At 41.0% G+C, this 144179-nt stretch overlaps 1 protein-coding gene across 1 annotated transcript; it reads right to left on the bottom strand.

The window, feature by feature from the left end:
• Positions 1-51882: 51882 nt before the first annotated feature.
• adamts18 (ADAM metallopeptidase with thrombospondin type 1 motif, 18) lies at positions 51883-123565 on the bottom strand. The gene is made up of 24 exons (XM_039795089.1): positions 123142-123565; positions 122746-122818; positions 121077-121336; positions 104128-104404; positions 103176-103390; positions 102218-102301; positions 101944-102103; positions 100124-100229; positions 98183-98320; positions 97924-98077; positions 95995-96090; positions 93085-93233; positions 79557-79729; positions 78190-78320; positions 76762-76885; positions 76175-76419; positions 68774-68894; positions 67394-67520; positions 61312-61516; positions 57545-57739; positions 55719-55789; positions 55385-55550; positions 53481-53676; positions 51883-52838 (listed from the first exon to the last, which is right to left on the bottom strand). Exons 1-24 carry the CDS (start codon positions 123241-123243, stop codon positions 52723-52725), a joined length of 3684 nt encoding a protein of 1227 aa, XP_039651023.1. The 5' UTR covers positions 123244-123565; the 3' UTR covers positions 51883-52722.
• Positions 123566-144179: the final 20614 nt, after the last annotated feature.

Genomic DNA, 144179 nt, shown 5'->3' with positions numbered 1-144179 from the left:
TTAAAACTCTCCTATTTGATAAAGCTTATAGTTAGGGAGTGAGGAGTTGCAGTGTTCACCTAACTGGCCCAACTGCTTCTCTTCATAATTGTTAGATTAATAATACATAACAAAGTAGAGGGAGGCAGGCCAGCCAAGCCAGATCCGGCAGGGGGAGAGTTCTAAGCCCGAAAAAGCTACCTCTCCTTATGACCTGTCTCTCTTAGTTACCTGTTATAGTTACGCTGTTATAGTCCTAGACTGCCGGGGGACTTCCTTCCTTTGACACACTGAGCTGCTCTCTCTTCTCCCTTTCTATTACTGTTTCTATTACTGTTACTATTACTATTTGTGTGCAGCCCGTCCCAGAAATGCTTGTTACTAATCCTAGCTTCTGGGGAGTTTACTCCCCGGAGTCCTTATGCTTTTTTTTTCCCCCAGCGTATTTCCTTGGAGAACGTTTGCACCAAGACCCTGGTTGCAGCTGTCGCCGTGGTCCTGCTGCACTCCCTGCTGAGCTCAGCGATGCCCTGCAATGTCATGCTGCGTCCTGCTGAACCCTGCAGCTTCCCGCTACATCCAGTCACTGTTCCATTATTAATGTGACTACTATCTCCACTGTTCATCACACCCCCAACCGGCTCGTCAGACACCGCCTACCAAGAGCCTGGGTCTGTCCGAGGTTTCTTCCCAAGAGGGAGTTTTTCCTCGCCACTGTCGCACTGCTTGCTCTTGAGGGAATTACTGGAATTGTTGGAATTGTTGGGGCTTTGTAAAATATAGAGTGTGGTCTAGACCTACTCTATCTGTAAAGTGTCTCGAGATAACTTATGTTATGATTTGATACTATAAATAAAATTGAATATATTGAAATTGAATCTGTACTTTACTTCGCTATTTAAATTTATGTAAACTTTCACTTTTACTCCACTACATTTCCTAAATAAAATGTATACTTTTACTCCGTTATATTTCCACTAAGCATCTTCGTTACTCGTTACTAAAAAATAAAATTAGAAGAAATGTGTGTGACTGCAATAAGGGAGGTTTGGTGAATCACTGCTCCTAGATTGCATTACGCACACTCCGCACGCCGCACGCTCTATTTCAGCGCTTGTTTGTTGCTAAAGGAGGAGGAGGACGCACAACTGAAACCGCCATGGAAACATGAGCACCTACTGGAGGACCTCCCGTTATCGTAGACGACCAGGCTCGACATAAGCAATGGCCCGATGGCCCGGGGCCAGTAAAAACATATGTCGGGCTGGTTGCAGCCACAGTCACTGGTGTGTGCGTTACTTCACGCAGCACATGTACTGACTGGAAACGTTACCGAGGATTATTTACCGCCGATGGCGCAGATGAACTAACGCTACACTCGTTACTGTAAGTAGGTAGCCTACACTAAAACCTCCATGATTAAAGAGTCAATACTTATCAATAACCCACGTACCTGTTCTACAGGCAGAAACACGTAGAAACCCATATCTCAGTCTGCGCTGTCCACTCTCGTCCACAGCGCTGTGCAAACACAGCTCTACTCTGCAAATAGCAATTTTACAAACGAGCTAAAATGAAAGATGTCAGTTTGTAGTCTAACTGTTTGTCTTAATTTGCAACCAATCTTGAACATATGGACAAACTCTTGTAAACGTAGCTGCTGTCTAAACGAGCCATCCTCTCCGCTGGAGCGGTAAACCTATGGATGTATTATAAGACCAAAACAAATACATGTGGCTACTTAATATGCACGTGAATGACCAGCGTTCTTCATTCTTGATGATGTTGCCGGTTGTATTATTTAGCAACAGAAATGTCTTATTTCAAATTAGGGATACAGGACTAATCTGAGATCATTTTCTAGTTAAGTAGCCTATCTAGTTATCATTATGGATTTTCCATATTTTTAGGGGTTTGCTTACTAATGTAAAAAATATAGCATTAATTTAGTAAGTAATAGCAAACAAGATGATGCTATTAGGTATAATTTTATTTTCGTTATTTGAAAGTTCGGCCTCTGGAGTGTCTGCTTAAAAAAATTCTGGCCCTTGGAAAAATGTAGTAGATGACCCCTGGTCTAGCTTTGCTGCTAATGGCACAACATCCAGTGGCAGTGGCTAGCTGGGTTAGAACCATTTTCTAAAGCATAGGTGCAGCGTATATTTTCCTGCTTTTTGTCCTTTTCCAATCACACCTATGATATTTCTTTCAGGGCCAGTAAAAATGTAGAAGGGGCCAGCAAAACTCTGATCTACTGGCCCCAGGGGCCAGTGGGGATTTTTTTTTATGTTGAGCCCTGCGACCACCCTGACGATAGTGGTGAACTCGGTGAACAGGGCAGTGGTGAAGATAACGTCATACACCTGTGTTGCAAGAAATGTTTCTGTACATTGATGGCAGCTCTAAAAATCTGCTGTTTGTTCTTTGAACTTAAGATAATTGTGCCTGAAAAGTCCTAGAAAAGAATGTGATTTTGATTTGATGAGTGAGATTAAGAAGATATGGGAACCCTGAATATGCTTTATGCTTTACTATAAGAAAGCCACAATAAAAGTTCTAACCGCTTGCTTTCAAAAAAATAAACTTTTACTTTTACTTCAAATACTTAAGTACATTAAATATCAGAAAATTACTTTTAATACTTAAGTACAAGTAAATGCTAAGTTTTATGTAAAAAGTGCATTATTTAAAACGTGGTCTAGTCACCACACACCTAAGAATTGTCTGCCAATCTTCCAAATCTTCTTCTATACAGAACATGCATGCTTACAGGGGTTTTATTCAGTATGATTTTATTGCCTTCCAAAAGGTCTATAAAATATGTAATTATTTGAATGGAAATAGATTTGCTCTCTATCACAAAGACTCCGCCATGCAGAAAAAAGGCAGAGTAGACATTACATTCATGCAGTTTGATCATCGCAGTTCATGCAAGGTTTAACCCGTACTTCTTTATACACAGGCAATTTGGTAGTAGTGTGTCTATCAGTAGAAGCGAAGAAGTGAACAAAATCACCTAACGTGGTCTCAGGTGTGACAGTGGTAGACATGTCAATGGAAGAGTAGGGGAAGGCAGTTCTAAAGCGACAAACGACCTGCAAAGGACTCAAAGTGTGATGGAAGTGCTTCACCGTGTGTGTGTGTGTGTGTGTCAGTGTACAGTTGGTGTGTGTGTGCGTTTGTGTGAGGGGGCACGGATGTTGGGACTCAAAGTTAGAGAAAATTGCCTCGTAATATCAAAAAATCTAATCTACAGGAATAATTTAGTACCTGGAGATTCACTTTACTTTTGTGGATTAGCGCAGTTTTCCCCGCTCAAGTGTTGCTTTTAGTCTTTGATACATCACGGAGAAGATTTGATTTAATCTCTCCCACTTTTTGGAAATTGAGAAGAGAAGTAGCAGAGAGTGCCTTTTTACTTTTAATTCAGAGTCTTCTAGACATCTGGGATTTAGTTCTGAAAACATTATCTTTTGTAAGTTTCTATTATTTATTTATATGGAAGTTAAACACCAGTCAAAGGAGACATAAAGGATTTCATTTTAAAAGCAATAGACTACAAAAGAGACATGTATGGTTGTGAATATTAGCCTCAGCAGATCATATCCTTTTCATAAACGCCCATAGTATAAACATTTCATCAATAGCCTATACCATTACATTTGATTATATTACAGTAAATTGACCGTTTGGCAATTAGTGGTATTTTCACTTGCAAACAGAGTTGCCAGATTGGGCCATTTTCCACCCAATCAGCCTTCTTTTTTATTTTGATTTGGGAGTAAACGTGTATAATTTGGGTGGTTTCCCCCCAATAAAAAGTTAGGATTTATATTTAAATGAATCCTCTACGTTAATTACAATTGAGATAGATCGACAGTGCACTGAGTTCAGTAGTACTAACATACCACAACTGATCATTGTCAATAACTGATGACCAAAAGAAGAAAAAAACTAATTTCAGTTCATTGTGGGTTGAACCTATTTTTTTTCCTATTCATAGCCTGTTTATATCTTTTTTAATACATTGTTATCCAAAATACTTTATTTGCTTTATTGTAACTGTTGTTTTAGTTTCCCCTAAATTTATAGTAATACGGGAAACCTGTCACCTAAATAGGAATTAAAAAATGTAGCAGGTTTGAGGCTCTGACTGGCAATTTGGTATAAGTCAAAGCACGCAAAACTACTTGCACATTTTCTCCACATAGGTTTAAAGGTCCATGTTTTTGTCCAGCCTGGTCTCAAAGAATTCCGTGAAATGATCACGAACTGTTAACACCGCATTACGTGGTGGCACGGAATGTGTGAAAATTCCGTGTGGCCACCACGGAAAACAATGCCAATGTAAAGTCAATGAGAAGATGACATAGCATTAGGAGCGACTACGGTAGCGAGTATTATGTAAGGCCGAAAATCTGCGTCGGGAGGTTGGTTGGGGTGGTGGATGGGTCAAACACAGGACTTTCCCCCAGGAGACCGGGGATCGTGTCCCGCGTGTCACGTTGTTTCTTAAACTTAACCGTAACCGTCCCGTTCTTCTTTTCCTAAACCCAGCCGTCCCGTTGTTGTCCCGCGTGTCATGGAAAAGTAAGCCCACCCACAATCTTTTAAGTTAAGGGGCCGTGTTCATTTCACGGAATTCTTCCGTGGGCCCATCACGGAATGTTTTGCAATTCCGTGAAACTGCCACAGATTTTGAGTTAAGGGGCCGTGTTCATTTCACGGAATTCTGTGAGATCAGGTTGTTTTGTCTGAGCCAGCATTGGCGTCCCTACAGCCAACGGTCTGACATTCATGTTTGCTAAGAGAAATAAGACACCCTTGTTGATTAACATTCTCAGGATGAATTTTAACATTTTTGGTGATCCCTTATTTTTTCATCTGGCTCCATCTTAAAGGGGTGATAGAATGATTATATAGGGTATTTCACACTGTTCCTTATGGTCTCCTAATGGGGTATGTAACATTAGTTGGGCTGAAAATGGCCTGGTTGATATTTTATTGGCCCTTATGCATCCCTGTGTTTTGGCCCTATTTGTAACAAGAGCTTTTCTTCCAAATATGGTACGGTCATGAATATTTAGATGAGCTGCGCGCTGCTTGGTTGAGCCTTAGCCCCGTACACACACGTAGAGACGCACGCTGATTGGTTGAGCGAATCGCCATACACACGCATTAGAGGTCGCGTGCTGATTGGTTGAGCAAATCCCCAATACACACACATTAGAAACGCGACAGAATCTCATATTCCAGACACTGCAATGTTTCCTTACCAAATTCACTTCTGAGACTTTTTTATGCGAGAAATCAACTATATAAAGCTCAAATATGGGCCGTTTTACGAAAATGGATGGCTAATTGCAAATTTGGTAAAACTGTGTGTCGGAGTTCAGCGTTGCTGCCTCGCCGCACGGCCTGCCTTCCTCCACAGACCCCGGCCTGCTGTGAGCTCGATTGAGCTCCGACACGGCTGCTGCAGCCCACAGCACCTCATACCCACGCAAAGTCACCTTTTGAGCTAATGGACTAGCTACCAAACGCCGCTGCCCTGACAGAGGCGGGCCTGCAACTCCTCTCTTCCTGCTAGCTAAATGGCCCGTGTGTGAGAGTGAGAGCGCGGTCAGCGAGCTTGTAACACCAGCAATCTCTTACCACATGTTACACACATGTCATGCCACTTAGCTATACAACATACCTAAATGTCTTATAAAGCTAACAACGGTGTCCGATTTCAAGTTAATGAATATTTGTGAGCTGTAAGGGTTTCGTTAGATGCGACTGTCCCTTCAATCCTATGTGTACAGATTGCGGCTAGTTAGCTTCATTTTTGGTCATAATTCGAGTATATTTACAGTTTGAATTTCGTCACGCCACATATACAACATCTAACTAAATGTCTTATAAAGTTAACAACGGTGTCCGATTTCAAGTTAATGAATTTTTGTGAATTCCAGAGGAATTCTAAGAGGAGGCTAGCTAGCTAGCTCTCATTGATAGAGCTCCATCCAGCCGCAGGCTCTATCAATGAGACTCACGGACAAGCGGCGTTTATTTCCCCAATCGTTTGTTTAAATAACTCAACACATTATAATTACACACATTAAAAGAGTAACTGGAACCTGTGGTAAGAGATTGCTGGCGTAACAAGCTCGCTGACCGCGCTTTCACTCACATACACCGGGCATTTAGCTAGCAGGAAGAGGAGAGTTGCAGGCCCTGGAGCTCTGTCAGAGCAGTGGCGTTTCGTAGTTCATTAGCCCAAAACGGTGACTTTGCGCGGGTATGAAATGCCGTGGGCTGCCAGCCGTTATGGAGCTCACAGCAGGCCGGGGTCTGTGAAGGGAGGCAGGCCGGGTGGCGAGGCAGCAACACAGGCAGCACTGGCCTCTGAAGTCCGACACACAGTCGGACAAAATTTGCAATTAGACATCAATTTTCGTAAAACGGCCCATATTTGAGCTTTACATAGTTGATTTCTCGCATAAAAAAGAATTTAATGGTAAAATAGCAGATGAACAATGTATACAATTTCTGAGATCTGCACGACCTAGATTCAGAAGACTAACTGATCTCAGGTCAGTTGTGTAGCCTATGCAAATGTTGGGGCGTGACAAAGAGAGAGACTAGAGCCAAATGAGGAGGAGACCCATAGTTGACGTCAACTATGGGGCTCGTTGAGATTCGCCCGTTTTCAGAGGCAGTTTCAAATAGTGAGATTTGCAGAGAAAAGAGGTGTCAATGGGATGTAAAGGTTCTATGTATGTCCTAGTTACCCACTAAACTGTCATTATTCAACTATGACAAGGTAAAATCAGTTTTGCATTCTATCACCCCTTTAAGGTAAAAAAACAAAAAAAAAGTTATTAAATACTTATTTATGACTAAATGGCATTCCCCCTAGCCTCAGATGTAGGCCTACTTTGTTTTGTACTTAATAGCAAATGTTAGCATGCTAACACGCTAAACTAAGATGGTTGGCATGGTAAACATTAGCATATGTTAGCATTAATGTGCGTGTTTGCATCTAGTTGTATATACAGTCCGTGATTTGCAACACTGATGTTAGCATTTAGCTGACAGCCTCAGAGAGCTGCTAGCGTAGCTGTAGATTATTGTTTTCTCCCATCAAAGCTAGCTTTATGTGCTATATTTTAGTAGGCTATATGATAACTGTATGTATCGTCATGGTCCAGTAACTACAAGCAGAGACGGTTTAGAACCGAGACACCTTAACTCCGAGTAATTTCTTTTATCTGTGTCACGTAGGTCTGCCAGTGCCATGCTGGTGGCTGGTCCTGAATGTATTGGTTCCAATTGGAGAAGTGGGCATGAACACTGATTATGATCTATTTATTTGCCCCATAGTCACCAAAGTAAATATTTGACCCATTTTTCACGAGCCACATATTTCTGGAACATTTTGACAATAGAATGACATTTTTCAGACAGACGGAGAAAATTAGCTTTCTTTGAAATCTGTTCCTGTCTCAGCCACAAACTCTCGCGAGATCTGACAACACTGAGAGGCTAGAGTCAACTAACATTCGCGAACGCCCTAACAAAACTTTTGTAATGCTAAACATGGCTTTTAGCTGTGTAACTATGTAAAGTTAGCAAAATATAATATTAATGAAGTATGCATATATAACTTTTCATCCATCTACACAACATTAATTACATTTTCAAACAAGGCCATGCCAATTAAGGAGACAGGAAGTGTGTACCGTTTCATACCATTGGCGCAGCTTGTAATGCGTTATCTTTTGTAATAGAGAATCTTTGCTACAAGGCATATTTTATGTTCTTTGAGTAATTAAATATCCAACCAAATTCATTTTAAAAATGTATTATGTTGATAAAGAGGGAACGTGAATGGGAGAACGTACTAGAGGCAATACATTTTGGAGATTGGATTAGTCAGACTTGTTCCCTGGTGAGGTTTATTGTAGTTATGTGTGAGTGTTTTTTTAAAAAGCTGTTAGAACTTGTGTGATAGTACAAGTTACACCTTGTTCTCTATTTTGAAATCCAGTCAGGGAGTTGTTTTCCTTCTGGAGATGGAAAGTCTATGACAGCAGCTCCTATAAAGAGGACCACACTGCTCCGGGCCATGTGGAGTTACATTGTCTACTGTAGCTGCAGATGTTGGCCAGCGAGGGAGACACTTATGCTGTCAATGGCCTGTCAAAAATGAACAGCCTGCTGTGACATGATTGTGGTGTTTTTTTTTCTCTTTTAAAAAGCAATTCAACAAATTATGGATAAAATGTTAAATGAATGAATATGTAGCACTTTATACTTTCTGATAAACATATTGAAACTTGGTTCTCTTTTATGTAAATAGTTACTGTTTATGAGGAAAGCATTCCATGACATGATTTTATCAAATATCACCATTGGTGTCACCAATCAATGGTGATACAATACAGATTGTTACAAGCCAGTAAGATAAGACAATTTAAAACAGTGTTCTTTTCTTTTCTTCAAATTTTCGTAATGCTAAACATGGCTTGTGTAAATATCTAATGTTAGCAAAAGAAAATATGGTAAATTATGCAAATATAACTTTTCATCCTTCCACATGACATTCATCCAAACAAGGCCGTTTAGGAGACTGGAAGTGTGTATTACCATTGGTGCAGCTTGTAATAATATTTGATTTGGCGACGTCAGACACTGCCAAGATGGCAACCATTGGCAATTTTAGACCCTTTTTAGCCCCCCTAAATTTCATCTCAGGCCCCCTAAAAATCATAATAATAAAAAACAAAAAATAAAAAGAGAATTAATTTTAAATTTTTTTATCAATTTTAGTGCTTCATGTTAGAGTTTGCGAACTTGTCTGTTAGTGACAGAGGCAAAACAATTACAGGTTCAAAGGGCTTGAAACAGGTTTAATATCCTGTGTCGCTGTCACCAATGCTATGCACCTGTAACCCCATCAAGGAAAGGGTTAACAGAAACTTAGTTTTGGCCAATCGGAGATGGTTTTGCATGGCACTGTATCCGTGTCACATTCTCATTAGGGGCTGAGCCCCCCTAAAGGTCTGATCCTAGAATTGCCCCTGATGGCAACCCCCTTTATGCTTCATTTTGGCTCTTCAGACACCTATGGGTAACGACGTCCACATTTTATTAAGTTTATTGATTTAGTTTCTCTTTAAGTGAAAGATAAGACTATACTTTTTAACTTTTACTCCAACTCATAAAGAAATTCCTCACGTCTTTAATATGCTCTAAAAGCCTCTCTTAAGTTAGTTACCAGTAGATCCTAGATTTCTGTAGGGCAGACAAACAGAGGAGAGACCACACTTTGTGAGACATGTTTTGGAATAATTGTACAAAATAGCACTGATCATAATGAATGTAACATTTGTCTTTTCCCACTCCCCTTTTCATTGTGTTTCATCCCTATTTTTCCTTTATGTATTATAAATATAGTAAATTGTAGTTAATTTTACATTAGGTAGTATTGAAGGAATTAAGACTTTTTAGAGAATATCACATTACGTTTTTAAATAAAAACGTATCACTAATTAAAATATAAGCCCTTTTTTATTAATACTCTGCTGTATGCAACAGCATACTCTTTTATAGTGAGATACCCTGCAGGTGAAAAGGGAACACAAGGATTCTCTCTCCACAGCTCAGCATATTATATACTGCATAATATTACTAATGCATGTTAACGATGTGCAATCCAACAGATCCCAAATGTGTGCTTTTTTTATTTCACGCATCTGACAAGATGTACATAACAGGTCTCTCAACAGGTCTACATAAATACCAGTTTCAGACGGCACAAGCAATATATGACAATAGAATAGACCCACCCTCTTTTTTTAGAACAAGCCTGCATTCATTCAGCTGCGGTTGTCTCCCAGCTCAGGCCAGATTCAGGCTGTTTGATCCAATACGGCTGCATCTCAGACGTTCAGATCACCGTATTGATTTGAATCGGTAAACCAATACACCACTAAAAGGTACTTGGCTGAAAGAATAACCTGTGGTTTCTCCTTCAGGTGAATAATAGTTGAGCTGTCTAATTAAAAGGTTATGAAACACCATTTAATAATTCTATGGAATGGCATTCCTATCTTCTGAAATAAGTTTTAGTGTAATGCAGTGCAATACAGTGTCACCATTGACCACAAACTAAAAAGTAGGATTAGAGTTGAGTCAACACCTCTCTGATACAGTTGGTTCTTTGCAGGTTTGCAGAGGTTGTGTTGCTTGTATTTATATCCGTTGACAGACTGGATTTTACTGCATGCGGACAACAAAATTGGCCAGGTAATATTCAATACTCAGACGTCAGCCCATAAGCATGTTGACATTGGCTCCACCGGAGATGATAGGGGTTCTGTTTCATCTCTATTCACGTCCAGTTTGGTGTGATATCAGACCCATTAAATCCCATTTTGTGAAGAAAGCAGAGTTTTTTACCACTGCCTACATCAAAGGGAAAACCACCTTTATCTTTGACCTAGTTTGTTGCTGTAATTTGCATCCTGCCAACAACTTCAGCCAAACTTTATTCATATGTTAAGACTTTCGACCTGGAGCAGCCGGTTTGTTGTCCTAGAAAACTATTTCTCTCCACTGAGAATCATTACACTTGGCATTTGTTTACATATAAACCATGCAGCTTTCAGTGAAATCTCCCACTACTGCTAGGAAACGATTCTACTCGTTTAAAATAGTGACTTTGTTGCCCTTTAGCATATAGCACATTTTGTGAACCAAGTCCTTTTAAAATAAGTCTTCTTTTGAGCTGTGCTACATTTATCTGGCATTAAAACAGAGTGATTTGACAGCACAACAGTGTTGTTAACACTTGACTTTTGGTGGGTTACTCTTTTGGATGAAAATCCTATGCTGTCAAAAACATTAAGATGTACACATACAACAAGCTTCTCCAGCGGCAATCATAAATTACTTTTGGCAAGAATACAGAAAAGCAAGCGTAGAGGGAATGGCAGGGCTCACTTGATGCTCGTGTGTGTGTGTGTGTGTGTGTGTGTGTGTGTGTGTGTGTGTGTGTGTGTGTGTGTGTGTGTGTGTGTGTGACACTATAATATCAGACCTCTAAATTAAGATTCCCTATAAGTCAGTAAGCAGCTGTGCACTTTCTATTCTGCCCTTCACACTGGGAGTTTCTAGTTCAGTTCATGAATAGAAAACAGCTCATTTTTGATGCAGCGCTTTCTTCTAAATGGCCCTCAAATCCGTGAACAACACTTCACTTTTCTCCCCAGTGAATGACAAATCTATTTCTCTCTTTATCTGTCTTTCTGCGTCTTCGTCCCACTCTCTCACACACTGATCTTCAAGTTGAAATGGAGTGTGTGTGTGTGTGTGTGTGTGTGTGTGTGTGTGTGTGTGTGTGTGTGTGTGTGTGTGTGTGTGTGTGTGTGTGTGTGTGTGTGTGTGTGTGTGTGTGTGTGTGTGTGTGTGTGTGTGTGTGTGTTTGACAAAGTGGTGTGAGACATGCCATATCACATGGTGGACAAGTGGTGGATGGGAGTAAACCAACACACGATAAAGTCTGTCAGTCTCCAAGGCAACGTTCCTATCATCTGCCGCCTGATGTGTGGCCTGAAAACACACACACAGACACACACAGACACACACTCCATTTCAAGGCCGCAGACAGAAACACACACCAAAACCTGTCTACTAAAACCCCACCCTAACCCCTAAACCTAAACCCCACAACCCACACACACTAACCCCTAACCCTAACCCCCACTTGGGTTTCTCATAGACCACATAGAGAAAGCTGGCACCTCCCCTGCAACATGTCCTTCTTCAGACTCTTTTTCTTCACTTACACGATTATTTTAACCGGGCAAGGCAGGCAGGCAAAAAAAATGCACTGTAGATAGAAAAGTGTACAGTCTGGGAGGACAACGCCAGAAAAGAGAAGACATGTTTAATTACAGGAGTGCTTGGAGTGGAATGTAGATACTAGCTTAATAAACACATGATTGTTCATTCAAGTACTTGTAGAGACAATAAAATCTACGAGTCGGGCAGGCAAGGCGCTCCACTTCTGAGACGCTCCCAGTGTGGTATGAGGACGGAACAAAACCATGGCGCAGCCGGAACGCAGCACAGACGCACCTGGTACTAACACGCTAAATGAAGATGGTACACATATTGGCTAAACATCAGCATACTGGCCTTGGCATTGTGAGCATGTTAGCATGCTGACGTTAGCAATTAGGTCAAAGCCCCGCTATGCCTAAATACAAAAATAGGAAATTATTTCAACCCTTGAATACAAGTGCTTCCAAAGTGAGACTATGTAACTTTTGACAGAAGAAATAACACATTTTTCAACTTACAGTGGAAAGACATCTTGGATGGAGAGGTGGAGAAGAGAGGAGAAGGTGAGGCAGCTACCTGCATGACCACTTGGACATGTCTTGATTGCGGACATTTTTAGATGTAGCCCTGTGACCTGAAAGTGAGTGTGTTTGAATCTCCTGTCAAGGGGAGACATTTTGGGGAAAAGGGAACAAATGACTGCACTTCCTTCTCCCTCACTACCACTAAAATGCCTTTTCAGTGCAGACTTGGGGTAGCTCCCGGGTCTAAATATGTGTACATGAGTTTGAAGTCGAAGGTTGCTGAAAACCAACCTTTTCTGCAAAAATAAAGGTTAAAAACTGTGAGCCTTCTCTTTTCTCTTCCCCTCTCTTCACCCTTTCTCTAGCTGCTCTTGCACTTTTATACCTCCCTCCTTCTTTGCTCCAAGGCAGCAGAACGCCCATTAACATTTAACTACACACAGTTAATGATGCCGTCCTCCTGTAAGTTTAATCCTCTGCTTGTATCATTGGCATATCACCTAACTAGGGATCTGCAATGCAATAGACAGTAAAAGGGGAACACACACACACAAAAAACACACAGTTTTGACAAGACTCTAATTAAACAGGCTTGTAAAATTATCTCTGAACCCTCCCTGTCCTGCTTTCAAGCTGCTTCCATCAGGTGCAAACTGCTTCCAGTCAGTGAATCTTCACAACTGAGGAAATAAAGAGGGTGGGAAGTGAGAGCGCATTTTATGTCTACACTTAGTCTTAATTCATTAAGTCTGTGAATGCACTGTGAATGTCGGTCACTGCACCATAATTGTCTCTGTAATTGGGACAAATAAAGCAATCCTGAATCTTAACCACACACACACACACACACACACACACACACATATGCATGGACACACCAACACACACGTGTGGGCTCCCTGCTGACAGACACTTAAGGCCGTTTAATATTCTCAAGAGAAAACAGACGAGGACGACAGCTAGAGACAACAAGAGGTACAAAAGAGACGAAAGGAAAGTGGGAGACAAAGGCAATAGGGACAGACACAAAGCTCTGTGAAGGCAGACAGGTATATAAGAGTCTCCATGGCACAAATGTGAGTCAATCAAAGCAGATCTTAGAAAATGCAGGAAACATACTCAAAACTGTCTTAATGCACCCCAAGTAAGAAAAGCTGCGTAAATAGTGAAAATAACATTTTCTACTGTGATATCATGGTATCAAATTAGGTAAAGGTTATATTGTTGGTGGGAAGAGAAATACGAATTTCATTTGATTTTTTAAGAATTCAGGGGTAAATTTAATGATTTAATATTCTAAATATCTATCTATATTGGTAGAACAACTACTCTGATCTTTGATGATATAAATCATGCATTCAAAATTTTACTTTAGTATAAGTACAGAGGTATTATTAACGCAATATACTTAAAGTCTGTTAAAGGTGGAGCTAATTTCATGTAATATATATACTGCTGGATAATTCAATCTATAATAATGCACATTTTATTTGTTAATCATATTGTTGTGCCTATGTTTCATGAACATCTTATAACCTTTTTTAAAAATGCATTTATAATTATACATTTATTTATATCCGTTACTGCTAATGCAAACTCAACTTGCAAAACACAGGGTGGCTTTTATTGTGAAACAATGACAGGAAGCACAATGCATTTGTCGAGGTTAGCGGCAAACGCGATCGTTCATCAAAAAAGTGTCCGGGCCCGAGGCAGTTGCGTACCTTACCGATGCATTGCGTTGTGTTTTTCTGACAATATACTCCCTAGCTTGATCCTACGGCTGTTTAAATAAGCAGACGTCTTGTGTAAAACAATTTTCGAAACTTCCTCTTCACTTCCCATCCTGAGTAAATTAGGAGAGTGAGAAACTATTTCTGTCTGCGCTTCGGGGTCTTTAATAGCAGCCGATATCTGCTGTCTTGTCAGCCTTTTGTCATAGTGTTGTTTTCTTTGTTGCTCCCAGTAATCCACCTAAAAAAAGAAAGCCCTCCAAGCATCGTGTCATTACGCTGCTTGTCACGCACTACTTCAGAATCCGTTTTATTCTTCAGTGTCGCTCATTTGTACCATCTGTCGCTTTGCAGAATTGGACACTTCAATCCATTAGGCTGTTTACAAGTATAAAGTTTGGCTGTTTGCTTTAGTCAAAGTGGTGCCATAAATTGAATATATTTGTCTCCTTCAAAGAGGAGAGGGTATGATGACAGAATTATCAACAAAATCCCTCTGAAAAGAGATCTTAAGAACATACCAATCAATGCTCCCTATTGACTCCTCAGAGAGGAGGGGGCACTGTTTGACGGGACTGGAGACAGTTAATGTTGGCAGAAAAGGAGATTTGATGGGATAAATGTGGCTTGGGTCGTATTTATTTAGTGATAACAAGGCAGACGCATATTGTGGAGAGACTCTCCTCCTCCAAAAACCACTCCCATAGATTGTTTTTTCAAGCAGCAATTACGAATTATATTAACGTTTATGGGGGCTGCGCCCACTAGTGGCCGTAATAATTATAACGGTAAAAAGCAGCACCAAGTTCTGCAAAAGGAGGACGATTCTGGTGGTTCATTGGTCAAACAAACAAAGGACTTTCACCCAGGAAACCGGGGTCACATATGTAGCCAGAAGTGAAGTAACGTCTGATTTTAACCCTGATTTTTTTGTGCCTTAACATAACCAAACTGATACCGTTTCACAATGTTTTTATTTTATTAGTTATTTATTTTTTGGCATTTTAGGCCTTTATTTGTATAGGACAGCTTAGACTTGAAAGAGGAGAGAGAGGGGGGGAATGACATGCAGCAAAGGGCCGCAGGTCGGAGTCAAACCCGCGGCCGCTGTGTCGAGGAGTAAACCTCTGTATATGGGCGCCCGCTCTACCAGGTGAGCTACCCAGGCGCCCACCGTTTCACAATGTTAATGACATATTTAAAATCGTGACTGTAACATTCAAAACCGCGACGTCACATTCTCTGGTTCAGATATGAGGACAGAAAATGCTCCTGTGGGTGGGAATAACCTATATTTTTGTAGAGTTTTTAGGACTTGTTGAATATGGATAGATAAGTGCTTTGTAATGTAACTCCATACATGTATGTATGTATATTGTTTTAGCTTGCGTATGTGTGTTCGCTTGATTTTGATGCTTGCTTCCTCGTGTTTTGACCCCATGCTCTTAGCAGTCACAGTCACAGGCGTAGTTCATGCAAATAACAGTGTCCAATTCCTTCTCCTGCAGCTTCACGGTGCCTTTTACGCCGATTCTCCCCCCGTAATCTTTGCCTCCCTTTTATTCTCCGTCGCTCCCTCTCATCTCCTCATCTCCTCCCACCTGTGTTTCTCTCCAGAGGGCTCATGACAGCTGTAAAACCGTGTATCAAGGCGTTGACCTACGGTGTGCTGCCCCGTCCTCCCCCTCATCCCTCCCTCACTGATTCTCCCCTTCAACACTTTGTTGAAGTGTAACCCCCCCCTCCCTCCCCTCATCAGCTTCACTGGCCCGCTCTGCCTCTGCAACATAGCTATCTGCAGCTGATGCTGTGGAGCTGATAACAGCCTCTTTTATCGGTCGCTTAGCAGCACAAAGGGACCTGGGCATTGATCAAATGCCAGCAGACTGATGGCTGCTCAACAGGCTGCTTTTTACGCCCGCAACACTGCCTAGGGGACGGAGGGAGGAAAGGAGGAGGAGGAGGAGGAGGAGGAGGAGGAGGAGGAGGAGGAGGAGGAGGATTCATCTCTAGCTGAAAATACAAGGCCTAAACCGACAGCCTAGTTCCATGATAATAGAGAGAGAGAATAGCACAACATTCTTGCTGTTTTGGAATTTGAGCAGACGACGACATGAGACTGTCTGGCCTGAGCTGATGGTTAACAACTGATGCCAGTAGCAAAAGGCCCAGGAGCAAGGCAGGAGTATGGCTTTGAGGCAACCCAAAAACATGAAATCCGAACAGAGGTTTTTTTTAACAAGCAAACAATAACCTGTAACCCCGTTCTCATGTATAAGGTGCTCTTTGGTGCAGGGAGTCAGAACAGCATGAAAACCAAGGCACTCTTGTTGAAGAAAATATTAAAAAGCCTTTATTGATGCGGCTGATCCATAGCAAAAGGTACATGTTCGGTGTGTTTTTTTGTTTGTTTTTTTTACCTTTTGCTATGCATTGGCCGCATCAATAAAGGCTTTTTAATATTTTCTTCATGCTGTTCTAATACAAATGTGTATTGGTTGACAAAAACGGAATGACAAATACACACAAATGACAAATAAATAAATAAATATAAACAAATCAACATGAAAAACAACACTTTTTTACACTTTCACTTAGGAATATTTCAATATAAAGATAAATACACTGTTTACAATATCATTCACTAATTAAGTACTATATGATAATATTCTAATTTGACATTACTTAAGTTTTTTCAAATACATCCTCAATACTCATCAATGTCCCAGTCAGTGACGGACGAATTTGAGCAAATGCCAGAAGGGTCGCCCCCCCAATGGACCCCTATGGGCCACTAGTGATAATATGTCTTTGGTTCATTTTGATAAGTTATTTTATGCATGCAGCCACAGATATTCAGTATTGTACTGCGGCGAGGTGCTTGGAGAGATTCCCTCAGAAGGCAGAGTTACTAATTTCCAAGCTAGGTTATTGACAAAAATAGGGCCGGTGTGTTGCAAATGCCAGGGCTATTTTTTGATCCCAGTCCGTCACTGGTCCCAGTCCCTAAAATCAAGATTTTCCTGTCAGCCAGTGGAGAAACAAACACAATCTCTCGTGGCACAGCAGCTGAGAGCTGTTCCATTTGCCCTCGACAGACATTTGAAGGAAATTGTAATTGCATGACATTTTAAAAGAAATGCTTTTACAAGTGATTAACCTGCAAATGCATTACTAAGTGCCCATTTTGAGAAATACATGGAAATCATGAACATTTCTATTTCAGCTCCAATCTAGTTTGTGGTATTCATAAAATTGTTTCATCTCCAGTCACCAGAACATTGAGAGTTCATCAAAAATATCACTTTTATGTTATTAAACCTCCCTCTGACATCTCGATACCTGGCTGTTATCTTGTCTAGATAATCCTTTTTACAGCTCCAACTATTATTAGAGGGAATTGCCTGTGCACTCATGTGTGTTATATTCTGTGAACACAATGTTAAAATCCTGTGCGACCTGATGTCATGTTACAGTGGCACATTAGTCCTTTTTGGGATTTACGTGAACTTTTGTGAAACCACACACCACTTCTCTGAACAAAGCCAGACATGTGGGAGATCCCTGCAGCAGTCTCAGCTAAGAATAGAGACACATGATGACATTTTAATTTTGTGCTGCTAACAAACCCGCTGCTTCACTTCCCCTCTTTTTTGTGTGAACTTCCAACGCTTTGACATCGCCGCTTTCACAACGGAACAGAGGGTGTCAAAGGAGGAAAAACGGAGAGTGGCGTTACTTTGTGGCAAGAGCCACCTTTGGATTGTTTTCAGGCTGATGTTCAAAAAGACTCATGTCTGCATTTAGTTATGGTGAAACGGTAGCACTTCATTTGTTTCTTGGTATCTTTCTGCAAATGAGGCAGGCAGCAGTTATTCTGACACCTTTCTGACATTTTGAAGTAATCAACAGGATTCTGTCTTTAAACGGTCCCTTTACCCAAAGAGCAATGCAGATCGTTCTGTTTTTTTTTCTGCAAAGGGTTGGAGATATTAGTCTCTGAGTTTTCTGCCGCCACCCCAATACAATGGGGGTGAAATTGAATCGAATGGATTTTTTTAGAGCTCTGAGCAGCTCAAACTAAATCCCATTCACCTCAATCAGGGTGGCAGCAGACGTTTTAGAATTGGATATCTCGGGGCGGCCTCTAGCTCACCCAGTAAGAGTGTGCACCCTGTGTAGGCAGAGTCCATTGCAGTGGCGTGGGTTCAAATCCGACCTGCTTCCCTTTGCTGCGTGTCACCCCCCATCTCTCTCCCCCTTTCCTGTCTATCCACTGTCACTATCTAATAAAGGGAAAAGCCCCCAAAAAAGTAATCTTTAAAGAAAGAATTGGATATCTCAAAACCATATATACTAACAAGTATTATTCAACAAACTAAACCCAAACTGGATGGTTGGATACCACAAGGTTTAAGTGTATTTTACTTGTTTGGTAACCGGGGTGACCTGGGTCTTTAAAGCTGCTATAATTAGTATTTTAACATTGAAACTGAATGAAATGAATATGAGCAGGACATGTGTCACTTATAGTGACTGTAATAAAGATCCCTATTTTTTATCTTATTTTGGCACTTGCTTTCCACACCTACCTCACTTCCTGTACCTCACTTCTTTTCCTCCCCTGTCTTCACCACTGATTGGCTTTTGTTTCCACCCTAATTACCTGATTGAGTTCACCTGGTCACTCCTTATTTAAAGACTGCATTTCCTCCCCCCCTCAGTCAGTCTGTTCTACACCTTCAAATGGGGTGGCAGCTGGTAAGATGAGTTTTACTTTGCACCTTATTTCTTGATAATGATGAGATTTGAATGAACATGTTAGAGTTTATCTAGTTACTTTATGATGAACATGTGAGAATATTGACTTTAAGTTCTACTTTCAACTTGTTTCTTCCTAAATTCTCCAACATGTGTGTTTCTGTTATGTTATCCGTTATCATTTGCATAAATCTTCATTGAATGGACTTAACTTGTCTGTGGCTGACTCATGCATTCTGACCGATGCCCCATGACGATAGCAGTCAACCTCCGAAACTGAACCCTCCGTAACGGTGACAAACTGACAAAGAATTATCCGGTGACTCAGCAGTTTCCTTCAGTTCCAGTGTCTTTGAGCTCATTGTTTCGGTTTTACAGCCCGCACCTTTACTGTTTCTGGTTCACTCACACCTATGGCCTTTCCCATTTCCTAAATTTGTACCTCCTTGAGTCCTCGATCCTCCGGCTTGTGACCCAGAAATCGTTTTCAGCGCGCCATGTTGATGGACGTCCCATTCCTAAAACGCCCATCGAAGAGCGAGGTTCGAGCATCGAGGAGGCTCCTCCGAGGAGTTAAAATCAAAGATCCACTGATGTCTCCTCGCAGAAGACTTCCGCCGCATGTAAACGTAGCAGCATGCCAGAGTGAGAGGAGAGAGAGATAATATCTGTGGCTCCGTGGTTAATCTAACGTTACAGATCGGGCCGGTCAAGACTTAAAAAATTATTATTCTGATTAATAGCGGGTGGGTGAAACAATACAAACAATGAAAATATGTTCTCTAAAAGGTGAACATAGCAGAGCTGCTGTCGGACAGATCGTCTGAGACGCTCCAGAAACGGCGATTTGTAACTTCATTAGGATTATTTCAGAATCTAAAGGTCTAGTTCTGTTTTACTCTGTCCAGTTAGTTTTGCTACTTAAACATCCAAGGATATCAGCTGCAGTCGCATTTCAGCACGTATGGACATTTTTACAAACAGCATCTCTAATCATTAAACTGTTACAGAAAACACTTGTACATTAATACAAATACATTTAAAAAGCAATGGAGCCTGCAGGGACAGCCGAGGGCCAGTTAAACGTCCATGTGGGTCTCTAAATCAGAGAAAATAATTCATTCAGGTGGGTGGAAGGTGGTATATGTTAAGCTTATTCAGATAAAGAGCAGATCCACAGAGCGTTTGTGTGTATATAATACATGCCTAGCCTTTATTTTTGTAGTTATTGTCATACAAACCTTTTTAGTGGTGTGCGTCCCATACATTCTCATCCACATTGTGAATTGAATTCAGAGTAAATACATAAGTTGCCATGAACACTTCTGCTTCTCTGACAGATCATAAAATGCAGTGTACGACAAAACAATGGACATCTGATGCAGTGGTGCTGCTCGTCATATTTAAATGACGTCGCTTTTAATGATTGCTCGGGAGGGCAGAGATGTCTCGTTTGTTAAATGGCTGTTGCCTCGACTCCTCTCTCCTCTGTGCTCTTCCTCGACTTCTCGGCTCAAATCTCCTGTGGGCGGGACTAAGGAGGGATCGGGGATGCACGAAATGGGAAAGGCCCCTAGTGATGGCCTTTATTTTCTGAGCCCACTAGATGGCGCTCTTGGTTTTAAGCATCAAATCTAGTGGGTTTAGAAAATAAAGAAAAAATGGTTCGCAAAGCTTTATGAGGATTCATTTGGCCGTCACAACTCTTGCTGCTTGCCTAGCATCACTTCAGCTGATGATAGTGGAGCATTTAGAGCCAGATAATTCCCTCAGGAGTTAGTAGAGACCAGTACAGAACCAAAATGAATGAATATTGTGCTACTAGGCAACCCATTAATCCAAATGAATGCTAATGTGTAAATAAACAACAGTTTGCTAACACGTATCAACTTTAAAACATATGTCAGTGTTAATGCGCTGCCCCCAAGTGGCCAAAAAAAGAGAGCCATTCCTGTCATTCCCAACTTTGGAGGAAGAAAAATGTTCATGTTGAAACACCGACAATTACTGGTTGAGATACATATGTCATGAATCTAGAAAGTAACTCGCTCACGTAAATGTTTATTCATTCATTCATTCATTCATTCATTCATTCTCTTATTTGCTCTGTGCTCAGAGCTAGACTATACTGGACTGTGCATGTGTGTCCATGTTTCTATTGTGTCACGGTTTGTAGCACTCACTTGCTGTGGTGTGATTGTTGTGCCCTACCCAGACATCACCTGTCAATCAAACAGCTGATGGCCTGCTGTGACCTCTACAGTCCTTGGACTGTCTATGGTGATGGTTTGTTTCTCTTAAATGGTGCTCGGTGCGCTTCTGGGGTCAAAAAAGGAAACTTCCTGTATGCTTGAAGATCTGTGTTTGTACCTAACAACAAGGGCTCACTTGTTAGATGTCTGTCTGTCTTCCTTCCAATTTTGAGTGAAAATATGTCATTCCATCTCCTCACATTTTTTTAGTTCATCTTCTCAAACTTAATTACATTTCGTCCATTGTGCATAAAATTACATTAAACTACTGGCTCATTACATTTATTTCTACCTTGGATGTAGTGCTGGCCTTACCCTAACACAGCAGCTGTTGTTCCTTGCTTTTTCCTGTTCACCACTCATCGTCATGGTGGTGATGTATGCAAACATGCTCCTTAAAACACAGTCGCACATTCTACATTATTTCCTCTGACTTGAATCAAAACATGCCAATATGCGTCTTAGCAGTGGTCAGTAGGTTATGGAAAGCTAAATAAAAAAAATCTCCAATTGACCTGGTATTGTAAAAACCCCACTTTTCATCCTGAATGCTTTCTCCTATCTTTTGATTTTCCTCTCCTTTCTTTTTTAAACGTGACCTTGGTCCTCATTCGTCATACCATCCTTGACACCACGGTGCATCTAAGCTCTGAGAAGATTGGGAAAAACTTGTCTCAGCTGATTTATGAAACCTCTCTAACTATTGATACAAGTGCAAAATCCAATGTGAAAGGTAGCCTGGTGACATTTGTCAGAGCCATGCAGTTGATACAGTCTGCATGTGGTTTCCCAGTGGAAGAGAAATAGGCTATCTTTGTTGTTTGTGAGGCTCGGGATGAGCCTCTCCTTTGAAATAGTTTAGGTAATTCACCAAAGGCTATTTTATTTTGTGACAGGAAAATGCTACCTCAGAATATAAATGTGTGATGCTGAAGGCTGGCATTTCTTGCATAAATACGACACTAATGACGTTTAGCGTGATATTTAGCTTTTAGATCTTGCTCATATTTTGTACATTCACATTTAACGTAAGGTAGACGCTAACAGTTGGAAACATTCAAATGACATGAATGCCTCAGTCTCCCTCTTCTTCCTGACTTTTTTGAAATTAAAGGTAAAAATAACATAAGGAGAAGTGTACCCACTTGCCAACCTGAGTATTCAGCTATCATTGCTAATTCCAGAATATTGCAGCCACTTCAGCCCGCCGCTGCTCCCATGACACAAGTGGCTCTCATGGGCTTTTTTATGGAAATTCAAGGAGGGTTTTCTGGCTTTTCGCTATCACACAGGTGCAGAAACAAAGAGAAATTATTCCAACCTTTTCGCAAAAAGCCACATTGAGACGTGGGTTGTGGAAACAGGCTGTGTAATTTTCCGCCCTCCCAAATAAAGAATGCATATCAAACAATCAGGAGCTCAAGGCCCTGTGAGGACAAAAGTCTAGGTTCAGTGGATGCCTTATTTCCGGATACAATGCTCTTGAGTATCCATTTGTAGCGGCATAGTCAATGGGATATATAGTGTAAAGTTGTTGCTGGAATAAATTACACTTTGGATTTGTTGCATTTATTTCTCATTGCAGATATGAAATGAAAATCCCATTCCATGGTCAAATTTAATCACGTTGTTGTACGTCTCTAGCTTTTTTTTTTTCCTCTTTACTTTGAGTTTTAAGAGTCAAGACAACAAACAAAAAAATCACTGTTTATTAATTAAAACACACATGCACACATGTATGTATGTATGTCCTTATCAGAGACTTTCACCAGCAGCATCCTGAGGAGCCTGGGCCGTCTGGAGCCGTCCTTAGAGGGAGGGGTACTGTCACATCCAGATCCCGTGCTTAGGTCATGTTTTGTTTGATTCCCATTCAGCATACACTTCCTGTTTTGTTTTGAAAATTCATGGTCTGTTTCAGGTCACATGTCTTCCCGTCTTTGTCTGCCTTCCCCCGGTGTGATTACCTGCCCTTCCCTAGTGTGTGCCACCTGTGTGTAATTGTCTCCCCTGCCCCCAGTGTATATACAGTGCCTTGCGAAAGTATTCGGCCCCCTTGAACGTTTCGACCTTTTGCCACATTTCAGGCCTCAAACATAAAGATATAAAACTGTAATTTTTTGTGAAGAATCAACAACAAGTGGGTCCCAATTATGAAGTGGAACGAAATTCATTGGCTATTTCAAACTTTTTTAACAAATAAAAAACTGAAAAAGTGGGCGTGCAAAATTATTCAGCCCCTTTACTTTCAGTGCAGCAAACTCTCTCCAGAAGTTCAGTGAGGATCTCTGAATGATCCAATGTTGACCTAAATGACTAATGATGATAAATAGAATCCAGCTGTGTGTAATCAAGTCTCCGTATAAATGCACCTGCTCTGTGATAGTCTCAGAGGTCCGTGTAAAGCGCAGAGAGCATCATGAAGAACAAGGAACACACCAGGCAGGTCCGAGATACTGTTGTGGAGAAGTTTAAAGCCGGATTTGGATACAAAAAGATTTCCCAAGCTTTAAACATCCCAAGGAGCACTGTGCAAGCGATAATATTGAAATGGAAGGAGTATCGGACCACTACAAATCTACGAAGACCCGGCCGTCCCTCTAAACTTTCAGCTCATACAATGAGAAGACTGATCAGAGATGCAGCCAAGAGGCCCATGATCACTCTGGATGAACTGCAGAGATCTACAGCTGAGGTGGTAGACTCTGTCCATAGGACAAAAATCAGTCGTATACTGCACAAATCTGGCCTTTATGGAAGAGTGGCAAGAAGAAAGCCATTTCTTAAAGATATCCATAAAAAGTGTCGTTTAAAGTTTGCCAAAAGCCACCTGGGAGACACACCAAACATGTGGAAGAAGGTGCTGTGGTCAGATGAAACCAAAATCGAACTTTTGGCAACAATGCAAAACGTTATGTTTGGCGTAAAAGCAACACAGCTCATCACCCTGAACACACCATCCCCACTGTCAAACATGGTGGTGGCAGCATCATGGTTTGGGCCTGCTTTTCTTCAGCAGGGACAGGGAAGATGGTTAAAATTGATGGGAAGATGGATGGAGCCAAATACAGGACCATTCTGGAAGAAAACCTGATGGAGTCTGCAAAAGACCTGAGACTGGGACTGAGATTTGTCTTCCAACAAGACAATGATCCAAAACATAAAGCAAAATCTACAATGGAATGGTTCACAAATAAACATATCCAGGTGTTAGAATGGCCAAGTCAAAGTCCAGACCTGAATCCAATCGAGAATCTGTGGAAAGAACTGAAAACTGCTGTTCACAAACGCTCTCCATCCAACCTCACTGAGCTCGAGCTGTTTTGCAAGGAGGAATGGGCAAAAATGTCAGTCTCTCGATGTGCAAAACTGATAGAGACATACCCCAAGCGACTTACAGCTGTAATCGCAGCAAAAGGTGGCGCTACAAAGTATTAACTTAAGGGGGCTGAATAATTTTGCACGCCCAATATTTCAGTTTTTTATTTGTTTAAAAGGTTTGAAATATCCAATAAATTTCGTTCCACTTCATGATTGTGTCCCACTTGTTGTTGATTCTTCACAAAAAATTACAGTTTTATATCTTTATGTTTGAGGCCTGAAATGTGGCAAAAGGTCGAAAAGTTCAAGGGGGCCGAATACTTTCGCAAGGCACTGTATATACTCCCCTTGTGTCTTGTGCCAGTTTGTTGTAGTACCTCTTGTCTCTCCCATTCCAGCGTTATTCCCTAGAGTTTATTCCCAGTGTTTTCTCTATCCATAGCCTGTTTATCGGCCGTGACTTTTGCCTTGTGTTTTTTGGATACCTTCGCCTGTGAAAATAAACACCTTAACATCTGTACCCTTGCAGTCGAGTCGTGCTTTTGAGTCCTCTGAGCTTTGTGTCAATGTATCTGTGACATTAAAGGGGTGATAGAATGCAAAACCGATTTTACCTTGTCATAGTTGAATAATGACAGTTTAGTGGGTAACTAGGACATACATAGAACCTCTAAATCCCATTGACACCTCTTTTCTCTTCAAATCTCACAATTTGAAACTGCCTCTGAAAACGGGCGAATCTCAACTAACCACAGAGTTGACGTCAACTCGGTGGCTCCTCCTCATTTGGCTCTAGTCTCTCTCTTTGTCACGCCCCAATATTAACCTAGGCTACACCACTGATCTGAGATCAGCAGAGGTGGGTAGTAACGAGTTACATTTACTCCGTTACATTTACTTGAGTAAGTTTAAGTTTTTGAAAAAATTATACTTCCAGGTGTAGTTTTAAATCACTATACTTTTTACTTTTACTTGAGTAGATTTGTGAAGAAGAAACTGTACTCTTACTCTGCTACATTAAGCCTGGTTCACACGGGACGATTTTAAAATTGTCGGCCGATTTTCCAATCCTGAGAGACCCCACACACAGCGATTTAAAAAAAAAAAAAAAAAAAAAAAATCCCGGGTCTAACAGTTTTGGTCGTACAGTGTGTGGTGCGCAGCACACGGCAAAATCAACACATCACACACTAACCGATTTGACTGCCGAGCATTCCCAGGTCAGACGGGAAATCTCGCAAAATCCCTCGAGATCAAACGCGACTTCAGAGTAAACAATCATAGCGGATGCAGTGGCGATAGTTTGTAGTTTATTTTTTAACCGAAAAAAAAAGGCGATGTTCAAAGAAGTGGAGACAACGCGAGCATGGACTATACTCAGCTACATCATGATATGGAGGTGAGTTGTTGTTTTTTCTCATAGAAATGTCGTTCCGTACTACACAGATTAATTACCGTTGAAATACACGTTCATATATTCGTTTCCATGTACTCTGGTGGACTGCAGTTGTGGATGTAGTTTGCCACAGTCCACAGGCTGCGTGCTCGTTTGTCCCCGGGGGGACACCACACACGAGGAGAAATCGGGCCAAAAAAATCCAACATGTTGGATATGCCCGATTTGAGATCGGAGCGGTCCCGACGTCCTTCCAAGCAGACGAGAGCAGTCTTAACACACCACACACGGCAGGAATATCTGATCAGATTATATTACAATAATCGGAGCATCGTTAAGACTGTCGGGAGGGGTGAATCGGGGCTAAAATCGGCCTAATTATCCTGCCGTCTGAACCAGGCTTAAGGCTACAATGAGCTCGTTACTTTTCTTTTTACCTCTTTGGTATTCTACGTGTCATTGTTTTTATCCCCCCTGCGTCCGCCTCATTTTAATGTTTTATTTTGACAGAGAGAGAGACTTCCGCTAAAGGCTCTACCACGTGACTGTGTTTCACCAATCAAACGTAGTTGTGCAGTCTCGTCACATGACCGTACTCAATCTCATCGGCGGGATGGGTTAGCTTTACAGTCGCAGCAAAACAAAAACGACAATGTCAGAATCAACCATCGGCAATGCAGACACAGATGAGGAGGAACAGCCCAGAGGCCAGATCAACATGTCCTGGATCTCTTTCAGTTCCCCGGCTTCACCTAACCTAACAACCGCGGTCCCGCGAGCTGTGTCACGACCACTGACATATATAACGGTGGTTAACCACTAGTTCAATCAACCATCAGGGTTTCCCAATCTAGCGGCGCGTGTTCACATAAAAGAGGCGATGTTTGCACAACATGACCAATAGCCACATATTTTACATAAGAAGAGCAAACTATAATTCTACATAAATATGAAGAACACAGACACGGTTTTACAGACAAAACGCAATACAGTCGCTGCTTCCTAAAACAGGAGGACAGCTGGCAAAAAAAATAAATAGGCGACGCTGTAGATGCGTAGGCCTACATCACAACGCTTATCAATATCACTTCCCCATCAGTCAGCCACAACATCTGACCATAATTACACTTGTGCTTTCCATAAATTGCCGTTGCCTTAGCCTATTATTTCAGTTGCAACCCTGGCAGTGGAAGCGATCGTGAGAGCAAATAAAAAATATAATTCAAACCGCTGTGCGCATTGGCAACACACGGCTCAAGAAGCCGACAAATAGCCGATATTTATACCATGGTCTGGGTGAATACTCGATTCTGATTGGCTGCAGGGTGTCCATTAAAAAGCGATGTAGGACACCTACTAAAGGAGTTCGGTGAAACTGACTATTTACTGTTCTATATGAATGCGCTACATTAAATCAAAAAGGAAATGTGGATTTATTATTTCCAAATCGTCCTCTGAACACCACAGGATGGCGCTAAAACACACAGGCTGCAAGAAGTAAGTTCTACTGGTCCTCTGGACTGACTTTGTTTCACTTCCCGTTCACTGTTCAGCTCGCTGCTTCAGGCTGCGCCGCTGCAGCCGACAGTAACGTTACACATCGCGGATCAAATTCTTCGTAAAAGTCATTGACATGGCTGGATAGCTAGCCTGTCTTGTTGTTCAACATACTGTCAAATTTTTTTTACTGATTGCTAACTGTACACAATGTTATTGACTTTGGATCTTGCTAGCGTAGCGTTAGCTTTCTGGCTCGTAGCTAAACTGAAGTGTTCTATCAGCTGAGCGGACTATATAAATATCTCCGGTTGCTAAGGGAGGCAAGTCGTATCTATGGTTCTTCCTAATTCCTGGTGGAGAGAACAACGTTTGCATTGCATAAGAACCTGATGGATGGGAATGATTGTTCCAGGTATTAGTCAAACCGTCAGGCGTAACCAGGGAAACGGAGTTATTGTTTGGATAAACTTTAGATTTCGATTGTAAAACTAATTAAAATATGAACTAATGTTTTAAAAATATGTTATTTGGCAAGTGACCATGGTATAAGCGGGTTAATGCCCTTCGAGGTGTCCATTGTCAGGTATTAATGGACTTCGGCGGAGGCAACCGCTGCGCGTCGGACGGTTCACGCCTCGCCGTCGTCCATTAATACCTGACAATGGACACCTCGAAGGGCATTAACCCTTACGTAATTCCCTCCCATTAACATCTATATATTTCATAAATATACCCATCAGGGAATGTTAACGGGGTTGTCTGTCTAAATGTTTTTTGTATGAGCGCACCCCTCTCTCTCTCTCTCTCTCTCTCCGCGCAACGAGCTCCGCCTGATCTTCTAAGAACGGTGACCCTGTTATGAATCGAGTATTGATTGGTCAGTAGGCGGTGCTTTAACACCGGTTGATCTCTGATCTCCAACATAACCTGCTCCCGACCAGGTTAGGCGTCCAGCATGAGTTACCACGGCGATTGAACCCGGTAACAAGTGATCCACCTTCGTGATACAGAAAACCAAATCTTGCTTCGTAGTACAGGCCTCTGGCCTCATAATGAAAGCATGGTCACCTTAGTAAAAGTGCCAAACAGCAGCTCCATTACGTTGTTCTAGTTCTGCCTGCAGAGCCTGGTAAAAAAAAAAATATAAAGGTTAGGAAATTTGTGTTACTTGTGCTTATTTATTTTTTATGTATTATTATTTTATTTATTTTATTTGAATTTACCTGGATTATTTTTAATTTAAGCTATTTTGTAATTAATTACTTTAAATTTATTTTATTGATTGGATGAACTAGGCTATAATTTGCCTAAAGATGATTATTTTGTATTTTTGTCTGTCTGATTGAATGTTTGTGTTAAAAATAAACCAGACGTTACTCAACAGTTACTCAGTACTTGAGTAGTTTTTTCACCAAGTACTTTTTTACTCTTACTCAAGTAATTATTTGGATGACTACTTTTTACTTTTACTTGAGTCATATTATTCTGAAGTAACAGTACTTTTACTTGAGTACAATTTTTGGCTACTCTACCCACCTCTGGAGATCAGGTAGTCTTCTGAATAGGTTGCGCAGATCTCAGAAATTGTATACATTGTTCATCTGCTATTTTACCACAAAATTCACTTGAGACTTTTTTTATGCCAGAAATCGACTATATAGAGCTCAAATATGTGCCGTTTTACAAAAATTTATGTCTAATTGCAAATTTTGTCCCACTGTGTGTCGGAGTTCAGCGGCCGGTGCTGCCTGGTTTGCTGCCTCGCCGCCTGGCCTGCCTTCCTTCACAGACCCCAGGATGCTGTGAGCTAGATGGAGCTCCGTCAAGGCTGGCAGCCCACGGCGCTCCATACCTGCGCAAAGTCACCGTTTTTTGGGTTAATGGACTACCAAACGCTGCTGCCCTGACAGAGCTCCAGGGCCTGCAGCTCCCCTCTTCCTGCTAAATGGCTGGTGTGTGTGACTGAGAGCGCGGTCAGCGAGCTTGTTACGCCCGCAATCTCTTACCGCTGGTTCCAGTTAATCTTATAATGGATATGTGTGTTGAGTTATTTAAACAAACAATCTGGGAAATAAATGCCTCTTGTCCGTGAGTCTCATTGATAGAGCCTGCGGCTGGATGGAGCTCTATCAATGAGAGCTAGCTAGCCTCCTCTTAGAATTCCTCTGAAATTCACAAAAATGCATTAAATTGAAATCGGACACCATTGTTAGCTTTATAAGACCTTGGGTAGATGTTATATAAGTGGCGTGACGAAATTCAAACTGTAAATATAGCTACTCTAGTTATGCCGGCAGCTGGCAGCCAGTGGGCCCCGAGCCCCGGAAGTCCAGTAACCGAGGAAACGGTGATTTTCACTGGGTATGGAGGTTGCCACTTTCTCGTCAGACTGTGTGGAGCTCCTAGCTAAAGTACGACAAATCTTACCAAATTTGCAATTAGCCATCAATTTTTGTAAAAAGGCCCATATTTGAGCTTTATATAGTTGATTTCTCACTTAAAAAAGTATCAGAAGTGAATTTAATAACGAAATAGCCCGACAATCATTGTATAACTTGGCAGTGTCTGAAATATGAGACCTGCTGTCGAGTCTCCCATGTGTTTCTATGTGGTTCGCACAAACCAATCAGCGCGCAGCTCATCTAAATATTCATGAGCATACCATATTTGGAAGAAAAGTTCTTGTTCCAAATAGAGCCATATTCACAGGGTAGTTAAGGGCCCATAAAATAGCATTCGGGCAATTTTCCGCCCAACCAATGTTACATACCCTATTAGGAGACCTTAAGGAACAGTGTGAAATACCCTATATAATCATTCTATCACCCCTTTAAGTCAGACAGGGTTTTTGCAATGTATATGTTTCAGTATTATGTTCATATTTAATTATTAATAATTAATTACCATATTGTTTAGTCAACATTAAGTCAATTTAAAGTTTGATTTAAAAAAAGAGTTTAATTAACATTAAAAAAAATTATAATAATAATGTTTGATTTATGTGGCATATCTGGCATTTAGTTGTAGCCATGGAAGCAAACGTTCCTGTGATGCCTGCCAGGCCTGAAAGTTAGCAAAAGTTTGAATGGCTGGTTGACACATTTAACTGCAATGCTACCTGCATGGATCTGCTAGCCAGCGAACAGCTGATTGACCTGATAACTTATCGAACTCTACAAGGAGTTTTTGTTTGGAGGAATAGACAATAGTTCGAGATGAGCCAGGTCTGTGCAGAATCGACCACCGGCGATCGCCACGCACAATGCATGCCGGTTAGATTTGTGTCCGACTTGATCCCGATTTGCTCTGACCTCATGCTCACGTGGGCAACGATAACCTCACGAGATCGAGGCGACAGCAGGTTTGAGACGCAGGCGGACCCAGGGGCATGCTGGGAAATGCCTGGCTCTGAGGTGATTGGTTTAGAATCGACTCAATGTGATGACATTTTCTATAAACTTTTATTTTTTTTAATTGGAGGGATTTTAATTGCTATTTGTCTGATGTATTCTGTACAGAACGCATGTTGTGTGGCTGATAGTGATGTTTAGGACTAAATCCGTTCAGATTACAGATCATCTACAGTCTGTTGTTAACATCAGCAACAGATCGCATGTAGAGCATTTTGACATCTACTCTGTCATAATAAAAACAACTGGAGACTGTGTACAAGCTGATATATGGGTCTGATGACATTTTATTAAATCGGAATCGGACCTAACAGGATGTGAGTGTGTCTGTGACTTCCTGTTCAGACTGAAGGCTGCTGGAAACTGTCCGACTGCTCTCGTCCACTTTACAGGCGAGGCGCAGCTCATCTCGAACGAGCGTAATTACTCGAAGGTGGCATTTTAAAGCGAATGGTTCCTAAATTAAAGTACCTGCAGAGATGAGATTAGATATTCACTCTCTACAACTGCAGGATGCCGCATGACATGCAAACACAACTATAATATTAGACATGGCGAGTTCAGATAAACATCATTGTCAACATTTCGGACTGTTCGGGAGCATAGTGATGCTTGGAGACTAAATTGTTCTTTCATAATTTTAAATGTAATTCCCTGCCTGGCAGTGAGAACATATCCAATGGCAAACACAATATTTTAAGCTGGGGGTTGCAAACTAAAAAGGTTGGGAACCTTTGGCATACGATCTGCATTTGACATGCCTAGCAACAGGAGCAGAAACACCAGCAGTACCCAAGGTCTGAATTCCTTTGAGGCCTCTTTTTTTATGTTGTGCCATGAAACACACAGTGAGTAAAGCTACCAGTTTCTATTTCATCTTAACTTTCACACTTAACTGCATTGACTCGGGGGCAGATGAGCGAGTAGCCAAGGTTACTTCTTCAGAATTTTGTCATAATGGACAGTATGATAAATACATTGATAAGAGATAAGATACTAAGTTAGGACATTCATGTTGTATATGGGATGAAATATGCTACATGAATACAATGCAACTACGGACAATTGGCCCAAATGTAGGTCGGAAGAAAAGAGTATTATCCAAAAGTCTGTTAACTATTTTTTGCAAGCTGTGTAAAAACTGTATTAAAGGGGTGATAGAATGATTATATAGGGTATTTCACACTGTTCCTTATGGTCTCCTAATGGGGTATGTAACATTGGTTGGGCTGAAAATGGCCTGGTTGATATTTTACTGGCCCTTATGCATCCCTGTGTTTTGGCCCTATTTGTAACAAGAGCTTTTCTTCCAAATATGGTATGGTCATGAATATTTAGATGAGCTGCGCGGTGATTGGTTGAGCGACTTGCCATACGCAGACATTAGAGATGCGCGCTGATTGGTTGAGCGAATCCCCAATACACATACATTAGAGAAGCGACAGAATCTCATATTCCAGACACTGCAATGTTTCATTACCAAATTCACTTCTGAGACTTTTTTAAGCGAGAAATCAACTATATAAAGCTCAAATATGGGCCGTTTTACAAAAATTGATGGCTAATTGCAAATTTGGTAAGACGTGTCGGACTTTAGGAGCTCCACACAGTCTGACGAGAAAGCGACAGCCTGCTGGGCTCCATACCCAGGGCAAAGTCACCCTTTGTGGATACTGCATACGGGGCTCCGCGGCCAGCTGCCGGCATAACTATATCTATAAATAATTACGGTTTTGAATGTCCCAATGTCTTATAAAGCTAACCGTTGTGTCCGATTTGATTTTAAGGCATTTTTATGAACGCGAGGCGTCTTTGTAGGACAAGCAGCTGCTTGCTATATGTCCCATTCATTACAATGGGGAAATACCACAGCTAGCTAGCTACACTTTCGCCATAACTAAATTATATTTACTGTTTGAATTTCGTCACGCCAATTATACAACACATTCCCCAATGTCTTATAAAGCTAACCGTTGTGTCCGATTTGATTTTAAGGCATTTTTATGAACGCGAGGCGTCTTTGTAGGACGAGCAGCTGCTTGCTATATGTCCCATTCATTACAATGGGGAAATACCGCAGCTAGCTAGCTACATTGTCGCCATAACTAAATTATATTTACAGTTTGAATTTCGTCACACCACTTATACAACATCATTCCCCAATGTCTTATAAAGCTAACCGTTGTGTCCGATTTGATTTTAAGGCATTTTTATGAACGCAAGGCGTCTTTGTAGGTGGAGCAGCTGCTTGCTATATGTCCCATTCATTACAATGGGGAAATACCGCAGCTTGCTCACTTTCGCATAACTAAAGTATATTTACAGTTTGAATTTTGTCACGGCATGAATATTACAGGCTCCTCAAGGTCTTACAAAGCTTAGCTAATACTTGTCCGATTTCGGAGGCGTTTATTTTCCCGATTGTTTGTTTAAATAACTCAACACACATACCCATTATAAGATTAACTGGAACCTGCGGGCTGCGGTAAAAGATTGCGGGCGTAACAAGCTCGCTGACACTGCGGTCAGGGCGGCGATGTAGCAACCCAGGCAGCACCAACACCGGCACTAAACTCTGACACACAGTCGGAGAAAATTTGCAATTAGCCATCCATTTTCGTAAAGCGGCCCATATTCAAGCTTTATATGGTTGATTTCTCGCATAAAAAAGTTTCAGAAGTGAATTTTGTAATGGAATAGCAGAGATCTGCGTGACCTAGCTAGATTCAGAAGACTACCTGATCTCAGGTCAGTTGTGTAGCCTATGTAAATGTTGGGGCGTGACTGTTCTCTTAAGGTTCCGGATTTTGAGATGCTTGCGCAAGCAACTCAGCTTTGTTGGGATTCGCCCGTTTTCAGAGGCAGTTTCAAAATATGAGATTTTCATAGTAAAGGGGTGTCAGTGGGATTTTGAGCTTCTATGTATGTCCTATTTACCCACCGAACTGTCGTTATTCAACTATGACAGGGTAAAATCGGTTTTGCATTCTATCACCCCTTTAAAAAAAAAGGTCTTCCAAAGAAAACTTCCTTCACAGCTGTGCTGTTGACTGTTTCTGCATTAGAAAAAAAGAAAACGCTCTTCTCTCCCTTGACTTGTCGTAGGAAGCCGGATAAGAAAAAAAAAAAAAAATGACAGTTACACTTGTAGCTCTGCGCCATTGTACCAGCTGAATAACTAATCTGCATCTGCCTGCCGATTCCAACAACGGCACATTCCAGACACCCCCAAATAGGGCTGGGGGGGTGCTGGGTTGGGGGATGTCTTGCCTTGCAATCAGTCCCCAGCAGCACATGGAGAGCTGCTGTAATTAAGGAGCAGCGTCCCCCATGAATCGAATCCGTGAAGCAGGACTTTAATTCCCCACTAATTGAGGCCAACGTGGGGAGGGCGGAGAGAGGGGCGAGGTATTTGAGGCTCCTGCCGGGTGGACCGACCACTGAGTTAGATGATTAGCCGAGGTGTAGCAAAGGTAACTGGAAAACTAAACCTCGCCAGCACAGCCAGACACACCTGCCCACCTCTCCCCGCCTCCCTACTCGCACCCCCGCTTCTCTCCGAAGGAAACCCGACCCAAATGGATGCAAACTTCCCCATTTTAGCTCCACTTTAACGGCAGCTGCTTCCTCTGCTGGTGGGAGGCAGTTCGGAGAGGAAGAGGAGCGGGCGGTTTGATTGATTTGCTTCATTTGGATTTGTATCTATTGCAGTTGTGATTGCTGTCGACAGAGGTTCATACAACTCGGGAGGGAAGAAAAGAGAGGCGCGGGTATATTTAGAGACTACTCCAGGTGCTACGCCTAATAACGGGAGTCATTTGTAAAATGGGATTTCATTATCGTGTTGATATTAGGAGTTGCAATGACGTGTGTCAGAGAGTTTTTTTGGTTTTGTGCTCGTCATATTTTCACTGTTTAAGTTCACTGTAAACAAACTGAAAAGTAAAGTGAGGTAAGCCGTCAAATCCGCTGACTCTGGCTTCGGGTGACAGTTGTTTTGTATCTGTAATGGTGTCGTTCACCGTTTCGGCTGCATGCGATGCCTCCTTCACTTTCATGTGTGTGCTTCACCAGAGGCACTGGGTGAAAAGCACTGAGGAAGTGGCTGTAAGGCACATTGTCACTGAAATCTGTCAGACTCCTCTCTCTCACTCCATCTCTGCCGCTCTCATTCTCTCTCTCTCTCTCTCTCTCTCTCTCTGTCTGTATATGTATATAAAAATCTTTCCATTTCAGAACACTTTCTGACAGCCGCAGACGCTTCAGCGGGCTGAGATCTACCGGCAATTGTCACTATTGTTTTAGGAAAAGTTCTGATGTATTCCCACGCAACTTCGCAGTGTGTGCACACATGAACTGGTGCATGCCTGCACACAGCAAAAGCCCACTCGTGCACACACATGACACAGTGTTAACTGCAGGAAATTGCTTCTGCTCGTGCTGTTTTGAGATGATTTAAAGTTGCGGGCTTTACCGTACACAAGGCAGCATACAGATGGACTGCTTCCGTGCCTTTTTATGCAAATTTTCTGAAGCATCCTGTAAATATTGTGAATTTTATTTGAAAGGCACCCCAGCCTCTATTCGGAGCCGAGTTATTTAGGCAATGTGAGGCCGAGGTAGGATGAAACGCAGCACCAATTTGACTTTGTCTCAACTTGTCTCGGCTCGCAGGATGACTTTTATGAGATGAGATTTTATCAATTCTGATCCATTAAACTGATCTGAGCTGTGTAAAGATCAACTTTGCACAGCAGCGATGGAGAATATGTCCCAGAACATCTTTCCATTGAGTTGAAATAGCAGCTAACTAAAGCAAATCTCCCTCTGAAATTACTTCAGAGACATTTTGTTCAAGCATAGGGCCTTTTACTTTCAAATTGCAATCTGTTCAGTCTCATAAAGGCCTCAATTAGATGAAAGTCTTGTTGAAGGCGAGCCTGATGTGGAGGCTCTTCATCGGCTGTGTGTGACACTCAATACAACAGAACATACCATAGGAGGTCAAGCAATGGGGAGTGCTAGGCAGCGGTGGGAAGTACAGTCATTATGTACAGTATGAGGCTTTCTGCAACTAAAGTATGTGTCTGAAAACAATGTATCTGCTTTAATGTGACCACTGCTGTGTCCTTGTTTGAAGCACTAGCATGGCTTTGATTTATCGAGGTTTGTAACCTTGGCCAATTACGTAGAAACATTCTCACTAGCTGGTTGTTTTTTTCACAATGAAGGAGAACACTTCACCCCCGTCTTTTACACTTGTGTTGCTTGCCTTGCACACAAAAAAGTAATAGTTAATTGGTAAAAACTCTGACCTTGTGTCTTTCCATGTGATGATGTTTCCCCCTGATTATTTGTAATTCAGCTTTGCCCTCAATGTGCTGGAGAGCACTTCATTTCAAATCACTGGTGGTCTAAAAAATCAAGCCTGGCTTGTTTTTCGCCTATTCATCTTTTTATCCGCAAGGGGGGTGAAAATGAAGGATCGCCTCCGAGATTCAGCTCCAGACCAAAAAAAGTCTGAAAAATTGATAGGCTTGGAATTTACATATCTGTTGTGCAATTGTATTCCCCGTGGCCAGCGTGAGTGCGCAGATCATCAATAAAATATGACTGTCTGAGAAACAAATATTGAAATCGCGCCTGTCAAAATGAAGTTTGGGAATGGTTGTATACTCTTGCAGGTGTGTGATAGTGTTTAACTAGGCGACAGAGGTCAGAGAAGTCAATGCTTTTGTTTGGGGAGACAAGGAAATCAAGGGAAATCTATTAGCATACATCTACCATCTTAGGTGTCGGAGAGTATGATTTATTTCGCTGTTGTTGTTCTTTGTTTATGTTGTTGGTCATTTGCATTTAAAATGGGCTTTAAAATGTGGAGGAAGAGGAAGATAAAAGTACATCATTGTGGAATTGTTGAGTAAGCATTGCCCTCTGGTGGGCAGACAAGGAACTGATCAATTCCGCAGCAGATCCGTGTGTGTGTGTGTGTGTGTGTGTGTGTGTGTGTGTGTGTGTGTGTGTGTGTGTGTGTGTGTGTGTGTGTGTGTGTGTGTGTGTGTGTGTGTGTGTGTGTGTGTGTGTGTGTGTGTGTGTGTGTGTGTGTGTGTGTGTGTGTGTGTGTGTGTGTGTGTGTGTGTGTCAGCTTAAAGCTGGTTCAATTGTCAAACCCAGCAGGATATCCTTTCAAAGGTAGCCTGTGTGCACGTTCATATACGTGGATATATGTGTGTACATGTACTGTTTATGGCTCTATATGAATACATTGATGTCAAACCAAGCAACATGTCTTCAGGCAGGAGGAGGAGGAGGAGGAAGAAGGACAAACGTCGGTATGAAATGGGTGAGCTCTCTGCTTTACATTGGTTCATTCCCATGCATACATACCATGTACTGAATAAACGCAAAGAAAGCAAATCTGAACAAGCCAAAGACAAGACGGAAAAGACCGAGAGAGACACATGCGGGGAGCGCAGTCCTTTTGCAGCTACTTTAGATGCTGTTTCCTCGAGGTCGGAGGGTTAACAGGCAGGTGAGCACTGCTGCAGCTGGTGCCTACAGGGCCCCGAGGATCCTAATCAATTCTTACATTTCAGGGGAAAATGATGAGAAACCGGCTGCTCAAAGGAAGATGGATGAGAGAGAGTTGCAGCAAACACACAGATCAATAATATTCATAGCCTCAAGGAGAAAATATGTTAAGTAAAAGCTTTTTACTGAATGGAAATGGAGCAGGTATGTCCACCTTAAAGGCCTAGAGAGAGAAGGAGAGACAGAGAATGAGCTTGTATGAGCAAAAAGAAAGAAATCGTCCACTGCCGAGGTTCTGAAACACAACTATATGCCGAGGGAGGATGAGAAAAAAGGCACTGTAATGCTGGTTAGTATACTTGTACATTTGTGTGGTTGATAGAGAGAGAAAAAAGGAACAGGTGGAGTATATTTTGTAAGAGTGGTGCTCAAGCAACCACAGGGAATAGTGTTGCTTCTGCTGCAGTATGACAAACAGGGATACAGTGCAAAACGTTCAAGTAATCAATAAAAACTGATTTTTAATTAAGAGTGAAATTAGCGGGCTCAAAAGGTCATTTATATAAAGAGGTTTTGCTTCAGAAGCTCCAGAAGAAAAAGGAGAAGAAGAGGCTTTTCCTATAAACACTGATGTGAAGACTTGCATAGACACCAGCTGTGGCTGACTCCCAGATGACACCCACTGCAGTGCAGACGGAAAAACACACAGCAGGTGGGGTTAGAAAGTGATTTGGGTGCTTCAAAAGCCAATCGCTGCAAACTTTTTTTTCAGAGTTTACAAAAGCAGAAGCAAGAGATGATGAGATGAAAGGAGTGATAGAAAGGTGATGAAGGCGATGAGGGTTATAGGAATCGTGGTGCTGCAGAGGGGAGGAGAGCCAGAAAGGGAATGGAGATGTGAAGAAGACGAACAACAAAAACACATGGAGATGGACAGAGGAGGAGGCTAAGGAGAGGCAGGCTGGGGAGTGTGTGATGGCCAAGGATCGGGGCGAACGGTTCAGGAGAGCCCGGGAGGTTTGCTCAGGCACGAGCGACATATCCCCCGGTCTTTACCCGACTCTTCAATCACCCAGCGTGACAGAGACACAAAGGCTTGGTTTGACGCAGACCTGTCAGTCGTCTACTGAGCTGTTAATCACGGAGATCTGCAAGGGGGCAGATCTCTTAACGTCGGAGAAGACGCCTGGCAGCAACAAATGAGCCCATGACTGCCACTCCCACGCAACCACATACCTCTAAAGCCCTGCCAATGCCGTGATCCACCTGCAATCACCCTGCAGCAAATACCAGGATCTCCCCTGTGCAGGAAACCTGTGTGTGAGAAAGAGAGAAAGAGAGAGAGAGAGAGAGAGAGAGAGACAGTGAGAGAGGTGATAGAAAGCCAGGGGAAGAAAATGAAGAAAGGGGTGAGAGTGTGTGTGTCTGTTATCTTTCTGTATGTGTGGGCACTCGCTCGGTGAACTCTGCTTGATACAGAGATACTGATGGGAGAGGTGGCGTTGAAATATGACAGCTCTCACTTGTTCTGAAGCCTGCCCTCAGAGTAAGCCCTGCAAGAAATAGAGAGATCAGTCTCACTTTCTCTCAGCAAGCCCCCAATCCACACACACACACACACACACACACACACACTAAGATGGAACTCTGTTAAGATGTGATTAGGCTGACTGTCAGCTGTGAGGGGTCCTATCAAGGTTCAGTGCACGCCAAGCGCAAACAAACGGCCGCCTTAGCCGGCCTGTCTGACAGTCGGATAGTAGAGGCATGTCGAAGCTGGAAATAACAGCCGGCCCTGACTTACAGCTGGACCGACAACGACTGGTGCTTTGCCAACTAGAAAGAGAAAAAAAAAACAAGATGGACCTGGAGAGCATGTTGAAAACGGGAAAGAAATACCTGCATCGATCAGCCTGGGTGAAGAAGGTATTAAGAGAGACAGGCCTATTTCGGAGTTGACAGACCAGGGCATCTTCTTTTGCTCAGTGTGCACATTGTGTACCCTCTTTCCAAAAAGGCTGAATTGGTGCACTTATTTAGCTTTAGACAGCTTTTTTGTATATAGAAGAAGGTTGTTACATTGTTTTGAAAAAGACTAAGAGCGTTCTGAGAAGGCACTGCAGTGGTTTCAGCTAAATGCTAATGTCAGCATGCTAACATGCTCACAAATGACAATGTTAACATGCTGCTGATTAGCAGGCATAATCCATGTTCACCATTATATTTAATGTGTTAGAATGCTAAGATCTTTTTAATAAACTCAAAGTACAGCTGGAATGCTATTAGTTTTGCAGGAATTTAAAAGAATTATAAGTTTGACCTGACGGTGCTCTAGGGAAAGTTGAGGGATCACTGAAGTTCAAAATTCATTCTGAAGGAGACATGATTACCCGGAAGAAATGTTCCACATTGCGTTCCATAGTTGTCGAGACATTTCACTAAAAAATAAAAAAGGTCAAGAGGTTTGCCAATAGCAATTCAATGGCAATCCATGCAATAGTTGTCAAGATATTTCAGTCAGGACCAAAGTGGTGGACCAACTGACCGACCCAGCGACAACTCTACACAGGTAGTGTTTTTACTTTTTTGATACCAGTGCCAACCATACGTGCTTTTCGATACCAATACCGAAACAATACGTTTTGTGAAACATCACATTTAGGAATATTACCATGTTTACCATGTCTACAAAACCCTTTTTCATATTTAGGAAAATAAGCCAAGTCTCAAATGATCAAAACCATGATTTAATTGACAAATTATCTGTGCAAAGCAAGCATGTGATGCCAATTTTCGACAGTTTTTCATGCTAGATGCTACGTACACATTTCTGGTCGGTACTAAAAATATACAGTATATATTGATATTTATAGCCCAGCCCTACACGAGGGGTACTGATTCAAATTCAAGCGAGAATAGCAAATAAAAACAGCCCTTAGTTTATGTCTCTTTATTCCAGTCTTGGTCTCTTTATTTCTCTGCTGCAGTAATGCTTGGGGTTGATGTGGCTCCCCATGCTAAGATAATCAAAGTATGTCATTATGAACCAATATGGACGGGGATATTGAGTCCCATCTGGAAATGAAAGCAGGGTGGAGAAATAGAATTCTCACATCAGCTCAGCAGTAAAATTGCTGCCCCACTGAGAGATAGACATCATAAGCTGGGCTGTAGGGCCATACATATGTATTGTACAAACACTCGCTCTCCCTCTAACACACACACACACACACACACACACACACACACACTAAATGCATGACTTCAACCAGCAAATAGGGATGCATCTGGGAAAGCATGCAAAATGTGCATGCACACCCAAATTGCACAAGCATGCTCTCACCCACACACATTCAAGCACAGTAAATACACACCTTCATAGTCCGCCCGGTGTTCAATGAACACGTTATATTTGTGTATGTTAGCAGAGTCGAATTATTTGTGTGTATGTGCGTGGGCCCCAGCTTGTGGTGTCTGGCTCACAGCATGCCGATAAACAGCATGCAGCCGAGACGATGTGGGGGACTCCAGGCTCCATGATTCATGCAGACGGGTTGATTAAAGAGCAATCGCTGCCCCCGCAGTGCGAGAAAGGGTGGCATAATCACCATAAGAAAACACTGTTTGGTAGCATAAATCTCAGCACGCTTCAAGTTATGAAAGTGTTGAGGGGGGCAAAAAGTTATCAACTGTCTAAAGTTGCCAAAAAGGCCAATGATTCCCACTGAGTGGCCAGATAAATAATGGCAATGTATCTAACTGGGTATAATAATTACTGTGTTCACCGGGAGGGCATAACAGTTTAGCATATAAGTAAACACTGATGCCATACAAAACTTTAAAGCTGCTCTGTCAATATTTTTATATCACCAAAGGGTCTTTTGTATTGATACACCCACAGATTTATCAGCAGACTCTGCAGTCCCCCTCAGCTCTATTGAGCATTTTAGCATCTTTAAGCTCATTGTTTTGGTTTTTAATAGCCCACAACTTTAATGTTTTGATTCACTCCAACTGCTCTGATCAGCATCTTCAGCCCCAGCGGGCAGCTGTTTTCAACCCTCATATACCTGAGGACTGTACCACGAAGCAAGATTTGGCGTTAACGAGGTAACTTCAGGTTCAACCCAGGGTTTTGTGTATCACGACGGTGGATCACTTGTTACCGGGTTAAATCGCCGTGGTAACTTATGCTGAACACCTAACTTGCTCGGGAGCATTATGGTTATGTTGGAGATTAGAGATCAGCCGGTGTAAAAGCACCGCCTACTGACCAATCAGTACTCGACTGATAACGGTGTCACCGTTCTTAGAAGATCAGGCGGAGCTCTGTGCACGGAGAGAGAGAGAGAGAGAGAGAGAGAGGTGCGCTCATAAAAGTTAAAACATTTAGAGACCGACAACATGGGTATTTTTATGAAAGATATAGATTTTCAGCAGAGGGAATTACGTAGGCCTATAGGATATTTGTTGGCTTCTTCAGCCGTGTGTTGCCAATGCGCACATCGGTTTGAATTATGTTTTTATATATTTTATTTGCTACAACGATCTCTTACCACTGCCAGGGTTGCAACTGATAATATAAGCTAAAGCAACGACAGTTTATGGAAAACACAAGTGTAATTATGGTCAGATCTTGTGCCTGACTAATGGTGAAGTGAAATTGATAAGTCTTGTAATTAACACATTTACATTTACCTACAACAATTTTACATAACAAAAGTGGAATATTTGAAGGTTCTTTGAGAAGAAAAGTCATAGCATAGTATGTCGATGAAAAAGTAACGGTATAGTTTATCAAAAAAGTGATAAAAAAATTCATGGTATAGTATATTGAAAAAAAGTCATAAAATAGTGATAGTACAACATGTCGAAAAAAGTCATAGCGTAGCATGTCGAAAAAATTATTTAAAAAGTCTAGTATAGTAAAGTATAGTATGTCGGAAAAAAGTCATGTCTCGTCCCTATGTTAAGTTTCTGTTTTTAGTTCGTTTCATGTTTTCTGTTAGTTTTTTCCATTTCCTGTTATATTTTTTAGGTTCTCTGTTCTCCCTTGTGTTGTCTTGTTTACTTCCTGTCTTATATTTTCCCGCCTGTGTGATTACCTGTCCCCGCCCTAATGTGTTGCACCTGTGTCTCATTGTCTCCCCTGTCTTGTGTATTTAGGTTCTGTCTTCCTCTTACCCCAGTGCGAGCTTGTCTGCTTCCCTGTGTTCAGCCTTCAAGCGGTTTTCCCTGTGTCCTGTATTCCTGAGTTCCTGTTTTCCCTTGGATTTCGACCTTTGCCTGTTTTCCCGGATTTACCTTTTGCCTGCCGTTTATTGGACACTGTTGCCTTGCTTTATAAGCTTGCTAATAAATGATTGTATGTTACGTACCTGAGTTGTGCATTTGTGGGTCCATTCTGTGTGCCTGATAAATATGTCGAAAAAAAGTCATAAAAATGTCATAGTATAGTATGTTGAAATAAGTCATTGTATAATATTTCAAAAGAAATCATAAAAAGTCATAGTACAGTATGTTGAAAAAAAGTCATAAAAAGGTCATAGTATAGTAAGTCCAAAAACATCTCTGGACATGGACATCTCTCTCTCATAATATAGTGTGTCGAAAACAACTAATAAAAATACATTGTATCCTCTGTATCCTAAGTATTGGCTTTTAACTTACGAAGGTTTAATTGTAACCTCCTTACAGTAACAAGACTAGCGTTAGTTCATCTGCCCCAGCGGCCGTTGGTAATCCTCTTTGTATTGTTCCCGGTCAGAGATATGAGTCAATCAAACTACCGTAAATAACAGGTCGCGCACAGGCGCCGATTGATGTTTTCCTCCGTGGGTGCTCACACGCGCACACCCTTTCAAAAAAAAAAAGTTGTCAAAAATGTTTGCATTTCAGAACCTTAGGAAATGGACAGCGGCCGACACGAACACACACGCCATGCTAAAGCCGTAAACTCAGGACAGCGCCACTTCTCACAGATACAGATAGGATTGGAGATGAGAAGTTTAATCAGCTTCGTGGGAAATTAGAAATCAATGCCACCGCCATGACCAATCACCCACGGTATCGGCACCTATGAGGTCGCGCAACTGTGAACGTTGTAATTTGGCATGCGGATGAGAGAGTGCTTCAGCATTTCAACCATGATTTCAACACACCAATAACTCTCTTGCACACATATTGCCAGTGTGCCATTGGTTAAGGTCCCGCGTGCCCATGGTGGCACGCGTGCCTAAGGTTGCCGACCCCTGGTATAGTATGTCGAATAAAGTCATGAAAAAGTCAAAGTCTAGTGTGTCGAAAAAAGTCATGGAATAGTATGTCAAAAAAGTCATCAAAATATATAGTATGTCAAAAATGTCATAAAATGTCATAGTATAGTATGTCGAAAAAAGTCATAGTATAGTATGTCGTACAAAGTCATAGTATAGTATGTCCAAAAAATCATAAAAATAGTCATAGTATAGTATGTCATAAAATGTCATAGTATAGTATGTCATACAAAGTCATAGTATAGTATGTCAAAAAAATCATAAAAATAGTCATAGTATAGTATGTTGAATAAAGTCATGAAAAAGTCAAAGTCTAGTATGTCAAAAAAGTCATCAAAATATATAGTATCGTATGTCAAAAAACTCATAAAAATATATAGTATCGTATGTCAAAAAACTCATAAAAATAGTCATAGTATAGTATGTCAAAAAAATAGTCATAGTCGTATATAGTAGTATAATATGTCGAAAAAAGTCACAGTATAGTATTTTGAAAAAAGTAATGTTATAGTATGTCGAAAAAATTCATAAAAATATATAGTATCATATGTCGAAAAACTCAAAGTATAGTATGTCAAAAAATAGTAGTATATATATAGTATACTATGATGAAAAAAATCATAAAAGTCAGAGTATAGTATGTCGAAATAATAGTCATAAAAACTCATAGTATAAAATGTCAAAAAATTCACAGTATAGTATTTTGAAAAAAGTAATGTTATAGTATGTCGAAAAAAGTCATAGTATTGTATGTCGAAAAAAGTCATAGTATAGTGTGTGGAAAAAGTCATGAAAAAGTCATAGTATAGTATGTCAAAAAAGTCAAAGTATAGTATGGTAAAAACAATCACAAAAAGTCATAGTATAGTATGTCGAAAAAATAGTCATAATATAGGATGTCGAATAAAGTCGTAGTATTGTATGTCGAAAAAGTCATAAAAAGTCATAAAAAAGTCATACTATAGTATGTCCAAAAAAATCATAAAAATAGTCATAATATAGTATGTTGAATAAAGTCATGAAAAAGTCAAAGTATAGTGTCGAAAAAAGTCATGGAATATTATGTTGAAAAAAGTCATCAAAATATATAGTATCGTATGTCAAAAAAATTAGTGATAGTATAATATGTCAAAAAATTCACAGTATAGTATTTTGAAAAAAGTAATGTTATAGTATGTCGAAAAAAGTCATAAAAATATATAGTATCATATGTCGAAAAACTCAAAGTATAGTATGTCAAAAAATAGTAGTAGATATATAGTATACTATGATGAAAACAATCATAAAAGTCAGAGTATAGTATGTCGAAATAATAGTCATAAAAACTCATAGTATAAAATGTCAAAAAATTCACAGTATAGTATTTTGAAAAAAGTAATGTTATAGTATGTCGAAAAAAGTCATAGTATTGTAAGGTCAAAAAGTCATAGTATAGTGTGTGGAAAAAGTCATGAAAAAGTCATAGTATAGTATGTCAAAAAAGTCATAGTATAGTATGGTAAAAACAATCACAAAAAGTCATAGTATAGTATGTCGAAAAAATAGTCATAATATAGGATGTCGAATAAAGTCGTAGTATTGTATGTCGAAAAAGTCATAAAAAGTCATAAAAAAGTCATACTATAGTATGTCCAAAAAAATCATAAAAATAGTCATAATATAGTATGTTGAATAAAGTCATGAAAAAGTCAAAGTATAGTGTCGAAAAAAGTCATGGAATATTATGTTGAAAAAAGTCATCAAAATATATAGTATCGTATGTCAAAAAAATTAGTGATAGTATAATATGTCAAAAAATTCACAGTATAGTATTTTGAAAAAAGTAATGTTATAGTATGTCGAAAAAAGTCATACAATAGTATGTGGAAAAAATTCATAAAAATATATAGTATCATGTGTCGAAAAACTCATAAAAATAGTTAGAGTATAGTATGTCAAAAAATAGTCATAGTACACTATGATAAAAACAATCATAAAAGTCATAGTATAGTATGTCGAAAAAATAGTATAGTATATCATTTTGAATAAAGTCCATAGTATTATATGTGACTAAAAAAATAAATAGCTCCTGATGGGACTCAAACTCCCAACTTAAGACTCCACAACCAGTCTTCTAACACACTGAGCTATGAAACAAGTCATAGTCTTTTATGTGGAAAAAAGTTATAAAAAGTCCTAGTATAGTATGTCAAAAAAGTCAGTATAGTATTTTGAAAAAAGTAATGTTATAGTATGTCAAAAAAAGTTATACAATAGTATTTGGAAAAAATTCATAAAAATATATAGTATCCTATGTCGAAAAACTCATAAAAATAGTTAGAGTATAGTATGTCAAAAAATAGTCATAGTATAGCATGTTGAATAAAGTCATAGTATTGTATGTCGAAAAAAGTCATAGTATAGTGTGTGGGAAAAGTCATGAAAAAGTCATAGTATAGTATGTCAAAAAAGTCATAGTATAGTATGGTAAAAACAATCACAAAAAGTCATAGTATAGTATGTCGAAAAAATAGTCATAATATAGGATGTCGAATAAAGTCGTAGTATTGTATGTCGAAAAAGTCATAAAAAGTCATAAAAAAGTCATACTATAGTATGTCCAAAAAAATCATAAAAATAGTCATAATATAGTATGTTGAATAAAGTCATGAAAAAGTCAAAGTATAGTGTCGAAAAAAGTCATGGAATATTATGTTGAAAAAAGTCATCAAAATATATAGTATCGTATGTCAAAAAAATTAGTGATAGTATAATATGTCGAATAAAGTCACAGTATAGTATTTTGAAAAGAGTAATATTATAGTATGTCGAAAAAAAGCCATACAATAGTATGTGGAAAAAATTCATAAAAATATATAGTATCGTATGTCGAAAAACTATGATGAAAACAATCATAAAAGTCATAGTATAGTATGTCGAAAAAATAGTCATAGTATATCATGTTGAATAAAGTCATAGTATTATATGTCAAAAAAAGACTTAGTATAGTATGACAAAAACAATAATAAAAAGTCATAGTATGGAAGTCGAAAAAATAGTCATAGTATAGCATGTTGAATAAAGTCATAGTATAGTATGTCGAAAAAATCATAAAAAAGTTATAGCATATGAAAGAGAAATTTGAAAGCTTGTCAATCAAGGCAGATATATGCTGTTTGAAAGTATGTAAAGTTGTTTTTGGACATCTGACTAAAAAAATAAATAGCTCCTGATAGGACTCAAACTCCCAACCTAAGACTCCCCAACCAGTCTTCTAACACACTGACCTATGAAACAAGTCATAGCATTGAATGTGGAAAAAAGTCATACTATACTATGTCAAAATATATAGTATTGTATGTTGAAAAACTCATACAAATAGTTAGTGTATAGTATGTCAAGAAAATAGTCATATTATAGAATGTCAAAAAAAGTCATAGTATAGTATGATAAAAACAATCATCAAAAGTCATATTATAGTATGTCGAATAAAGTCATAGTATTGTATGTCGATAAAAGTCATCGTATAGTTTATGGAAAAAGTCATGAACGTCATAATATAGTATGTTGAATAAAGTCTTGAAAAAGTCATAGATATATAGTATCGTATGTCAAAAAACTCATAAAAATAGTCATAGTATAGTATGTCAAAAAAATAGCCATAGTTGTATATAGTCAGGGCCGGCGATTGCTATAGGCGACCTAGGCAATTGCCTAGGGCGTCAAAAGTGTTGGGGGCGCCGTGTCGCCCTTAGGTCTACTTCCCATTAATAATAGAAAAAGAAAAAAAAAAAAAAAAAAAAATGTTAAAAAAAAAACACCCCCCCCCCCCCCCCCCCACCCCCAAACCCCAAAAAATAAATCCCCCCCCCCCCCCCCTCCCCCCCGCCCAACACAAAAACCCCCCCCCCCAAACCCCCCCCCCCCCCTGCGTCGCTTAGTGTCCACTCTCGCTGTAAAAATAGAGACGAGCAGCGGCACAGACACGGAGCTGCTGCAAGCGCACCTTCCGTGGTCTGTGCAGCTTCAGGTTTATAATGGACGCGCTCTGCTGTGGGCATGCTGCTGCAGATGTGTCCCTATTTCTGCGTAGTATTGTGTTTCCACCTCCGATGTAGAGCAGCGTAGCCTACAGCCACTTCCCTAAACTGTCTCATTCAGAGACCGCAGCGTCTCAAGCGGGGCTCTGTGTCTGTCAGGAGGTCTGACATCTACCGTATCAACAGAGCAATCACGTAATGCACAGCAGACTATGGTGCAGGTGGATTATTTTCTGAAATATAGTGACTTTATTCTTGTAATAGTCTATTGTATTATCACTTTATTTTTCTCACAATATCACAACTCCTCCAAACCTCAGAGAACACAGATGAGATATGCTGTATTTTGAATGTGCATAAAGTTTTGAACATGAGCAGAAATCTTGCTCAAACACATCTGAAATATTACAGTCGAGGGGTTTATTAGTTCATTAAAATGAATTCATGTATCATTCAGGTGAATAATTTTAATATGCACATTTAAGGTGGTTACTTCCTCAACAAAAGAAGCAAAAGTGGGAATAGTAAATGATGCCTAGGCTACATGTGTGCTGACTCAGATATAATTAGAAACATCGATCCAAAGGAGAATAAATAGATGAAAGCAATACAGAATGCCTGAGAGCCTTACTGCAAAATATTCCATTATGTTTTTATATTTGGATTGTAATCTCTGTTTCCCTTTAGATAATGATATTCCCAGCATAAATTGATTCAGAAAAAGGTAAAAAAAAAAAAAAGTGCATATAAATTCACCAGAATGCAGGAAATGAAGTATTTAATGCTCAAAATTTCCAGGGGGTGGACCCCCAGAACCCCGCATCATAAGTCACCATGCACACAAATCTGGAAACAAAACACTGGCCTTTGGGTTGCCAGACCAGTTATGATTAGATCAAATGTTGGTGCCATCTAACTTACATGGAAGCTAGAAATTAAAATTAACATACATTGCTACTCTATTGCTGACACAGCGCTGTGGAGATCTGGCAATGTGAGACTGGGGGGGGGGCACAAAACTCAATCTCGCCTAGGGCAACCAAAGGGCTAGAACCGGCACTGTATATAGTAGTATAATATGTCAAAAAAAGTCATACAACAGTATGTGGAAAATATTCATAAAAATATATAGTATCGTATGTCGAAAAACTCATAAAGTATAGTATGTCAAAAAATAGTCATAGTATACTATGATGAAAACAATCATAAAAGTCAGAGTATAGTATGTCAAAAAAATAGTCATAGTATAGCATGTTGAATAAAGTCATAGTATAGTATGTCGAAAAAATCATAAAAAAGTCATAGCATATGGTGACTTTACTTTGGACATCTGACTAAAAAAATAAATAGCTCCTGATGGGAATCAAACTCCCAACCTAAGACTCCCCAACCAGTCTTCTAGCACACTGAGCTATGAAACAAAACCTAGTATTTAACGTGGAAAAAAGTCATATGTCAAAATATATAGTATTGTATGTCAAAAAACTCATAAAAATAGTTAGTGTATAGTATGTCAAAAAAATAGTCATAGTATGATAAAAACAATCATCAAAAGTCATAGTATAGTATATTGAAAAAATAGTCATATTATGTCAAAAAAGTCATAGTATTGTATGTCAAAAAAGTCATAAAAAGTCATAAAAAAGTCATAGTATAGTATGTCAAAAAAGTCATAAAAAAAGTCATAGTATAGTATGTCCAAAAAATCACAAAATAGTCATAATATAGTATGTCGAATAAAGTCATGAAAAAGTCATAGTATAGTGTGTTGAAAAAAAATTATAAAAATACATAGTATACTAGGGCGAAAAAGTCATAGTAAAGAGTGACTTTCCTTTGGACATCTGTTTAAAGGTCCTATGGCATGAAAATTTCACTTTATGAGGTTTTTTAACATTAATATGAGTTCCCCCAGCCTGCCTATGGCCCCCCAGTGGTTAGAAATGGTGATAGGTGTAAACCGAGCCCTGGGTATCCTGCTCTGCCTTTGAGAAAATGAAAGCTCAGATGGGCCGATCTGGAATCTTCTCCTTATGAGGTCATAAGGAGCAAGGTTACCTCCCCTTTCTCTGCTTTGCCCGCCCAGAGAATTTGGCCCATTTTGAATTTCGGGAAAGAGACTTCAGATACAGTATTAGGGGACCACTAAGGTCTATATAAAAGAGACTTCATATACAGTATTAGGGGACCACTAAGGTCTATATAAAAGAGACTTCAGATACAGTATTAGGGGACCACTAAGGTCTATATAAAAGCATCCAAAGATCACCATGTCATGGGACCTTTAAGAAAACATGGGTTTAATGGGAATCAAACCCCTAACCTATGAATCCCCAAACAGTCTTCCAACAAACTGAGTTATAAGACCACTCATAGTATAGTATGTCAAAAGAATTCATAGTATAGTAGTCAAAAAAGTCATAAAGAGTCATAGTATAGTATGTGACTTCATTTTGGACATCTGATTGAAAAAATAAGTAGCTCATGATGGGAATCAAACTCCCAACCTAAGCCTTCCCAACCAGTCTCCTAATACACTGAGCTATAAAGCAAGTCAAAAGTATTTAATGTAGAAAAAAGTCATAGTATACTATGTCAAAAAAAACTAATGGTATAGTATGTTGAAAAAAGTCATACAATAGTCTGTTAAAAAATCATCAAAATAGTCATAGTATAAGTCAAATAAAGCCATAGTATTGTATGTCGAAAAAAGTCATAGTATAGTATGTCGAAAAAAGTCATAGTATAGTATGTCAAAAAAGTCATAGTACACTATGATAAAAACAATCATAAAAAGTCACAGTATAGCATGTTGAATAAAATCATAGTATTGTATGTCTTAAAAAGTCATAGTATAGTATGTCAAAAAGTCATGAAAAAAAGTCATGAAAAAGTCATAATACAGTGTGTTGAAATAAGTCATAGTGTTGTATTTTGAAAAAGTCATAAAAGTCATGGTATAGTATGTTTAATAAAGTCATGAAAAAGTGATAGTATCGTGTGTTGAAAAAAAATTATAAAAATACATAGTATACTCTGTCGAAAAAGTCATAGTAAAGAGTGACTTTCCTTTGGACATCTGTTTAAGAAAGAACAGCTTTGATGAGAATCATACTCCCAACTTATGATTCCCCAACCAGTCTTCCAATATACTGCACTATAAGACCAGCAATAGTATAGTATGTTGAAAGAAGTCATAGTATAGTATGTCAAAAAAATCATAAAAAAGTCATAGCATATGGTGACCTTACTTTTGACATCTGTCTAAAAAAATAAATAGCTCCTAATGGGAATCAAACTCCCAACCTAAGACTCCCCAGTCTTCTAACAACAAAACCTAGTATTTCATGTGGAAAAAAGTCATACTATACTATGTCAAAAAAGTAGTGGTACATTATGTTGAAAAAAGTCATACAATAGTATGTTGAAAAAAATCATCAAAATATTCCTAGTATGTCAAATAAAGTCATAGTATTGTATGTCGAAAAAATACTCATAAAAAGTCATAGCATAGTATGTCAAAAAAAGTCATAGTATAGTATGATAAAAACAATCATAAAAAATCACAGTATAGTATGTTGAAAAAATTGTCATAGTATAGCATGTCGAATAAAATCATAGTATTGTATGTCGTAAAAAGTCATAGTATAGTATGTCGAAAAAATAGTCATAGTACTGTATGTCGAAAAAATCAAAAAGTCGTAGCATATAGTGACTTTACTGACTAAAAAAATAAATAGCTCCTGATGGGAATCAAACTCCCAACCTAAGACTCCCCAAGCAGTCTTCTAACACACTGAGCTATGAACCAAAACATAGTATGTCATGTGGAAAGAAATCATAAAAAGTCATAATATAGTATGTCAAAAGAAGTGATAAAACAGTCATAGTATAGGATGTCAAGAAAGTTTGGAAGAACATGCAAACTGGGAATCCAACCAAGGGTCAGAGTCGGCAGTGCCTACTTTCTGATGAATGTGTGGTCAATGAAAAACGATCTAAAATGATCTCTTTATTTAATATGACCAATGTGCAAAGGAAACCTTGAAGCTATGTTTGCTGTTCTTTGAGTGGTGGCTGATTAACATCAAACTGAATGTGTCCAGCCAAATCTCTGCCACTTCAGAGGTGCATTCTGACCGGACTTCTCTGGAGAACACACCTACACTGTTCTCCTCATGCTTCTGAGACTGCACCCACGCTCACCCTGCAATCATCCTCTTGTCTCCCTCTTCGCCCTACTCTCCTCCCCTCCAGGCCCGCAGACAACACAGGCCACTGTTCCCCTCAGTGTGGCTGTGATCGATAGAGAGAATGCAGGAAAGAAAGAAAAAAAGCCAGATGGATAAGATGATCAAGTTGTATTAACCATAATCGTACAGGAGAGCGACCACTTACAACGTGACTGGATAAAATGTTTTATGTACACAGATAGGCATGTTTTCATAGCGTTAACGTGACTCATTCCAAATGATTCAGCAGCAGTAAACATAACAAGCGGAGAGAGTGTGTGTGAAGGAGGAAGTGCAGAAGGCATCTGACCACTGATTACTAATGCCTCATATAAAATCTCATAACGTGGATCCAAGGGTGACTGGCACAGTCCTATGATATACCCAAAAAACATAGAAATAACATCTCACAGATCCACTGTACACCTCACAAAATGTAAAATCATATATTACCAACCATAATAACTTAAATAAAGGCGTATGCAAACCAGACGCCTTTAAAAATACAACATATAAGCAAGCTAAAACGCTACTGTCCTTTCCTGTTCTCGTGATGGCTTGTAGCTTTAGAGGTTTCAGAAGGAAAACACTCGACAAAACGACAATACACACACACATATATATATATATATATATATATATATATATATATATATATATAACAACAACAAGTCTTCAGATGCTCTGTGATTTGCATTGTCTTTCCAGTTCCAATGTGATCCGTGACGTGATGACTTGACCGCTTGACCACACTGCCTTCTTTAATGAAAAAGAGTCCATTGTTTCTCTCTCTCTTTTTTTAATACTTCTTTTCAAAACTCTTTAGTCAAGTACTCCAGGAAGAAAACACGTCGAGCGCAGTTCTGTGTGTTGTGAGTAATGGCCCCCAAACTGCCTTTATGGTGTTGTGTCCCTCAGAGGCCCCAGAGCCACAGACTCAGAGGTATCAGTGCTCTATTGCCTCTTGCTGGAGCAGGACTTGCAGCACTGCTGTCCATAGAACTTGTGGTTACAAACGCCGTGCTGGGGAACCAAGTGACACCAGCTGAAATGGTCGATGCATTGTTCATCTGCAGAGAAAACAAAAAAGGAACGCAGTTCAAACTCAGGCTGCAACTCATGATAATATTATATTTTGTATTTATATATTTACTGTTGTTTATTCAGTGGATAATTTACGATATATTAAATAATTGCTCTGCCAAGAAATGGTCAGAAAATCAAGAAAAATAGCCTTCAAATTTTTCAAAAATTGCATATTTAAATTGTTGTCCATAGATATTCAATTTACAGTGATATAGAAAAAAGCAGCACATAAAAAAAGCTGGCATCTGATTTTAGATTTGTCATTTTTACTTGATTAATGACCTGGAAGATTATGATCTGGTGATTAATCATCAAAGAAAAAACATGTAAAATTCAATGAATCATCATATCTTTTCAAAACTAGTTGAATCAAATCAAATATAAAGAAGACTAGAGCCTACAGCAATGCAAGCAGCTCAAACCCATGCTGTACAAATGGACATTTTACTGTTCAATTCACTTGAGCTACTTGTCATTGAACTATGGTAAGAATTCATCAAGAAGAACAGGAATACCCAGCTCAAAAAATGGGAATGCAAACTCCACACGGTACTGTTATTTCATGGTTATAAGGAAATGAAACTGGATATACAGTATTTGTCTTCTTCCCTCAGAGAGAAATGTACCTTTCAGTGTTGGTCCAGCAGCTGCGACCCGGCTGGGGCGTTGTGCCGGAGCCGGGGGAGCAGCGGGGCAGAAGTGTGTGTTGCACGCCCTAGAAGTGACAGGCCTCTGGTGGGGCAGGCAGCCAGCTGCGGGGCGACCCTGCCGGAGACACTGGATGGACCGAGTCTGGACTCCTCCCCCACAGGACACAGAGCACTGAGACAGAGGTTGGAGAGAAACAGTGGAGAGAGAGAGAGAGAGAGAGAGATAGAGAGAGAGAGAGAGAGAGGGGGACAGAAACAAATGAGAAGGAGGGATATGAGGAGAAAGGCACAGGGATATTAATAGGAGAAGGAGATCAAATGCTGAAGTGCACGGAGAAGAAAATATTGCCATGAAAGGCAGCAGAAGAGGGATGGAGGAAAAGTCTATGCAGAGATAAAGAACAGATGAAGAAAACAAACATCCCATCCAGCATGTACTTGCCCTCCAGCGAGCTGTCAGGAGCTATCTCCTCTGATGGAAACATACAGTACAAGGATCACAAGCTTGAGATGAGCAGAATAAGACACTGTGCTATATGAGGTTGCCCTAAAGACTTTTTGCATAATAGATTATATAACTATAACACATAGCCTACAATACCCGCCCCGATAGACTCTGTATCAGAGTGGAGCTTTCGGATTGCATCTGAGGCCCATTCCGCACACGAGAACTATGCTATGTCTGTGAACTACCACCACCTACACTGTACAGTCTGCCTCGGAGGTCTATTTATGGGGAAACATAGATATTAGAACACAAGAGCCACTCATGGCCATACATCTTGTATTGATTGATTGATTGTTTTGGCTCATGCGTTGTGTTGCCTTCCTCATCATGCCTTGGCCTCCCAGAGAAAGAGGCCTGGGGAACAAAAATCGATGTAGGGAGAGACGGTGAGGTGGAAAAGAAATGTTAAACTGACGAAACCTTTTACAGTAGATTTGTTCGTTTCGAAGCAACAGATTACACAACGGGATGTTTTTGGCTCGTAAATACTTTTGAAGAACGCTGATGCTATTGACAGCAGAGCATAATGCACACTTCCCACAACTTCCTGACCTCATTTTGAACATCTGACTTCTACAGTCACATTGCAATCACACTTTTTCTTGATTTGGTTTTCAATTGATCATTCTCTAAACCCCGCCCCCCTGTTACTGCTGCTACGCCTGCCAAGCTTTCTGTTCTTGCACCTAATCACTTAACCACATGACATGTGTGGTCATGTTTGATGTCAGAGATAGACAGAAGTAGACTCATTTTGAGCCAGTGACCGTCGATATTGCCACCTGGAACGGCTACTGGCGCCGGCAGATTTTATCAGCTGTAGCTAGCTTGTTAATTAGCTAATATTAGCGTAATTCTTTAGTTGAAAATGCCGTGCCTGGCTGACTTTAAATGTTTCCAGCTCACTCGGTTTAAAACAAGAATGTTGTCAAATGAGATCCCAAATATGTGCTGATTGCTACGTAGCTTACATGTTTGGTAACATGAGTTTCTGAATAAAAATAATTAATCATTTTGGTGTGGAGTTTTGAAATTCAAAACTCCGCACCATAAATGATTAATTATTTGTGGAGGAATACAAAGCTCCTAAGTTTTGACTGACTCCAGCCCTCAAACACAAATACAGATACATGTTCAGGTAACTGATGTGAGATGTAATATCTTGTCATGTCTATGATGTCAAATTCTAGTTCGAGCATCCAGTCATGCGTTACATGTTCCGGGATTCATTTTATATCTGTCTAGTGTACTTCACAATTGTGCCGCTTGTGGGAGAAAAGCTCCAAATTGGAAGACCGTCAGCTGGAATACACATGTAGCACTAAAAGTCTCTTGTGTCGACAGATTAGGATCAAAGCCTGATCAAATGTACCTGCTGCCAGGGAGATGAGTACCAGCCCAAGACCGCAGCACTGGAGCTGGTTCTGCCAGGGACGACCCGAGGGAGCTCTGGGCACGGACCTCGGTTGCAGCCCTGCTGGAGATCCACCAGAGGTTTAGCCACGTTCCTGCACCTACGTATGGGGAACTCCACATACCTGTGCGGGGAGAGGACAGGTTGTCAGCTTAAAAATGACTATTCCTACACAGCTTCCAAGTCCTGAAAACATTCTGACTCTGAGGAGAGGACACAGATGACACAGTGGGGTCTTAAGTGTCTGTGCAGATCTGTTAAGGTGTCTTGGTGTGAAGCTGATGGCACATACCCTCCCGTTGAGTCTCTCTCCCCGCAGCGAAGCTCTCTTTTCTGGATGCCTGAGCCACAAGAACTGGAGCACTGGAACAGAGAGCAGGCAGGAGGGACCGTTTTAAAAAATGAACTCTGTGAGTGTGTGTGTTTGTAATGCGGCGGGTTTCCATGGCAGCAGACACCACAAGGTCACCTATGGTTGTAGTAATAGAGCCAAAATACCAAGTGCTCTACTGAGTATTTTTCAGTCATTATATTTGATGAACAGACAGTGTATATGTACGTGTGAGAGTGTCAGTAAGTGTCTGGCTCTTTTTCAAAATCCAAGCCACCTTTTCTGAAAGCTACCTTCACTGCGTTTTATCGTCCTAGTCCTGTGCTGCAGACGGTATCCTTACACTGACCTTTTTCATTCTATATTCAGCAACATGAACTATTCAGCGTGTAACTCAGTGCCCTCTCTCTCACTTTAATCACTCCACTTCACAGCACCGAGGCAGGTAAGAGTTCACCAATCTTTGGCACAAACACTAAAAGAATATGCTATCTGAAATTATGATTAATGGCCAACATGATGCGGCTGTCAAATACATGTACAGATTTCTAGATGAAACTTCTTCTAAGGTAATTCTTCAAAAGATGTATGCAACGCCTCCCAATTGTTTTGAGGACTTTGATTAGCTTTGGAGGGGCCAGCATATCTTGGCGAGTCCTTGATGGCGAGTTTATTATCTGACAACATCATTTGTTGGCTTGGAACACTTCATAATCTCAGGATTAAACTGTCAAAACTGCTGAACAAAGCTGGTAATATGATGTGGACATTTCAGCATGTTGACCTGTACCCTCTCTATGAGGATTAAAGATAATTGGTGGTCGATGTACAAATGTCCTTGTTATTATTTCTCGTCATAATAACATGACAAATATCTTGTTGAAAAGAATCTGGTGCGGACAGGAAACGTTTCACGTTAACAATGACTATTTTTTTCTTCTTGTTGGCAGTGATATGCCACTGTACATAAAAGTGAATAAAAAATACCAATCGTGACTTCTCAGAACTCAAGATGATGTCTTCAAATTGTTTGTTTTGTCCAACCAACAGTTCAGAACCTCATTATATTTAATCAATCAACAAATAATGATAAAAATAAGCTACGTATTATTCCCATATGAAAATGTTTGCTTGATAAATTAATGAAGTAATCAAATATCAAAAGTGTAATCAGATTAATTGTAATTGACTGATTGTTTTAGCATTAGCTACTTAAATCTGTGTGACACTTTTCCACCTTGCATTGGTCGGACACTTTGACACGGATAGCTTAACAGAATCACAGTTTCAATTATTGTAATTTCTTTTTATGGTCATCTTTTTTCCTCTACTTCCAGTCCAGTTCATCCAATTCCCTACATATACCAGTTTGCCTTTCAACAAGCTCAGTGAAGGGATGTGCCGTTGAGCAGTGCTGATAGTTTTTCCAGTCCAGAGTCTTGATGTTGCACGGCATTTTGGTCTATTGAGGTTGCTGGCTGTGAAACTGCTTTCTCTGTTCTATGATGGATTTCTCCCTGTATGATTGTTAAATATGTTTGAAGAATGAGAGCCCTAGTAAGAAGCCTTTGTTTTCTTAATTCTGAAAAAGCTTGCAAATCATAGCTGCTGTGCTGGAAGTGAGTGAAACAAACACAGCACCAAGCAACAAGATGGACCTACAAAGTAACAGATTTTCAAGTGCTTTAGGGTAGAGTTTTCCTCCAAACTATTAACCAGAAACATCTGAACACATTTCATTTCTAGCGCTTCTGCTCCTTGAGCTTCATGGCTCTTTTTGTCCCTACCTCTCCCCAGGGAGTAGGGATCCACTGCAGCCTTTCGTTCTTGGGGCAGCGCCGCAGGACGCAGGTCTCCTGGGCTTTGGGTCTGTGGTGCTGTCTGCACATGCTGTCGGGCACCACCACCGCTTTGGCCCCAGGATCAGTGCTGCGGCAAAACACGCTCCGCTTCCTCAGGCCACGGCCACAGGTCTTGGAGCACTGCGAGTGGACAAGAAGGAAGTAAAAGAAGTCACAGAAGTCAGACACAGATGAGTGCATTTGAAGGCGAATATTGATTCAATCGGCAAATGTTTAATGACCATACACATATTATTATTTGCTTAAAATTCAATTTCACTCTACAGTATATTACCAGTGAGTACTATCACACCAATGATTTTAGAAAAGCACTTATTACTAGGGCTGGGTATCGTTCAAAAAATGTTCGATACCGATTCCTGAACGATACTTTTTCCAATACCAATTTTATAAAATAAAAAGAAATTACAACATTACGGCACAGATCTTTTTATTTATTTTTCAGCTACTACCACAGTGTACCACACTCCTCTGTGCGTAACGCAGAGGTTTTCCTGCATGCCTCTACAACGTGTAACAGCCAATCATAGACATCGTCAGATCTTGGTAGAAACATGCTGCGTGCTTATTGGCTCACTGACTCTGATGTTTTTTTCCTTAGGTATTGAAATTGGGTATTGAATAACGAGGCATTTTTTTGATACTAGATACTTTGGGGGTAATGCATTCGGTGCCTGAAAAGTATCAAATTCAGTACACAGCCCTACTTATTATTAGGCAGTTTCAGAAAGAAATTGGGCATTTTTGGCCTTTATTTGATTTGATTTTAGGACAGATGTAAACAAGAAAGGGGGTAGAGAGGGGGGGGGGACAGCATGCAGGTGGGACTCGAACCCAGGCCGCTGCGGTAAGGACTGAGCCTTAATACATGGGGCACACGCTCAGTCAGGTGAGCTACCAGGGCGCCCAATAACCATACACATATTAAAGCATACATACTTGCTCATATTCTATAACTTAGCTTTGTACTTTCTTACGATCTCTTAAACCTACAGCTTTCCCCACGTTTAACAGAGGTTAAATCCTTGGCACGGACACTGTGAATGTATTTGTAATTCACCGCATGGAGTACAAGCAAACAGAAGGTCACCGGTTTGATGACAGCCCATTATGGCCTAACATTAAATACAATAAACCAATAACTGGCAGATGAATGTGACCCCCATCCCATCAAAGTATCCACCAACAGGAGACAGTGCTGCTGTAACCTCCAGCTGAAATGCAGAGGTGGAGTCAAACTGCTCCGCTGGGACTGACCAGCACAGCCGTCAGGGCACTTTATGTGACAACATCGCATTCATCTATTAGACAAAAGACACGTACACATCTGTGTACTGCAATTTACATACACAACCACGCACAACTACACATCCCAGTTGTCCTTTTGTCACTGAAAGGCCCGATTGATCTTTTCAGGGAGACTGGCCTCGCCTCTGCCTGACCGCCAACTGAACTCCGACTGGTGTCACAAAATAGTCCAAGCACACAACATTAATGTCCCAAAGAATGATGACTGGATGACAGCTGAGTGTCCGGACTGTGCAGGTCACACCAGCTAATCATCAGATCTGCCGCCAGGCATTGTATACAGGAAAATGAGCAAATACAAGTCCTGTCGGCTCTGGTTACAAAGGCACCGGCCAAAAACGTTAAGTCATACTTGGTTAATAGCTATAGAATTAAATGGCCTAAACAAATGTTGGCTTTGCAAAAAACAAATGAATACAATCCTGTAAGTTAACATCTTAAAAAAGAAGGCTCAATTGCAAACCAGACGATCACTTATGATCACTCTTGTGTGTCTGTTTTGTGATTCATGGATATATTTGGTTACTACACACAGGTAGATTTCATTCTGATTCAACTGTTGAAATTAAATGTCCCATATTCCAAAGAAGGAAAATGGTAGAAGAGAAAACATGTTATTGATATTGCAATTAAAACAGAATGCAAAGAAGGTGTTTCAACAAGCAGCAGCTTAAAATAAAACTTGTATCGTCCTGACAAGTGGCTCATTTGTATTAAATTCTGTCGTTTGTTTTTTAATGTTCTTCACATGTCCAACAGAGGGCAGCAGAGTGTTGACTAAACTCAGTGTGTGTGTGTGTGTGTGCGTGTGTGTGTGTGTGTGTTTGTGTGTGTCTTTGTGTGTGTATGTGTGTATGTGTGTCTGTTTGTGTGTCTGTGTGTGTGTATATGTGTGTGTGTGTGTGTGTGTGTGTGTCTGTGTGTGTGTATATGTGTGTGTGTGTGTGTGTGTGTATGTCTGTGTGCGTGTGTGTGTGTGTGTGTTTGTGTGTATGTGTGTGTGTGTGTGTGTGTGTGTGTGTTTGTGTGTGTCTTTGTGTGTGTATGTGTGTATGTGTGTCTGTTTGTGTGTCTGTGTGTGTGTATATGTGTGTGTGTGTGTGTGTCTGTGTGTGTGTGTGTATATGTGTGTGTGTGTGTGTGTGTGTATGTCTGTGTGCGTGTGTGCGTGTGTGTTTGTGTTTGTGTGTATGTGTGTGTCCTCAGGCACAGACGTGTTTCTGTCATGCAGATATCTATCTAAACACTTAAGTGTGTTTTAACCAGAAGTTGGGGATTCTCTACATGACTTTCAGTCAAAAAATTAATTTTGACAATGAGAACATAGGACCTGTAAACCCGGACAGCAAAAACAACGACTTTACAGCAAACAAAGAGTATCATCATCAGGATTGAAACAGGTTTTCTTTCTTTTAAACTTGCCGTCAGCACTTCTCTTCTTTCCTACGCTTGAACAGTGAGTGTAAAAGTAAATAACGGCCTTTTTTTCTCCACCTGTCACAGGAGGTAAAACACAGGTGTAAATAATAAAACAAATGATGGCTGAATTCCACTAGCTGCTTCAGTTTCAGGGTCCTGGTCCATGGACGTGGGGCACTTGAATGGAACAAAGCCTCGTTAATATTATTAGTTAGACCTGTGCTTTTGCTAGTATGACAAGACAAAATGTCTGCTATGAAAAAGGCCTGTAACAACTAAATCAATCACATATATTTTATGTGTGTACGTTTGTACAAAAAGATTATTTTTTTTAGCATCAAAGTTGATTTATACGCGACGTACACAAGGTCAGCTACACTGCGTCAAGTTAGACTCAAACTCCAGACTTTGGAAAGTGTTCTTATAGCATAATAGGAGCAAGCCGTGATTTACTGTAGCTTCACAGACCTAACAATCTGATAATTGTATTCATTGTGTATCTACAAACTCTCCAACAAGCTGTGACTAAGGCTGTACTCAGAAACAGAGGTACAGTGAACTTATTGCGAGTGTTCTGCAGGTAATGTTTTCCATGTTTAACTTCCTTATTTAGCATGTTAGCATGCTAACATTTGTTAATCGGCAAATAGCACAAAGTACAGCTCAGGCAGATTGTCATTAGTTTTGCTTTTATTTGTTGAATAGCTTTGCAATTCATCCCGTGGGGAACATGAACGACTGTACCAAATGTCAACAACATTCCTCTAACAACTGGCATGACATTTCACTAATTACCACAAATGTCAACCTCTTGAAGGCACAAAGGAAAAGTCAGAGGATAACTAGAGTCAAAGTATTAATCGTCAGAGGAGAATGAAGGTCTGTACTGTATTTCACATGATAAGTTTTAGGCAGGTCGCTACCGTAGCTAAAAAAGTTGTTTTAAATGCTGCCACAAAACCCACCTGTGACCAGGATCCGGTGCTCCACTCGGGCGGGCAGGCCTGGGTGTGGCAGGGCTGGACCTGGGCCGGAGAGATGACGGGGCAGAAGGAGTGCACCACCGCCTCTTCCCTCTGATAGGTCACCTTCCTCAGGCAGCGCAGGGTCCTGGTCTGCTGACCTCCTCCACAGGAGCGACTGCAGTGACCCCAGTCTCCGGTCGCCCAGCTGTGGTGGGACACCAACAGTATTGAGGAGTGTGTGTCAGTGGTGGTTTGGTACATGCATACATTTGCTCATACACACACACACACACACACACACACACACATTATAAGTAGCTTCTATAGAGTAAACTCAGCCTCTGTCATTAGGATACCAACCACATTACTGAGTTCCTAATCAGGACAGCCAACCACAGGTTCAAACTCTAATCTGCTGCACTTATTTTGGGCCCAAACACACACACACACACACACACACACACACAAAACACAATTTCCCCCTAAATTACCAGTAAGTTCTATCACACCAAAGACTTCAGAAAACCACTTATTATAAGGCGGTTTTAAAAATCCAACTGGTGAACTTTGTTTTTCTTGCTTTTCTTAAAAGTTATGATTCATGAAAACCTAAACCTGTTGGTTTTGAAAAACTCACAATCATTTCGCACACTGATCTTTGTCCATTGCACAGACTGGTAGTTAAGGACAAAGAAAATACACAGTCCGAAATATATATATATATATATATATATATATATATCCATCCATCTCATCTGAAACTAAACATGACAACCATATTGTATATACAACTCTCCATAGCAACTTTCCCAGGTTTTCAAGGCCAACTGCAATATACAACATACAATAAGGCTATGGACAGACGCGGACTACAATCCCTCCCTCTTTTCTTTTGTCCTCGCCTGTTTTTTCATTTCGTCTTTCTACATTTTTCACTTCTCTGATTCACCTGTCCTCTCTCCTCCCATCATTTTATTTACAATCTCCTGTCTTTCTGTCCTCTCCTGTCCTGTCTCTCCTTTAGTGTCTTTGAAAACCTACTTCGCCACTGATGAAAGCCTACTGCTGCTTCTAAAATAGCTTCTGTCTTGGCATTGGGAGTGAAGGAGGAGATTACAGCAAATGAGTGGTCTGACAACCACAGGCTTAGAAGCGGGAGATGGAGAGATGGGCATATGGCTCAGTCCAGTTCTGAGACGACATGCTACCGCAAAGACCATTCCTCCGTGCCGCCAAGAAAAATGCTTTCATTCTCTTTCAAACGCCACAGACAAATGAAGCAGCAGGACTAAACTGCAATTTGGAAACTGGAGATGTGGACCATTGGGACCCGAAAGCTTCGGTTTGAATTTTTGGGGGACTGTTTGCTTTTTTTCGTCCTATGTTTTGCCTGGCTTATAAATAACAATATATCATTTGGTAAAAGTGGCTTAAGTGCCACTCCACTTTGCTGCAAACCACCACTGACCTAGCAGTAATTTGTATCTCTGAAATATTTCAATAACTGACATAGTTTGAGGTAAAAGAGTGCAATACTGCAGGGGAGGTTCTGAGAAGCTCAACCATGCATTTTTAGCACTTGTACAGCTGCACAACACAACAGTTATCACCAATGAATGAACATGTTTCTGCTTAATGATATACCAAATGACCATCTCTGCCAAACAGGTTGCTATACTCATATTAACAATATTTCTCTCTGTTTTAAACACAGGTTTATACATTTATGTGGTTTGGTGTAGCCAACAACCATTTTTTTCTTTTCTCAGCATTTTACTCCAATATGGTCATCCAATGAGTCCAACAGGATCTGACATTTGCATTCCTTTCTTTTAGACTGGGTAATGTTGCTGTAGCACCCATTGAAAGTTTCTCTGGATACAAGCGTACATAGGCCCTTTTTTACAGAGGACATTTCCACATGTCACAGTGGGAAAAGCACATCTGTAAATATTATAATTAAGGATGGCTGAATTCCTTTTAGCTGCTTAGGTTTCAGAGTCCAAGTATTGTGTATGACTGACACTCTGTCACACTGCCATGGCTTACTGGGACTAGGGCTGGGTATCGTTCAAAACATTTCGATACTGGTACCGATACCAATTCTGTGACTTTGTAATTCACCGCATGGAGTACAAGCAAACAGAAGGTCACCGGTTTGATGACAGCCCATTATGGCCTAACATTAAATACAATAAACCAATAACTGGCAGATGAATGTGACCCCCATCCAATCAAAGTTCCTGAGCGATAGTTTTTCCGATACCAATTTTATAAAACAAAAAGAAATTAAACATCATACACATTATGGCACAAATCTATTTATTTTTTATTTTTCAGCTCCTACTACGTGAGCCCCGTCTCTGTGTAACGCAGAATCTTTCCTGCTTGTCTCTACGACGTGTTACGTTAAACAGCCAATCAGCAGCCAAGCATGCTGCATGCTTATTGGCTCACTGACGCTGATGAGATTTACTCCTTAGGGATGGAAATTGGCTATTGAATGATGCCGCATTTTTCGATACTAGATACTTTAGAGGCAATTCTGTCGGTGCCTAAAAAGTATCAAATTCGGTACCCAGCCCTAACACATGAATACTTTAATACTTAATTTCTCAATTTCTTTTGAGCTCCAAATACATAGTCGATAGAATATTACAGATTTGTAGGCTTTATTTTTTTCCTTTTTTTTTTTTTTAACTAGAACGTGGGTACAAACAACACGAATAAAGGTTGCACTTATTTTGTTTGCAATCAATTTCCATGCATCTTGTCTACAATGGTTAATGCTGTAAATTATACTTTTTATATAATTCTGTATGCATACAGAATTATATAAAAAAGCTTGTTAGTGCTATATGTATGCACCTATTGTGGAAAGAAATTTCCTCCTTGAGAACAAACTATAAACATATACAACTATATACAGACAAGAATCTGAATGTAGCTGCATCTTGTGCATATTTTTTCTGCACATCGTCTCTGGGACAGGTACAACATGTCTCACTTTTTCTGTCTACATATGCCGCTGTGTGATGCACAAAGAAATCTCTGACCTGTGGTAAGTGACTCGACAGATGGCCTCTGCCAAGAGAAAGAGCAAAATAACTTTTAACAGCAGAGGTGGAACTACAGAGGAAGGCAAGGTAGAAGGGGTTGGGGCTGTGCTGTGCTGTGGAGAAAGAGGGAAAAAAAGCAATTGACTTTAAAGAAAATCCATGAAATATGTGCATATATCTTCCTAACTGCACGCTGGGCTGGAAGATTGAACTGACTTCTTAAAATTCTCCTTGCATCCCTCTTTTATGTTCAGAAACTGCTGCTACACCACAGCCAAGAATCCCTGACAGGCTAACAGCAATATGGGGAGTGAAGGTTTAAAGCCGGTCTTAAGCAAAAGGGGGTAGATGGGAGCGAAGGGGTGCGGGTGTGGGGGGAGTTTGACTGGCTCTGCATGGCTAGACTGGCCGGGCCCCGTGGGAATCCTGCCGTCTCTGCACAATAAAACATGGATAGGCCTGTCAGCACCCGAGATAAACGCTGCAGAGATAAGCAGGCATTTTTACATTCCCCCTCCTGTCAGACACACAGAGCGTACACATGCATCCCACCTCATTGTCAATTTTTCTTTTCTCTCCTGGGCTCTTGAATGCATTCCCATACATCCTGGAGGTCTTAATGCAGTCATTAAAGCTTTCATGCTGCTCACTCAACTCAACTTTCTTCCTGTGCATCACCCATAAATTGGTCCATACACACAACTAGCTAAGAAATGGTGTCAGCTACTGTATAATAAGATCCAAGGGTGTCAAACACTGCTTTATTTACCTGAATGGACAACCGCACTAATGTTATTTATCTGGGCTATACCATTTTCTGTACTCAAACAAAGGGAGGAGGTTGGGACACGCACCAGGGCTGTTTAATTCCTTTCGCCAAGATAAGAGAAATGGTATGCCCGAGATTAGGGGCAGGAAATGCCCTCTCGGGTGGTGGGAAACTTGGAGGTGTAACCGATAGCTGTCTGGCTTGTTCAACCCCTGACACAGGAGAAAGTTCAGTCTGGACTTGTTATGGCATGGCTAATGGTGGACAAAATGACAGCTTCGTTAACATCAGACAGAAGCAGCATATATTTCTATTTTTACCTCATGGTTTGGATCCGAAAGACATTATTTCAGCATCATACATTCGGAAAATGTGTGTGCATATGTACTGTAATTGTACATGCCGCCCTGTGTGTGTGTGTATGTGTGTGTTTGTGTGCGTGCGTGCGTGCGTGCGTGCATGTGTACTCTCTCTGAACCCAAGACACGGTTCCCTGCCTGTTCTTTGGAGTAGTGCTGTAAATCAAGCTAGCTTCAGTTCCCTCAGCCAACCCTACATACTGTAGGAGAGAGGCCGTTTATTCAGTGCTGTTTCAACTTGTTACTCCACTGCACTTTAGCCTGGTTTCCTCCTTTGCTTGCTGCACTGGTCCCCGAATGCACAGTCGTCTTTAAAAATGCATGCCATTAAGCACAATGTCTAGACAACGGAGATAAAGCATGGGCATGATGATTTTGCGACTGAGAAAGTCAGGATGCTCATTTTTGAGAGGGATGATATGCACTGAAAGGAACAATCACTCCGAGTTGGCTTTGATGTCTCCCTCCCTCTCTTTGGCCTTGTCTTTCTTTCTTATTCTCAAGTGTTCGCTAAAGCAAAAGGTCCATTCCAGACTTGGAAACATCATCCTGCATTTACTTCATGACAAAAACAGTCAACCATTTGGTAAGACTGGAATAAAATGTCTCTGACAGGGCCGAAGCCAGGAAATTTAGAAATACCAAATTCCTAGACAGAACCGCACCCACCTAAGAAAAGGTTTAATAAGCGACCAACCAAACAGTGTAAAAGTTCTAGGTATTTAAAAGACTCTATGCTAGCAGCTCTGCGAGGCTATACTTAGGCACCGCAATGCTTTGAGCTACATGCTAATGTTAGCAGGAAAACATGCTCCCAGTGACGATGCTAACAAGGTGATGTTTAGCACATGAACGTTTTCACTATCGATCGTTTTCACACGATCACTAAACACAAAGTGCAGTTGTTGCATTTAACTGATAATTTCCTCATTTTCATCATTGTCTAAACGCTTAAAGCATTCTCTACACTGCTAGGTATTTTTTGTTGCTTAATCATAGTAAAATATTAAGATATTTAGTCCAAATGATATAAGAATCAGCCGCAAAAATCCGACATTCGTGATCACATCGAGTTTATGTGTAATCACAGGATGTGAACTCCTCCTCATGCCGTTTAACTACCTAGATTCCCAGAAATATTACTGAGGAACTGTAGCTACAGCTCTGTTTTCTGACCTCAGCTGAAGCCAGAGTTGGGAACACAGGGTTCAATTTACTTTGAACAAAGGAAGTGTGCTTCAAATAAAGCATTCTGAAAATGTGTTGTAGACAGTAATGACAAAAAATTGAATATGTCTTGCAAATTTTAAACTAATAGGTTTAAAATATGTATTTAGGTTTAGGCTCCTCTACTAATTAAGACTTGCCAGGTTAAGACAATGTAGAATAAATTGCCTGCTTGTCAACCACCAGAAGCCTGTTCTCAGCAAGTGGTAGAACAGACATGAAGACAAAAAAATCATGATTCTGTCAAGTCAGAGTGAAAAACCCCTTGACACACAGGTGGACATACAGATGGAGAAAACACACAGCAATGGAATAAATAAAGACTGATGCAAAAAGACAGCAGATTGGAAGGGCTTTCGTGTGTTTTCTCAAATAGGAAAATGGGAAAAAATTGAAAATTAGAGAGCAGGCAGTGAAGGGAGGAGGACGTAGAGAGGAGAAGAACACAGGCTGAACAGAGTAGTTGCTGGCCACAGCAAATGGACCACAGGCAACCTCTAGACTGCTTAACCACTGTGTGTGTGTAATAAAAACAGCGCCTAGGGTTCCTGAAAATTTGGCAACATAAAGATGCATGCCACATATCCCACAGCCAACTGTACACGAAGAAATGCCCTGACCCCCCCCCCGCCCCACACACACACACACACACACACACACACACTTACTATGCAGGGCAGGGCTGTGTGTTGCAGAGATGGGAGCCCAGTGTCGGTCTGGTGTGGGGATTGCACATGGTGGAGTTGACCTGAACCTTCTGGTCCTGCAGACAGATAGCCTTGGTTGAAATACGACCTGATGGAAAAACAGAGGGAGAGTTGATGTAGTTCTTGCATACAATATGACAACTTCAGCATTCATGCCAACAATATGGAAATCTGAGAAGTTCAATTTTGTAACTGTGATTGATCAAAATCAATCTCTGTTAAGTCAGAATATCTGTGTGCGAGCTGTTGCAGCATCTCACACACACACACACACACACACACACACACATTACCATCCACTGACAAGTGAGCGGGGGTTGCTGTGAATCTTTTGGGACCTTTTTATTTAAAGAATCTAAACTTCTCGGTTGACAATAGCCTAACACACTTCCTACTACAGGAACTGTACACAATAGAAAACACACACACACACACACACACAAACATACACATCAATCTGACACATGTGTGCTTAGAGTATGTACATTAATATGCACATACTTTATTTCTTCCACTTTCTTATGGTAATTGACCATTTGCTAAGCCCCGCCCGCCTTAGTTACTGTTGTAACGCCTGTCAAGCTTTCCGTTGTCACACAGCATACATGCAGTTTACAATGATACCTGTGGCTGATATTTATTAAAGTAATTAGTAACTGTAATAAACCACATTCTGTGAAAAATAAGAAAGAAAGAAACAATTGCTGAAACAATAAGTACTTGATTTTGGACAAAGGTAGACAAAAGCAGGCTTCTCATTTCTAGCTGATAGCAGTCACCTTTACGGGCAGAAATATCAACTTCTGCTTGCGGATTTGATCAGCTGTAGCTACTGTAGCTAGCTAAATAAGATAATACTACGCTCCATGGTTTGTTTGAAAATGTGGTCTCTGTCCGACTTTTGTTCCAAGCTGACTCATTTTTAAACAAGAATCTTGTAAAAGGGGTCTGAAATATGTACTTGATCGCCACATATTGTGCTAAAAGACTGACAGACTTTGTATTTTCAAACAGTATGTTTTCACTTTTAATGCTACAAGAGGAAAAGCTTTAAAGACAAGGAATAGTGTTTGCCAAAGGTAACTCTGTCTCGAGTAACACTGGCTTACGTTAGATCAGATAAACTGTTTAACTGATTAATCCATTCCTAACACTGTTTTTGGTTTTGGAACGGCTAGAAAAAGCCCCCCCCAAACTCTTTATACACCAAGTATTGCTCTCCACACAAGCCTCATGCACACGGCTTCAACATGTGGAGAAATGCCTAGTTACGCTTGCTAAGAAATGATGGGACAACTGATGTTCTCACACACACACACACACACACACACACAGTCTCACCTCCAGCACAGGGAGCAGAGCAGTCAGAGCGCACCACACCCCAGCTGTAGTCGGGTTTCTTCTCAGTGCGAGGCAGGGTGTACTCCCACACCACACCCGGGTTCTTTCCCTGCAGAAGGATCTGTCAGGCAAGAGCATAGTAAGTCAGAATAGAGAATGAACATAGACTTTTAATCTTCATTCATCCGTGGGAAAGCACACTGAGCATCCACTTCAAGTTTTCAAATCTTCACATGCTTCCCAGCTGCTCTAGGGGTTCGAACCAGCAACCTTCCTCCCCCAAATCTCTGGCTCCCAGTATATAGGGAATCGCATCCTGTTCACACTTACCAAAGAATACCAAGGGTCGACAACTATATAGGTATTGCTATAGAGCACTTCAGTGGTGGTTGTCAGTGTTCTTATTCACTTATCTGCTTAGTCAGCTGCAACTTATAATGATTAACTAAGCATTAATGATAAGTCCGTCATTTGCTCTTTAAAATGTATTGTTTTATTGAAATGTTATGAAATAATGACAATTACCCTTTACAATTGTTTAGAGCGCAAGTTGACATCTTCAAATTGCTTGTTTTGCCTGAATGGCAGTCCATATCTAAAATATATGTCATTTAAAATGTAAAATCTTCACATTAGAGAGGCTGGAAACCGATTGGTGTACTGTACTTTAAAAACAGGTCCACAGCAAACAACCATTACATTTCTTCCCCTACATGCAGTATGAAGTATACCCTTGTCCTAAGCCAATCTGTAATAAACACATCACACTATTTTTTCTGTATTGGTAGAACTTGAAGCATCTATACATATAGTAGATATAGTATGTCCTACACTGTATAAACAAAAAGGTTCATGTGCAGTGAAAGGAGAGCAGAAACAAATAGCCCATCGGTTCTGGATTCCATTGCAAGAGACTAAAGGTAAGACCACTGACAACGTGGCTGCCTAATTCTGCCATTTAGGTCCCACTGAGCTGTTAGATCTACTACCCACTAACCAGAAGGCTCCACAAACATTAAGGAGCACTTTGTTCCCTCTCTAGTCCAAACTGGCTGACCACACTATTATAAGGTCATTTTATTTGGACAGTACAGTGCACATATGAGGGACAATTTCCATTTTCTTTCAAAAGTTAGCTCCGTTTTTTTTTTTTTTTTTTTTACCACATCCTTTATACTGGCTGGTGATTCTGAGTTACCTTTTTCCTGTAAGGGAGATTTATTTGGACATTCAAGTCAAGCAGAGACTAACGGATGAATGAAAGCAGACATACACATTACAGAAGAAGCATCAGGCTATCATTAAAGCAACCCAATGAGGATTCACTGCCATGGTGAAGAATTTAGTTTGAGGAACATTTACATGGTCAGCTCATAGTGTGTCATTTTAAACCATTTAAAAACGCTGTGCTGCACTGGGTTCAGTACAGTTATGTCTCTTTTATAACCCACCTCGGTTTAGTTCAGGTTGGATGGGTATTCATCTTTACAAATTGTCCAACTGTCAACAGCCATTCTAATGCCTGAAAAACGTATCAAGTCTATCATTGTCTGCAACAATCAGCTTTGACAAGTGTGTTTTCTTTGGGATATATCCTAAAGAACGAGGAATCTACCATCAACCATCCAACTTAGAAAGCCAAGCGCCTCCTGGGTTCGGTCCACATTCAACAGTCCTGGGGCGCATCCACTGACTGGACCAATCACCTTATGCTGCATGTTAACTGTTCCATGTGTAAGGTTGGCCCAGCTCCAGACAGGAGGCAAAAGGAGACGTTTATGTGGAGAGGAGCAAGGAGCTGTCTAATGGCAGATAAACACATCTACATATGTTGTTACAGTGTATACAGACTTGTGAACAGCTGACAGGTCGGCACATTCACGGGTCAGACTTTAAAAAACCCTGCACTAAAACAAGCTTGTTCGCCTAGGTTATCTGTTTTCTGTACTGTTTTTATTCAAAACTCAGCCAAAGCTTTAGTTTTATCGAGCTGAATTAGGCTTTCTTACTAAAACTTAAAAGAATTTACGCAACTCTGAAACCAATTGCATCCAAGTGCTTTGATATTGGTCATGGTAATAAACACTGGAACCAAAATTTTGCTTAATTTCACACCAGGCGCATTAAGTCTAGAGTCCATTCTTCTCCAAAACAGAACCATTATACATCACCATCAGTTACTACTAGCCACCTAAGGTCTGATCTTTTCATAGCCAATGCTTTTACCCACTTTCTAGCAATCTAGGCTCAAACCACATGGTTCTGTCTAATTTGTCACATAATGAAATGCAAAAATATTAGAGTTCTACCAAGCAATCTCTTGTACTCTCAACCACACTATCAATATATTATTGGCCGTTGGCCACAAGTCAAACCAAAGTTTACCATTTGCACACTCCCTGTCTCGGACTGTGCTCCCTCTTAGCTTGAGGACATCTAGGCTAAAATGTTGAAATTGTGGCCCTGGCCTTTTTAAACTGGATAACAACCAGCGACACTTTCACACCAACACTTCCTTTGCTGATGCTACCCACCCAAACCCACTGCCATTAACCAACTACCACCGCTAACCATGCCAGGACTATTTTGCTTATCCAAGCAAACCAACTCTTACCAACATTCCTGCTCCTTTGCCAAACAACCACCAATGATGTGAACCAGCAGCTAACAAAACATCATTCAGCAGGATTTTTTTTTATAATAATAGAGGACCTACACATCACTGAAGCATTGAAGCTTTCTAAATAACCGATCCCTCAAGCCATCCACAATTGTTGAATACACCCAACCAACCACAACGCTAACATTGTCTAAGAGGAGAGACGCTTACTTTCATATAATCATTTCAGACATATCCAAACCTGTCTCCAGTTCTTCGGTCTGGGACAACTGTATCCAAAGCTCATCCCCTGACTGACAACTAAACACCCAAACCAATAGGAACAAAGGAACATATCCTACCTACTGTACACTACAAACCAAAATCCCACAATCTCCTTCAATCAGTCTCAAGAGCAACAATGACTTCATGCTTGCTCCCTCTTTGTGGACACAACTCACACTGCCATTGTGAAATCTTTGGTAGTCAAAGCAAACTAACAGCAGAAGCAAAATACTGCCTTGATATTAGTCACATATAAATCTACCAAAGCTCTGCAGCCAATAAATACATGACCCTTGCATGGACTGACAACACAAACTACCATCAATAGGAATCGCATGGAGAAAGAGTGCAACAGGATTCTATGTCACTCAGTCACTGAGTTTACATGCAATTTCATAATTTGATTGAACATAATCAGAACAGCATTGGCACCCATCTACCGAGTTTCAGTAATATCGGTGAGGTGAGGTGCCTGCGCATAACCTAAAGGAAATCAAAAGACAATACCCACCCTAACAACAGCCTGTTCACCCTGCTGCTGTCTGGCCAGCAATACAAAAGTATCCACTATCGTACCACCAGACCACAGAACAGCTTCTTTTTTCAGGTTATAGAGGTCCTCAACTCATCTTTCTTGTGTAGCGTAAAGGTACTACAACTTGCAATTCATTTGTGCAATCCTGTGTTTTTTTTTAAAGAAGCTTCCAAAATCTCCCCAAACACAATAAACTCGCTATCTTTAAGCAATCAGAGTCGAAGACAAGCGAGGATTATAGATGGAACAGCCCCAGAAATTGCCACATTGCCATCGTTTAGCAGTCTGTTAGCGTTTATTGGTCGTTCAAACGCGCAGTTGGCGGCAACAAAGGTTCTGCTGTCGGTCTCGCTAAAGCTTAAATACACTAAGAAATATGCCATACAGTGACCAAAATACATTATACACATTTGATTCTTGAATGATCAAACTTGCCATGGAAAAAAGAATTTAAGCAAACTTAAAATAAGTTCTAATTAATTAAATAATAGTTCTACACTGTGCTCACTTGACTTATCCTCTTTTTTTGCGTTTAAATTAGATAAATGTTTATTAATAGCAAATGTTTGCCTCCTCTCAATGGCTTTTAATGTTTTAATATGGCTGCATCTAACTACTGTTCTTTTGGTCTAAAAAAAAAAAAAATCACATGTATTATAAGAAACATGTTTCCAACAGAAATACTTAGGATAATGTGCCTGCCAAGTTCACGTTGGGTGAATGACAGGAATCTATCTTCATACAGTACCACATCAGACCACAGAGTGTCTTGGTTTTCACAACCCAACCACCACACCACTCATCAAGTCAGATGAGATGATGATGAATTAGAATGTGGCGGTGACACAGATATCAATCACACTTGCGGACCCACAATGCTTTGCCCTGGACTGGCATGACCTCGCCTCACCATACCACAAGAATGTCAATTCAGGGGCAATAATCCTACTTGGTATCCACTGAGACCTGAGCCATATGTTCCTCCTGCTCTTGTTAGCTACTTCTTTCCCCCTTTCCTTACTCCCCCTTGCCAGCTGAGCTGTACAGATGTGAACACCTTGTCACAGTTTGCGCTCACACTCCTCAATATTTTCTTTCTTTAAGTGTTTCAAGCTGAGTAAGGGTCTGTGAGTGATCGGTGCATTTACCCTCCCCCATGCGCTCTCTCAGTTTTTCTGTGACAGCGCCAGTTAAGTAGAATGTGTGAAACCGATGAAGATCAGCGGTGGAAAAAAGAAGAAAAAAACCTACTCGCTTTCCTTCATTTGGCTCTTTTCATTTGCAGTTTAAGTCCCTGTGCCCTGACCTTAACTTCTCACATCCAAAGAGTTCAATTGCAGAATTCTTAATCTTTTAATCCCTCCCCCCTCCTCTTTCTCTCTGTCCTTCTCTCTCTATCAACCTCTTTCTCCTTTTTGTAATTACAGGACATACTTATAGAGATTATGCTTGTGTCATCTGCAGATCCGCAACAGATGTATGGCTGGGACACACGGACAAGCCGGAAGAGCGCTGGTAGACTTAGCAAAGTCTCTTCTTGAAAGAATATTTAGGGTTATTACAACTTCTTGGGTTTTGGATAACAGTTAACACTGTACTCACCAAACGCAGTGGGAATGCGGTGGAATTGCTCCCATAAAATATGGTAGGGCGAAAAACCAACTGACGATCAGATCACAATGACAATGCTAATAAGCGGATGTTTAGCGGGTATTTTTTTTACCATGTTAACCATCTAGGTTTAGTGTATTAGCATGCTCATACTTGCTAATCAGCATTACCCACAAAGTACAGCTGAGGCTGATGGGAATGTCATTGGTTTGGCAGTTATTTCATCATAAACCAAATAGTTCTGGGAACCATAGATTATTGTACGGAATTTCGTGCTAATACATTTTAGATCATCTTTTAGATGTTGAGATATTTCTCAGCATAAGTGAAAACTGCTGATGGCTCTACAGGGAAAGTCAGTAGATCTCCAAAGTCATTAGGATTCATCTTCTGGCCACCATGAATGTCTGAGATATTTCAGTCTGGAGGACCGAACAACCGTCACACATACTGACATCGCCGTCCTTAAAGCCAGCAGAATGCTAAAAAATAAGATTTCTGTTTATTGAAAAACCTGAATTATCCAGAAATATAACCACACTCAGTGAAAGCAAGATTTTGGCATTGCAAAGTACAGAAATTGCTGAAGCAAATCTATCTATCTAACCTATCCTTGCAACCTCTTCTGGGAACGACAATATTAGATTGTTGTTACTCGAATGCATCTCTGCGAGCAACGAGCTGCTCAAATGCCAACTACAGCAGCTACTCCGCTAAACTGCCCACAAACACAAGTCTCTTTTCTAAAATAGCTAGAAAAACACTCAGACATTTCCTGATGGTCAAACAAGTGACCAGCCGAGCACTTTAGTAATTTCACATTGGTATTCCTCCTGGACTTACAGACCAATCATTCCTGCTTTAACCGCAGGATTTCAGTAGCCCAAGGGACTGAGGGGAGACTAGCTTTTACATGACTAGCACCTAAACCCTTGGTGGACCGGGAGGGGGTGGGTTGTGTGTGTGTGTGTGTGTGTGGGGGGGACACAACATACATCTACTCTTCACCTGGTTTCCACTTCTGTTTCCACGCCTAGGGTTCAGAGTTCATGAGAAAATAAATGCTTTCGCTGACAAAGTTATGTGAGAAGAAGAACATCCCACCACCATTCACTTAAGCCTACAGAGTCATAAGGATAATGACTCGGCCACTTGTCAAGTATACATTTTCTCTCAGGAGGAAACGCCTGTCCAGCATCACATTCTGCTGCTTCAGGACGGGTAAAGACTCGCCCTCCCCTCGAAGCTCTGGTTTCTGACACGCCGCTGATTACAAAAAAACAAAAAAAACAGAGTATCATCAGCTCATAAATCACTTCCTATACTATGCAGAACATCTCACTCCAAGCAACCATCTGATTTTATACTTTTCATCCCTGCCCTCTAACGGGCAGTTGACTTAGGGATTTTACTCGCTCTATTAGCCACGAATCACATGGCTGCAACAAAGCACTTTTGAGATCAGTGGCCATGGGGGCCACATCCATGGCTTTGAGTATGTGTACATGGACAAACACGTGACTGGGTTACACTGGAGCCAGCAGTACCAAGAAACTGTACTGCATATAATTAAGGGGCATGCTTCTGCCATGTGAGACTGTGCTGAATAGTGAAAGTGGCACAAAGGCTGATTTAGACTAATTGCACCACATCTCCATTTATCTAATGTCTGCATTATTCCCCCTGCCTGCTTAAAGGATTGGTTCAACAAAATGACACAAAACATATGTTCTCGCCTGCCTTTACTTGTATCTGGCCATACAGAATGTGTTTGTAATTTTTCCAGGTTTTGAGATATCTGCCTCAATGATTTAAAACTGTGTTCAAACAGAATGCAAAGTGCATTATATAATGGACATTCATGAGTTTGCCCCAGAGTGGCACAGATTGAGCTTTCGGTCTTAAATTCCCTTTGACAGTGTGTTCTGGGTAAACCATTTAAACTGTTGGCTTTGATTTGAATTATTCCTAGATTTGTTGTGACCTTTTCTTTGTCTTTATCATTTATCTATTTTTTCTACTTCTTACCCTTGTGTTCTCTTTCTTTCGCTCACGAAGAGGACAGCTCGGCACAGGACAGGCTGTTTGAACCCTCCAAAAGCTCGAGATTTTTCACATTAGAGCCTTTCACACCACCCACACATCCCCAGATCATCCCTGACGTAACCAATCACCAAACACAATTAATCCCCCACAGAAGCATTGCAGACAGCTACATACAGCCCTGTTCTCCCTACCAAACTTATTTTTTCATCTAAGCCTATTCATATCCGCCTCTTTTTTTTTTTTAAAAGAGGCGCGGCAGCTACTGCCAGGGACCCTGTCACTGTCAATTGCCACAAATGGACATCACCAAGCAGCGGCGGCTTACTTCAAACACCAGCGTCTCATTAGTAGGTCCAGCGGCATAAAGGCTCTCCGGCTTGTTGAAAGAGCGCTGGTAGTCGAACACGGTCCCACCAAAATGGAACTTCCCCGGCCAGTCCACAGTCCAGTCCCCGGTCAGGTAGTAGTTCCTCTTTAGAGAGCGGGCGGCCAAGTAACTAGTGGAGACCTCCATTTCCTGAATGTGAATGCTTCGTGCCCCAGCGGGGACTGTTACCATGGAGTAGTACTCTTGGGGGGGAAAGGAGAAGGAAGGAAAGTCAAGGGTGAATCCTGCCTGGATATTTTTTATCACTTCTCTAATTCTTGCTTTAATGCTTTATCATACAATCCTGCACACACATACACCGTCATGCCTGCTTTACCTGATCACACACTCCACTTTATCTTTGTCTATGCGTGTTACTGGATGAAGTGAATCAGTCTATTATGGAGTGGGATTAGATGAGTCTGTGCGTGGATTTTCTATGCTATGATTGTCCGCTTAAGTCTCCCTTTGTCTCGCAGGAGGACTAAGTTTATGTTCACTAAAATGCAGAGACACACTACAAACAAAGACAGAGAAAAGCTTACCGTTGGCTCTGTGTTGAAGGGTGTATTGGCCTTTAAAGAACTTGCAAGTGGAGTTGTCTCCCTTACAGGCTCCGCAGGCGTCCAGAGAGGCCTTGGAGCCCAGAATCTGGTCACAGCCTACTGCCTGCACACACACAAAAACACACATGCCATCAATGTGGACAGAACTATAATTAGGATGAATGAAGTCCTTTATTTTGACAATCCAGGGGTAACGTGCAGACTAACAAAGTCATTTCTGTATTTTCAATTTATACATCCACGGTTTTCAACCGCAGAGTAACGTTGGACAATCTGCTTCCTGTTTACACCAGCACGTGCATGGACAGTGTATGGGAACGGTCATGTGATATGCATTGTCAGATGTGTTACTATGGGGGGAGATAAGTTCTGCTTCAGAGCTTAAATGCTTGTGTGGACGGAGATCAATTTTGTTTTCAAAACTAAAATACGAACATTTAAAAATGAAACGTAGTAGTGTGGATGTAGCCTTTTATTCCATCTGTGCTGACATCAGACTACTGCACCTGACCCCTGGATTATAAAGACAATATAAAGATGGTGGGGTGACGCAGCATTACTCTTAAGATTAGATGAAGCGTAGGGAAAAGACGAACATATACGACATCAAAGTTGTTTGGTTGCGTGGCCGGTTAGCTCAATTGGTAGAGCGGGCGCACATATGCAGAGGTTTATTCCTCGACGCAGAAGGTCCAGGATTCAAGTCCGACCTGTGACGGTTTTCCTGCATGTCTTTTCTCCCCTTTCATATCTCAACTTTCCTCTCCAGTAAAGGCAGAAATGCCCAAAAATAAAAACAAAAGAAGTTGTTTCGTTGTACAAAATACAAAAAAACAGAAAGATATACAATACTCATTACACTTCATTAGCTAGCTTTTTAACACCTGCTCGCACGAGTTTCAATGCAGCTTTTAACATGCTTCAATAAATTAATGCTGACACACACAGGAAAAACTAACTTTTTTTTATTATAATGCCCCTGTGCATGCTTAAGCAATTAGATGACATACTGTATTGGCAATAATTACTCCTAAAAGTTCTGCAAGCAACATGACTGCTTTCGACAGACAGGTTCTAAAAAAACAATGAACACAATTATCTAAATCTCTTAAGTGAAACTGAAAGTGAACACACCCAAAATGTCCATTGTAATCATATTTTGCACTGCAGTAGAAATTGGCTCCATGAGATTCCATAAACATTTGACGTTTTTCCAATATTTGCCTTCTTTTCAAGGCAGGTGTTGCAACTGCACATCCTTGTCCTTCACCCAAAACTGCACTGTGCCACATGTTTCCGACACCTCTCCTACAACAAGTACGAAAAGCTTTTTCTATGTACTGTCATGTCCAAAACCTCATGTAACAATTTTCTACCAGTGCCACTAGAATGTCCCAGACAATGTACCTCACACACTCCATCAATGCAGACATCTCCTTTGTGGTCAGAGCAGGAGGTGCCGTCTTTGACTTTGCTGGACATGGCGAAGAAGAAGTCAAAGTCTTCTGCAATGCAGTACAGCTTACAGATGTCTTCATCTGCACACAGAACATACAAATATATACAGTAACAATGGCATCAATAGAAAAGGTAGCATCAAGTCAAGTCAACTTTATTGTCAATTCTGCAATATGTACCAGACATACAGGGGAAAGGAAAATATGTTTCTCTCCGACCTACGGTGCAATAGGTACAAAAAAATATACACAATACAATGAATACATTCTAAATAGTGCAAAAGTAAGGCAAAACCAAACGGTATAGAAAACTAAAGAGATTGAAAATGTGCAATATAAAGGAAAAATATAAAATGAAAGTGAAAAAGTGTTCCTGAGAGTTTTTTATAAAGGAAAAAGTGCAATTTTTTGGGGGGAATGACACTAAATGTTACTGATTCACCAAAGTTCTTCTATAACTTGGTCAAATTAAAGTTTATGTGGCTACTGTACTGCAACCTGTTGCATATGCAGCACGTACAGATCCTGCTGACGCTGAATTGGAAGAGACAGGACCCGACTATGAATGCACCCAGGGGTATTTGTGTGGGGCTACAGGTTTATTTAGTGGTTCAGATCAGTTATCACGGACAAGTCTCTACAGCCGTCTTTGATTAAAATAAATGACGGTGAAGGTGACTTGGCCCAAGGTCCCAGAAGGCAGTTCAGAATCTTTTCCTCTCTACATCACTTCCTATTCATCAACAGCTTAAACAGGCCTGGGACGTCGGCCAAACACTCCGCTCTCCTTCATTGCACTTGCTCTCTCTCTCTCTCTCTCCCTCTCTCTCTCTCTCTCTCTCTGTAAAAAAGCTGGCCCATAGGCTTCCTTTTTAAATCTCTCCCCACTGTGTCAGAGGGTGCAGGTGGCTACATGTCTCCCATGCACATTACACAGAGTGATAGTTTCCTCCAGCTTTTTGGCCCTAATCATTGTGGCAGTAAATAGAGGTTGGCATTACAGTAACACTTTATAAAAAAAGATTAGGACTAGCAGAGTAGAGCGGGATACAGAATGAAAAGACAAGAAAAAGCTTGCCCTGAACAATCTACTACTCTCTGTGTATTTGGCAGCGCAGTGTTCTTTGAACAATGCAAGTTCTTTTCTTGTGCATCATGTGCCAAGAATACAGTAAAGGTGTCTTCATAATCTGTGTACTGTGTATTTTTAGGTAAGGGTCACCAAAAGACATGACATCCAAAACATCCTCCAGAGCAAATGATGCATTAAATATAAACTCTGTTCTTGGTGGATCTCATATGAACTGATCACCTTACCATCCACTTTGGTGTAGGGCTTCCACTTGTAGTACCAGCCCCTGAAGGGCTTGCTGTTGTACTCAGCGCACTGCTGGGCCCGGAAGTCCACAGCGTTGATAGGGCAGGGCCGAGAGTTACACAGCTGGTTGAGACGGCTGGAGCCGGAACAAAATTTACCGTTGTTCTGTGGCCTGGGTGAAGAAGAAGAACAAGAAGAAGAAGAGAGACAAATAAAAAAAGTTTTATAGATCTGCAGTGGAGGAATGTAACTAAGTACATTTACTCCAGTACTGTACTTTAGTCCAAATGTTGAGGTACTTGTACTTTACTTGAGTCTTTTCTTTTCGTGCCACTTTCTACTTCTACTCCGCTACATTTCAGAGAGAAATATTATAGTTTTTACTCCACTACATTCATATGTTACAGCTTTAGTTACTAGTTACTTTAGTTACTCCGCTACATTCATCTGTTACAGCTTTAGTTACTAGTTACTTGCGCACACGGAACACATGTAGTTTATATAATACGATGTTTTATTATAAATTAAACTAGCCAACAATATAACGGCTTAAATGGACAGCTGGAATGATTCGACCATTAAAAACAACGCTTTTGAAACTATAATTAATGCTTTCGACCTTTTTTAAGACAATATAAAAGTTTTTTTTTTAGACACTTTCAGTCCTTTTTTGACACGTTTGACATTTTTTACACTCTTTTTGGCGTTTGGCCCATTTCGGCTGCGGCGCAGGGTTCAAATCCAACATGCTGCCCCCATCTCTCTCCCCCTTTCATATCTATCCACTTTCAAATAAAAGGGAAAAGCCCCCAAAAAATAATCTTAAAAAAATATACATATATACATGTTACCCTGTGGAGGCTTTGACCACTGGTGGCGCTAATGATAAACAATTGGTGGCGTTTTGAAGACTTGTTGAAAGTATTCATAAAGGGTTCAAAAAGCTGACCAGAGAGCCCTCAAACACTTGCCACTTGAGAAATTGCAAATGTTTCATGAGGAAGAAAATGCATTAAACATGTTTGTGAGACATCAAGGGCACACACAATTTGTTTTAAGTAAGAAACACTGAATGTTAACTTGTGTCTGTTTCTAAGTAAACTAAACACAGCTGCTTCCAAGCTTCACAAGGCAACTTTGCACACCGGCATCTCCCAATCAGTGTCACTGATAAGCCCAGACCAAGTCTATCAGAGCATAATAAAATCCAAGATCTTATCATTTAAGAGCTTCTCTCTTACATGTTCAATCACCCATGATTAATTTATCAAAATGACACCATCTTATCTGTCAGTGTTGTGTTAGCCCTTATGAAAGCGTAAATTTGAGTTTTGAGCAGGACTAAAGATGAAGTTGATTTAAAATAGCAGTGTCAAAGAGACGTTTGCATGCCATACCAAATCAACCCTTCTTTAACCACACGGGAATAGCTGGTGCATACCATAAACAGGTAATGGAGCTTTAATATGCTATTGAGATGATAAAAGCTTTCACCACTTGTTGGAAAACATGCCATGTCTCACTTTTCAGGTTTTCTAGACTCAAGCCAGGCATTCCAACACAACCACCGGCAGAGAAAATTGAGTTTAGGTATTTACCAAAGTGGTCTGCACACACACACACACCAAGCACACACACACACACACACACACACAGACTGGGGAACCATGCTGATCAAACATGTCTAATAAAGCAGTTCACTAAGTGCTACAATGTAATGAAATGATTTGGAAAAGGAGAATGGAGAGTGAGAATGAGAACCAAGAGGAGAATGCAACCTATTTCTTTAAGGCCTATTTCTTTTGCCCTTCCTTCGCCAGTGCACCAGTATTTGAAAATGTCTGCATAAAATATGAATGTCAGCAACAATCTGAAGCAAAACTGCATGTTGCTTCACTGCATTTTTATTAAACTCCAACTGTTCGTCCCCTCTATTCAGACCTGGGCTCAATCAAACAGTGGCTTAGCTGCCAAGAGTGATGGAGCTCCTCGAGGTGTGTGTGTGTGTGTGTGTGTGTGTGTGTGTGTGTGCGCGCGCGCATGCGTTGCGTAAATCTGCTTGGTGCCGATCTCGCTTCCCTTGGTGGGGGGTTTGGCCCGCCGTTTTTTCGTAGGCCTGATCCTATTAAAACTTAGCGGCGGACAAATGCAGCCCATATGGTAATGTGCTTACGGCAGGCCAGTGGGGGACTACAGCGCATACTGCATCGGTCAGGGCCTTCTGATCAGAGGTGAGCATAGAAGGACGTCGGTTTGCTTGAGAAAGTTGAAGGCAATTCATGGATTATGGACAGTCTGGCCCTGAGTTTCACAACCTTCCTGGTTTCTCTTCCTCTTTTCTCCTCTCCCTAAATCATCCAGTATCACTGCAACTGTAAAACTACTTCCAACAACAAGACAGAAACCAGATATGACTTTTGAGTTTTCAGTTTGTGTTTCAGTCATTCCTCTTCTGTCTCTACACCCTCTGGACCCCTTAAGGATACTTAAATGCCCCTGGAGCCCGGTAAATCTGCCCGGCGACAGAAGCGGAGACTGAACTCCCTGTAGGTCAGAGGTCATTGTGTCTAGTCTTGTCTTTTCTTTAAGTCACCTGCTTCCCCCTGCCTCTCTCGCAACTTCCTACACAGAACCACATTGTGTTGCTCTTCTAGGAGCCTAACCCCCGCAAGACCCCTTTACAAGTCCACCGGGAGACTACACCAAACACAGTTCTATCTAAGCACTGTCGCCCCTCATCGTACACCCCCCACTCCCTTTAAATTGAGTGTGTGACAAAATGTGCTCCTTACAAAACCAGGTCAAAATGGAGAACCTAATCTCCTAGGCTTGTTGGTGAGGATTAGGCTGACTGTGTTTGATCTGGCAGGTGGTCTACAGGGAATGGAGGAGCGAGGAGGGTAGGACAGGGAGAAGATTCATTTTCCGTCTCGGAGTAACTCCTAGATGGGATGGCTGATCCCATAGAACTCTTTTACAAGACTGAGCAAAACATACATGCTGGCCTCATAAAACGGATGAGTATGTGCAGAATCAAATGAAGGATGTTTAAGACTGCCCCTGCTGAGTGAAGATTTTGTAGTAGGGCAGAGGTGAAAATGTACAAGACGCTGTCATATCTGTACGGACCACTTCTAAACAACGTAGGATTTTATTTAATCTTGTCCATTCCCAGATATGGATTCACACATCATTTATGTATACATCTTCACATACTGCAAGTCTGACAAGAACCTATGTGTTTAAAAAAAAATGACAGTGATCTTTGAGGAGGGGAGCCCAGACTGTCCAGGCGATTGGGGTTGAAGATGATATTAGAGACAAGCAGTCAGATTCAGGCTAATCCTTCTTGTTCTGCTCAGATTAAGAGCAGAGGGGCCCTGCCAAAATAATCGCAGAGATTACTGGGGACAAACACACTGAGTCAGGGACTTAAAACGTGACTCAGGGGTACATGCTGCAGTTTGGATAAGGTCTGAGTGTGTGTATGTGTCTGTCTGTGTGTGTCTGTGTGTGTGTGTCTGTCTGTCTCTGTGTGTGAGTGTGCGTGTGTGTGTGCGGTTGCTTTTTGTTCCAGAGCAGAAATTGCTTTAAGTGTTGTTCTGCCCAGTGAGACAGTCTGCTTTCTTATTTTGTCTCTTCGCTGTCTCTCTACTCTCCCATTTGACTGCTTGTCTGACTTTTTGAACTTACTGAAGTTAGAATAAGAACAGCCCTAAAAATAACAGTCAATCCTTCTCAATCTCTCAGTCAATCTCCTCTTTACTGTCATAAATACATCGGACTCTAACATCTACCCAGAAAGTGCATAGCGCATACGATCATTAATGATCATTAAAAAGATCATTGATGAACAATATGAATAATGTGTGTGTGTGTGTGTGTGTGTGTGTGTGTGTGTGTGTGTGTGTGTGTGTGTGTGTGTGTGTGTGTGTGTGTGTGTGTGTGTGTGTGTGTGTGTGTGTTGTGGTGGGGTTGAGGTTGAGGTGAAAAGATGCCATATGAAGACAAACACCAGTCTAATTATATTGTCTTCACATGAGTTCAAAGGAATCTGACACCTAGTTGGCCCATGGTATGTTTTTTTTTAAACTCATGACTTGGGTTTGATTTTTAGCCCTCCCCATCTTTCCATCCCATCTGTCCCACTGACCCCGTAACTCGCCGTTTAGCAGCATCCACCCATTTTTCAGCCGCTGCTGCTACAAAGCACTCTTTCGTGCCACAGGAATGATAAATGAACCTGACAGATAACATGGTTTAAAGGGCTCTGCAGCCCTTTTTGGTCTGCCAGTTCTGGTGTATAATGTGTATCATATGAGGGCCGTTCTGCCTCTGGAACCTTTTGGTCTTTGATCCCTCCCGGGGATTAAGAGAAGAGTCGGCTGTGACGGACAGAATGGCCACATAAGTGTCTGACCCGCTGTGAAGTAAGCAGTGATGAAGCCAGTGGAGTAAGGCGGGTGATATACAATAGATCTAAACAGACTCCTTCATGGAGTGGTTCTATTTAAACTAAAAATGGCTACATTTTCTCAAGAAAAAGGTCCATGACATGGTGCTCTTTTATATAGACCTTAGTGGTCCCCTAATACTGTATCTGAAGTCTCTTTTATATAGACCTTAGCGGTCCCCTAATACTGTATCTGAAGTCTCTTTTATATAGACCTTAGTGGTCCCCTAATACTGTATCTGAAGTCTCTTTTATATAGACCTTAGTGGTCCCCTAATACTGTATCTGAAGTCTCTTTTATATAGACCTTAGTGGTCCCCTAATACTGTATCTGAAGTCTCTTTTATATAGACCTTAGTGGTCCCCTAATACTGTATCTGAAGTCTCTTTTATATAGATCTTAGTGGTCCCCTAATACTGTATCTGAAGTCTCTTTTATATAGACCTTAGTGGTCCCCTAATACTGTATCTGAAGTCTCTTTTATATAGGCCTTAGTGGTCCCCTAATACTGTATCTGAAGTCTCTTTTATATAGACCTTAGTGGTCCCCTAATACTGTATCTGAAGTCTCTTTTATATAGACCTTAGTGGTCCCCTAATACTGTATCTGAAATCTCTTTCCTGAAATTCAGCCTTGGTGCAGAATTACAGCCACTAGAACCAGTCCCACAATGAGCTTTCCTTAGGATGTGCCATTTCTGTGTCTGTAGCTATTGAGGAGGAGAGAGGGGGGGGCAAGGTGGAGGGTGGGGGTGTGGCCTTGACCAACTGCCACTTTGCTCGTTTGAAAGCCATGATGTCTCTCTCTCTCTCATGGGTTGGCCAAATTCTCTGGGTGGGCAAAGCAGAGAAAGGGGAGGTAACCTTTCTCCTTATGACCTCATAAGGAGAAGATTCCAGATCGGCCCATCTGAGCTTTCATTTTCTCAAAGGCAGAGCAGGATACCCAGGGCTCGGTTTACACCTATCACCATTTCTAGCCACTGGGGGACCATAGGCAGGCTGGGGGAACTAATATTAATGTTAAAAAACTTATAAACTGACATTTTCATGCCATAGGACCTTTAAGTTCTTTCAGGAAGACTTCAATATCGTTTTCACACCTCTCCATGTATTTCACAAGCCAATCACAGCATGACATCCCTGCTTTTAATCTGTTCTCTCCTCTGCAGTTGTCAGTTGTCATTTCAGGAATAGAGTGCGACCCGCCTCCTCCCCTTCTACCACCGGTCTTCTCACCCATGATACCCTGGGTCTTCGTCTAGCTGACCGCCCCATTGGAACTTTCGATTTGGTCTCTTGTGCTCCTTCATCACCACCACCAGTGTCTAGACTCCATCGGGGGATATGTCTGGTTTCTCTACCCCTTTTAAACATATTTGATACGATGGAGTCTAATCTCCAAAGACTTTTTACATTTCATATTTTTGTTTATGTAACTTACAAATAAATCTTTTCATATCTGCAATGAAGTCTCTCCTGATTGAAATGTATATGTGCTTCCAGCTAAAAAACTGTGTTTAAACATTTGAAAAAGCTGAAATACTGAAACAGTTAAGTCATAGTTGAAGTAGCAGTCAATATATAATTACTGAGAGATGTTGGACATTCAGTTTAGGTCTAAGTATTGAATGTAGTTGAATGGTCAAAATAAATGTAAGCCTTGAGTAAAGTTGAAGCATCAGTGTGGGTGAAATTGCTGAAAAGAGTGGAGTGTAGGTGATAAATTGTCCTGGAAGTGTTAGCTGAAGTCAAAGTCCAGACATGATGTCTATTAAAGTGTCGGCTGAAGTGTAATCACTGAAAGCAGTTGGAGTAAATAGTGTATAAACACTGGAAGTTGTGGGGAGTTAGAAGAGTTGAAGACAGGTTTCTTTTTCCGAAGGTGAAGACCTGAGACTTGAAAAGGGTTCAACTTTAATGTATCCGTTGAAGTGTACTCACTGAAAGCACAATAATTCAAATAGGGAATCAAAGGAGAGAAACTCTCAGTTGACGTGTAAGCACTGGAAGCAATTGAAGTGAGTGGTAGAGTTAAAGTGGTGGCCACCAATGAAATTATTTTTTTCATCAGCGGTGTTATTAGACACGTTCGAAATGAGCCAGGCCTGCGCACAATCGATCACCCGTGATTGCCGCCCAATGCATGCCGGTTAGATTTGTGCTGATTGGCGCCTGGATGGCTCAGTTGGTAGAGCGGGCACCCATATATAGAGGTTTACTCCTTGATGCAGCGGGCCTATGGAGTTATATTCCTATCTTTAATCAAGAGCGCATTCTTTCAATTTGAGAGCATTTCTCACTGATATTACGTTCAGATTTTGTAATAATTCCCCTCAAAACCTTGCTCTCACACTCAAATAGTCACTGCTCGCGCTTGGATTTGCTCTGCTTGAGCTCAAAGTTTGTGCTCGCGCTTGGATTTGCTCTGCTTGAGCTCAAAGTTTGTGCTCGGCGGATTGGTGCTCTGCTTGCACTCAAACTTTCTGCTTGGACTCAGATATGTTGTTGTTTGGACAGATTTCCTGCTCTCAGCTTTGAACCTTCTCCCTCGCCTCAGGCTGATTCTGCTCACTTGCAAAGTTTCTGCTCTCGATTTTCTCCTGCGCGCTTGGATTTTTTTGTGTTATAACCCTATCAAAAGTCAACAACCAATAGAATGCCAGCTGTAGTGTTGACCAATGAAATGATCCCAACCCCGTTGAGGGTGCGTTCACTTTACTTTAGAACGTCTGTTGAGGGCGGCTGCACTGTAACCTGACTGTAACCAAGTTTATATATCCCCGCGCCGTTTATAGCTTTATTATAAGTATATGTCAACAATGTGCACAGAATGGTCGCGGCGCTTTCACCTGCACCCGTCAGGAAACGGAGAAAGCTTTGAAGTGGGACGTATGAAGTTATGTCCACAACTACGAGGGTGAGTAACATAACTTAAGCACCTAGCTAGCTAGCTAGCATATGGCCTAGCTTGATGTCCAGAAACAAATAGAGGTGGTTTAATGTACCTAAACAATGATCAATGATTACCAAATTTCTCTCTCATATTGCTCCTCATAACCACTGAAAACTGTCAAAAAAATCTAACCCAAAGTCCAATTATTATGGACGTTATGTGACTGATAACTGATTGATATCTGATTGATCATTGTTTAGGTACATTAAGTTACCACGTTAAACTTTTCACGTTAAGCGTTAGAATGTCCCGGCTGCTGTTGAGGGAAACTGTAGTCTATAACTTCCTGAGCGACTGATCCATTTTTGCCCCCTTTACATAATAAATATGGCTATGAAATGGAACATGAAATACATAAATGAGGCAATACATATATAGGCATTAGTCATTATAGTTCAATAGCCTAAATACATATGTTTTACTTATATTTATTTCCGGGGACTTTTATTTATTCCGTCTATTTATATGCACGTTATATTCAAAGGAAGTTTAGTTATCTCACAGGCTCAGACTAAAAGCAGCAGCAAGCCTGCCTGACATCAGTGCATAGCATATCACTGCAAAGTAAATAAAATATGAATAAATCACGAGCGCGGTAGATTCCCAGGTCAGCTAGAGCGGATAACGCAGCTCTGCAGACGGACCAGAGTCAGTCAGCACCGGGGAGCGAACCGCGGGGACCAAGCTCACAGGGCTGGTAGCTAGCTGCTAGCTAGCTGCAGCAGCTAATATTAGAATATTAGACCCAGCACCGGAGGTCTGATCCCCATGATTTAAAACGAAAATCAAATAACCATTTGTTTTTTAATACCTGTTTATGAAATGAAAATCAAATGAACGAAAAAGTACACGGACCCAGTCTGTTAAGTACAATTTCACCACTAATAAAACAGATCTAGAGATGATATGCTTTATTTGCAACTTAAATGTAATTTTTTTAATTAATACAAAGCAAACTGAGCAGAAAGAACAAATATTTTGTTGGTTTGTTTCTCTTCTTCCAGGTGTGACTGAAGTACCCGTTGAGCTGCATCACAGCTGCACTATGTGCATGGACCTGTGCCAGTCAGCACATTACTCACCTGTGTGCAGAGGACAGGCAGCAGTAGCACAAACCAAGAAGGTTGGCAAGTCTGATAATAATGCAATTGTAAAAATAATAATATAATAGCAAAATCATGTTACATACACTTATGTTTCTTGCTTAAATTCACAGGGTGCACAACCAGGCCTGGGAGAGAAAATTACTGATGTCCACAAAACCAAATCAGAGAAGGTAAGGTAAGATAGTAATGATGTTAAAGCAAGCTATGTACACCTAATATATTACGTGTTGATGTCTATGAATCTGTCTTTAATAGGAGCATACTATACAAAGACAACAGTGGAGAGTTCCTGGATCGGTCTGTCCTCAAAGTGCCAGAGATCTACAAGGACTTCACCCTTCTCTGCACCATCAGCGTATAATCAAAGTGATAAAAGAGAGAACAAATTATTGTTTTCTCTGTTGACATGAATAGGTGCCTGTAATGTCTGCCCATATATTCAATCAATTCAATAAATGTTGATAAGTATCATTACTATTTCTTAAATCATTGTAGTTTTTCAGAGCAATAAGATACAGATTATTAAAACCATGTTCACATTTGCAACAAATTAAAACCCTGATCAAGGCAAATTGTTTTTTCATGTTCCATAACATTTATAAAAAAAAACAGTACAATTAAATTTACCAGAGCTGACACTTGGTAAATAGCTTTAATTTACCTTGTCAAAACAATGAGTAATTCATAACAAATTGCACAATATTTGACACGAAACCTTAAAAGTGTATGGTTCATACTACGGTGAAGCAGTACAATGTGCCTATAGGATTTACTGTAGCAGGAACATTGATATTGGCAAACAGATGACCCAGGTTCAGGTGAGTTTGTGAGCAGGGTTATGAATAAAGATAAGGTAGGCCTAGTGTTCACAAGAGGGATGATTCAGGTATGGCAACACAAATTAAGAATAATTCAATTAAATAGGAGGTATGTACAACTAGCAGAAGATAAATTAACTATACAAGAGCAATTAAGGTAAAGTTATGAGGTGGCAAGCTAAAGTATAGTCAATAGCATGGAGTCAAGTCAACAGTGTACACCAGAACAATATATACTGTGATTAAGTAATGATACTTACTGTTGTCTGTACTAATATAACACAAAAAATAATACAGTGTTTGATGCAGTATGGAGAACAACCAAGTCCCATATGAACCCAAGAGACTTTAAGTGTAGCTGTTGATGATGTTCACTACAAACAAAACTTGCAGATGGTTGCAGTCTGTAGCCAGTCATACAGTAGGTAGATCTGGAGCAGATGGTTGTAGTCTGTAGCCAGCCGTACAGTAGGTAGATCTGGAGCAGATGGTTGTAGTCTGTAGCCAGTCATACAGTAGGTAGATCTGGAGCAGATGGTTGTAGTCTGTAGCCAGTCATACAGTAGGTAGATCTGGAGCAGATGGTTGTAGTCTGTAGCCAGCCGTACAGTAGGTAGATCTGGAGCAGATGGTTGTAGTCTGTAGCCAGCCGTACAGTAGGTAGATCTGGAGCAGATGGTTGTAGTCTGTAGCCAGTCATACAGTAGGTAGATCTGGAGCAGATGGTTGTAGTCTGTAGCCAGCCGTACAGCAGGTAGATCTGGAGTAGCAGGGTGAATTCTAGCTGTCATGGGTTGGTGATATGACACACACAGATCAACAGGGGTCAAACCCCTCAGCCCCACCTGGATGAAAAAAAAGTAAAACAAAATTCTTGTTTTTTCAGTTCAGTTTGCTTTGTATTAATTAAACAAATAACTGCTATTTAAGGAGCAAATAAGAAACCATATCATTTCTAGATCTGTTTTTATTATAGTGATAAAATTGAACTTAACATTACGTTTTATACAGATTGCTATGAATCTATTTTCAAACTAATGTTATATGAAGGAATGAAGACTAAATTCTGATGAACAACACACAACAGTGATGCAAAAACTGACACAAACAATCCAGTTTCTTGTGTTCTTTCAGTTATATTACAGTTTAGGTTTTACTACTGGCTCTAACATGAAATTAGCCAAATCCCAGGAACATGGTTAACCAAACGAGGAAAAAATACAAAGTAGGGTCATCACATATACACATACTGTCCGTCATATGTCGTTCAATCTAGCTAGCTATACAATAAAGAACATATATTTGTTTCTGGACATCAAGCTAGGCTATATGCTAGAGCCATATGCTAGCTAGCTAGCTAGCTAGGTGCTTAAGTTATGTTACTCACCCTCGTAGTTGTGGACATAACTTCATACGTCCCACTTCAAAGCTTTCTCCCGTTTCCTGACGGGTGCAGGTGAAAGTGCGTCGACCATTCTGTGCACAATGTTGACATATACTTATAATAAAGCTATAAACGGCGCGGGGATATATAAACTTGGTTACAGTCAGGTTACAGTGCAGCCGCCCTCAACAGACGTTCTAAAGTAAAGTGAACGCACCCTCAACGGGGTTGGGATCATTTCATTGGTCAACACTACAGCTGGCATTCTATTGGTTGTTGACTTTTGATAGGGTTATAACACAAAAAAAATCCAAGCGCGCAGGAGAAATCCGAGAGCAGAAACTTTGCAAGTGAGCAGAATCAGCCTGAGTGCGAGGAGAAGGTTCAAAGCTGAGAGCAGGAAATCTGTCCAAACAACAACATATCTGAGTCCAAGCAGAAAGTTTGAGCACAAGCAGAGCAAATCCAAGCGCGAGCAGTGACTATTTGAGTGTGAGAGCAAGGTTTTGAGGGAAATTATTACAAAATCTGAACGTAATATCAGTGAGAAATGCTCTCAAATTGAAAGAATGCGCTCTTGATTAAAGATAGGAATATAACTCCATACGGGCCAGGGTTCGACTCCGACCTGCGGCCCTTTGCTGCATGTCATTCCCCCTCTCTCTCCTCTTTCAAGTCTTCAGCTATCCTATATAAATACAGGCCTAAAATGGCCCAAAAAAAAAAAAAGATACTTGTTAGTGTGGTATGAGAGTGTGCTTATGGTGGATGTGTGTGCTCGTGCATACAAGTATGAGTTATGGCAATGCTGTTTCCTTTAATGGTTGTGGAGCCACAAGTGGATCCATTAGTGAGTAAAACATTTATCTTCAAACAGCATGAACTATGCTTAACATTAGCTGAAAAGGCATTTCACTAGATGTAGAAATCAGTTCCTCCTAACTTTATTAAATATTAAAGACCTCATATTATGCTAATTTTCAGGTTCATAATATTATATTAGTATTTAGAGGTTGTACCAGAATAGGTTTACATGGTTTAATTTTCATAAAAACACCATATTTTTGTTGTACTACACAGTGCTGCAGATCCTCTTTTCACCCTGTGTGTTGAGCTCTCTGTTTTAGCTACAGAGTGAGGCATCACACTTCTGTTCCATCTTTGTTGGGAGTCACACATGTGCAGTAGCTAGGTAAGGACTACTAGCCAGTCAGAAGCAGAGTATGAGGGCGTGCCCTGACAGTACCTAGGTAAGGACTACTAGCCAGTCAGAAGCAGAGTATGAGGTTGTGCCACGCTAGCAGCTAGGCGAGCATTATAACATGTGTTCCAAAGTGACCCACGTTGGTCTCTGAAGTAAAGGCTGGACTACAACAGAGCAGTTTGGAGCAGTTGGTGAACAGTGTTTTCTGTTGGAGATGGTAAGTCCCTTTGGGGGGGACTTTGGGCTTTTTCACTTTGTAAACCTATTACATACACAAAAAAAGATATATAACACAATAAAGGAAAGGGAAAAAGCCAAAAAGCATAATATGAGCACTTGAAGAGTGCTTAAAATTGCCTTGACAGCTGGCTAGCAACACAAACAGGGAAAACATTAGAGGTGCTGTCTAGGAATTTGGGTTGACTTTGTTTCCTGTTGATTGGCCATAGCTCCCATGAGCGAAAATAAAAACACAGTTAATTGGTTCCACCATCCCCATCATGACTGTTTGAGTTACAGTATGCAGAAAATTGCTAGTGTAAACACACATTCTTCAAGGAGAAGACGCTAAACCCTTAACAACAAAACTTGCTCAAACATTTCATACAATTGCAACATAACGTCAGTATCCTCTGTCACTCAGACGTTGGTCTATGGACTACACATACTTCACAGTAAAGGCAAGAGGGGCTGAAATTGCATGAATGCTCAGGCTAATTAATCCTTTCATTAAATTTCCCACTGCAAAAATCCTGCTTGTCCTGTATTTAATTTAAAGGGCCAGTGTTGTGGGGCCTGGCTAACTAACTGCAGGCCAAACAGTTGGCTGATCACAGCATTGTGACAGAACAACAATAAATCTAGCAATTGTATTAAAAGTGAAATAAAGGCTTAAAACATCTAAAGAATCTCCTGAGTGTTTTAGGGAATAACAACAAGGGGTTGTACATCTCAATGAAACACAACATTAAAACTAAGGATCTCTCATGTGCCTGTAATGACATGCACAGAGCCCTTTGCTAACAAAGAGATATGCACTGTGGGATCTGGGTCTGCAGAATTATGTAGAATTATGTTTGTGTGAGTGAGCAGCAGTAGGGTACGTTTGCTGACTGTCTTGGCAGCTTTCAGAGAAAAGAGCACGATATTAGGAGAATTTCCTCGTCTGGAGCACGGGGAGAAATGGTCCGTCTGTCTGGACTGTCAGCCTGAATGATGAGAGACGTTATCAGGTGTGTGTGTGTGTGTGTGTGTGTGTGTGTGTGTGTGTGTGTGTGTGTGTGTGTGTGTGTGTGTGTGTGTGTGTGTGTGTGTGTGTGTGTGTGTGTGTGTGTGTGTGTGTGTGTGTGTGTCTGTGTGTGTGTGTGTGTGTGTGTGTGTGTGTGCTGACAGCAACCTGGCAGACAATACTTTCAGGTGTTCTGAAAGAAAAGGATTTTGGGACATGAGGCTTTCAAGAATTGCTTTCTGGCCCAAACTGCAACTCAGATTTTCATTGCAGAAGCAGCCACATGACAACATGAATCACTTTGTCATCTGTTTGGCTAGTTAATAGCATTTCAAATGAGGTGAGGGATTAGAAGATGATGTGAGCAAGTGTGTATACCTTGGACTGGTGCAGGAGCGCTCCCTGTACATGACCCCTCCTCCACAGGTTCTGGAGCAGTCAGACCACTGAGACCAGGCTGACCACTGGCCATGGACCGCCCTTGGACCATGCTCCCCGTATTTAACACACTGACCCCTCCGACACCACTGGAGAGAAGAGAGAGAAAAGGAAATGAATGAAGAGAAAAAAGACACACAGAAATAGTTTTCTTATCAGAACTTGAGCGTTGGCCCGAGGTTCTTGCCTGAGTTTCCTGGTTTGGACAAATGCCCAGCACCACACCTGGACACCCACACTCTGCAGCTACAGCCAACACACACACACACACACACACACACAAACCCCATCCGAGCCAAACCCTGCACTCACACACATCACCACCTCTCTCTCTCTCTTTCTAAATATCACCTTTCGATATGTAAAAAGATAGTTCTGTCTCCAGCTGGGAGAAGTAAAAATGCTTCTGCAGGTACATGCATGCGTGAGCAGCAAAGATGTTTTTTTATTGATACAGGTAACTGGCTTTTAATCAAGTAATAGTCCAAATAAAAGAATGTAGTTTGAGCTGTCTTCTCTCCCTTTTCAAGGTGCAAGGATTTACTTTGGCTCCGGAAAGTGTGAACACTTTAATTGAAAGGACGACTACAATTTATTACAACTGGGCTCTTATATTCATATTTATTATTTTTATCAGTTACCATAATAAACTTCTATTCACTGAAGTAATTACTGCCAACTGGGAACACCATGACATCACAATGACAAAGCCCGATTTATAAAATCCAAACTCGAAATGTTAGTAACAATGTGTCTTTACAAAGAAAAGGTGTGTGCACTCACAGCTACATCAAGCACATCAGATTAAAGGGGCGGTTCAGAATTTTGGACATAGGATCTTATTTCCAAGTTAGCCAGTGTGTTATTTATCAGTGGAGACCGTTTTCAACACGTTTCATCCAGTCCTTTCAGTTGCAGAGTTCGCTGGTGCTAGGCTAGCGCAAGTCAACAGTAACTGCTAGCCTGCCATTAAAAACAGTCTTACCCACTCCACAGTACACCCGAGGCAAATAAATTATAACACCAGACTATCGATGTAAATGTCTGTTGATAGAATAATGTTAGAAATAAAACTACCCTTGCATCTCAATGATCGCATTACATTTTGAGGGACTAGTTTCTCAGCAGCGGCGGAATTTTACTTTGCTCCGGTTAGTAGTACTGCGCCGAAAAGTAAACAGAGAAGCGCACTCCAGTCGGGACACCTAGTAGTAGCCTAGTACATTGGTATTGAAGCATTTGATTGGAAACTAAGGACTAGGCAACATAGTGTTTCAGTGTGCATTTAGAAATTGTCAAAATAAATCAAACACAAAGTTTCCACAAATTTCCATTACGAGATCCAGAAAAGAACCAACTGTGGCTTCTTGCTGCTGGCTTGGACATCAAGACACCGGCGGAGACCCTTCTCAAGTTGCAAATGTGTAGTGATCATTTTAGACCAGACGACTTTCAAAAACCTAAAGGACCACAAGTCACTGACAACGACGACGAGGCTACTCTAGCTAATAAAGCTAGCCCCTTACATAACGTTAGCCTAGCTGCTACTGATAGATTGAGATGGACAACGTTAGTGGAGATAACATTACAGTTCAGTGCATTGTGGAGAGTGACAGCAGCAGGTAAATAAACTTGCGTGATTGTCATGTAAACCGGCTTCCTCAGTAGCCTAGGTAATATCACTCCGCCGCTGCTGTAGCCTAGGTAAGTATAACTATTGCAATGCGATGCAAAGGTAGTTTTATTTCAAACATTATTCTATCAACAGACATTTACATCGATAGTCTGGCGTTATAATTTATTTACCTCGGGTGTACTGTGGAGTGGGTAAGACTTTTTAATGGCAGGCTAGCAGTTACTGTTGACTTGCGCTAGCCTAGCACCAGCCAACTCTGAAACTGAAAGGACTGGATGAAACGTGTTGAAAACGGTCTCCACTGATTTATAACACACTGGCTAACTTGGAAATGAGGTCCTATGTCCAAAATTCTGAACTGCCCCTTTAAAGTTGAATCAAGAAGTTGGTCTGTAAACTGAATGAACTGTGAACTGTTATGAATGTTTTCCACTGATAGTTTTCCACTGATAGTTTGATAGTAAATTTAAGGTTTCCTGAGGATTTGTTAAAAGCAATCGTTTGGCATTTTAGGGAAATGAGTTAGAAGAGAAGTTTATGTGTACAGTAACTAGGAATCTACTGACTACATAAGACTACAAACTGGGTGAAATAGCTAGCCTGGCTCTGTCAGTAGGTAAGCTAACAAACCCAAATTAAAAACAAAATGTGGTTTTACCGGGGTGCCGGACTATTTCTTATTTCTTGACTTCCTGAAATCTTGCCAGGCAGCCAGCAGAGACTTAGGCTAGTTTTATATTTCCAGACAGACAATTTTGCTTAAAAGTGGAGATTTCAACCCCTCCAATATTGTCTGATCATGTGACTGCTGATGTCAGACTTCAGTTTATTGATATCACACCATTCCCACATTTCAGCTAACAATTTGGTACATTGTTATCATTACCAATATTAATGATATGAAAACCCAGTTTATATTAATCCCAGTTTAAAAGTGTCAGGGAGCAGAATGAGTGACTGGCTGATCCTCCACAGGAACAAGAAGACATTTTGGTTACACTTTACTTGAAGGTATCTACATAAGAGTGACATGACACTGTCATGAACGTGTCATAAACATTATAAATAAGTCATAAACGTTTATGACATAACGCTTCTTTTAGTAAGTGTCATTCGGTTTTTGTCATGACAAGTTAGGGTTAGAGTTAGGGTCCATGTGTCATGACAGTGTCATGTCACTCTTATCATGTAAAGTGTTACCGACATTTCCTCACCATGTCAGGACCGCAGCTGGTGCCTTCTGCAGCAGGCATGAACTTGGTCTCGCACCGGTGCCCTGTGCGATGACACCACAGCGACTTGCAGATGTCCTGTCAAACACAAACACACACACACACACACACACACACACACACACACACACACACACAGAGGATGAGATGTCTATCAGATATGGTGTTTTTTTCGTTTACCATTGTAGGTTTTTTCATGAAAGAAGAGCCTTTTGGCATGGTGTTGCTCCCCTCTCTCCTCTTCCTTGACCCGACAGCACATGCTTCCTGCCGGGACCACCATCACGCTGGTAAGCTTCTCCACAAAGCCTCGGTGTCAAATCTAATCATTGTACTTCTATAATGAAACGGGCTATAATTGTATGTGTCATCCGACCCAACAATACAGAGACAGAGCGAGCGAGTGAGCACAGAGGGAGAGCCGGGGTCGAAAGACAGGCGGCAGAGTCTGGCAACCCGCCCAACTGCAACTGGCAACGAAAGAGGAACCAGAAAGGAGGGAGTGTAAAGGCAGAAGAGACTACTCCGGTGTGTGTGTGTGTGTGTGTGTGTGTGTGTGTGTGTGTGTGTGTGTGTGTGTGTGTGTGTGTGTGTGTGTGTGTGTGTGTCTTTGTCCCCATTCTCTGATGCCGAGCAGGTGGTTGACAGCCATACTGCTGAAAATCATTCTACATGAGCCCATTAGGAACAAAAACAACAAGGGGGAAAAAGTGTGAAAGGCAGCCCTAGATCCACTCTTAATCAGCATGTAGGTTCATTTACCACCCACTGACTTGCACACAGGTCTAAGAAATGCAGATGTAGTATTTGATCTTCTGTTAGGGAAACATAGCAGGGATTTAGAGAAGTTGTGAATAGCCAAGGCAATGCCCTGTGTGCTAATCTGTCATATATACGATTTGGCAAAGTCGATTTTCCCAGCAATCCCAGCCCTGGAGAGGATACCCTGTAGTATTTTAAACAGCATTTACATGTGAATCAACGTCACTGAATGCACCCGACATAAAGGCTTATACCAAGGCTTGGGAAAGGGGTGGGGGTTGGGGGGTGTATTCCCATTCAACGTATGGAATGCATTTCAATGGTGGGTCAAATGTGGGGGGGTTCAAGGTTGTTGTGCAAAGATCATGCTAATTAATAAAGTGCCACTTTAGCAATGCATCATTAGAGCTGTAAAGCAGACAACTGCAGCTCCTGTATAATCTGGGTGCTCCAGTTCTTTACTGGAGGCTCATCTGGTGAGTCTTGGTTTAGGCAAAGGGACACATGAATAATGCTTGATTTAGAAATGTAAAACCAGGACTGTTCAACCGCACTGTAGGGTTAGCTGATCTATTTTGTACTCTTACTTCTTACTTCAGTGTATAGTGTCTTTGTTGGTTTATTTTACATGCTGCCATTTTGGTCACAACCTTCTGAAAGACTTACAATAGATATGGTTTAGAGAACACCCTGGTGTAACCTGCAATTACTTCTTTTTTGGACAGCAGAAACATCCAACATATCATCAATTTTTAAATTGATATGGTTGATTGTTAGCAAACACTTGCCATTTGACACATCCAGCAGTTTAAGAGCACCACTAGCATTTCAAGTATTTTTTTTAAAATTATATTATAGTTTTATTTTCCTGATTTCTTCAACCAATTCCTGAGGGAAATATCTTTAGCTCTTTAGCTGCTAAATGCTCCACTTTTGGTGCTGGGGAGGTAGCGTAAAGTGGGTATTTTTGGCATATTTGCCAAAAACTAAAGCTTAAAAGGTGCAACTACAGAGTCAGATGATGATTCTCTGTAGGTTCGTCAAAAGTGAACCTTTCACATGCAAGTAGTCATGTGATCCACTGTTAATACAACATTTTTGATCATAGCGTTTAAACCATGCTAAAAATCTATAGAGTGAATGTCTCACCTTGACAAAATCCAGGCTGCACAGTTTGGCCTTGGAGCCAAACTGCCACTTGCACTGCGTGTCTGCGTTGTACAGCTGCCCGGGAAGCTGTTCAGGGTACTTGTACTGACCGATCTGCTTGGGCTCGTCCACCAGACAGGATGCCTGGGCTGTTCTGGTGAACATAGCAAATCACACGTGTCAGTCAGGAGGAGGGCAACGACAACTGACTGGCAAATTTGACAGTGTTTGTGCACTAGCACGAGGCGCAGAGGCCTACCCAAGGAAGCGGCTCAGGTACTGTCGACTGCAGGTGGACCAGAAGAAGACTCCGTTGTTTCCAGCCAGAGTGGGAGACATAATGTTGCCTTCTGTCTTGCGACAAGGGTTCCCTTCACCATCATGGATCATCCCAAAACTAGAGGAAAAAAAAGAAAAGAACCATGTAAGTTTAGGGCCCTATCTTGCACCCAACGCACCTGCGCCATGCGCTTCACCGTGTGCACTTAAATCGTTAAAATTGGGCCCTTAATATTTACACATAGCAAGGCACAAAGACATGTTGTGCAAGTTTCTAATGAGTAAAAGTGAGGGCTTAAAAGAAAAACATGTAAGTTGTCTTTGTGATGACCGAGCTGGTGTCTTTGTTAACCCAACTTTTGATGTAACATTATATAATAAAATGAAAATATAGCTTGTTTCAGGACATATCCCTGGATGAAGTACAAACAACATGTTGTCCCTAGTTTGTGTTGAGAGCATGCCCGACAGACAGAAGGGTTTTACCCCAACATGAAATCTACAAACTATCAAAAATAAATGGCCTCCCATCTCTATGGAAGCATATAAACACAAAGAAAGAGCCATTTGGCCAGAGGCAGTTTTCATTATTCTCTCATAAAGTGTCATGGAGTGGATGAGGAAGTGATCTAACGTAATGCTCTTTTAATTCAGAGTATATTTGTTTCTTTAAAGCTCCATTGTGTAATGTTTTGAGTTGATTCTTAGGAAAAAAAAAACTTTTGTTCTTTCACAAATCAGTGCTCATTCATGTGTAATTACTTCCACCATCTAATCAAAGTATTCTTGTAAGCGTAGAATCTGCCATTCAGAATACATACGAGCGAGTCGCTCGAATGGCAGCCGCCATGTAGCGCCTCCATCTTTAAAAAAATACATTAGCCAAAGAGGGACATACCGCCGCCTTTCGCACTTTTTAACTCAGTGGCACCGTGATGAATGCCAGGGAGTCGCCAAGGAAGTTAAAAAGAGAATTAAAACGACAACGCGACAGGTAAAGCAACAAGACCAAAGTTGATATTGGAGTGGCTTTTCCAAGATGGAAAGCGCTCATAAGGAGCAAGGATTTTGAAAAGGGATGCCAAAATGGCCTGCTTTCTTCTCAAAAGGTAATTCTGCCTATTTGTGTAAATTCAAAGTTTTATAGTTGCTTGGCTAACCATAGCATGGTTGTGCATAACACTAGAACGACGTCTAGGATACTTTTCCTCGCGTCAATGATGAAAAATGAGTATCTACCTTGTAACATAAACGTAACCATTTGTGTCGTTATTCCCGGACAGACAGCTCACGTCATGTGCTGCTCTAACACAGACTAGCTCCAGCTAGAACAGCTGCGTGTAAACGACGGAGATACTAAGAGCTCATTTTGGTTTCATTGACATTCTTCATACTGCTCAGAGAAATATATTAAACACACAAACCTCCGCTGCTTCTCTCCTACGCTGTAAATATTGCCTTACAGAATAACGATAGTACTGATACTTTACTAACATTAGCTTACATATGTTTGGGAACCTGATAGCTGATGTTAGCAATAAAATGGTACCAAAATAACGTAAAACTATTATTACACTGGAAGGAACACTCACGGACGAAGTCGTACTTCTTGGAATAATACGGCCACCGTAGGAGTTAAAATGCACTCGGAAAGGGGGGGGACTAGAAATTAATATTCAGTTGGTTGTCATATATAATTTCACCGCTAGATGGGAGAAATTCTTACACAATGTAGCTTTAAATCAGACCACATTTATTTCATTTAATATAGATTTGTTACATCCACTCACAGCACAGAGCTAATATAGCGACACTATGACACTAAAGTCTGACAGTTTCATCTGATTAAGTCTGTGTGGTCTGATGTGGTGTCCAGAAACTGTTATTGAGCTTGCCAGGATGCAGTTTTTGTTCGACATACTTGTGCCCAGACTCGTGAGCGATGGTGAAGGCCAAGCCCAGTCCTGTATCCTCATTGATGGTACAACTCCTGTACTTGCTGCACATCCCACTGATGGGGGCAAAGCCTGCATATAGAAAGGAAGAGGGAGAGAGACAAAGTAAAGTCAGGATAACTGGTTATTAAGTATAATGTACTGACTGCATGAAAAGCTGAAGGTAAACAAAATAAAACCCCAAAACTGTAAGATCAAATCCCTTTGTCTTTTTCTCTGTGGTGTACCTCAGCACATATAAACACCTGTCATATTTGCATATTGCGTACATGCATGCAGGAAGGGGAATTTCACATCAGCTGCAAAGTGTAACCTCACAAGCCCTGGCCAACTTAACTTAAGTTGGTTCCTAGACTTTGATAGCCAATCAGTTTAGAGGAGGCCTACTGCTGATGGACCTGACAGCATTAGGAAAAAAGATAAGTGATCCGAGATGTGGGATTTACTGTAACTGACAAGCTGATGAAAATATTCAGTGGTCACTGTTTTTACTGGCAGCGATTTATCGTAATAGATCCAAAAATGTACATGTACACCAATAGAAACATCAATATACGGTTGATGAATGAGCTTATGACTTGAAGAGCCACATGTTAAACTCGAACAACACTGGCAGAACATACAGACATTAAGAATTTACATACAGTGAATACATAATTGTAATTGTGAGTCACCTTTCACCTTTGTTACCTTATGCAGCTAATGAGATAAAGTCCTGCCTTGAGATTACTAACAATTATTGGTGTGAAAGCAATATGATTATGGTATTAGTCAAGCTTAGTTGGCTATGTTGATGTTGTTCCAGCTGCCTCTTGTTCATACAAGCGTTATGATTTAGGAGTAAACTGACCAAAAGCCTATCCTTAAGTGCAACGCTGGTCACTTAAGATATGGTGAAGCATGATTCTTGATTTGTTACGTTGATTTTCCACATGGCTTATCCAGACGAAGAGGCAACCTCCAGTGCTGAAAAATGGCTACCAAATCGGAAGAAAAGGGGATAAAATATGATACAAATTCATGAAAAAGGAAATGTGGGAACATAGGGCCTAATTTTGAAAAAAATCTTAGAAATTAGCCGACGTCAGGCACTGCCAAAATGGCAAAGGCTGCAGCCACCATAAGCCGCCCATTTTGAGCTTCATTTTGGCTCTTCAGAAACCAATGAATGACATCACAGACACAACATCCATATTTTATACAGTCACAACTTATACACTTGTTTTTCACACAGATTTGACCGCCTACCAATGTAGGATACCTTTAATGAGCTCTCTGTTCAGTGACAGTTAATCAAGTTGATGTTTGAATTTTTGGCCGAGGAACATTGTTGTATTTCATACCTCATGCTCATGTTTCCTGTCTGCTTCTACACTGTCACTATCCAAGAAAGGCAAAATGCCAACAAAATCCCACATGCTTGGGTTCACGACGTGGCTTTATAACTGTGTTTAAATACTCCAATAAAATGTAGCTTTTGGTCACAGTGGCAAATGAGTGTCATTCTTCACTTAACTCTCTTCTGCTTGCACCTGTCAAACTTCCTTCACTCCTTGTTGTAATGTCTACACTAATAATGTCACCTCTACGCCCGTTTTCATGCCCAAAATTACACCATTTGTGTCGATCAAGAGATTCTATGTCGTCAACACTAAAGAGAAGCTCCCACATCTCACAGAACTTTGCTGTTATACTACTTACTATCAACAGCTGCTTCCCACTTGGCTAAACAAATCTAAATAAATAGGATAGTAAAGGTTTGTCTTGTTAAGGTTAGCTGTCTTACCCAGGGTGTCACAGGGCTCATTTTTCCAGGAACAGATGTCCAATCCGGTGAGGAGAACAGCGTGGTCATGCCGTTTACCACCTTTTCCCACCAGACCTGACTGCCACTGACAGAAACTGTTGAGGGACTGGTCAGCATGGTGATTGATGGTCAAGCCAAGCTGGAAATCAAAAGGAGAGACATAGAGATACAGAGCAAGTGTGGGTTAATCAATCACCAGTGCCCAGGGCAAAGCAAGCACATTTTTGCAGAATTGTAGTCTGTATCAACTCACCGGCTCTTGTTCAAGGAGTAACAAGCTAACCACCACTATGTTGATGTCCGTCCCAATGGTGCCATCTTTGAATAGACTGGAAACCTGCAGAAGAGGAGAAAACTGTTTAAGACGAAATATCCTACGGGTCGAATCTAATATTAATGGTTTTCTAATTGTCCTATGCTCTCATTTTGGCAACAATTAGTGATTAGAATATGACAAAGGATATGTGATGTAAGAGTTGTACAGGTAGAGAGGGGTTACAAAATATTAAATAAATTGTACAGCATGTGTTCTGCACTACTCTCTACCTGTATGACTCATTTTAGTTAGTTTAGTCAGCTAACATATGCTGGCATTAGCCACTATTTGCTACTGGTGATACCAGACCAGTTAAAACAATAGTAACAAAACCCGTGTATTGAATGGAGCAAAGGTAACAATTTATTTCCTTATGAATTCAACTTTTCATTACAGTAAAAGATAATGAAGGTGCCATTTTTTTCTTATAAAAGATACATGGTCTCACTTTGAGGATCCCTTTAATGGGAATTTCTTTGCAATTTCTGTATTTCATATAATTTCAGTTCAAACCTGAAGAAAACAGAATGTCTAGCTGGAAAAACAGCAGTAAACATGTTTGCAGATTAGCTCGCTAGGGTCAGCTTGGTTACCCCCCTCAGCCACTTGACTGCTAGCATTAGAGCTAGCTTGGCTACCCCCGTCAGTCACTTGACCCTTGCATTGCAGATCGTACTGGTCTGTTGGATCTCCCATATTACATAAACAAACAAGACCTGAGAGAAATGGAGCAGATTTCCCTTGTGTCTTCAAGCCATCACTATGTCAAATGTTTAGTTTATTTTAGTTCAGTTTATTTGTTTCAAAGAATATGAAAAACAAATTACATTTAAGAAATGCCAAAATGCATGTTACCACCTCCTCCTTCCCTTCTCCTCCCTTCTCCCCCCCTCACCATATTCATGACGGTGAGGACGTAGGTGGTGACGTTGTCCCTGCCATGTTTCTCCAGCATCTTCCTGTCTGCCACCACCAGGGTCTCCACATTCAGACCCCCCACCCTGTTGGAGTTGATGGGCGATCTCTTTGCCCTTCCTGGCCCTTCTGCCTCGGGTATCGCAAACTCGTCAGGCATGATGAAACTGTCCTCAGCAGGAGGCTTGGGAGCGTCTAGGAGGGCAAAAAAAGGAAGGACGGAAGGGAGGAGAGAGTACGAGGGAGGGAGATAAAGACAGAGTGAGAGAAAGAGAGAGAACTTGGCAGTGAGGGTCAAACGAATGAACTGTCTATTTCCTGGCTCGTGCCGGGTGACAGGAGTGCAGCCTCTGGTGTTGAAAGGACAGGAAATTCACTCCCCACGCTGCTTCCTACCTCTCACCACTAGAAGGGAAGATAAAACTGTGAACTAGCCGGTGGGCTGAGTCGCCTCAGGCTGATACAATCATACCTGTTACAATAGACACAATGCACTCAAAAACATTTACCACAGACATGAATCTTCAGAATGAATGTGGACATATCTAGAGACCGCAGTGGTTTGGGGTCAACTGCTTTATAAAATACTAAATTTACACTTTTGTGTCATGAAGTGGTAATTCTATTGCAATAATGCTGGGACAATAATTTGTGTTACAGAATACTGGCATGTGTAATAGTGTTTGAGAATGCATGGTGATCGTACAGTACATAATTATGTCCTATCCACCAGGGCGAATTCTCTTGAGTCTGTCTTATATTCAGACTGTATATCACATTGTTCATCAGTCATTTTTTTCTGGAACTGTGTATTATATGTACATTTTGTAAAAAGGGTGCATGGAATGAACTGACAGTTAATTTACTTCCTCAACATAAATACACAATCATCAGATGGTAAAGTACAAGGAATATAAGGTTCCCTTACATACATTGCTTGCGGCGTCCGCAGAAGTGTTGCCTCTGCAGCTTTCCATGCTGGTAGTCATGGTGGTGATGCTGCTGCTGCTGATGATGATGATGAAGGTGCGGGTTGCCAGTTGTGGAAGAACCGGTGCTAGATCTTCTGTGGACAATGTGTTCCGCTGAGCGTTTGTAGACTACATGCGGGTGGTGACCATCAGGGGTGCTGTAGTTGTGTTGTGTAGCCAGATGTTGGGGTAGCGGGGCAATCAAATACTCCTCCTGGGACACACGGATCAAACCTGACTGGAAGTCACACAGACAAAAGATACGGGCAATGAGTGAAAACTGACAAACAAAACACAAAAGTCGCTCTATATTGAACATGACACCATTGGTGAAGTGTATATGAGGTGTTTAAGGGCTGCTCGATTATGGGGAAAAAATAAGAATCACAATTACTTTGGTCAATATTAAAATCACGATTATTTAACACGATTATTAATTGACTTTTGGTAAGATTTTGCATTTGATAAAAAAAAGAGTGAAAGCCTTAAAAACAAATCAACAGTGAAAACACCTTGAACTGTGAAATTTACCTAAATACTTTATATATACTTTAATAATAATAATAATAATAATAATAATAATAATACTTTTTTTGGTAACACTTTACTTGAAGGTATCTACATACAAGCGACATGACACTGTCATGACACATGAACCCTAACTTGTCATGACAAAAACCAAATGACACTTAATGGCAGAAGCGTTATGTCATAAACGTTTATGACTGTTTATAATGTTTATGACATGTTCATGACACTCTTATGTACCTTCAAGTAAAGTGTAACCCTTTTTTTTCATTCAGAACACAAGACAAAATAAGAGTTTAGTTGCAAAACGTAATGTGCAACAACAAAAAAATTGATTTATTGAACAGCCCTGTTTCATGAGTTACTGCTTTCAAAGAAAACAGACAGTTGCCATAATGATATAACATCCTACATACACTACCGGTAAAAAGTTTTAGAACACCCCAATTTTTCCAGGTTTTTATTGAAATTCATGCAGTTCAATGTCTTATTGTACTCTGAAATGAAAGAATAGAACAAATGAACAATTTAAGTTAAAAAAGAAATCATGGAATCAATTTATAAACTAAAATGTATTCTACATTTTTGACTCAAGTAGCCCCCTTTGGCAGATACAACAGCTGAACACACTCGTGGCATTCTTTCTACAATGGAAATCAAATATTCTTCAGAAAGTTCTTCCCAACTCTGTTGCAGAAGTTCCTATAAATGTGTGGCACTTGCAGGTTGCTTTGCTTTCACTTTTCTGTCCAGTTCATCCCAAACCAGCTCCATGGGGTTTAAGTCTGGTGACTGTGCTGGCCACTCCATGTTTTTAAGCTTACCATCTTGTTCTTTTTTCCTAAGGTAGTTCTGGCATAGCTTGGACTTATGTTTTGGGTCATTATCTTGCTGTAGGATGAACCCCTGACCAACTAGGCGCATACCAGAGGGTACTGCATGACGCTGCAAAATGCTGTGGTAGCCGTTTTGGTTCAGGGTGCCTTTCACTCTGTACAAATCACCGACCCTAGATCCAGCAAAACAGCCCCAGACCATCACGCTTCCTCCTCCATGTTTGACAGTTGATGTCACACACTGAGGAACCATCCTTTCGCCTACTCGACGGCGTACAAAAATCCTGCGTGATGAACCAAAGATTTCAAATTTTGATTCATCAGTCCATAACACCTTCTTCCAGTCTTCAGTAGTCCATTGGCAGTGTTTCTTGGCCCTGGCAAGCCTCTTTTTCTTATTCTGACGTCTTAGCAATGGCTTTCCTGCTGCAACTCGACCTATCAAACCTGCAGCTCCAAGTCTTCTCTTTACAGTTGAAACTGAGACTTGCTTATTACGACCACTATTAAGCTGTGCTTGAAGCTGTTGTCCTGTGAGCCGCCTATCACGCAAGCTGTTGACTCTCAGAAACTTGTCTTCTGATTCTGTTGTGGCTTTGGGTCTGCCAGACCTCTTCCTGTCAGAGTTTCCCCAGTTTCTAAGTGCCTTTTGATGGTGAAGAATACTGTACTCACTGACACCTTGACGTTCTTCGCAATTTCTCTGTAGGAAAGACCAACATTCTTAAGTGTTATGATAGTCTGTCTCTCTTCCATTGTTAATTGCCTTTTTCCCGCCATTTTTATAGCAACACACTTTCTGGAGTACAATACTCAAATAATGCTCACGAGCGTACGGTACCACAGTGTTTCAACAATACTTTTATACAAACAGAGGGGGTTGTAAGTAATCCAGACAAGTGTGAACACCTGTGGGAATTGGTAGCACCAACTTTCAAAGCTTGATCAACCTCCATTGCTGCAGAACAGATTTACATTGTTTACCCATTTCTTGTTCCCTGAAAAAGGCCTTTTTGTAAAATTCTGAAATGTACATTATTTTTCAGTTTTGAGTAACCTTACTTTTTTTTTTTTAACCTCAGGCAGTTCACCACTTACCTTTGTACCATTTCAAGCTATTCATTGGACTTGAACTGCTAAAATTTCAATAACAAAAAAAATGGTGTACATATCATGTAGCATCGCGCTGCAGTCATGCACCTCACATACTGAACAAAAGCCACTTCTACACTGGTGTTTGATAGCACAGAGCGATCCAGTCTCCACTACCTGGCCCCGATGGAGCTACAGTGTAGCTGAAGCAGCTGTTGAATGAAGCCAACAATCATTCCTACACACATTTCACTTCCAAACCCAACCCGATCAGCCCCATCTACAATTACCACCTATCCTAACATTAGGCAGATGTGCACAGTGCGAGAGCATGCAGCTGCTGGGAGGAGATGTCTTATTTAGTTGGAGGACAGAATAGCATGAAATCACTACTTTCATGGAGAGCTGTGCTTTGTTTTTGATTGATTTAAAGAACATCTAAATCATGTGTGCACTTAGACTAGAGTAACATTTAGAGCCTTTCTTCACAACATAATTTACTCAAAGCAGCCTACATTGCAGTACTTGTTGCTGACATGTTCATATCAAGTACAACACTGTGTTCCTGGCTTTGTTTCCCAAAATAAAGTTTATTGTGTAATTTCTTTATTTTGGAATTGGATTGGTTTATATGCTTTTTGATGGTATATATTTTTACACCTGAGGAAGGCCAAATTGTGGGCTGATTATATAGATATTTGCACAATTAAAGTATATTTCCGGAGCATTAAGCTGTTGTGCAGACTGTACCTTCTTTGAACATTCATTTTTTTGTCCTGCACCAGCAACTACATGGGTGTGCACAACATTTTCTTTTTTGAAATATTTTCCTCATGGAAATGTTTATGTAAGAATTTTATCAAAATAAAAAAAAAGCTTTTCCATTCACTACTTCATCTATTCCCCGACACTTATCACACATTACTACCTTAAAATAGTCAACTAATGTTAAATTGAGTGAACACAGATGGCTACATTCATGTTTCTACATGGTTTACTAGTGACAGCAACAACCAATTTGACTTTACTGCTGCAGAAAAGGGCAACATTTGAATGGAGCCTGCCTTCATTTACATTAAATATCACAATATCTTTTTAACAAATACCTTTGACATCGCAACAATTTTGGAGGGTTGACAATTGGTGCTTTCACAAAATATTGACTCAATGAGTTTTTTGATAAATAATCATCAGTAATGTTAATATAATGAAGAAAGTGGGTAAAGGCAAATAAAAGGACAGCTGGTAAGTCTTGTAAGTTCAGAAAATTACATTACTTCACTGTAGTGCAGCCTTAAAAAAACAGGAAAAGACAACACTATAAAGCAAATTACAGTAACATGTCCAGCGTGTACCATATTGTCATAGTGGCATACTAGCTCAGTGGTTTGGGTTTCAGTTAGTCTGAGTGGCCTTAGCTGCACTCTGGACTGAGAGACTGAGCTACTGAACCTTAAACATTCCGTCTGACCACGGAATTCTACCTAATGCCCTGACCAACCAAATGCACACTAAATAGCTGTGCAATCAATCAGAAGCACACATACACACACACATCCATAAGAGCATATGCTTACTGAATATATCAAAAACATACACCCACTGACCGAATAAACTCTGACCTTTGTGTGTGTGTGTGTGTGTGTGTGTGTGTGTGTGTGTGTGTGTGTGTGTGTGTGTGTGTGTGTGTGTGTGTGTGTGTGTGTGCTCCTGTTGAGCTGACCCCATTCCCCCCAGAGTAGCAGGTGGCAAAATAAACAGAGGCAAGACAAAAGGGAAGCCATGGCGAGGCTCTTGTTGTCAAAACAGTGCCTGGATACATGGCAGGCTGCCATCATCAGCCCCATCCATCCCTCTAACCATCCATCCTTCTATCTTTCCATCCTTCCATCCATCCATCACTCCATCCATCCATCCATCCATCCATCCCTCTATCCTTCCATCCTTTCATCCATCCACCCATCCCTCTGACCGTCCATCTGCCAGCACATCTTTCATCAGTTCATAAATCATCTTCTCCAGCCATCAGTATTCCATGGTGCAATGGGAAGTTTTGCAGGAAGTTAACTGTCAACTTTCATTATTTTGACTACATGTAAGGTCCACATGGTCCAGTGGTTGGGAGTTTTTGTTCTGCAGTGTCAATGGTTTGAACCCCAGCCCATCAATACCTGTCAAAACAACCCTGAGCTCGATACTTCACAGCTACCTGCTCAGCGGCAACGCATTGAGTGGCTCAACCTGCAAACACAAGACTGGAAAAAAAGATGTCCGCCTGGGTCATGAATAAAATATATCAAAACCAACACTTGAATTAAAAAAAAAAGAAGGTCCTCGGCAAAAAACAAAATGACTGCAGCTTCCCAAAAATAGACTGGAATTCAAAACAGAGCTCGAGGAGGTCAAAGGAGGTGTCTCCCATCAGCACAGGCTGCTGTCGCCTCTTATTAGCCCATCTTTTCATCTGTCTCTCTGTCATTTACAACAGACCTGACCTGTAAAACATACACCTCATCAAATTGTCCTCTTTTAAAGATGAAAACGCTTTTATTTCATTTATTTTTGACAGCTCCTCCTGTCAAACAATATCACTGTAATCATCCCGCACACTGGGAGATCATTTCATAATTTCTTCTCTCCTCAACTAGCACCTTTACAACATTACACAGACTTATTAAGATAACATGATAATACAATTTCTAAACCTTAATATGAGATTTTTGCAGGACTTATCTGATTTGCCATCATACAAAAGGTGTTGTAATTAATGACTAACATCCAACCTGCCTGGCAACCACTGCATTCCAGCAATTACACTATGAAAGACTATGAAAGAACTGTCTGAAGTTACTTCATTAACTCTCTTTTTCTCTATCTCTGTCTCTCTCAGTTTGTTTTTTTTCCGATGAGCAAGTCCTTAGGCTAGGTACAACGATATGACCATTAGCGAATCTGGTGTTATGGCTATGCGTATTATTACAGTAAACAATTTGGTTGAATAAAAACATTGGCATATTTGAATTAATAACACGACTTAAGAAAAGTAGCCATAATTAAGGACGTCCTTTGTTCAATGGTGAGCCAAGATAGGCTGGAGTGCAACTCTAAGGTGCTAGTTCTCACAGAGCAGCCCAGAACAAGTCTAGCAGCCCTGTATTGTGTAACTTGTAATTTTGCAACATTTGTTTGACCATACAACCGAACAATAGTCCAAATGACATAAATGTTATTATTTGGCTACTTCACTCACCATTTTGATTTGATTCTACATAAGATAAACACTTCCTGATGTTTATTTAATGTGTAAAGCATTTTTTAATTTTTCTGCTTGAAGCTTTGAAAATCTGATTAAACTGGCATAGACAGTTGTTTCAGTGATGCATGAACATTGTCGTTTTCGGTCCAGACGGGGTACAGGTAAAAAATATGTACATGCATGTTTTAGAATATTAAGCATCTTGCAAAAAACATTCTGCTACATTACTCAATGCTCAGTTGCTGGCCTATACATTTAATGATGTGAGATGTGAGATGAAAAAGACAGATGAGCTGTATAGAGTTTCACAGCGTTCACAGGCGCCCTCCGCCAGAGAAAGGCACCAGAGAAAGGCCAGCTGTAGCGTTGATACAGAAGACCTCTAGTTATCTTCGCACATTAACACTTGTAAGATCTGGCAAGATTAAAGGGATGAACACACCCTGCTAAACACCACTTTACTTTCCTCCCACGTTTACATGCACACTCACACATTTCTCTCTCTCTCTCTCTGACCTCACACACAGATTCACACAGTCAGATTACAGGTTGAACCAGCTCACCTCCAATCAGCAATGGTACTATTTCTACATGAAAAAAACCTCAGGACTTTTTCCCTTTCCTTAGGTAAAGCCAATCCAAGCCACTTCAACAAAACGCTCTCTCTTTCTTTGGCAACATTACGGTTTATGCCAGGGGAGACAGCATCTTTAGCCTGTCTCTGTATAAACTGTAGTCTCTTTTAAGGTTTTCTACCATGATATTATAAGGCAAATGAGTAAGTGCTTACATGCTGTTAAAGACTGGTGCCGAGCGGCGAGAAGCCCCAAGCTGGTGATTACCCTGCTCTAAAGCACATCTGCACTCCAGCTCAGCAGAGAATCACGTGAACAGTGTGTGGTGAGGGGGGGAAAAAATCATACAGAGCAGAGAGGCCCTTCAGGCATCAAACCTATTCAACAGAATCACAATCTGAGTAATTACAGTTTGCTCAAGTGAATTATGTGTCTTCAAAATGGGGTAAGAACTGTGTAAAGAAGAGATGGTAATTTTGGATCTTGACAGGGTTATGCCCTGTCATTGAATTGGTTAAATATCTCCTTTAACTTCAAATGACGTGTATTTCACAGCGCACAGTAGCGTTTATAGAAATACAACAGGAGTGGGGAACCACAGCCAGGCCATTTGCAATCACTCCATTAGAGATAGTATGTCTGGATAACTCTCGTCATGTACGACTGATTAGGATCAATGTGTCAATAGCCTGGGGTCTTCTAGTACATATTTGGGCTCACTAATTGTCTTTGAACAACCTATTGACACCCTCTGAGCATGTCTATGGAACAAAGCAGAGGTGGGCACACACAAAGACAGAAATGGATGGTGGTAGATGAGTCTTTTGTCATTTGGAGCCTTTGGGCACGGTCCCACTCACTATCCCGTGTAGACACCGCAGGGTACAGGAGGACTACTCCCACCCCAGCCCATACAGATGGAAATGTCCTCCTTCAAAGTGCCATTAATTGTACTTTAACTGGGTTACAGTGCAGCTCTAACACATTTACTGACTAAAGGCCGTTTTATGGTTGTGCGTAGACTCAACGGCGTACCCCCGCAGACCCCTCTGCGTCTACACCGGACCCTACGCCATAGCCTGACGTGCACCTCTCGAAAAATGTAAATACACGTCGCAGCGACGCACGTCACCCGGCCGTGGCTTGGTAGTGTTGCATTTCCCCCGACTCATTTCCTGGTCCTCCTTCTCCATAAACAACATGAAATCAAGGAGAGGGTTAACTTCTACTGCTCCAGATTTCCCACCGTGGTCAGAAAACACAGGGGAGACACTTTGGTTCTCTCACTAGGACTCTAGAGTCACTACTCGCTCCAAAGCTAATCACCGTCACTCTCTCACTTCTCCCTCGCTCTATCACCGCGATCAAAACCTTTTCATTTTCTAGCAATAGCACCTAGAGCTGAAAAGGTGGAGGGTACAGCGATGGGAAGTCTGCTATCTCTAAATATCTGCCTATCACGTTCTAAAGGCCCAGACACACCAAACGGACATCAGAGAACTAGCAGCGATGACGGCCGACTGTTGCATCTCCTCACGTCGCTTGGGTCGACACAAAAAAGTTGCATTCAACACACCGCAAAGTCTACAGCCAACAGCAAACTAGCACGTACGTTCTGCACCTGGGTGAGAGGAAATAACTCTCCATACAGCTGGTGACTGTAGTCTGTATTAGTCATTCAAAAAGACATACAAACTGTTGTTTTTATTAAATATTTGACATATCTGACATATAAGCTATGTATCCATAATATAGGACTCCTATGAGAGAAGTCCTATACTATGGATATATAGCTTATATGTCAGAAGCAGAAACCAACCTTAAAAAAGCTTTATGTGAAAAGCTTCCGAATGCTAGCGCTGCTTGCCTCACCTTTCTCTAATCTCTACAATAGAGGTGGCAAGTGCAAAATTAACATGAACCATATTCCGAATGGCCACAATTATCAGACCCAGGTTGAACAATACTAGAATTTATCTTTCAGGTGGTTGCAATCTTCTTCGAAAGTACTGTTCTGACAGTTTTTTTTTAGAATGTTAGACAAAGGGGGCTCGTTAGAGCTCCACACGCTCTGTAAACTGTTTTCTCCACATTCCTCATATTCCTACTTTGGCTATTATTCGTGGTTTATTCTTACCACACCATTCCCCTTAGTGAATGCACTGATGGAGGCAATGTAATTTCTAAAACGAGACGTGATGAGTGTGAACCAAAATCTGTTCCAAACAACAGATGCAACATACTGATAGGCAATCGCTTCCTTCACATTAATTTAATGCTTTCAAATAAAACTCTCACTTTTGCTTCATCACATCATTCTGTAGCCTGTTTATTGGCCTTGTGTACCAACGACTACCAATGCTTTATGATGCCTGACATCTCACCCCACCTACAGAGGTAGACACTACTTTTTCATCCAACCTTGTCATGAAAGACCATATATCCACTTTTACAGAGGAACACCCTTTCATTTGCTCTCTGACCCACAGACGCTCCCAAAGTTGTGTCATTTTACCCAGGCCCCTGGTATCTTTACAAACATAACTGTTCACATAAGCAACAACAATAATTGAGAGATTCCAGAAGAGAAGGTAGCTCATGCTGTCAATTGTTAACAACCTCCTGTACCAAAACCTCCATTGGCAATGGCAACTGGTCCTCTAGTTCTACATGGCCACTAGTAAAAGATATTCACCCAACAGTCTAAAACACTTCATTCAAAGGACAGGACAAGATTGGACCCCTCTCACTATTTAGCCCAGATTTTTTTGCTCTACCGAGAACTGAAATGCGGACCACATGGATTGTACTATAATGTGATTGTTGGGGCAGAAAGGTTGCTATGTGCTTACCTTGCACAGCAGCTGGATTTTGGGATATCACATTCTTGCATGATCACATATCACACGAAAATCCATCTTGTCAGGTTTCAAGTAATGGGTTTATGTCCGAACAGCAGCGGACCGAACCAATCAGCGTCCGGTGAGGAACTACTGGCAGCTACGGGCGTGGTTCAGGCATGTGTGAAGGATGAGACTGTTTATCCAAAATAACAATGGCGGACGTGATAGACAGATGGCTTATCCAATCACATGGCAGGTATTTTTCTGAAAGTGTCTGCCCTTTCCCAAACAGTTTCCAATGACAGCTTCTCTGGTTTAATCTGGTGAGGTTAGCTATTCACCAGTTGAGGACTAGATCTTTAACATTCAAAAGTATGTATGTATGTATTTTATTTAAAACATATACTAAACTTCTGAATGTTCATCCCAGCCAACAAAAGGAAAAGACAAGAAACACATTGACACTCCTTATCAACCTGGTAGTACTTTATTGTAAGTCTGATCTGTTGTGCCACAGCACCAGTGAATGTCAGATTTGATGTATGGGCTCTGTTTGTAGAAGACGCAGCATCCACTTGAAGACCTCAACACCAGCCATTAGTCTTGTGTGAGAAAGACCTTGCACAGACTAGAAAGGACGTACAAGCACACACACATCTACACACACACACACATGCAGACTTTCTGTTTTTTCTCTCCATTTTACACACACAACATCCCACACCCATGCTGAGAGCCTGACCCCCCCTCTCCGGCTGGCATCTAACAGTGGGCACTACATCACTGTCAGCATCCAGACCACCAGGGAACGGCTCCGGGCCACTCTCCTCTTGTAGCGCCAAGCTCTGAGCTCCTCTGTGGCCCAGCCCAGTCGCTGAATTATGGCCAAGCTAGAGAAGCATATTGTAGCAGGGAGACGTTCCAATTTGTTGGCCTTTACAGAAAACAGACAGGTACAAATGGCCTAAGTGCCAGCTAGAAGTCAGTCATTCAAGTGTCATTTTAACTCTGCAAAAGCCTAAGGGATTTGGAGCACACACACACACCATATGCTGTCTCAGTTCCCAGCCCTGCGGATGAGTAATCATATATTGTCTCAGCTCCACAAGGAGTCTAATAGGATTACAACATCTACACATGTTAAATATTCAAACAGAAGTGTTTAAATATATGCCTTTTGGCCAAATTATTTTATTTTCCAGATGTAGTGTACAGACACTTTTTCAGATATTTGAATGTCATTTCAAAATCTCATACAGCAGTTTTGAGTGGAACTGACTTAAATCATCAATTGTTCCTGTAATAAATATTAAATTTTACAAAACAACCAAAGAACTTAAGAGGCTTTGGTGCCAGCAACAGTTTTGCAAGAGAGGATGTCACATTTTCCCAATAAGTAATGGAGCTTGACATTTTATATATTCACATGGTGATGTGTTCCACAACCACAAGTCCTGCAGAGGCCACAGTACATGCAGCATCAATAATGAGGCCCGGGAAAAGAGCAAAGAGCATTATTCACACCACAGGGAGCCCCATGCCTGGTAGAGACAGACAGAGTTCATAGGTTGAGCTCCCCTCTTACAACAGTCACCGGTGTTTGCTACAAGACACGGCACCGTGTCAACGACGGCCATCAGACAGGTTTGATCTGAGCTGCCTGAAAAGATGAAGGGGAGAAACTAGTGAATTGACACTTTCTCTAGTGTTTTTTCTTCTTCTTACACATGGGTGTGTAAACACATTTAAGCTGTAAACTGTGCTACCTGGGGGTTGCTGGGTCATTAGGCCAACTACTAACACACATCCAAGAAGTCTCCCGAGCTTATCCGAAACCAAACCATTGTAAAGCATGTCACCACATACAAGTGTGATTGGTTTCTAATGTGTACTGAGAGTTGGGTTATTAGAAGCGCAAAAAGATGTAAGTATAGTAATGTAACAGAGGTAACTGACCAGGAAAGGGAACTGAGACACTTCCACAAACATACCAAGTCATCAATCAATTAATGTCGCCTGCTGAGCCAAATCACACGGTATTAGACCGATCCTAGTCTGGATCAACGGAAATACATTTCCAGGATAAAGCTTGACAAGTCCGCTCTCTGTGTGTTGCTGCTCTCAAAATCCCTTCGCTACGGAAAACAACAACGGCTTTCGAGCTAGCAAGCCACATGCTGAAAATGGTGCAACAAGGCAGGCCTGCTTGGTTCTTTCAGGAAATGATTGCAAACATTTACAAGAAAAGAAATAATCCAACTGGGACGTTTTGGGATTGCTGTGGACAAAGTACACATGGCGATACACTGGTAAGAGCAAATTACGTGTAACCATGTATCCAGCTAATTTAAATAGCTCACATTACTGTATTGTGTCGCTGCATCTGGAATTTAGCTCCACCCAAAGAGCCTTTTTTTCCCTATCCTAGAATGTAGGGTTAGTGTTATGGCGTTTTTCCATTACATGGTACCTGCTCGACTGGGCTCGACCACGGTGCCCCGTCCTCCGTTTTCCATTGCAGATTTAGTACCGCCTCATGTGTGAGGCGAGCGCGGCTGGTCGTCATAGAGCCGCCGCAGGAAACTGCCGCGACCTAACGCGACACACACACAGAACGTCGAAGGTGTGTTGTTGTTGCCACAGATAGAAGACAAATTTTGTTTCAAAAGAAGCTGGAGGCAGCAAAAAAAAAACAACACAGCTGGCTAAACTATTTAAAAATGGTGGGTTTGTTCACTACACCCCCGTCTTGCTAGCAATGATGACGCAGCGATTAGTGACGATTCTCTCCAACCAATCAGTAGTCTGCAGGTTTTCACGTCACCTTTTGGTATCGCCTCAGCTCGCCTGGAACTTTGACTGAGGTGGTACTAAAAAAAAGTACCCATTAGCAGGTTCCAGGTACTTTTTTTCGTAATGGAAAACCAAAAAAAGGTGAGTAGAGTCGAGGCGAGCAGGTACCATGTAATGGAAAAAAAATGAGTGTAGCCAAACCTTACTCCACAGCGCTGTGGAGCCAGGGTTGGCAATGTAAAACTAGACAGAACCTGACAATCTCGTCTTAATGAATTTAGTTTCTAGATGAGGGTCTAAACAGTCATATAAATGTGGCTCATTTCCCCTTAAGCTTAAAATATATATAATTTAACTTTTACTCACAACTGGATACCATGCAGTGGAAAGTCATTAAATGACACTGGGCATGGTGCATCAGCCAAAGGGCTTAGGAAGTGCTACAGGAAGAGGAAAACTGATCCCTTGAATTGTACCTTTTGGTCACTCTGAACCTGCGAGCTCAGTTTCCATAGAGGCTAACCTGTCTCTGACCTGGCCTTGGGAAAGGTCATGGTCGGCTCGGCCACAACGTGAACAGCCAGCCTGGCGTCGGGTGTATCCAACACTTAAATGTTTCAGTACTGATGTTATGTCATATGAGTAAGGTGTTATTTAAAGCAGTCATACAACAACTTTAGAAATGTTGCAGCGAGTGTATTTCTTAAAGTCACAGCAGTCAACGCTATATGCACATTCTAAGATCATCCATGAGTCTAAGATGTGGCTGCATAAGCTACGTTCACACTACACGACTTTCAAAGTCATCAGATTGCTGTTCTGTTCACACGACAAAACTTGCGGTCTCGTAATTGGTAGTCTTGAAGTCATTATGGTTTTCACGCTACATGACTGACCGGCAACAGGGGCTCACACGCTACAAGTTCTAATTACGTTTTGTCACAAAAACACACACAAGAAGTGACACGGGAAATTACATAATACCAAGCGCAATTTTTTTGTTCAAGCAATCCACGGAACTTTCCTAGTAGTCATGTGTGTTTATGTGTTAGCACACATGTTCACAAAATAGACTGTTTCCCCCTAGATATCTGGAATGCGTCTGCGAGGCAATGGCCAGCCTCTCAGGTCGAGCCCCGATTTGCGAGAAAAAAAAACTGATTTGCCTCTGATTTGGGGCTTTTGTCAGGGAGCTCCAAAAACTGTCAGCGAGAGGAAAATGGGGGCTAAAGTCGTGTAGTGTGAACTAGGCAATAGCTAGAACAGAATTCCAAATTCCAATGCTGACATCTGCAGGGAAATGTATTCCAGATAAGTGAGAAACTTTGGTGCTGAGCAGATTTCCCTCAAAATGTTTAAAGCCACTCCCCATATGTTTAAATATAAAATAGGTATAAAAATTATGCAATATATCCTAAGGTATATCCAGAGCTAAAACAATAAACGATTGAACATCTGTTGGTTTAAAAATGCAATTCTAAGATGTCAGCTTAATATCTTGATTCTAGGAAATTGTGGTCCAAGTAATTAAATTAATCAAAAACTAGTGACATATTAATCAATAAAAAAAAGATAAATATTCTAAGAATTGTGCAGCCTTAGATGACCTAATGATGATCCTATGGTGTATTTTCACTATTTTAATTGTTTGCTTATTTGTCTGCCTACAGTACTTTGTCATTTATTAATCCACAAACTGCAAACTGTGTCCAAATTGTGATTACATTCTGAGGCTATATAGTGTGACTATTTCTCACGGGCACCAGCACAGGCCCAGCAGTGCAGGTCTCGGATCTGCCCTCGTCACCCCAGAGAGAAGAATCCTATCCTGGGAAGGGGTTGGAAGGACAGAGGGGAGCAGTAAATCATTTCTCCTTTCTGCATTCACACGAGTTGCGAGCCGCTCTGAACCCTCACAACATACTAAGAACCTGTGAGAGTCCAGGTTGACACCCCTCCAGCCACCCAGCCACCCCCATATACACGAGCAGAGAGGATTGGGGTCAACCAGCAATGCGACCTCAGATGAGAAACCCTCAAAAGAAGAAAGAGAGAGGACCCCCCCCCTCCCTCCACTCCTCTTTCAAATCAGAGAGCATTACATCTCAAATGACATCCTTTCATCTATCATGCAAAAAAGACAGACAACTTAATTTCACTTGAAAACATGAGCATGGTGCTTTGTAAGGACACGAAGAGAGTAATTAAAAAGCAACAAATAACACCATGTTCAATTAATGGGGATTTACAATAGAAAATCCCTCTTAATACCATCTCGCCCTGGTCTTCATTTAAACAGCTGGATCCCACTTCCATCTGCTTGGCCAGGGCCAGGATAAAGGTTTTAAAATAAGGTTTGGCCCAGTAGCTGGTGCTGACACCTCTGCTGCTATTAGCAAGCAGGGTCAAGTCCAAACCCTCTATTTCAGACACTTTCTTTTCCCTTTTCTCCTCTTTCCTCTGCTCTGTTGAAAAGAGAATGTCATTAAAAAACGAGGGAGCTCATTTACTTTCTTCCCCCCCTCTCTTGCTCTCACCCCACTTCTCCTCCAAAGCACTTTGATATAAACAGTCCATCTCTCCAACTCTCTATAAAAGAGACCATGCAGCCTGGCTGGGAGCTTCCACCCCAGACAATGAATTCACATCATTCTTGCACAAGACTTTCTCTCTGTAGCGCTGCACTCCCAGCCCAGCGCAGCTCACTTCTAATTCATTATTTTACCCTCATTGCTTGTCCTGGATTTTCCTGTTTTCTCACTTCTTCATCTTGACCATCATTTTTTAATCCCACCTTAATCTCTTAATCGAGCCCATCACTGCATCGAGCAGGCTTCAATGGCTCTTTCCTCATTTGCACTTAATCCAAATATTCTGGGTAGAGGCCTGGATGGAAAGCAAGGGTCAACTGCTTTCTTTGTTTTAAACCTCACAGCAGTCCAACAATGAGAGAGAAAGAGCCCCACTTGTCATTTTGTCTCACTTTATTTGTTCATCTTTCATTTTTCTAACAATTTGTAATGCTCATCGGCCAGAGATATAACAACATGAGTCTATTTAACAGGCCGAGTGAACATCCAACCAACAATGGCCCTGGGGTCACACTTGGGAGGGAGATGGAAAAAATAAACTAGCCAAAAGCATGTGAGGAGTAAAAAATAGATCAAAGCCCATTCAAATGCAATCATGACCCAATCACATTGTGTTCTCGCAGCGCTTTTAAGAGGACGGGTCAGTGGTGTTTTATTGTGAGTGGGAGCTAGCCTAATGAAAGGGACAATGCGAAGATTAGCAGTGCCAGCCAGGCGGCTCAAACTTCACCCTGGCTTTAATTGCTGCAAACAAGAGGAGTAGAGGCAGGGCAAACAGAGGACAAAAGAGCAGGGAAGGCACAGAAGGAGGAGGTAAGAGGAGGTATGAAGCCTGGATGACAAATGGGGGTATGGCTTTTATGGAGGTGTAATGTGTCCATCTGGTTCAGGCTGGGATGTGTCAAGGAATGTGTGTGTACTGGTGGACCAGAGGGTCCAGTCACCTCAATTAACCACAAATGAAAGAGGATCTTGTCCCTGTGGTGGAACAATATATGTACCTTGAATGTGAACAGTTTACACAAAGCAATTAAAGTCCATAAGTGAAGCCCAAACATAGCATCACTCACTGCAAAACAAATCATAATTTCTGTGATTTGGTTTTGCTCAGAAAAAGTCTGCAGCATGTCATTTAGGAGCTTGGGAATTATTCTTAACTGTTTTAAGTCTGAGACAGAGAACATTAATATCAATTCCATGTCTGCATAAAGTAATGAGCTGGAGTCCCAACATGTATATATATACATAGCTTGGTTAGCTAACTTTGGAAGGCTGTTTCCCCTTGTTTCCAGCCTTTAAGCTGGGCTAGCCCCATATGTGACCTAGGCGCTACTTACGTTAGCTTTAGATAGCACTGCCTTTTCACAAACCGTAGAGAAAAATTCTAAACACTTTTTTATTCCCCAAAATGTTAAGCTATTATAATATTCATTTACGCAGTACACCAGTGGGTGTGGTGACTGAGGAAAACTGGAAATAGCAGTAACCAAAACCTAGCATAGATACATAAACAAAGACAATGACATGGAAAATGTGATGAAGACACTTTTCCACAAGGCTGCATAACCAGTCCTCCACTTGTAGAAAATCATACAATTAGTGCTGGTGTTAACAGCTGGACGTGTGGGCCAGCTGGACTGTTCATCATGTCACTTCCAAAGCCAATGTAGATCAATTTTTTTTTTTTCTGTAGATGCACTGTCCGCAACAAGCTAATGAAATTAGCTTGATTATAAAAAAGCTGCTGCAGAAATTGCACATGGTGAGAGAATAAGTTGATCTAGTCTTCCTAATACTGCCCTTTGATCAATAAAGCTGGGTGTGTTTGTCATGTGTGCTGGCACTACAATAAACAGTTCAACTGAATTATGGCCTATTTTCATGTGCTGTAGCCTACCGTCAGCAGTGTAACATTTCTCTCCTCTCCCACTCTCCTCCTTTCATTCTCTTTTTTCCACTCCTCCCATTGTTCAAAGAAATGCTTTACAAAGCACGAGAAACTCATGCTTACACTCATGGACAATGATGTCAAGTTACAGTTCACCCATACTACCACGGTTTGCATTTTGCAGAGGATGCATCAAAACAATTGGGTCATTAGAGGCCAGTCTTTTAGGGCATATGGGCTTGGAGCTTGAGGTAGAAGTGGAGCAAGATCTGTTGGATGAGAGACTTTTATTTCCAAAATGTCTTCTAAACTTTACGTAAAATGAAAAACCTTCCTATTAGCATGCTTGAGATCATTTAAACTGGTTTGGAAATGTTTCATCAACCCAAGGGACGATACATTTTCTCAAACCACGTAGAAACCATGTAGGCTAATGTAAAATAGCCACGTCATCAATTTAAAGTAAAAAGGCAAAGAAGAACCAAGACGTTTACTGTCAGACGCTTACCAGTCCAGAACACGTCGATATGGCTGCCGAGGAGGCCGACAGGTTACGGATAAAACCCTGATACAGGCAGTTGTGAAACCCTACATCACGCGTCACCGTGGCGATGCCATCCGAGCCGAGCGTCTGCACGGTGAACCCGGGGCCGACCACAGAGGACGGATGCAGGTCCAGGTGCATGTCCTGCCCGAAGGCCGAGAGCCGGTAGTGCAGAGAAGAAGAGAGGGACCTCCTGCTGCGATGGCTGCGCCTGGACACACGGGGGGGGGGGGAAACCCCAAAAGGCCACCCACAAAGAGAGGAAAAAAAAAAGGGGGGGGAAAAAAAAAAAAAAAAAAAAAAAAAAAAGGGGGGGCCCAAAAAAAAAAATTTTTTTTTTTTTGTGGGTGTTTTTTTTTTTTTTTTTTTTTTTTTTTTTTTTTGTTTTTTTATAATTTTTTTTTTTTTTTTTTTTTTTTTTTTTTTTTTTTTTATTTTTTTTAATTTTTTTTTTTTTATAGAGGAGGGGGTGTTTTTTTTTTTTTTTTTTTTTTTTTTTTTTTGGGGGGGGGGGGGGGGGGATGACAATGACACCATGCTAAAAGAATGAGCCTCTGTTCAAAACCCAACAACTTGTGACTGCTTTGCATTATAGTTTATTGCTGCTAAGCTAATGTTGGTTGTTTTTACACCTCAAGAAAGCTATGTGTTGGCTGCATGTCAATTACTGTTGACATGTTTAGATAGCTGAAAGAAATCTGATATCAAACTACATCATAGATGTGATCAAAACAGTTTAACATGGTGTCACGTTTAGCCAGTTATACCAAGACATATACAACATACATCACCAACATCTAAACAGTAATGTCAATGGGGAACAAAAAATGTCACTAAAATGACAAGCTTGTGCTGGAGTGAAAGGTTCATTGCTCAGCTCTAGCTCAGAGCGGAGCGCTTCATATGGATCACAGATGGCTTTTAACAGAAGCCAAGTAGCGTCAACATCATACTTCCATGCATGTCAGATGTGGGTCAATACTTCAGAACCAGAGGTTGTGAATATATGATGTTCTGATTTCATGCAGTTGTCATGGTGTTCCAGTCAAATAAAATGCTGAAATGGTCCATCTAGGAACCATTTCAACACAGTAGAGCAGTGAGAGACTCCAAAGTAATAGCAGAAACTATAACAACTCCATAATGTTGTAATATTATATATATAACCTTGTAAATTTTGACAAAGGGTTGGACTTTCTTCACCTAAACCCTCAAATGGTGTGACTGCTGGGAGAATCAGGATGCTTCGTTAACAACCAGAGAAAAAGTCCACCTCCCTTCTTCCCTCAGTAAATCATCTAACCTTGTTTCCTTGGTCTCTACGGGTCAAAGCAGCCGAGAGGGAATCCCTGCAGTCATTGGTTGTGCCTCCACAGCCACTGCAGCAGTGTCAGCACATTGTAAAGACCTAAGCAGGGGTTTCCTAACACTTTTGCCAAATAAGAGCCCAATTTACAATGAAAATGTAATATTCTTATAATTGCTTCGTTCAAGACCATCTTTGGAAACCACTGGTCCAATAACAATGCCCATCACTGCAGTACATATCTCAGTCTATTCATATTTTCTCTACACACATGGAATGGTGCCAGCTGGAAAAAACATTCATAGATGTCAAAAGACAAGCACTCACCGTGATTTAATCCGTGGCTGTCGCTGGATGAATAGCTGGCTGTAACGGTGTGGGAGCAGTAAATGTGCAGCGTCTGCAAAAAACAAAACAAAAAAAATCCTAAAAAAGGACAGGTAGCAACAAGTTGCAAGCACTGGGACAGGAGGAAGCCAAGAGATGATACATGGAGTTCCTCTCTGTTAAAACATGAGTTGCACTTGGTTTAATTTGGGATGACAAACACTTGGTCTTACTTTTCACCACAATCAATGACCACAGCAACGCAGACACCACTTTGTTGTTGACATAAATCATGCTGAAAAGAGACACGTTTGTTTGTTTTGGTCCCAAAGTAGACTGGTGCATGTGCTGGATTCAAGAGTGTAGCCTATAGGTTTTTAATGAAGTGCCACATGCCTTGATGATATTCCAGGATAAAAGGGTGGACAGGAGCTTGACTGAGGTGCAGCCGACCAGCGGGATGGGTAAAGTCCATATCAGAAGAAAAAGGCAATCCATGGTGATGGCATGCACGCTTACACCTCCCCTGTTACCTCCTAAAAGAGCGCAAAAGTAGTAATAACCTTCGGTATCGCATAATGCAATATGCACGCATTGTTAAGTGGTTCTGTTCCCCGCTTTGCTGGTTCAGGTGAAGTCGGCAGGTTGCAGCAGCCGGTGTTGCGCACAGACGCAACGCGCACTCATGAGTGTGTGTGTGTGTGTGTGTGTGTGTTTGTGTGTGTGTGTGAGGAGGAGCGGTGGGTAGCGGTGTGTTGGGGATCACCAGCACGGGAGGAGCGCTGACTGAGCACTCAGCCGGGCTCTCAGCCGGGCTGCAGGATGGAGCACAAGTCAGCGGCCAGCAGCCAATCAGCGCGCAGCATCATTTACCACGCCAAGATAAAAGAGAAGAAAAAGAGATTCTCCTTTCGGCAGCAGCAGGACTTTTGCTGCCTTCAGGTGAAGCTCGTAAATCTCTAAATCGAAAGCTTATGAGCAGAAAGTTACGATTTAGGGTATTTTCAGACATGGTCCGTTTCAGCCCTTCAAAAGAACTCAGACCTATAGTCAGCATTTTTGCGCATAGGTGAACACTCCAAAAAGGGGACTCCGAGAGGTCCTCGGGAGGTGCTCTGAGTACGGTTTGCTTCCAGTCCGCGTTTCGGTTCTCTTCACCTGTGCATTTTGAACACAACACGCTTCAGGTGCGTTTTCCTTTTTGCCAATGTTGTATTTTATTTGAGCCCTGAGGCCCCATCAGAGCTGAAGTGGACCAGAAAGAGAACTGAGTCCTCTTTCAAGTAAACTGATCATGTGAACGCAAAAAGTCCCTTTTCTGTTGGTCTATGTTGTTTTTTTAAGAGAACTGAGTTTGGTTCTTTTGAAGAGGACTAGCCTGTATGTGAAAACACCCTTAGCCTACATTGGTTCCTTTCTCTGCAGTGACAAAATGAGGTGGACAATATACACATCAGGCACGTGACTATTTCAGCTTTTTTGTAAAAAAATAAAAATAAAAAGTGTAAGAAAAAATACCTGAACAATACGCTGTTTCAATGTTCATGGTGAAAACTAGCAGTGATGTAAAGTAACTCAGTTGAAGTAGTCTACTGTACAATTCTGGGGTACTTTCACTTTACGTGCATATTTCTATTTTATGCTACATGATACTTCTACTTTGCTGCATTTCACAGGGAAATATTATGCTCCACTCTGTTGTTCTCTGACAGCTGTTACTGGTGACTTTAAGATTAAGATTTTACATTAAAAGAAGCATGTGTTAAGCTTACAAAATACTGATAAAGATTAGGAGGTTTCCTTCTTTTTGTCTTATAACCGCTTAAAAAAAGCAGTGTTCACATGCGCCACCATGCCACACATTTGTTATTAGTAGCCTATTTTTACTTAAAATATTGTTAATACTTCCTCTACCACTGTCGTAAAGGCTTTAAGTTTGATATCAGTAACATTTGTATAGCTTTCCTATCCCCACTTTTCAGGCAACAATATACAGATTGACCAGATGGTGGTGCTATAACAAGGAAGTGTTGTGTTTTGGCCCAAAAGTCCAGAAGCAGAGGCAAATTTGTGATTGCTGATATTTGGCTGTATAAATAAAGTTGAGAAAGACACCAGTGTGTCTTTTACTTCTAGGTAAAGTAACTCGATGCATCCTCTGCCACTGCTGTAAAGACTGCATGTCTCAATATGTTTTGCACAAATAATGTTTTATGATATTATGATGTCTTGCTTATTATAAAGCAAATACAGAATGAAAAATAACCATTCCAGGACATTGCTCTCGCCACCAGACTTCATATTCTCACAACACAAATACAAGTTGTATCTGCATTAGTATAAAAAAAAACATGGATAATCTGCACTGAGCCACATGGGTCTAGAAGTGTACAAAATACAGCAGCATTTCCAGTTCAGGTGCAGGATAATCACTGGTCACAACTGAAAGACAGAAGAGTCCGAGGCACTTCAAAGCCATACATAAGTACAAATGTCTTTATTGAATCCACTCTTGAAACCAACGTGTTTCCACTTCCAAACAAGTCTTCATCAGGGCGTGTCACACCCACACATTTGGTCACAGTCTTTGTGCAATGGCAACTTTTGTTTTGATTGTCCTACAGCTCTGCCTCAGTCTCTACACAATTTTGCACGCAGGATATTTCATCTTATTTGTGTTGCAGAATTTTTGCTTGTTGTGGCTGTGCAGCCAATAAACAACTGGCAGCAAATATGCATAAACAAGAAAGGATGCACAATGCTTACTTACCCATTCTAGCATAACGTGGTGATTTGCAGAATTTCCTGAAGTATGTCAGGCCACATTAGGCATCGTTTCATCTGCAAATGTGGAACTGTCAGAGAAATGTTTTATCCTAGGGTCACAAAATAACAATAATACTTTCATCAATTATATAGTAACAATGTAACAAGGTAAATGAACAAGGACAAGTGCACAGTATATAAAAAATACAGACCATAGCTTAATAAAACCAAGGAAAGCTGTTTTATGTAGGGCTTGAAGGGAATGTGGTCTGCATGTGTTTTCTAAAATATTTGTGATGCCTAAAATTAAGTCTGATATACTGTATGTTTTCTGTATAGATGGACTTTTAACCTTAAAACTTTTTAATATTTCTGACAGCATTTCAAGGCAGCATTATGTTTCTTCCAACTATTCAATTAAACAAGCCAAAATGAAGGCTCACTGTTTAACTGTTTAAGGGTCATATCTGTCATGTTGAAGTGACAGATTGCACACACTTCACTGGTATTGTTAAACCATGTGTGTAATTCTAATTGTTGTGAACAGGTGGTCCCACAGTAACCCTTTCCATTCTGGTGGCTGACAAACACCTGGATGGGTTGCTGGACTGCACCGGCAGACACACAGAGTCAGCTCACCACACAGATATTCACACTCGGCCGAGCATAATGAGGCTTCTCACAGCTCTTGCCAGTTATTCTGGCAGGGCTCAAACGGCAGGCCGAATAAAACATCTCCTTAATAACCTGCATTATTCTCATGGGGCTTATAAATGTCTGTGCTACTTAAACGTGTGTGTAGAGTATACTGACCAAATCACCCTTTGTGGCATTTGTTTATCATTTATGGTATTAGTCTTACAAGATTAGAACAGGTACAGTGGCACTTTTATAGTATCTTGCTTAAATGTAATATTATCGCAGTTTAAACCCTATGCATTTATTGATCCTGATAAGGATCTTTTTCTAACGAAAGCCCCATTAAACATACTGTAGGCGAGATGGTCAACGAACACATGCCTCTTTGAGGTGTGAAGACAGACCCGGAGGGCATCTGCGTAATCTACCCAATCCCTGGTGGGGACAGTGACACCCCACACAGCCCAGAGTTTGCCAGCACGTTGGATCAACAGATCTGCTACGAAAGCGACTGCACTGTACCATTACACATTAACATCATCAACATTAGGAACTACATACCTGTCCATTGTGCATACTATATATCCTAAACATTTTGCACATCCTGCACTAAACCTTTCAACATCTTGAGTGTTAAACAGCTATATATTTGTTTCTGTATTTATTGTTTATTTCATGTTTAATACGTTTATGTATGCACCAATCACCAAGGCACATTCCTTGTGTTACTTACTGTGCAATAAATCCTTTTCGGATTCTAGGGACAAAACAATGGTGGTCCAACAATATTGTGTCTTGTTTTGGGCTATATGGGCACAAGACAGACAGCAAAATGTGAGGGGAAATGGTGGGAAAATATGTGCGAAAAATATTGGAGCAGGATGCTGCCATGTGCACAAAAATAACATATATTCTGTGCAGCTGGGTGAGGCAAAAAAGTGCAAGTTAGGGTATCAAAATGCATTTTCCAATCAAAAGTTCTGTCGGTGGTCTGGAGCTGTGTCAGATTAGAGGTTTCATTACTGCCTCAGCAGCCTTTTCCCGATGGAGGTGGGCCACTCTGCATTGATTAACCCCCCCACGCTCAAACTGGGACCCACTCTGCTCCTGAATGGACCTGCTATGCATCTCATTGGAGTAACAGACAAACAGTTGCTGTAAGCGTCTCAAAAGAGCTTTGCATTCCTCACAGCATGCCAAAGCATGCAAAAGACATAATCAGAGGAACACTTTTTGGCAGCAGTGCTTGAACAAGTTGTTTGAAAAATACATATATGATTCATTACTTATTACTGACTGGTAAAACAACTGTTTGATGTTACTCTACCTCACTTTGTCAAAGGTGCCTTCCAACAACTCCAAATTAATCGTCTTATTGCTCTCTCAGTCAATAAATATGAAGCTGGGGCACCTGAGTTGCTCACCTGGTTGAGGATACGCGCCATGTACAAAAGCTCAGTCCTAACTGTAGCAGCCGCGGGTCCGAATCCAACCTGCGGGCCTTTGCTGCGCGTCATTCCCCCTCTCTCTCCCCTTTCCTGTCTTAAGCTGTCCTGTCAATAAAGGCCTAAAAATGCACACAAATGGGATGAAAAAAGGGCTACTTCTGCAAGGTTGTAAATAAAATGGCCCTGTTCTCTTTAGTCCACTGTTAACAACATGTACAATAGTAGTAAAGCATGCTGCGACAATGGAAATGCAGCATTAACTTATGTGCTGCTAAACTGTGGTGAGTAAGCCCTTCGGAGGCCATTAACAGATAAAGGCAGAGTGAGAAAGAACTTAACCTTTACAACATATGCGTTTCTTTATATTATACTTTCAATAGTTTCAACCTCTTTTGACAGAGGATGTCCCAATACGGAACCAATCTTCATAGGGATAGGCACCCTTATGATATTATCCCTTGTGTTGACTTCGGGTCACATTGACCCGTTTTAAATTTTTGTTTTAGATCATAAAATATGGGATGCAGAAATAAGCACTGAAAATGTGTAGAAGAAAAATGTAACAATTTAAAATGTTGGAAAAAGCAAAAACAAACTGTGAAAAAAAGGGGTTGAAACATTTTTTTCAAGGTTGACGGGAAGACAACACAAGGGTTAAACATCATTGACTTATTACAGCGCCTACTGTACGATGCAATTTTGCTGTACTTGAGCCTGAGTGTGAGGGTCAGTGATTTGAGGTTGCTGGGACATTTCCTGCGCTGTACTTTGGAGGGTAATTGCAATGTCATCTGCACAGTGTGATGTAGAGTTAGTGAGGAAACCCAACCACACTGTTTCCACCAGTTCTCAGCGAAGGTCCCCGAGTTGTTGTATAAGCTGCTCGTGTTTGACACTCAGGCCGACTACCTGATTACTCTGCGCTGGCCCACCTATGTTTCCATGTGCACAGCAACACCGAAACACACAATGTTAAGACTGGAAAGTGGAAAGACTTGTGGGCTGAGTGGCTTTTTCTAATGTGGCTGAAGATGTGGTTCCTGTCCTCTCTTTTTTTTGTTATTTCTTCTCCTCTGCGGATGGGTTTCTCTCAGCACGGATAATTCTCTTTCTCTCTCTCTGAAAATGTTTGTATTGTTAGTGGTGGCTACAGAGGGTTTTAAATCTGAACAGTGTTACACCCCAGCACACCACAGCTCGTTGCACTGTGCCTCTGTGTTGACAGACGAGGTGCTTATTTACGGCATGCTAAACCAACTGTCTGAAGCCCTAAGCAGTCTCTCCCTTTTCTCGTAATGTCTATCCCCCAGATGGGTTGTTGAGTTACCAGGGTCTGTCAGGCCAGTCCGTTGTTTGTTTCCCAAAAGCAAAACAACATATCTGGTTGCAGCTGAAAGTATAAGCACTTTGGTTTTCTGGCCAGAGATGGAAATAGATTGTAAGATTTAAAGACCACGCTAAGACGAGGTCAATCCCCCAAGCCTTCTGTCCTGGGAACACAACGTGAGAGGAACCAGAGTAAAGATCCCCTTTGACAAGTTAATGGTATGGAAGTTGTAGACCGCAAGAATATACCTACACAGATATAGCTGAACTCTGCAGGGTAACACATACTTTTCAAGATGGCTCTCAAAGCTCTTTATTATGATAGTGAACATCTGCATGACCCGATGCTGTGTAAGTGTAAATGCAGAAGCTCCGTCTGATCTACCATGAAACATGTTCAATGTTCAATCTTGAGCGACTTTAAGGGTAATGATTTTAAACCTTGTTTCGCTAATGTTAGCATTTCGCTTTAAGTACCACTGTGCTTGCAAAGCTACCACCTCTTACGTTGGTCTATCCAAGGTATCTTACAGCCCAGTCTCATGATAGTTCGTGAAATGGTCACGTTATTTAATCTATTGATTCGTGTTCACGGGGACGTTTTTTTCGTGGTGGCCAGCACGAAAATGTAAACTAATGTATTTCAATGGGAAGCATATGTCGTGATCACAGCACGACTACGGTAGAGAGTAGTATTAAATGCCGAAAATCTGCGCAAGGAGGTTGGTTGGGGTGGTGGATGGGTCAAACAATTCAGGACTTTCACCCCAGAGGCCGGGGATCGCGTCCCGCGTGTTTCCCCGTTAACCTTCCCGTTATTGCCATCGCTGCCGTCGATGCTGGCCGTGAAGCAATACCTATATACTGTAGAGGACTACTCTGTGAGAAAATCCACAGTCCACATTCAGAAATGCATTCTACAGTTCAACCAGAGTGCAAATTATGCTACCACAGTCTGAGTTAGCCAAATCATCTTAGTTATAGCAGTCATCATTTGATTTATCAACCCCCCGCCAAGGAGGTTATGTCTTTGGCTCGTGTTTGTTGGTTTGTTTGTCTGTCAGCAGGATTATTGAAGAACTACTGGGCCGATGATCAGGAAACTTGGTGGAAGGGTGTAGCATGGGCTAAGTGCCAAGGAAGAACCTGTTACATTTTGGAGCAGATCCAAATCATGGGGCAGATACAAAAAATATTTTTCACTTTCATTAAAATTGCGAGATAGGGCGTTTGTGCTGCATTCATGTGGTGCTGGACTAATTAACATTGTGAGATAGGGCATGGCTTGGCAGAGGTGTGCGCTTCCCATGTGTACTTCTAGTTGTCACTGTTTTGTCAGACAACTTCAAGGAAGGATTCCTCCACCTCAGCTCAGCAAGTAAACACTATCTGGGGAAACAAAGGGAATTTTGTACAAATGAAACCATTACTTTCAAACATACATGTACATGTACCTGTTGGAATGGGAAAATCGGAACCTGGTTATTGATCCCAAATATTTTTACATGTATGCAGCAGACCATAGACCCCCTGTTAACCCTTGTGTTTTTTTGTGAAATGAGACAGACTTATATTTGGTAAACTTGGTGACAAAGAAATCTAGGACAAATCCATAATAATCCAGTGAAATTATAAGAATCTAAGGTTCTACACATGGCTTTGAAGATTAATATTCTCTTTCCCGGTGTCATGTTCAAAGTGCTTTTTGCCTTTGGTATTTTATATCTATAGTCATCACCGCTGCATCCCAACGGCCTCAGGAAGGAACTTGTTTTGGTGGAACGTGTACGTTCAAAGGTTGTTTTAGTCGTGCAACAGAAAACTCAGATTGGACAGATAGTCTAGCTAGCTGTCTGGATTTACCCTGCAGAGATCTGAGGAGCAGTTAACCATAGTCCTCACAAATCCACCGGAGGTTAGAACGCCAACACAAAGAAAGAGGAAGGGGACGGACATCCAGCCAAAAAGAGTGACAGCCGGCGGAATTTCCGACAGAGAAATCCCAGAAATGGAACGTCGTGGATATCTAGTAGACTACCCACGGGAGACGCCTTTCTTTAAGGTTGGGTGTAGCGCTGGCCGAGAAGGTGGATGCGCTCTGTTTCTAATCAGACAATGGGCCTATTTACTGAACAGTCAATCACTTTGCTGAAGCCATAAGAGGAGCAAGCTGTTACCTCAGGACTATGTCAGCGTTTTCCCCCCGTTTCCTCCCCGTTTCCTCCCCCCCTTTTCACTCTGCTGTTTGTTTGTTTTGCCTGTCATGTGGCACTTCTTCTTTTTCCAGCGTGGGCTCCAGAATGTCCATCTCCAGCTCCAGACGCTCCTCCTCTCTCCTGTCCTGTGCTGTGCTCTCGTCCTGTATCTGGTCCTCGTTTCCGACCTTATAATTTCCCTGCTGCGTGTATCTGTGGAACTTTTTCTTCCAGGATTATTTTAGGCTATGTCAGCGGTTGCCACATCTTGTCCTTTGCAGCCCTGCAGTATGATCTCCTCCTGCATGAAGATTGAAATAGATCCAGTGTGGGCCAACCACATAGATTATGCATATGAGTTAATGCGATAGCTCGGAATTACAATATGAAATTCCTTCAAATAAGTCAAATTATTATATTAATTATCCATACAACTAAACTGCATTCTCCATAATGTTTGGAGGGAAACATAACATGTAAGCTAGACATATACCCCGCTCCAAATGGTAAATTAGGACATATAGTAACAAGAGGTAACCACTTGTCCAAAACGTAAAGTTTTAGTTCATTTTATGAACAGGGAAATATTGTTGAAAAAAAAAAATATATATATATATATATCTATATATATATAAAATAAAAATATATATGACTCACATTTTTGTGATCGATTGTGATGGGCCAGTTTGGGCCAAAATGCCAGGGCCGTTGACCCAGTTTTTAGTTTCCAGTATCTCTGAACAGTTTAGGGCCAAAATACATTTCTGATCTGCTGCTACACTATGACCCCCCCAGACCTCTCAGGTGGTCTGGGACAGGTCTACTTGTTGTCCCCAGAGTCAGAACTAAACAGGGGGAAGCAGCGTTCAGTTTTTATGCGCCACATATCTGAAACAAACTCCCAGAAAACTGCAGCTCCACAGCAACTCTCAGTTCTTTTAAATCAAAGCTAAAGCCCTATCTTTTTGATGTTGCCTTTCTTTAAATAACTGTTCATTTGTTATTCTGAAGTTGCATTGATGACACTGTATGACACTCGATAACTGCTCTTTAATGTTTAATTTCTTATACTGCACTGTAACTTTTATTCACGTATTTTATCTCTCAGTTCTTTAAATTCTTATACTGCACTGTCAGTTTTATTCTTGTCAGTTTTATTCATGTTTTAATTTGTTTTATTCATGTTTTAATTTGTTTTTTAATCGTTTTCTAACTGCTCTTTAATGTTTTATGTAAAGCACTTTGAATTGCCCTGTTGCTGAAATGTGCTATACAAATAAAGCTGCATTGCCTTGCCTTGCCTATTAGTCAGTGTCAGTCAGTACGATTACATGCACACCAATATTCCACTATTATTCCGAATATGACAATATTCGGAATTTGATACAGGTCATGTAAACAGCACATTCCGGTTGGATATTCTGAATAGAGCCTTTTTCCAAATATAGCATTTTCCGATTAAGACGTGTGGGATATTCGGGTATTATTCGGGTTTTAGAGGCATTCTCTGGACATGTATACAGCACATTCACAATATGCGTCTCAATCTGGGTTTTAGTTCTCTTAATACATCCGTGGGTTTTTACCGCAGGCTTATGGTCAGCTCTGTGCATTGCTGTGGTTACTGTATACAAACCAACCAACCAGCCAACAGTTTGCAAGGCTGCAGACCCGAGAAGAAGGAGAAACACAGCTACTTTTAAACCTTATCAGAGACTTGGATATCAACAGGTTTTTGGATATGCGCACACATCGCTACGCCGACCTATCCAAGAAGGAATGAAAGAGGGACACTGTGTTCGCACGGTCCAACAAGTCCTCCACTGCTGGAAAACTTTGAAAAAAAATCATATTTTGCACGGCTACATGTAAACAGTAATATTAGTGGAATATTCACTTTCATTAGCCATGTAAACAGCTTAGTGGGAATATCGTCTTTTTCGGAATAAGGGCAAAAACCAGAATATTATGTGCAGTCACCGATAGCCTCATGTTTTTCTGAATAGCTCTTCTGCAGTCAGGCCTTCTGGCATCTCTCTCTACCCCCCACCAGCATCAAAGACGTGAAATGCAATAGTTTAGCTCACAGATGGTCCATCTAGAATTCTGAAACAGCATCTGTGATATCAGTTATCCTCAGAGTTTAGGACAACAGTACGGTTAAGGTATGGCTTCGCAGTGAAATGTCTGATCATTAGCTTACAGGCTTATGAAAAGGATCTTGTATTTGTCTGTCTCTTGTCAAAATGTACATGACAATTCTTCTACAATATGTATTTTATAGGTAAACTGTGAGTCATGCCACCTGACCGTTTGCTAAACCCCATCCCTAAACTGAGATCGACCATTCATGGCTCAGAAATGCACATCTTTTTTTCTAGCCTTTCCAAAACCAAAAACAGAGCAAACGTGTAATAAATGGATTTAACAGTGCATTTATCTGCTGTAATGCTTAGCACAACCTGCTAACTAGTCTATTAGTAGTATCTGAATGTACTCCAAAGCCAAGGAGCACAGCATTAACTAACTACATTAGTCTGTAACAACTTCATATATATATATATATATATATATATATATATATATATATATATATATATATATATATATATATATATATATAACCTGTTCTCAACTGGCATATACTGTGTAGTATTTCCCATGGTGGAAGCCAGTCCTGGCCTGGTGCATTAACTCAACTACTGCACATAAGTACAAATGTGAGTTACTTGTATTTTTACTTTAATGTTTTTCTCATTTCATGCTACTTTATATTTCTACTCTGCTACATTTCTGAAGCGAGCTGGGCATCTTGCTGTTGGACTAGTGAGTATTATTAGCTGGCCTGCTATGTCCTGTGTTGCTTGACGTTTGGCAAATGTGTTAGCAAAGTTGTCAACTCGCTAGTTTTTGATTATGAGTAATGTGATCACTGTCACGTTTGGGAGAGCAGTCAGCAGGGAAAGGTCCTAAATGCAGACAGTAGAGGAGGCAGCAGGATGAATTCAGTGGTTTACTGCAAAAAACAATTAACAAGACTGTAGATAGGCTTACAGGCATGAAAAGTCCAAGTGAGGCAGTAGATCCAATAGCAGCGACAAGACAGACAGGTAACAGACAAGAAACACACAAACTAAATACACAAGGTTAATTAAACAAAGGTGGACCAAATCAGGGCGGGGCAGGCAATTACAAAGGCGGAAAAACACACAAGGCAGGAAGTAAAACAAGACATGACACATGAAGGAGTGAACCTTCAAAATAAAACTCAGGACCATGACAATCATAACAAATGCACTTGTACATCTGTCCATATAAATGACAGTGGTGTATAAAGGAATTACACTCTGACTGTAACTGTAGGGGCCCCAAATCTCAATAATATCAAAAGTTTCGTAATGGTGCTTTAAGTAACATTTTCGGTGCAATACTGATGAAATATTGGAACAGTGTGATATTGTTACTTTTAGTCTGGATGCTATCCAGTGGTGTAGTCTAATGTGTTGTAGTGGGTATACTGTACTGTATATGTATGGGCCTATATATATATATATATATATATATATATATATATATATATGGGAAGGGGGTATATCATAGTGGAGGTTCTGGGTGTCCTCCCCCATGGAAATTTTGAGCGTCAAAGACTTAATTTCCTGTATTCGGATACACTTTTATGCACCAATATACGGTGGAAATACCTTTATTAAGCCTATGTGAAGAAGGAAAACACAGATGACATTTCAAAATATATCAAATGTATAAGGGAAAGTATGTTGTTACGTGCTATTGCGCATTTTTAAGTGGGTATATAGAAATCGTGGAGCTTTCTTAGTGGGTATACTGCATATTCCTATATGTGTTTGCTAAACACATCAGTTAGTTGTCCTAAAAACCATAACGTTAAAAAGTAGCTCTCTACTGCAATACAGGAACAATGTTGTTTTTTTATTTCCATGTCATGAACATGTGCTTTTTGGCTTAGACTTGTAGCTTTAGCCTCAGTCTTTTAGCAGGATGTCATATGTACCCATCACGTATTAAAGTAAACATGTACATATATAAATCTGGTAAATTTGTTTCATATCAGTACATTACTGTAATGTATCCATTTGTTAACATGATCATAATGACATAAGAACCACATTTCTTGAGAATTTGACATCTAAAGAATATTAACTAAAAGACAATTACAGCTATAATCATCCCACACCTTACCACGAGGAAGAAAAATTAGATAAGTGCATATCCTTATGCTTTGTGTACGCATGTGTGTGTGTGTGTGTGTGTGTGTGTGTGTGTGTGTGTGTGTGTGTGTGTGTGTGTGTGTGTGTGTGTGTGTGTGTGTGTGTGTGCGTGGTGGGATTCCCCTACTTTCACTTTGAAGTCAAGGGGATCATTACATGAAGAGGGAGATGTCATCAGTTGTCAGCCAGGTGCCAGGAGTCGGGGGAGAGCCAGAGAGACCATTTCCTATCCCATCAGCACCTGGGATATCGGTCTTTGATGACATCACATGGGCCCATGCCAGTGGAGGTGCTAACGGCCCGGTTTGTGTGTTTGATGTGTCTCAGTGTTTGTTGCCAGGCAGATTAAAAGCCTGCTGCTTCCATGGCACCAGGCCAGACTATTTTCGGATTTAATTCATTGTGAAATGTGTGTGTGAGGTGTCAGTCATACGCACACACATTTGCACACACACAGATCCACATACGTGTAAATGCATTTCCAGTGCTGTAGTACTTCGTTCAGAAAACAGATATTAGTTTAATTAAAAAAACATCTAGAACAGGCGTTGTGATTGGTCGCCTGGGATACACCTGGCTGCATCATATACCTCAATCATCAGCTATCAATCCTTTTCATTTAGACACAGACACAATGTCAGCGAGCACTCTGTACTCTGGATTCTTTAGGACAAGTAATAAGTTCAAGAATGGGAACATTTCCATTTTATATTTTAAGTAAATAATATGGCCTGATTTGATCCTATAGTGTGTTACTCTGCACTTTCTTTTTGATTGTTGCAAATAATAAAGAAAAATTATTATTTGCAACAATATTATTATAATTATTAAGATATATTGTCTCTCACATCACATAAATTATGAACAGGTAAGTAAGTGGTCTTGACATTTGGATTCGGTCTTGACTAGTCTTGGTCTTGGACTTCTCTTGTCCAGTACATAGAATCTGAAAAAATAAAATGGAATGAAAACCATGATAGGTGCAGTATTAATTAAAGATACCTTTCCATGACTGTCCCCTTAGCACAGTGCTATATAATATTACAGTAGTGATTTGACCTACATCCAGTTGCTTTTTGTGTCTATGAAATGCTTATTTGTGGTTTGGAAAACCCATATGAAGAACAGGGTAGTTAGAATTAGTCCCCATAGCTGCAAGAAAAGAATCTAAATGAAAGAAGAAAGAAGAAAAAGAAAAGATGAAAGCTACCTACAGAAATTCAAAAGTCATCCAAGGAATAGGTCTCTGTTTGATTGACAGCTGGTTTGAGAATTAAAGTGTAAAAAAAATAGTATTAAAGATCATGATAAAAAAAGGCCAATGGGAGAGTAGAACCAACAATAATATATACCTATCTTCAATGTATTTTTTATGGCCCTGCTGCTCCAGTATTGATCCAGCCAGTTTCTATTACCCAGCTAATGAGGAAAGTTGGGGGAGCCCATTTTTCTGACACTCCCATCTTTTCTCGTGAAGCACTTTGTAACAATGTTTTGACAAATGCTAAATAAATAAAGGTGAATGTATTAAAAGTAAGAAGAGTAAATCAATGACCAGGCTAATGTGCAAAATTACTGATAACTGTTATCTCCATTCAAAGTCAGGGAGGTCCATTTACTAATTTTCAAACTTGAGATAATCCTAATTGAATGACTTTTGAGAATTTTCTTTTATTAAGAAATGATTTAGTGAACTTAGTTTCCTAATACCATTCATTAGGACCCAGGCACCTCATGTGAGGAGGGCCCAAAAAGATGCTAGAATGAATAGCTGTGGATGCGGGGAGGGGCACATACCCCCCTGATGTCACGTTCTGCATCACATAACAAATATACTGATTCCCAAACCATGATCTTTTTCTAAACTTAAATTAAAGTAGTTTTTGTACCTAAAGCTAACCATGTAGTTTATGTACCTAAATGTAACCAAACTGTGATCATTTCACAGTGTTAACGACATGTGACCGTTACGTTTTCGGGTTTAGATATGAGGACGGAAAACTGGGGGTCGTATTTCCTGCCACTGCTAGGGGCGTTCATTTATGAAACGCTCCTCGTTGTCGTATGGTTGGAAGGACTCGTCATTCAGCATGTCAAATTTGATCCTGTGAGAAGAAAAGAAAGTCGGGGTGATCATGTTGAAGTAATAATAATAATAATAAATTGAAATTATATAGCGCTTTTCATGGACTCAAAGTCGCTTTACAGGGCAGGGTAGATTATAAAAACATTACAAAACAAAACGAGCAAACAAAACAAGTAGAACAAAACAAGATACAGATGAAAAAGGGGAGGGGGGCAGGTGGACTATGGGTAGGCTGAGGTGAAGAGATGGGTCTTGAGGCGGGACTGGAAGATGGTGAGGGACTCAGAGGTGCGGATCTCTTGGGGGAGGGAGTTCCAGAGCCTGGGAGCTGCTCTGGAGAAGGCTCTGTCCCCAAAACAGCGCAGGTTGGACTTTTGGATGGAGAGGAGACCGGCTGAGGTGGATCTGAGGGACCGTGAGGGTTGGTAGGGGGAGAGGAGGTCAGTGAGGTATGAGGGGGCCAGATGGTGGAGGGCTTTGTAGGTGAGGACCAGGATTTTGTAGGTGATCCGGTGGGAGATAGGAAGCCAGTGGAGTTGTTTTAGGACTGGAGTGATGTGGTGCCAGGATTTGGAGCAGGTAATGAGGCGGGCGGCTGAGTTCTGGACCAGTTGGAGTCGGTTGATGTTGGTAGAGCTGATGCCGAGGAGAAGTGAGTTGCAGTAGTCCAGTCGGGAGGAGATGAAGGCGTGAATGAGTCTTTCAGCAGCGGGGGGTGTGAGAGAGGGTCTGATTTTGGCGATGTTGCGGAGGTGAAAGAAGGAGGTTTTAATGACTTGACGGATGTGAGGCTCAAGGGAGAGGGTGGAATCAAAGATAACGCCAAGGTTGCGGGCCTGGGGAGATGGGGAGACAATGGTGCCGTCGATGGTGATAGTGGGGTTATTGGTTTTGCTGAGTGTGGATTTGGAGCCGATCAGAAGGAATTCTGTTTTGTCGCTGTTGAGTTTGAGGAAGTTGTGTTGCATCCAGGTTTTAATAGCTGACAGACAGGAGTTGATGTGGGAGAGGGGAGGATTGTGGGGGGATTTGGTGCTGTGGTAGATCTGGGTGTCGTCAGCATAGCAGTGGAAGTCCAGGTTGAAGTGGCGGAGTATCTGGCCAAGAGGGAGGATGTAGATGATGAAGAGGATGGGGCGGCGAAATCGGCAGCCTTGGGGGAACCTTGAGTGACTGTGGCTGTGGCAGAGGTGTGGTTGTGGAGAGAGATGAAATGGGATCTGTTGGAAAGGTAGGAGTGAAGCCAGCTGAGTGCAGTACCTTCGATACCGAGGTCTTTGAGTCTGGTGAGCAGGATGTTATGGCTTACAGTATCGAAGGCTGCACTCAGGTCAAGGAGGATGAGGATGTTGAGGGAACCGGTGTCAGCAAAGGTGAGGAGGTCGTTGAAGACTTTGAGGAGAGCGGTTTCTGTGCTGTGTAGGGGGCGAAAACCAGATTGGAGAGGTTCGAATAGGTTATTGGCATGAAGATGGGTTTGTAGTTGTGAGGCGACTATGCGTTCCAGGGTTTTAGACAGAAAGGGGAGGTTGGATATTGGGCGGTAGTTGTTGAGAGAGGAGGGATCCAGACCAGGTTTTTTAAGGATTGGGGTGACAGCGGCAGTTTTGAAAGCAGAGGGGACAGTTCCAAGGGACAGTGAGGAGTTGAAGAGGTTAGTGAGGTAGGGGCATAGGAAGTGGAGTAGGGAGGGGGTCAAGGGAGCAGGTAGTGGGTTTGGAAGAGCTGATGAGTTTGGAGATTTCAGGAGGAGTGATCAATACAATATATATATATATATATATATATATCAATACAATACTACCCTGCTGCTTATTTGATTCCTTATACGCTGCACCCTGGATGCAATCGTTCTATGGCACTATGTGTTCACGCTACACCGCTTTACTTAGTTTAAGATACTTCTATTTTAGGTATATATGGTCTATTGGTAAAGTAGCATTAGAGCTTAGATTGGGCCCAAAAAATCAAGCCCGACCCTACCCGAGCCTGTGCACGTTGTGTCCGAGCCCGGCCCGGCACATTAACTGGAATTATGAGCCCGCTGTATCTAGAAGCTGGAGAAGCAGAGCTTTCTACCCACCGAATTAAGTTAATAAAGTAAAGATTAAAAAAACACAAATGCTTGATCAAGGGCCCGGCCCGGCCCAAGGATAGCGGCGGAAAATATCTGCCCGACACAGCCTGTGGGTCGGGTCAAGTTCGGGCTCGGGCTCGGGCAGAGAATCTAAACTCTAAGTAGCATTGATCACTTTGAGGGGGGGATACATTTTGTCCCCACCGGGGATACAAATAATTCAGCATAGGCAGGGATATGTAGACCCCCCTCCCCCCCCTAGCTAATCGCACCCTGATGATGCAGGCATGGAGTGGGTATATGTTCAATCAAAAAGATCTGATGAGGTTGTAATATTTTGCACCACCAATACATTTTTATAGCATGGTTGACACCAGACCCTTCTCAGTTGTAACCGAGAGTGGGTCTGGTTCATTCACAGCTCATTTCCAAAGGGGTGTCACCAAAACGCCGTTCAAATGCCTCTGGGCGAATTGGATAGTCCTTCAACCAATCAGACCAACGATCCGGGTGACGTAGCAGCGATTGTTTATTGAATGTAAACAAAAAGCTGCTTGCTGTCGCTGCGCTATCTTCATCGTGTAAAGCCCGCCTCAATGGTCGTGATTGGTGCTTTGATTTGGAAAAACTGGAAATGGGCTTGAATGGGCTCTTGGCCAGACTGACTTGCAGAAAGTTTGTCAGGGTTTTCCCAGGCTAACGTTTCTAGTGAATTTCATTGAATTATCCACGTTAGCTTCACTACATTAAAGTGCCCATATTATGAAAAAATCACTTTTTTCTGGGATTTGGGGTGTTCTTTTGTGTCTCTGGTGCTTCCACACACATACAAACTTTGAAAAAAATCCATCCATGCTGTTCTGAGTGAGATACGGTTTCTGAATGTGTCCTGCCTTCAGTCTCCTAGTGAGCTGTTCAAAATCGTGACGTCACAGTCCGAAATGAGCTGGCTAACCACAACCGTTAGCTTGTTAGCATGCTAACCGTTAGCATTAGCATGCTAACGCTAATGCTAACGCTAGCATGCTATGTCGTTCTCAATAGCAAAGCATTGCTACAACACACACAAGTTCACCATAATCTACAAAAGAACTACTTACATGTGCGCCCTCATTTAGAAGTCTCCCAGCTAATCCTGCCTTGTAACTGACTGAAGTTGGAGAAACAGCCTTTCTTTTACTGTCTATGGAGCTAGCTGACATGATCTACGATCTGAGCTACTGAGCATGTGCGAGTGCAATCAAAGATAGTACAGAAGAAGAAAGATGTCTCACTCTGTAGCTAAAACAGAAACCAGGTGAAAAGAGGATCTGCAGCAGTGAGAGAGAGCTGTGCAGTACAACAAAAATATGGTGTTTTTTGAAAATTAAACCATGTAAACCTATTCTGGTACAACCTTAAAATACAGTTATGAACCTGAAAATGAGCATAATATGGGCGCTTTAAAACACATATCATACTGTTTACCAGTCTGAGTGTACTGCCTCCCACAAGAAGAATGCTCTGTCTTAGAATATGGTCATACAGACATTTAGAATGTTCTATCTTGGACTTGTCTGCTCTTTTCTATCTCTGCACATTCTTATATCACTTAATTCAAACAGCACTGCTCCAGGTTTATACTGCTCCATCACTGGATCAGATGTACAGCTTGAGCTTGTCCAGTAGCCAAGCATAGGAAGTTTCCAACTGTTGTGACGAGGCTGGGCAGAAAGATGACTGGGCGATGTTTTAATACGCTGTTTAATTCCCATTAGATACGGTCTGGTGCTGCCCTGGGGTTTCACTATATGTGGCAGGCTTCCCACACACACCGCACAAAACACACATACAGTACACACATACTGCACTGTCTATTGCCTCCTTTTACAGATCTGATGCGATGTTATTGCGGAAAAATCTCCCTGATCTGTATCAAAGGGGTTCCTTCTTGAAGAGTTGTTGTGACGAGGCAGTAGCTCAGTAAATCAGCCTACAGCAAACACACCGCAACAAAGACCAGAGAGACTTGTTTCAGCCTTAATGCCAACACAGTACACAGTAAAGTTGCTGACGTTTTGAGGGTGTTAATGTGTGTTGATGGAAACTATGCAATTCACAGCAATACTCGAGGAGTAACTCACAGCGAAAAAATTTTAATACATTTTTGACAGTGCTGAGAGTGCCAGGAACATTGTGTACAATGAAAAATAAAGCTTTAAATCTTTTTCACGGAAACGCCAGTATTGCTTTTGGTCATAGTACATTAATTTGTATGCATGATGCAAAAATAGTTAACTATGATAATTAGTAGATAATACATACTGCATAGTGTAAAAAGTGTACACCAATTTGTTGCAGAGTAATCAACAACTTTCAGTTGACTTTAGTAGACTTTAAACCGAAGGTACTATAGAGCAATGTTTTTATGATTGTGTCCCTGTTGTGTCAACTTTCTGCCTCAGACTTGGCTGGACAACATGGTGTATGAACTACTTTTTTTCAAGCATACTGAGCCCTTAAGGGTTCACTTTCTCAGTGTCTCAACTGGTAAAGTGTCCTCTGAACACAGCCAGTGACTGGCTACAGTAGAAGTTTGCACTGTTAGAAAAGACCGTAGAAATACAGGCTAATATACTGTGTTAATATGAAGACATTTTCTGTAATGATTTTTCATAGGTGTTTTTCCATATTTTGATTTTTGGATTAACAGAAATGTCTGTTAAAGGTACAAAGGATATACTGGTGGTGGGGTCAGCCCTGTGTTCCCACATTTCTAAGATATTTCTTAAAATGAGGCCCTATTTTAGGGTTAGGTTTATGGTTAGGGTTACATTCCATCTGTAGTCCAATGCTACTGGATAATAGGTTGGGTGTAATTGGCTACCAAATTGGGATAAAGGGGGATAAAATCTTATACAAATTTATGAAAAAGGAAATGTGGGAACATAGGGCCTAATTTTGGAAAAAAGTCTTAGAAATGTGGGAACATAGGGTTGTGGGCACATAGGGCTGTGGGCACATAGGGCTGTAGGAACATAGGCACGCTCCCCTGTAAATCTACCGAATCATTCAGCAGAATTTTGGAAAGGCAGCTTGAGGTTTTCTGTTAAACTCTTTCAGCAACAAATCTGTTGTTTTATAAATTCTTTCTTACACACCATGTTTTGAATCCGTTCTCCAGTTACTCCCTGCTGTCAATAACACAGTATACAGAACATGCCGCATATATCAAATTTAAAAGGTTGGTGAGATTCTGCTCAGCCACAAAACCACTGACTGACTCACTGTTCCATCCCAGGAGTTGTGTTTATGTATTTGATGTGGATCTTATTTATATTTAAAGTTTGGTTGTATTTTATTCACAGTATCTGCATGGACACAGTTTTTACAGTTAACTATTTTTGAATGACATAAAGACAAATTGCAAAATACTTATTTACCTATTTGTAAAATTTCATTCTAAAAACATGTGTTCCTTGCAATAAATCCAAGCTCTGCTTTTGAGATACCAACTCATTTTCAGCATTGCTTGTAGATCACACAGAGACAGACAGATATTTACTCAAACAGGAAGCTGGCAGAAGTAGAAAATCTGTCAAGAGACGACTCAATAGTGAAATTAGCCAAGTATAATGTCAGTGATGAATAGGATGACGGTGAGGCTGAAAGGTCTAAACTGTGCCAATGCTGTCAACTCCTCCCGCCATCCGCTCTCCAATGATAATATAAAGTCCTAAATAAAGCCTTATTGGACCATTGTAATCCTTTGATATCTTAATGCTCCTCAAGAAGAGGCAAAGCCTGAGCCGGAGGTAAGAGGAGGCAGATTTGGAATTGAATTGGATTTGGTGTAAGAAGTTTTGTCCTAGAAAGAAAATGTTAAAGGCAGAGTTGGTAACTATTTCCACTTTTTTTATATATTGCTCAAAATGGTCTTTACACCCTGACATAAATAACTTATGGGGAGGGGCTAGACGGAGCCCCGAGGAGCTGCTACTTTCAAATCCTGCTAGCTTTTCAACATTACCAACCCTGCCTTTAAAATAGGACAGTCGAACCACTATATTTATCCCCCAGACAATAAAGGATTATGACCTGTGCGCACGCTTGTATTCATGTACGTGTAAAGAAAATATTGGATGCCTGTGTGTGTGTGAGAGAGAGTGAGAGAGAGAGAGACAAAAAGCAGTTATCTGCATGTGAACGTATCATGTAAGTGGAGCAGCATTACCTCACTCCATTTCCCCCAGGAACTGCAGGTAAAGAATTACAGAGAACGTTTGTTTTGTGTCACACGGCGCCCTGGCGGCCTCAGATACCTGCTTAATGGCTTTACACAGACAGAGTTGCAGGCATCAGGTGACACGTGATAAAAAGAGCTAATGTTTGGCAAAAACCTCCCAGTCAGCACTATTCCATTCATATCTAGGTCTTTTCAGGAGACTGCTTTTTCTTTTTTTTTTATCTCCCGCCTGTTAATGGGACAGCTGACAGTAGACGCCTTCAGGTCACAGTGCAACACAGTACCTGCCTGAGCATCGCTTAGGACGGCTCAGCTGGTAGAGGCACACAGGCACAAACTTGTTGCCTTGGGTCAGGAAAGTGTGTTATTACTCTTTCAATCTGGAAAGTTTTTGTTCCAACACTTGTCACTCATCTCGATGAGTG

The sequence above is a fragment of the Perca fluviatilis genome, chromosome 3 (assembly GCF_010015445.1).
Source record: "Perca fluviatilis chromosome 3, GENO_Pfluv_1.0, whole genome shotgun sequence".
NCBI lineage: Eukaryota > Metazoa > Chordata > Actinopteri > Perciformes > Percidae > Perca > Perca fluviatilis.
The sequence above is the reverse complement of the archived record's forward strand: the minus strand, read 5'-3'. Positions and strand labels throughout refer to the sequence as shown.

Coding starts and splice junctions, on each gene's coding strand:
- adamts18 (XM_039795089.1), bottom strand. CDS start 123,243: ATGGATTGCCTTTTTCTTCTGATATGGACTTTACCCATCCCGCTGGTC. Junction 103,391..104,127: donor CTGCGGACGCCGCAAGCAAT/GTATGTAAGGGA, acceptor TTGCCCTCCTAG/ACGCTCCCAAGCCTCCTGCT. Junction 78,321..79,556: donor GCCCTACACCAAAGTGGATG/GTAAGGTGATCA, acceptor TTCTGTGTGCAG/ATGAAGACATCTGTAAGCTG.